The 102,681-nt window shown below is 44.2% G+C and overlaps 7 protein-coding genes and 1 long non-coding RNA gene across 18 annotated transcripts; 5 read left to right on the top strand and 3 right to left on the bottom strand.

Moving 5' to 3' along the window:
• The first annotated feature begins 383 nt into the window (after positions 1–383).
• On the top strand, positions 384–1,494 carry cox17 (cytochrome c oxidase copper chaperone COX17). The gene is made up of 4 exons (XM_028991821.1): positions 384–500; positions 681–797; positions 912–996; positions 1,346–1,494. Exons 2-3 carry the CDS (start codon positions 688–690, stop codon positions 994–996), a joined length of 195 nt encoding a protein of 64 aa, XP_028847654.1. The 5' UTR covers positions 384–500; positions 681–687; the 3' UTR covers positions 1,346–1,494.
• Positions 1,495–2,982: 1,488 nt separating this feature from the next.
• On the top strand, positions 2,983–8,272 carry popdc2 (popeye domain cAMP effector 2). Of its 2 annotated transcripts, none has more exons than XM_028991508.1 (4): positions 2,983–4,168; positions 4,709–4,817; positions 5,624–6,023; positions 7,494–8,272. In XM_028991508.1, exons 1-4 carry the CDS (start codon positions 3,675–3,677, stop codon positions 7,574–7,576), a joined length of 1,086 nt encoding a protein of 361 aa, XP_028847341.1. In that variant the 5' UTR covers positions 2,983–3,674; the 3' UTR covers positions 7,577–8,272. The 2 variants fall into 2 exon arrangements, with proteins under 2 accessions (XP_028847341.1, XP_028847340.1); XM_028991507.1 differs by having other exon boundaries at positions 2,984–4,168; positions 5,624–6,163.
• Positions 8,040–19,928, bottom strand: pla1a (phospholipase A1 member A). Of its 6 annotated transcripts, none has more exons than XM_028991503.1 (11): positions 15,403–16,119; positions 14,450–14,669; positions 14,105–14,282; positions 13,895–14,003; positions 12,800–12,901; positions 12,438–12,530; positions 12,148–12,333; positions 11,425–11,514; positions 10,760–10,868; positions 8,983–9,138; positions 8,040–8,508 (listed from the first exon to the last, which is right to left on the bottom strand). In XM_028991503.1, the coding sequence occupies exons 1-11, from the start codon at positions 15,464–15,466 to the stop codon at positions 8,421–8,423; spliced, it is 1,395 nt and encodes a 464-aa protein (XP_028847336.1). In that variant the 5' UTR covers positions 15,467–16,119; the 3' UTR covers positions 8,040–8,420. The 6 variants fall into 6 exon arrangements, 4 of the variants coding, with proteins under 4 accessions (XP_028847336.1, XP_028847338.1, XP_028847337.1 ...); XM_028991505.1 differs by having other exon boundaries at positions 12,148–12,315; XM_028991504.1 differs by having other exon boundaries at positions 14,450–14,666; positions 15,403–16,117.
• A 3,907-nt stretch (positions 19,929–23,835) lies between these two features.
• Positions 23,836–27,239, bottom strand: hsd3b1 (hydroxy-delta-5-steroid dehydrogenase, 3 beta- and steroid delta-isomerase 1). Its single transcript, XM_028990974.1, has 3 exons — positions 26,833–27,239; positions 26,109–26,273; positions 23,836–24,844 (listed from the first exon to the last, which is right to left on the bottom strand). Exons 1-3 carry the CDS (start codon positions 26,981–26,983, stop codon positions 24,036–24,038), a joined length of 1,125 nt encoding a protein of 374 aa, XP_028846807.1. The 5' UTR covers positions 26,984–27,239; the 3' UTR covers positions 23,836–24,035.
• Positions 27,240–27,380: 141 nt separating this feature from the next.
• Positions 27,381–35,349, bottom strand: LOC114796619 (kelch-like protein 9). Of its 4 annotated transcripts, none has more exons than XM_028990972.1 (8): positions 35,307–35,349; positions 34,437–34,507; positions 34,043–34,337; positions 33,833–33,965; positions 33,519–33,715; positions 31,455–32,274; positions 30,103–30,216; positions 27,381–28,945 (listed from the first exon to the last, which is right to left on the bottom strand). In XM_028990972.1, exons 2-8 carry the CDS (start codon positions 34,439–34,441, stop codon positions 28,431–28,433), a joined length of 2,079 nt encoding a protein of 692 aa, XP_028846805.1. In that variant the 5' UTR covers positions 34,442–34,507; positions 35,307–35,349; the 3' UTR covers positions 27,381–28,430. The 4 variants fall into 4 exon arrangements, with proteins under 4 accessions (XP_028846805.1, XP_028846803.1, XP_028846804.1 ...); XM_028990970.1 differs by lacking the exon at positions 35,307–35,349 and adding an exon at positions 35,033–35,249 and having other exon boundaries at positions 34,043–34,358; XM_028990971.1 differs by lacking the exon at positions 35,307–35,349 and adding an exon at positions 35,033–35,248.
• LOC114796622 (uncharacterized) lies at positions 34,576–40,191 on the top strand. 2 transcript variants are annotated; one of them, XR_003750763.1, is made up of 4 exons: positions 34,576–37,106; positions 37,868–37,989; positions 38,851–38,980; positions 39,295–40,191. It is a non-coding gene; the product is annotated as an uncharacterized LOC114796622 (long non-coding RNA). The 2 variants fall into 2 exon arrangements; XR_003750764.1 differs by having other exon boundaries at positions 38,809–38,980.
• Positions 40,192–66,742: 26,551 nt separating this feature from the next.
• wars2 (tryptophanyl tRNA synthetase 2, mitochondrial) lies at positions 66,743–81,437 on the top strand. The gene is made up of 6 exons (XM_028991400.1): positions 66,743–66,873; positions 75,481–75,738; positions 78,995–79,075; positions 79,444–79,526; positions 79,651–79,769; positions 80,763–81,437. Exons 1-6 carry the CDS (start codon positions 66,769–66,771, stop codon positions 81,209–81,211), a joined length of 1,095 nt encoding a protein of 364 aa, XP_028847233.1. The 5' UTR covers positions 66,743–66,768; the 3' UTR covers positions 81,212–81,437.
• Positions 81,438–84,147: 2,710 nt separating this feature from the next.
• On the top strand, positions 84,148–102,230 carry tbx15 (T-box transcription factor 15). Its single transcript, XM_028991538.1, has 8 exons — positions 84,148–84,343; positions 86,751–86,979; positions 88,470–88,571; positions 91,149–91,320; positions 95,029–95,196; positions 95,693–95,757; positions 97,658–97,755; positions 100,344–102,230. The coding sequence occupies exons 1-8, from the start codon at positions 84,148–84,150 to the stop codon at positions 101,177–101,179; spliced, it is 1,866 nt and encodes a 621-aa protein (XP_028847371.1). The 3' UTR covers positions 101,180–102,230.
• The last annotated feature ends 451 nt before the right edge of the window (positions 102,231–102,681 follow it).

Raw genomic sequence — 102,681 nt, 5'->3', positions numbered from 1 at the left:
ATTGAGAACTTGTTGTCAATCCTCAGGAGGCAGGTGGACAAACAAAAACCAACAAAGCCCCAAGCACTGATTATGAAAAAAATGGGTTGCCATCGGTCAGGATTTGGCCCAGAAGTTGATTGACAGCATGCCAGGGCGAAAGACCCAACACTACACATATTGACTCTTTGCATTAACTTGATATAATTGTCAATAAAAGCCTTTGAAACGTATTAAATGCTTGTAATTATACTTCAATGCACCACAGAAACAACTGATCTAAAAGATCTAAAACACTGACGTGGCAAACTTTGTGAAAACCAGTATCTGTGTCATCCTCAAAACTTTTGGCCACGACTGTAACTGCACTTTCCGACCCGGTAGGGGGCGCCAACGTTCGCCGGTCTGCTAAATACCAACTGCAGCAACAATGACGAAGAAATAGATCGGTGGAAGGCGTGTTGCGTAAAGGACACACATGAGGCGCTTTGCCCCTCAGAGCTGCCGTAGCCTCTAGTTGAGTAGGTTCTGTGTTTGTACGTTTGTATATTGTACGCTTGCAGCCTTCATGTGCAATTCTTTCAGCGCCGGTTGCTTGTAACGTTTAGTGTGTATTGGCCCACCCAGGGGCGGCCATTGCGGTCGTCCTCAAGCGTTGCGTCTCACGCGTGTTTTCTTTCCGTGTTTGCTCTTCGCTCCAGTCCGAGAATGTCGTCGCTGTCCGCGGCCAGCGTTGAGAGCGCACCTGCGCCGGAGGAGAAGAAGCCGCTGAAGCCGTGCTGCGCCTGTCCGGAGACCAAAAAGGCGAGGGATTCGTGGTGAGGACCGCAACGTGCCGCGCTGATTGAGTTTTACTAATGGACCTGGCTTTTTTTTTTGTTTGTTCTGGTTATGATTTAATAACTGTGTGACAAACCTCTTGTTGCTTTCAGCATCATTGAGAAAGGCGAGGAAAGTTGCTCGGAACTCATTGAAGCTCATAAGGACTGCATGAGGGCGCTAGGATTCAAAATATGAGTACGTCGAGCCATGAAATGATTGCTCTTTGCATTACAGTTAAAAAAAAAATCTGGAGGTCAAGCGGACTCTTTATCACACGTGGGAACGCGAGTTCCATTCAATGGGACAAAATGTCCCGGATTATGTAGCTACAATAGAAGTGGGCGTGGCCCCCGGTGGCGTGAGTGGAACCCTCTGCTCAGCGGTTCCTGCGTGGCGCACCATTACTTATTCAGCCCCTTTCGTACAGGCACAGCGTGGGCGCCCCATGGTTGTTAATTCCAGTCGTCCCATGACCATTTGCAACCGTTTAGCATTTGCTATAATATAATAGTATTTATAGATTTTTTTATTTTTTTTTTTGCAGGGTGATGCAGCCACATGTCTTGGAGATGTATTTATGCCTCACATGATGAGGGTTTTTCTTGTCTTAAATCTGATCCTTTCTGTAAATCATTTTTTGACTGATGTTAAATAAATATTGTCTGTGTTAAATAAAACTTCTATTCAACATTCGTTACTGTTTTGTGAGGACTTATATTTAAAGTTATATAATGTGTAAGTATTAAACCATTTGTGAAACAATGCACGTGTATATATATATATATATATATATATATATCAAGAACTAGCATATACTTTATTAGTGAAAAGGACACCAGGAAAATGAATTGCATCTCAGCACCTTGCTGTCCTGTCAGTTCACCAGCCCTTCTGTTGGCACGTGATGGTCTGTGGTGTCTATTAATAGGGTGGATCTTCTTAGGCTGTAGCAATAGCTAAACTGCAGCTACAGTCCACACTATGCAGGTATGACAATGGCCTTTTCATTCTGTATAAAAAGTGGATTTGACACCCCTTAAAACACAAAGAAACTATCCATTACAGCATGTATCTGACACTCTGACCTTGTGGTCATCTGGTTCATAGGCAAGTGTGTTACAGCCAGGCCGTTACCACCCTGCTGGTATTTATAGTCTGCCTGTTGTTCTTTACGTAGTTCTTTACGCATTTAAAGTTCAAGTGAAGCAGATTTGGTAATCTTGAAATTTCTGTATTCACTGATATGAGTGATCCAATCTAATATTTCTTTGGAAACCCAGAATAAAAGTAAACCGATTTACCAGATCCTGGATAGCAAAACAAGGTTTTTCAAAACCCAGATAATTTTTATCCAGATTAAATTGTTTGAACAACTAGGTCCTGGAGTACAACAAAATGGTGTCGGAGAACCACTGTTTCAGAACCAGGGTTTGACAATAATTTACAAATTAATATTCATCTAAAGAATTGATTTGACTTAAAAAACTTGTATTATTAAATTTCCTGAGAAACTGTCACCATGGAAACTTCACCCCAAGGAATGATTCCTCGGTTGGCTTCACAGAGAGAATTTCCGGCTTGGGGTAGTTGCCTAAAAGCTTCCTGGATCAAAGGTTGCTTTACACGCTCCTCCTTCCTGGAGTTTAGATGATGACAGCTGCTCCTCTCAGTTATGCCTGCATGCCTAAAATAGAGCAGCGACACTCATCTTATCCGAATTCTCGCTGCCACTCTGTTCTGCTCAGGCTTGCAATACACCTAATAAGATGAGCTCCACTTTAGATTATGTGCTGGGCCAGTCTTGATTAGAGTTCTCTTACTATTTATGAAAGTAAATACACTTGATGTGTGTATGTAATTTTAATTTCCAGGGTGGTGGTAGTGGTCCTAGTGGGTAAGACACTCGCCTATGAACAAAAAGACCCAGGTTCAAACCCCACTTACTACCATTGTGGCATTTATCAGGCGTCTGATAAATGGTGTAAATGTAAAATGTAAAATGTTTTGGAAATGTATGAAGTGTAAAATTGAATTGGATAGATGCGTGTGGATGTGTGCTGATGCTGCAGCGGGAGAGGCTAAAACCCTGCAACGCCATGTGAAGGGCCAGCCAAGCACAGTGCCAGCAGTCTGAGCACCAGCTCCATAAATTCTAAATTTGAGGATGCCACAATGCCATTATTGCCAAAATGAACCAATTTTAGACAGCTAGTGTTTTTGAGACTACCGAGATGTTTTTAGTGCGAAAGTGATAACCTTTCTGTGCCCTCTGTCAGAAGTGGGGACACAGTCCACTGTCACTGCAGGGTTATGGCATGTGCCGTAGTACCATGTGGGATAGTCATTCATGAAATGTGACCTTCTCTGCAATTCCATCTATTTTAGTATCTTGAAAAATGTCCCCAGTGCCAGAGGAGCCCCTTCTCTTCACCGTAGCTTCTTGTGGATTTATTGTGTGACACGCGGGCTGACGGACGTCGGGGTGCACAGTTGGAGAAAGAGCTGCTGTTGGCCATTTGGAAAAAGTTCTTGTGTGTCCTCGGCCGCTATCTGCCCAGCTCCCACTCTCCCCGCGGCTGTTATGTTAAGTAGTCGCTCTGCTTTCTGTCTGTGACTCTCTTCTCCTTGGGTTTCAATTCCAAACATGGTTATCCTTCTGGAGGCCTCTCTCTCTCTCTCTCTCTCTTTCTCTCTCTCGCAAAGACCACTCAGTGCGCTCGGACAGGACAGGAAAGAGTGAGGGTAGACGCTGAGCGAAACGGAGGGAAGGAGATGGAGCGAGTTTTTGAACGTGCTTGGTTGTGAAACTCAGCGTCAGGGAGGACGAAGTAAGAGAGGAGATGTGCTGAGGACTTTTTCAGGAGAAGAGCAAAATGAGTATCTACAACTCCTCGTTGTTTGAGAGCGTGCTTCATGGACAGCCATGCCAGGGTTGGACCAACAGCACAGAGGGCGCCATGTACCATCTGGGGAACACCGTCCTCTTCCTGGGCTACATGGGAGGCAGCGGGCCGTATGGGGCCATGTACATTTTCGGCCTGATGGTGCCTTCGTTCCTGTGCTTAGTGCTGTGGGGAATCCTGACAGTGTGCGGGATGGACGTCTTCGCCTGGAACGTCCTGCTGATGCTGGCGTGCCTGGGACAGATCTGCCACCTCGTAGTGCGCCTGCTTCAGGACGGGTTGCCCAGCGAGGAGCTGTCTGCCCTGTACGCCGCTGTCTACCAGCCGCTCGACGTGCCTGTGCAGGTGTTTAAGGAGATCACGGCGGCCTGCGAGAACAAGGTGCTTTCGCTGCAGCCCGAGGAGACGTACGCCGTGGAAGGAAAGACGCCCATTGACCAGCTCTCCTTCTTGCTTTCTGGGAGGTGAGTGAGCAGAACATGCCCTTATTTCTCCAACAGCGGGAGCGGCTCTCTGGTGCCTTATGTTGTTCCATAAACACATATCTGGCATGTGGTCAAATATGGTGGTTATTCAAAGTTTACATTTACAAACCAAGTCCTGTCAAATTCCAAAATATAAAAAAGCAATGCAGAATTTGTTCATTATTTGTCTTGTAGTAGTCGTCTTTGTCCGAACTGAATTCATTGTTCAGATGTCTCTTCTTTTATCTTTCAAAGAAATACAAATGTACGTTTGTGGTCTTCTGTTTTGTTTTTCCATTTTGGGCCATTTGTCGTCACTGTGAAATTCTATGCTGTCGTGTACACTGTCAGGCCCTATTTTAAGAAAGCGACTCATTCATTCACATGGCCATGAAATGGTTTACTTAAGAGCCCAGGCGACGCTGAAGGCTCGTATCAACACAGATTATTAGAGTAACACCGCGCTGCTGTTCTTCTTTCAGAATTAACCATGTTGGGCATGCTAATTCAGATGATTCACATCTGCTCTGCTTTCCTTAGGATTCGTGTGTCTTTAGAAGGACAGTTTTTGCATTACATTTTCCCACACCAATTTCTGGACTCGCCGGAGTGGGAGTCCCTGAGACCAACAGAAGATGGCAACTTCCAGGTAGATTTGAATATGCAATTTGCAGTACCAAAAAGTGCTGTAAATTTTCTTTTAAATATTTGCAAAAAAGGGTTCAGATCCAAGCTCCAGCTTTGTGTGTGGAGTTTGCTGCTCTTGCTGTGGTGGTGTGGCTGGGTCCTTTGGTCTCCTCCTGCCTCATGCACACTGGATGGATTGGCAGCAATATGGCAGCACTCATTCGTCTATATTCAAAAGACAACCACTGGATATGATGCTGAGCACGTGCTCTCAACTTCTTTGGTCGACCATGGAGAAGCATGGATCTTTTTTTCTGCTCTTCAGAGGGTTCTTTGCCATGTGGTGCCATGATGAACTACAGTGACCACTATGAGAAAGTGTGAGAGCGATAACAGGTTTAACACACCTACTCCCCATTCACACCTCAGACCACATCTAATGACTGGGGGTCAGTTACCAAAATAATTCTGGAATAATTTGATAATTTGTCATGGAGTGGTGTGAGGGAGGTGGAGGAGCTGGAATGGCAATGTGTTTTATTAATACAAGGGCCAACAGGCATGACAAAGTTTGCAGTTTGATCACCTGATTCATATCTTTTTTTTACTAAAAGGTTAAAACCATTGTGTGGGATGAACCTAATTAATGAGGTTGTGTGTTTGTATATGGGTCCAAGCTTTGTGTGTCTGGAGTTTGCATGTTCTCCCTAGGTGCTCTTAATTGGCCATACATTGGTTTGAGTGAATGGTGCGTGTGCCCGGCACAGATATGGATTAAGCAGTTATTGATGGTTATTGATGGAGTGATTGTCACCTCTGTGTCCTCAGGTGACCCTGACAGCAGAAACAGAATGCCGGTATATCTCATGGCGTCGGCGTAGGCTATATCTCCTCCTGTCCAAAGATCGCTACATCACCCGCCTCTTCTCCATCATGCTGGGCAGTGACATTGCAGACAAGCTCTACTCCCTCAACGACAAGCTCTTCGCCAAGAGTGGCGTGCGGCTCGACATCCGCCTCCCCAGCCTGTACCACGTCCTTGCCCCATCCACACACAGCAGTGATGGGGGCAGTGCCAGCGCACCACCCAGGGACGTTCAGACTGTAGTGACAGTGGACCCCAGCCATGATGGACGGAGGCCACACAGAAACCAGGCTGGACCATCCACAAGCAACCCCTCGGGCCGAAACCGCCATACCCAGTCCTCTGACCCAGAGATGCCCTCTGGTGAGGACTCCACAAGTCTGGTGCTTGAGGACTTTGCTGATATGACAGGCTCACTAATGGATTATGGGAGTGAGAGGGATTATTTGAAGTAGACAGTGGGTTGTTGGAGTTAACACACTGGGCCACTTTTTAGGCTTCATGTAAGTACACAAATGATAGATTAGATGTTGAATGTGGCACATCCTCACTAACCTGGAATGGCATCAGACACTATTACTAACAGAGAGGGCACCAAATTTGGACCAGCGCTACACACAGTGCTAAGCATGGGGCTTGTTTACCAGTCTAAGGTCCTTAGGATTTACATAAATACATAGATGCACATTGATGTTATATAGATGCATTGATGTTATATAGGTGTTATAGGCATATTGGCAGGCAGATGTCATGCAAAGGTCAGAAGTTCTTGTTTTACCTGTTTATTTAAATTCTGAGGATGCTTTTTGACCTTGCACTAGTGAACAAGCCCCATGCGTAGCACACAGCGCTTAGAGCTAGGTTGAAAATGATGGCATAGGGGCAGTTTCTAAATTATATATTTAAACAAATCTATTAATGGTACAGTCTAGAGGAATTAATGCAATTAACTGTTTCTTCTCATTAGCATGGATTACCAGATCATTAAATTGATGCTTTTAGTCTAACACAGCGTTAAACACAGTTTTAGAAACTGCCCCAGATTGTGCTTGGCTGCTATGTTGGAATGTTTTGCTACTTGTTATTAAATTTGTGGTTTCCGTATGTCACATTGTTTTCTGCCACTGTCCCCATGTCTCTAGTTTGACTTTAAGAATCCAGTTCTATTCCTGTACTGCTACTGAGGTTCTATGGTGTTGTACAAATTTCCTAAATTAAGCCATAAGGCTTGTCTCTGGACTTTATCTATGACAGAACTAAGTCTATGAAGCAGAGTGGTGCTGCTCTGTGACTCCGGTGCTGCCCTGGCCGGATTCATGTGCTGGATACACTGGGTGGTGCCCATTGTGCACATCCAGGAATCCAGTGCAGGATGGCTTCTTTAGACTGGTGAACATGCAGCGGCTTGAAAGGGGGCAGCATATACCCAGAGGCCTTAGCAGTGACACAACAGCTGCAGGGAGGAGGGTACTACTGGCAGTGGGTGCAATGCTGACCTTCAGAAGGGCTTTACACAGGAATGAGAGGGTCATGTGACAAGATGCCTCACTACCAGCATTTTATATTACCATTGGGATGAATACAACCTTTTTTTCACAAAATGTGTCTGAAAAAGTGGTGTCTTACTATTGCGATGCCAGGACATGAATCAAAATATTCTAATTTGAAACTACAGTTTTAACTTGTCTTGAAAGGTGTGGAGGGATGTGTTATATTAAGACCAATACTAATTTCTTTCTTAATAGCATCTACAGAAATTAGATTAGATTAACAATTTAGTTTCAAGAGAATAGTATATCTGAAAGTAACAAGTATGTTTCTGTCATCCTACAGAAGATGATACTGCTGAAAATCCACCATGTCGTTTGCAGAGGATACGAGCCCCACTGGCCCCTACAGACACCCCCAGACTGTGAATGGGGTTTTACTCGTCCTCCGGTCCATAACAGCACAGTGTCTTTCTTCCTCTCTGCCACTCAGTGTGTGGACGTGAAAGGAGACATCACATGGAGCAGAGCACAAACGCTGAAAATCAGTACAGTATGGCTGAAGAGCAGTCACTCAAAGGACACCAGAATGTTTGCAGCACTCCATCTGGAATCGTTTCTTTTTTTCTTCTTTTTTTATGGTTTTATAATTGCAATTCCACATTTTTGGATCACATTTAGCATTTAAATATAATTGGTGGATGAGGGCATGTTTCATTTGTGTGATTTGGGGGGTGAATATGTTTGACATAAAATAATCGGTTATAAACAGTAATTGGACTGCCAGTTGTTAGCATTCAAGAAATACTGTTACCAAAAGTGTGTGTCTGTGTGACTTTCTTTTTCTTCAAAAAAGATTCACAGAGATTCACAAAGATGAAGGGGCCAAAAAGAACCAACAAAGCTTTGTTTTTGAAATGCAGTGTTTCTCTCTATATATTTTTTTCTCCATTCAGAAAATGATAGATGTGACGTCACTCTTTCCTTGGGAATATGACAATAATTGAAGACAAGCTTTTCTACTGTATGTATCTAAATCAGGGTTTAGTTAGTGTTAACAGCACAGGTATCTAACCATGTGGATTAGTTTTCCTTACAAATTCCTTACAAATACATGATGTTCTTCAGTCTGTTACATTATAATTACAGGGATTGTGTTCCCTGTATAAATAAACTGAGTTATACTCTGAGTGTACTCTGTCTGGGTAACATATAGTGGTATGTTCGTTTTTAAACTGGCTGTTTGAATTTGTGGCCCAGGCCAGTGTAAAAATCAGCTTTCACAAGCCTGCACCAAATCATGAGACCACGGGACTCCTCTCTCCAGGTTAATGTTCTTCAGACACAAGGCCTTGTTCTCCCTGAGAAAAATAACAGGAGCTGAAGTCAAGTGCTTGCTTTACAGCATTCAGAATTAAATGCATAGTGTAGATCAGTAGATCTCACGCTGAGCACAACTACCAGTTCTCAAAGTACTGCTATTACAACTGGCATTATTTTAGCCAATTTAACTATTGCACTGAGAATATTAAGAACAATAACTTCACAGCGTTTAAAGGCACAGCAGCTCTGAATTTGTAAATTCCCCACTTGTGGGACTAAGAAGGATCTTAATATTAACAGACTCTTAGTGTACTCTTAGAAGGAGCTCTAGAGTCAGTGGTACATGCACCAATTTGAGAAGGGTTTCGATATTATGTTAATTCATTTGGTATTAATTTATATTATTTTGTCATATAAAACAATATCATTTTGATTTATGGAAAACTAATGAAACTGTTGAATATATATGTGTATAACAGTGTGTGAGTGGGCTAGTTGTTGGGGACACTTGCCTGTTGAAGGGGAACTCTGAGATGCACAATGATGCAACGTGCAGGTCGCCCTGCCTGTAGAACCGAGCCCCGGTGCTCTTCAGCTCTATGGAGTCGATCCTGCACAATGTCTCTGGATGGCCCAGTACTCTCTTATACATGGTTGCCTTTGTATGTCTGAAACATAAATCCAGTTGAGGCATTCATGAAATTTCTAAACATTATTATCAAAAACTTTCACAATTTTTTTTTAGCAATTTGTGCTAGGGAAGCTCATCTGTTGTCTGTTCTTTTCAGGTTAACTAAAAGGCCAAGCCCATACCACAATCCACCCTCCACCAAACTTTACACTTGGCACATTTCTAGCAGGCAAAGAAACCATACCAATTGCCAGACAGAGAAGCATGATTTGTCACCCCAGATAACATGTTTCTAGAGTCCAGTAGTGTCCTGCTTAACTCCACCACATACAGCACTTTGCATTGCACCCTGTGATGTAAGGATTGGAAGATGCAAAGGGTGGAAACCCTTCCCTGAAGGGTACACACGGTTCCTCAGATAATCTGAAGGTGATGTTTAGAGGTCTGAAACTACTGTTTTTTTTTGCACCTCAGCATGTGCTGACACCACTGCTTGGCCTACTGCTTGGCTGAATTGCTGTTGTTCCCAGTTGCTTTCACTTCGTTGTAATGCCAGTAATGCCTTCATCACTTGTGAATCCTTGGGGTCACCAGGTGTTTCGGGTCTGTTGGAACATCCTACAGAGGCGACCCACTCCCAGTCCCTTGCATCCCAGCAGTTACTGACAGCTGGGCCTCTCTTTCAACCACAGTCACAGATTGAATTGTTAGCCCTCTTCCAACCACACTATTGCAAGCTTAGTCAATATTCTCAGGAGAGACTGGCCTGCAAAGCCCAGACTGACCACCTCAGTGGGCTCACACTGTGTGACCAGCCCAGCCTCCTCCACTCCTTGGTCAAATCCTGGTTCTTGGAATATTTTCGCTCTTGAGGTTCTTTCACACAATCTTCACAGGATGCTCAGAAATGAATGGATTGGTGTCTCTAGGCAAGTGAATCTTGCAGGAACCTTCTTCAACAGCAATGGCCAAGATTTGCTGGGTTTGAAGCCTTGAGGAATCCATTTGTTTCTGGCACTGAGGATGGCAAGATAAAAAAGCCCTGGTTGGAGGTTGCCTCCATTTCATGAATGGACTTATTGCACGAGAGACGTCCTATCAAACTGCAATACTATAATTCACTGAGAATTCACAATTGGCCTTGGATGTGATTGGAATATTGAATTCAACTATTTTGAGGTGTGTCCCAATACACCTTATTGTAACCAGACGATCATTCTTTCTCTAATTCAGGGGTGTTAAACTTGAGGCACGCGTACCCCAGACAGATCCACGATTATAGAAAGGTGATGCGTAGCCCCGACAACACTCAAACAACAGATCTCCCAATGCAGCTCTTCAGTTGCCTTGCTGAACACAATCTTTAAAATGTAGCTGAATCTTTACAGAAGCAGTTCCCACATCCCCGGCAGATGGATTTTTCATGCTTCAAAGTACCGTGTGAACTCAGTTTGTCAGCAAAGTATGCACTGCATTATGGGATCTGCAGCCTGTGCACCACCAGCGTATCACATTGCCAGGCCCCAACAGATCTATACAAAGTGATCTTGCGACATGCGGTCGAGGTTGACACATGTGCTCTAAATGTCTTTAAAGTTTTGTGGGATTGGTGCATAACTTGTTCCTGTTCCCCCATGTCAATATTTGTTTATACTCACAGCTTCAGCTTCTCCTCAGTCTCAGAGTGTCCAATAGTCCTCAGTGTCACATGCACTTCTGCACTCTTGTCTAGTGGAGAGACTTCGAGCTCCAACACAATGTGATGTGCTGAGATAAGGAAAAGTGAGATAAGGTCGTTCCCGTCAGTCTCTCAATCCGGACACTAATTTTCTTCCTCCTCCTGAAGATACTCCGTGGAGACTAACAAAGAACTTTATACCCTTAATTGGCATAAAGGAGAGACCCTCATGCAGACTGACTTACAATCAGCGGTTACAGGGACAGTCCCCCTGAAGAGACTTCTCAGGGACACAGTGGTAGTAAGTGGGGTTTGAACCTGTGACCTTTTGATCTTCTGGATAATAGGCCAGTGTGTTACCCATTAGACTGCTACTTATCTACAATAAGTGATGAGATGATTGAAAATCTACTCTACTCCATGCTACAGTTTATGGAGTATTATTTGAGGGGATGTATTACAAGGTATTAGCCCAAATGCTATCACATATCTTGAGATGGTGTGCTGGTGAATAGTTCTCAAAAATGCCTGCTAATAATAGTACACACTGTTAAATAACCATAATGGGAGGTAAGATAATGACATGTTTTTTTCAGTAAAAAATTGTGATAAAGTCTGCCTTAGTATACACGTGAAGAAACCTACCACAAAATGGGGTCATAGACGTGGTCAGGAGATAGACCTTCTCCTGGCTGGGGAGGGGATACACTGAAATTCCAGCATTTTTCTGCAAGCCTTAAAGGAAGAAAACCTTTTTTACCAAACATTTTTACAGACCTTTTACCGGAGTTTAGGGCATTTTGGCACAGTAAAATTCCTAACTGTATAGTTTTCAAGACGTTTAACACAAGGGACGGTGCTTTACTCAGTGGCACCTTGGGATTCGAACCAGCAATGATAAGTGGACACAAAACACTAACAGGCATGGTCAAATCACAACCACAAGCAGTTCACTCACACATGCACACACACACACACACACACACACACACACACACATTTGGGTATATGTTTAAACCACAACTTTCCTAGTTTCAAACCCCCATTCATAAAAGCAAAAAGTGTTTTTCATAAATATTTATCTTTAATATTTATCTATTTATCGGGCCAATGAATGTTATATATTATTGCCTGTTCAAAGAACCACCAACGTGCCACTGAGGTGCCACTGAGAAAAGCACCGTCCCCACACACTGCTCCCCGTGCGCCTGTCATGGCTGGCCACTGTTCTCCAAAGGTGATGGTTAAAATCAGAGGACACATTTTACTGTGTGCACCGTGTGCTGTGCTGTATCAGATGTGACTATTAATGACGTATTCTTTGCATAAATAATCATTCTTTATTTATAAATTGTTAATTTTTTTTACCTATGCGTGGACATGAACCACCAAAGGTGTTTGTGCAATGAAAGCAGTTCCCTGTGAGGAAGTCTTCATAGCTGGAGCAGGGGAACCCCAGCAGAGCACAGGACCCATTCAGTGCGCTCATGTAGACGTGCAGCGCCCTCATGTGGTCACAGATCACATATCCATACACTGGGAAGTAGATCAGAACTGACAACATAATGTGCGTCCTCAGACGGAAAGAAGGCACCCTTCTCCCTTAATTGTTAAAAGTCACCATTTGTCACCATATTTATCAGTAACCCTGTACTTACTTGAGGCAAACCTTGACCTCGCGCATCCTGTCTGGTCCATTCCACCGTTTAGAAAGAAGTCGACATGTCCGACAGGAATGGAAATGCCAAAGTCTGGTGCACCAGAGTGTAACCATGTGTTAGTGCTCAGTTTTAGCTGAGTTAATGGATTAGCTTAGACTAAAAGTTTTGCACAGACACAGACAATGAGCATGGGAAGCATGGTCAATATTATCTAGCAAAAATTCACATTAGTAGTTCTAAAAAAGGGTTCATCTGTCCTGATTTTTGCAATACAAAAAAATCATGTATATTATTAATAGTTTAATAATTAGTTGTTGTGTTTATTTTTTATAGAGTATTGAAGATCACATTTCTCTTACAGTCAGAGTCTGTGTGAATGGCGTCTACAAACAAGGCATCTGAGGGGTCCAGTCTATCATACACATCGGCCCCCTTGAACATCGGGCCAGCTGGGTCCAGACCTGCACAGTGAAGACGTAGACTGAAGTACACGGACATCAGGGATGGAAGGTTTCAATGTACGGTGCACTGTAAGGTTTCCACACAGTTTACTTATGACCAAAACGTACCCTGCCCTGGTAGTCTTGCTCAGGGACACAAAGGTAGTTAGTGGGGTTTGATTGGAAGAACCCTGCTGAACATTTGCATAACAGGCCAATCATCATTGCACTTAGCACCTTGAAAATAAAATGATCACAGGGGGGAAAAATCCAATCATACTGAATGGTTTTGAAAATGAATGGGCACAATTTTAAATATAATATAATATAATATAATATAATATAATATAATATAATATAATATAATATAATATAATATAATGTTATTGATGTAATTGTAATGCCTTGACAATGCAGCCTTGTCTGCTGTTTTCTCAAAGCCTCATTGATATAACATGTGCGAAGATGAGAGGGTTTGTCTATGATTGTCTGCCCTTGTTCTCTAAACACACAGGGACTCTTTAGATCATTGGATGTCAAAGGTCATTTGAAGCTCAGTGGTACTGGGCAGCTTTGCTCGGCACACTGCCAGTCTGTCACAGGATCAACGAGTCATGTCTGTTGTAAATATTGTGCATCAGACACTCTACTTCTTTTACAATTATTCTGTTTTTGAATAAATTAATTAATATAGTTTTTTTTTGGGGGGGAGTGTCATTTTAGAGTGATAATCCACATAAAATCAATTAAAATTGATCATTAAGTGTGTCCAACAATACACAAAATGTTTTGGGTGGATTGCTTTTGGGCTATTGGGTCACCTTCTGATAAACAGTTTTTGCCCGAATTAAAAAAGTGAGTATAAGAGATTATTTTCCCTTGTTACCAGATGTTCCCAGATATACATGTGATAGTTAGTTAGGCCTTCAATGTGAACATTTCATCTTTGGATTCTCTAGAAATGTGATTAGGAAATCTGGTATAACCTGCAATCAAATACCAGGTAGATGGTACCTGTAATTCTTCCCAGCTTTCCTTCGAACAAGGTACCAACAAACCCAGCCACATGTGCCCCGAGGCTGACCCCAATGAAGTGGAATGATTCAAGAGTGCTCCCATGGTTCTAAAGGACAAAATGCACAAAGACACACGAGTACAGTCAGAACTCATTAATAGAACATGACTGGACCGAGGGCTGATGTAAGCTTGGGGCTAGACCCTCACCTTAAGCTGGTTTATGAGAACTGAGATCTCTAGTGCTACTTCCCTGTAGTTTTCCACAACACGGTTGTACGCGAATGAGGCACTGTAGATCCAGTCGACAACTAGCACGTTAGCATCTTCTGCCCTGAGCAGAGCCTGGACCAGTCCATTCACCCAGGATGGCTTAGTCCCCAATGCCCTGCACATGAGGGAATGAAATAGTAAAAGAGGGGAAATGAAACTACTTCACAGAGCAGTTAACTCGTACGCTTACTATCATTTTGTCCCTGAGCAAGACACTTCACTCTGAGTGTCTCCAGGGCGACTGTCCCTGTAACTACTTGTTGCAAGTTGCCCAGTTTTTACCTGAACCCATGGATGATGACTTTGGTGGCCAGGGAAGAGTTGAAGTGTGTGGCTGGCCGTGTTTTATTCAGTGACTCGTGTGAGAAGGGGCAGGCACAGTTCGGGTCCTTGCGTGTGAATAGCAGGTACTGGACCTGGAGTTTCTCGCCATTTCGGTTCCCCAGCCAGGTGCTGTTGCTGAAGTCCTCACATCTGACTGTGGGATCTCCACTGTCACCTGCTGGACAGGAAAGGAAATGACTCTCTCTCAGCATAGTAAACTGTTTTTTTTTTTTTAGGTTTTCCCAAAGCATACTTAACCCTTGGACATTGGTGAAATGAATTGCATTAGTACTGGTTAGTACTGTACTGGAGAAATATAAGAATGTTTTGCATTTCAGCAGAGATTTTGCATGTTCTGTTATTTTCAAATTTATATCCAACACCTCTTCCATTTCATAAGTCATGACAGCCCTTTAACAGCTCATTGAAACTCTTCAGTTGTGTCCGTGTAGCCACAATGCAGAATTTATTCATCTACTCTCCCATCTGTGGTCAGCTCAGCTGTGTGTGACCTGTGATCCAGGCAATAAATACATTTATTTTACAATATTCATGAATACATTAATTTTGAACATTAAAGACCTGTAATTTTAATCCATTTTATTCATGCATTTGTGACCTTATTATTTTCCTGATAAAGACCTCATTTAAAAAAGATATGCTGAGTGTATAGAAGTATACTTGGACCGGTGTTGTGCCAACGTCAGAAGAGGCAGAGTGAAAATGAGTGGAAAAGTGTAGACTTCGCCCTGCTTACAGTCTGTCAGTATATTTGCATAAAATGTGTTCGTTCCCTGCAGCCCTGTACCCACTCAAACCAAAGCAGGGTGCTTTATTATGCTAAAAATATCCTGGTATGAAATACCCAGGCAGTATAAGGAAAAGGAATTGCGCCACTTTAAAGTACTCACCTACCGCTGATGCAACGCAGAGCAGCAGAACGCAGAGAAATGCAGTGGCAGACGTCCAGGCCATTCTTTTAGAGAAGCTGAGTGAGGACCTCTGGACACCTGCTGCATGAATAGCAGAGTGGATGGACAAACGCCCGGCTACCCCTTTGTATTCGGGTCGCTTTTTCGGCTCCAACTCTCAAAAATGTTCCCCCATTAGGGCGCCTTTTCAGTTCTGGTAAATGGCAGCCTGAAGTACGGGGGGGGAAAAATCGACTTAGTGCTGGATTTAGATGCCTGTAGAGGAACTAGCATTTCCCAACTCCTGCAGCTGGAAATTGCAACAGCATTAGAGGGAACAAAAAGAAAAATTCTGCTCTTTTTAGCAAGAAGTTCTGCATCCTGCAGCACACGACATTAAAGGAAACTAAATGGTGCTGAAAACAGGCAGTGTTTGCTGCCCATCTGTGCTCTCACTGCTCTCTCAAAGACTGTTTGTTTTCAGCTGCTGGACTTTTGCCTTGATCCTGACCTGACCTTGGAGCCTCTGTGCATCTGTGCAAACTGAAGCTGGAGGGAGAAAAAGTGTTCATGAGAGATGGCTGTGGAGCCCAGATGAGCTTATGTATTGATGAATCAATTGAAGAGATAATGACATTATCAAGATGTTTCCATCAGAAAATCAGAAGCATGAAGACATGTGACTTCCTATTCTTCTGTTAATCATCATGTAAAGCACATTTTTAGCTAAATGTGATGAGTGAAAGGGATGTTTGATCAGTGTCTGAATAGAAATCCCAACAGAGGAAGAAATGATACCTTAGAAGAAGGGCGCAGGGTTTAAAAAGAGTGTGTAAAAACTGTCAATCATCCTCATTGACTCCTCCCACTTAAAATTTTTAATAGACCTCCTTAAAAGGGCAGAGTGGTTAGTTCATTTCTCGTCTTGCAAATTAAGATATCTACCAACTGGTCCTTTCTTGTTTCTATTAATTGGTCTGCAGATTTGTTTTTTGAGACAATGATTTAATTTTATTGCATCAGCGCAGCACAACTGGATGGAGGTATTATTTCTTTATTGTATTGTTGTTTCTGACTAAACAGCTGACTAAACTGTAACCTTTTTTAAGAACATCAAAGTTACATTAGCCAATACAGATGAATTTAATTTATTTCTACAAGAAATTATATGATGAACATGTTGTTCTTCAATGTTGTTCTTATTTTGCTTTTATGGACTCTCTCTCCTTGGGCAAAATGGAGGCCAGCCAGTCAGTGGTAACCTTGCGTGACTCCGCCCAGCTGTATCGAGGTGTATAACCTATATCCCTCTGAGCTTTTTGGTAGGAGAAGCTGAAGGGGGTGTTCAGCATGGTGAGAAGTTGCCGGTTTATGGGTGGTGTGTAGCGCAGGAACGGGCGGAGAACTGTCTGGAGGGTTTCCAGCAGGAAGCAGATGACATAAAGGAGTGGGAAGGGCAGACTGGGTCTCTCCTGGATGCCGAATCCTATGGGTGACAGCACAGTGTGGTTGAAGTCAGAGTAGCTGACAGGAGGCGTGTTATCAGAGATATAGTAGAAGTTTCCTCCAACTGTTGCTCTCTTGTTGGGGTCTCTCAGGGCTCTGGCTGCCTGAAGGTGAGCGAAAGCCACGTTTCCCACATAGACCGGGTTCACTCGAGCCTCTTTGCGAGATATCCGCAGTAGCATATTCCCGTTCCTTATTCCATCCTTCATGTGACCCACCGTGAAGCGACAGCCATCCCCAAATATGTACATGGGCCTCAGGCAGCAGGTTGCCAAGTGCCCTCCGTTTCTAAGCATCTCTCCGTTGGTGCTAAGGCACAGTCTTTCAGCCTCCTGCTTGGTCTTGCTGTAAGGGAACTTGAGGCAGGAAGAGTAAGGGGTTTCTTCATTGCCATTTATGATGGGGTCACCACGTGGGTTTGGTCCAGCAACCTCAATACTGCTGGTGTAGATGAAGGAGGACAGATTCTCCTGTAGACAAGCATCCAAAAGAACATGGGTCCCTGGTGTAGACAGATATAACAGATATAAAGACAACCACTCTGAAATTTCTGTTCATTTTGTGTTAGAGAAATTGACTTTTTTTGACCCATGCCACGCCATAAATGAATAAAAATGATTTATAATTTGTATATTATTTATATTATTAATGTTATTTATATGTACAAACTGGATTCCAAAAAAGTTGGGACACTAAACAAATTGTGAATAAAAACTGAATGCAATAATGTGGAGATGGCAAATGTCAATATTTTATTTGTAATAGAACGTAGATGACAGATCAAACATTTAATCCGAGTAAATGTATCATTTTAAAGGAAAAATATGTTGATTCAAAATTTCACGGTGTCAACAAATCCCAAAGAAGTTGGGATAAGTAGCAATAAAAAGTACATTTGAGCATAACGAAGAGCAGGAAGACCAATTAAGACTAATTAGGTCAATTGGCAACTTAATTGGTATAAAAAGAGCTTCTCAGAGTGGCAGTGTCTCTCAGAAGCCAAGATGGGTAGAGGATCACCAATTCCCACAATGTTGGGCAGAAAGATAATATCAGCGAAAAATTGCAAAGACTTTGCATCTATCATCATCAACTGTGCATAAGATCATCCGAAGATTCAGAGAATCTGGAACAATCTCTTGCTTAAGGGTCAAGGCCGTAAAACCATTCTGGATGTCTGTGATCTCCGGACCCTTAAACGACACTGCACCACAACCAGGAATGCTACTGTAAAGGAAATGGGCTCAGGAATACTTCCAGAAACCATTGTCAGTGAACACAATCCACCGTGCCAGCCGCCGTTGCCAGCTGAAACTCTACAGAAACTCTACAAGAAGAAGCCATTTCTAAGCAAGATCCACAAGCTCAGGCGTTTTCACTGGGCCAGGGATCATTTAAAATGGAGTGTGGCAAAATGGAAGACTGTTCTGTGGTCAGACGAGTCACGATTCAAAGTTCTTTTTGGAAATCTGGGACTCTATGTCATCCGGACCAAAGAGGACAAGGACAACCCAAGTTGTTATCAACGCTCAGTTCAGAAGCCTGCATTTCTAATGGTATGGGGTTCCATGTGGCATGGGCAGCTTGCATGTCTGGTAAGGCACCATCAATGCAGAAAAATATATTCAGGTTCTAGAACAACATAAGCTCCCATCCAGATGTCACCTCTTTCAGGGAAGACCCGGCATTTTTCAACAAGATAATGCCAGACCACATTCTGCATCAGTCACAACATCATGGCTGCGTAGAAGAAGGATCCGTGTACTGAAATGGCCAGTCTGCAGTCCAGATCTTTCTATAGAGAACATTTGGCGCATTGTAAAGAGGAAGGTGTGACAAAGATGATTGAACAGTTAGAGGCCTGTATTAGACAAGAATGGGAGAGCATTCCTATTTCTAAATAGGTCTCCTTGGCCCCCAGACGTCTGATGAGTGTTGTAAGAAGAAGGGGAGATGCCACACAGTGGTGAAAATGGCCTTGTGCCAACTTTTTGGGGATTTGTTGACACCATATTTTTTCCCTTAAAATGATACATTTTCTCAGTTTAAACTTTTGTTCCGTGATTCATGTTCTATTCTGAATAAAATATTAGAAGTTGGCACCTCCACATCATTGCATTCAGTTTTTATTCACGATTTGTATAATCCGGTTTGTATTATCATTCTCTATGTTGTGACGCTGACACTAGTAGGAAAAAAAAAAGTATAAATGTACCTTTCACATTGACTCCATACATTTCGTTGTAATCTATACTTCCTAGGACGTCGATGAGAGAGGCAGTGTGGAACATGAGCGATGCTCCTTGACAGACTCTTCTGACCAGTTCGGCATCCCTGATGTCTCCCTCAAATACACTGATCTTCGTCTCACCCATCTTGTCTGAAAAACAATGACAAAAAAAACAAATGGTCAATATTACATTGATCATGTGATCAGATTGATCCTATTCAGCAGGGTTCAGTAGGATGCACCCAGTCATTCATAGTCCTTCCTGTACAAAGCTATGCAGGCAGTGTTATGTTCTGGGGTTGTTTGGCAATATTATGTGACAATAAAATGAAACCAGCTGACCACAGAGAATATTTTAAAGGATGGCACAGCATATTTCAAGATGACAATGCCAGGATTCACTGGAATGTAATAACAAAAGATTGTTCCAGGTCTATCAAAACAATTCCATGGCAAATGCATACTGTACTTAAATTGTACTTAAAAATTCCACCTTCAAGGTTGTGATCCAAGCTCAGTTATTACTTAGAAGCTAACTAACAGCATTTACTAACAGACAAAGACAAAGTTTTTAAAGTTTTTACCTTCTAGGGATTGTAAGAGTTCAGGTCGGATGTTCTTGTCCAGCAGCCGTATTTCGGCCAGCCTCTCCTCCTCCAGCAGCAATCTGACCACCCGGTCGCCCACAAACCCGAAAGCACCGGTCACCACACACACATCTCCAGTCAGAGACATGGTTACTTCTCCTCAACAACACTCCTCCTCTGTGAAAAAGAGAATTATTCAGACAGCGCTGGTATCTGGCAGCCAGGAACTGCACTTTTAATGCCCTTGCAATGCCACTGGGCGGGGACTTGGGAACACAAACAGACTTTTTGGACCATGTGTGTCAAGATGGTCGCTGCTGGATGAACAATTATTAATAAATGTTAAAATGTTTAGCACGTACAGCATACAAAGGTTACATTGTACTGTGTGTTGCTAATTTTTTATCTCTATCAAAGAAGGCAACAGACATGATGCATTTCGTTTTTATGAGACACAGTAGCAATATATACAGCACAAAGACAGTTAGATATGAAGTTAAAAGAAAAATAGTCCACGATGTGGCAGAAGGCTACTTACCAGAGAAACAATGTAAAGAATGTAAATCGTTTTTCAACTGGCACTCAGTGCAGCCCTATGTGCTGAAATGTGGGGCTTGTGTCCACCTTGTGAAACGTGAGATGTAATTATGTTTGTGCATGTGATTGATTGTATTGATGTATTAAATAATCCAATCAGGCTTGTAACATTGGTCATAAAAACACCATTAAAGTTTGTGTTCTGGTCTTACAGATAGAATTGCACAAAACAAAAGTGTTAGTTAGTTTCTCATCTTCCGAAGATTCAGAATCCTACCAAGTGTTCCTTTCTTGTTTTCTCTGTATAAATCCTGATGGTGTCTGACCTTACACTAGCAAACAAGCCCCATTGGGCAGCACTAAATATTGAACAAGATTACACCAAGATTACATCACAGCCATTGATCAATGATCGTGATAAAATTCTGCTCGATCAGCCTTGGCTCATCAAGGAGAATAGCAAATAATTAGCAAAAAGGGAAATGCCTGAGAAAGGAGCTGAGGAGGCCGCAAAAGTTATGGTTTTATATGTTCACAGACTGTTTATTAGCTCCGGTGTCATCAGTTTCAGTTTGGCAATGTTGTGGAAAATTTGTGATAAAAATTGATGAAAAAATTAAATCTCTCGATATGGGAAAGAATATTGTGATGAATTTTTTGCCATATTGCCCAGCCCTTGTCCAAGGTGTCCACTGATTTTTCAAAATAATTTATTCCATGTACTTTAACATATTGAGCAATATTCTCTTATCTGTGCTAGATAGTTATAGATTTTTTCCCCCACATTTAACAAGCCTCGAAAAGGAAAAGTTGATGTCATCTCAGCTTTTTGCTGAGTAGGTAGGGGGCAGACCTGAATTTGTGCTTCATGTACAGAACCTTCCGGTCGGTGGACAGTCATAGTGCAGGTATATCGAACTCATGATCCCATTTATCAGTCTCTGGGTTGTAGCACTGCACAATGTCCACCATGCAGCAGCTGTTCCAGGAGTTGCCCAAAACCTTGTATGGTGGTGTGAAAAAGTGTCTGTCTCTTCTTGATTTCTTTCTTTTTTACTTTGCTAGTCACATTTAAATGTTTCATAAAATCAGAAAATAAATATTACTATAAATAAATATAAGACAACACAAATAAACACCAAATGTGTTTTCTAAGTGAAGTGAAGAAAAAAACTAAATCCCACCCACTCGAGCTGGGACGTGGCATAGGCAATATAGGCGAATATTTCTCAGACAGCGGCACACAAGTGCCTCACTACGAAAGAAGCACGTCTCTGCGGAGTCCAAGATCCAGGCATTTAACAGCCAATCAAAATGAAAAAAAAAAAAAAACCAGACAGTCTACAGGCCTAGAAAACAGACAATCAGAAAATAGCAGTATTGTATCTGAGTAAAATGCAGCACAACCACCAATGAAAAGGCATCCTGGAATTCCTCATGTTATTCTGCTACTTGTAACGAAATCTTCCAAAAATGTTGTTGATCCCTAAAGGTTTACAGCCTGTTAAATTACAACACTTGTTCAGACCAAGTAATCTGGGTCATATTTTGGCCAATCAAAAAAAAGGGCCTGGATAATAGCCAATTGTGGAGTAAAATAAAAGAAAAAGTGAAGTGATTGTCACATGTGATACACAGCAGCACAGCACACGATGCACACAGTGAACCTCCCTGAGTGAGCAGTGGGCAGCCATGACAGGCGCCCGGGGAGCAGTGTGTGGGGACGGTGCTTTGCTCAGTGGCACCTTGGCAGATCGGGATTTGAACCGGCAACCTTCTGATTACACGGCCGCTTCCTTAACCGCTAGGCCACAACTGCCCCAGTGGTGCAGCACAACCACCAATGAAAAGGCATTCCTGATTTTCTCATATTATTCTGCTTCTTGTAACGAAATCCTCTGAACATTCATTTTAAATGAAAGTGAAATCGAAGTGATTGTCATTGTAAAACACTGCAGCACAGCAGAAGGTGCCACATCGAAATGTGTCCTCCGCTTTTAACCATCAGCCTTGGATGAGCAGTGGGCAGCCATGAAAGGCACCCGGGGAGCAGTGTGTGGGGACGGTGCTTTGCTCGGTGGCACTTTGGCGGATCGGGATTCGAAGCGGCAACCTTCTGCTTACAGGGCCACTTCCTTTTCTGAACACCTATTCAGAGTAGTATAGGTTAAGTAGTATTTCGTTATCACAGGATGACTGACATATCACTGTAAACATGGCTAAAATTCACCCTGAAACTAAAGTTTTGATTATCAAGAGGCAGAAGACCAGATCCACTGCTGATGTGGCAGACACCTTCAATGTGTCTCAGTATCAAGAACAGAGGATAAACCCAGGTCAGACAGACCCCGCAAGACAACTGCTCGAGAGGACCATTTGTTGGCTCAGTCACCGCAAATATTGCAGACCTACTGGAGCCCACATGGATCCGAGATTCACCCAGAAAACAGTGAAGTTTGGTGGCGGAAAAATCATGATCTGGGGTTACATCCAGTATGGGGGTGTGCAAGAGATCTGCAGGGTGGAAGGCAACATCAACAGTCTGAAATAGCAAGAAATCTTAGCTACCTTTTATATTCCCAACCATAAAAGAGGCCAAATTCGGCAGCAGGATGGTGCTCCATCACATACTTCCATCTCTAAATCAAAGTTCCTCAAGATTAAGTCGCTCCAGGATTGGCCAGGCCAGTCACCAGACATGAACATCATTGAGCATGTGTGTGGTAGAGGAAGCATGGAAGACGAAACCAAAGAATATTGATGAACTCTGGGAGGCATGCAAGACTGCTTTCTTTGCTATTCTGACAGCACCACTTAATTCACTGACATATTTTTGTATTTGCTGTAAATTTGGGACTGGGTGGGACGGGGCAGGGTGGTGGTGGTGTGGGGTTTTAGCGGAATGTCACTCTTACCTGTCTTCAAAAGGTGAGAGCCCTCCATCTCAAGTTCATACTTTTTTTGTATTTATTTCACAGTATTTGAAATTGGTTTATTCAAATAAAATAATGTCTAAGACAAAGTTGTTCCATTTCTTGTGAGTATACACAAGAAATGAATGCTAGTAAAGCATAACTCAACAGTGTTTCATCACACCTGAGTTCAGCATCTCTAGCCACATCAAGGCCTAATTACTGCCACATCTCAACCTCAATTCTCAATCAAGAAATCACTTAAATAGGACCTGCCTGACAAAGTGATCTGGTTAAATACAATTAAACCAGCTGGTCTTGCTGCTTTTCACACCACTGTAAATTTTGTCGTTGAAGATGGTCATGCCCACATCACTCTGGCCACAGGGCATGGGTCATATGGTCCACTGGTCCATTAGGAGGGTGTAGAACTTGTGGCCACATACAGGTGGTCGCCTATGGTACACATGCAGTGTAGGCTGTGCAACCTCGTCAAGTCTGCTCGACGGCCCCACAACACAATTTCTTGACACACATGTTTCCGGTTAAAGGTCAAGGTCACTGATTCATGTCAGCTGTGTGTGGAATGGGTGTATACCTGGAATTGAGTTGGTCTGCAGACAATGGTTTTATTTTATTAAATCAGCGCAGCACAACTGGATGGAGTTATTAATTATTTTATTGTATTATAGTTTCTTAAAATCACAGTCAAGAGGAAGGCAAATACAGCTGACTGGAATATCAAAGAACATCAAAATTACACTAGACAATACAAATTAATTATATTTATTTAGTGTTAAGATACAAGAAATGATATAATGAACAGCAAAAGTAAAGACTTTTTTTTTGGTCGTGTTGTTCTTATTTTGCTTTTATGGACTCTCTCTCCTTGGGCAAAATGGAGGCCAGCCAGTCAGTGGTAACCTTGTGCGACTCCGCCCAGCTGTATCGAGGTGTATAACCTATATCCCTCTGAGCTTTTTGGTAGGAGAAGCTGAAGGGGGTGTTCAGCATGGTGAGAAGTTGCCGGTTTATGGGTGGTGTGTAGCGCAGGAACGGGCGGAGAACTGTCTGGAGGGTTTCCAGCAGGAAGCAGATGACATAAAGGAGTGGGAAGGGCAGACTGGGTCTCTCCTGGATGCCGAATCCTATGGGTGACAGCACAGTGTGGTTGAAGTCAGAGTAGCTGACAGGAGGCGTGTTATCAGAGATATAGTAGAAGTTTCCTCCAACTGTTGCTCTCTTGTTGGGGTCTCTCAGGGCTCTGGCTGCCTGAAGGTGTGCGAAAGCCACGTTTCCCACATAGACCGGGTTCACTCGAGCCTCTTTGCGAGATATCCGCAGTAGCATATTCCCGTTCCTTATTCCATCCTTCATGTGACCCACCGTGAAGCGACAGCCATCCCCAAATATGTACATGGGCCTCAGGCAGCAGGTTGCCAAGTGCCCTCCGTTTCTAAGCATCTCTCCGTTGGTGCTAAGGCACAGTCTTTCAGCCTCCTGCTTGGTCTTGCTGTAAGGGAACTTGAGGCAGGAAGAGTAAGGGGTTTCTTCATTGCCATTTATGATGGGGTCACCACGTGGGTTTGGTCCAGCAACCTCAATACTGCTGGTGTAGATGAAGGAGGACAGATTCTCCTGTAGACAAGCATCCAAAAGAACCTGGGTCCCTGGTGTAGACAGATATAACAGATATAAAGACAACCACTCTGAAATTTCTGTTCATTTTGTGTTAGAGAAATTTTGACACATGCCACAAAAAAGATTATTCATGAATTGTATATAATTTACATTATTAGGGTTATTTGTGTTATAATTCTCTAATTTGTGCAGCTGTAAAATGACTCCAGTAGGTTCTCATATGTCACGACCACATCTGGGCAAATTAAAGAACACAGCACAGCACAGCCTCTGGCTGGCCTCCTGATGCCCTGCCCCTGCAAGTCCCTGCTGGAGTCCCCAGCATCCCCCCCTGCATGTGGCATGGAGGTGGTCCTGGACCCTCTGGTGACCACTTATCATATCTCAGGGTTTTCGTACCAGGGTGCATGCAGCCCCTGCCACTGCATGCCCCTTTTTCTGTGTCCAGCCCTGCTCCCTGTCCCGGACTCCCCGGAGACCATTTACATACCACACTGACTATCCTCCAGCAGAGGAAGAGACATGCCCCTCCCTTGCAACTGCGACTGGCAGGTGGCGCTGTGGTGCTGGTATGGGAGGCAGGGGGTGAGCTGGCACATCTGCCTCAGCCTGCAGGTTGTTGGAAGTGTGTGTTGGGTGGAGACAGCAGCGGGCGGCTCCTTCAGCACACCTGTGATGGTGGGAGGCGGGTGCGGGGAGAGATGGTGCCAGTGGCTGCCTGGGAGAACGGGAACTGGAGGGATGAGTTCCCAGTGAGGCAGGCTCGGCAGCGCAGTCGCTGAGTCACGACTCCCCATCGGCCGGTTCCACCAGCTTACCGCCACGTCGCCCTCTTCCTCCTCCTCGTCCTCCTCCTCGCTGCTCACCTCATGACGCAGGACTCCCGCCCCATCAGGAAGTGTGCGGTGGGTGTCGCACACCCTCGTCTTCCAGGTCTGAGTTCTCCCAGTCCACTTGGGCATTGGAGAGGATGCTGCAGAGGTCCACGGTGGTCAGCGTGTGCGCAGTGGGGTACGCAAACCTTGCATCACCCTCCTGGCTGTCCCTACAACCACTCACCCACTGCGAACCCCACTTCCGGGTGTCTGGGATCACCGTACATAAACACACTCAGGTAACGTTCACATGTCCACTTTAAGCCACTTTAAGATCAATCTCCATCCATTAAGCCCAATTGGTGTCAGCTGAGATGGATCAGGACTCCATAGGACTCCATCAGGACACCTGCTGTGACAGCCCCATGGCCCCGCGGTGTCACATCATAAAAAAATTGAAGAGTGCTTAATGACGTACCTTTGACATTGACCGCATACAATTCGCTGTAATCTATACTTCCTAGGACGTCGATGAGAGAGGCAGTGTGGAACATGAGCGATGCTCCTTGACAGACTCTTCTGACCAGTTCGGCATCCCTGATGTCTCCCTCAAATACGCTGATCTTCGTCTCACCCCTCTTGTCTGAAAATCAGCCAATAAACAATGACAAGCTCATTGAAAAACAATCAATATTGTTTGGCAATATTATGTGACAATAAAATGAAACCAGCTGACCACAGAGAATATTTTAAAGGATGGCACAGCATATTTCAAGATGACAATGCCAGGATTCACTGGAATGTAATAACAAAAGATTGTTCCAGGTCTATCAAAACAATCCCATGGCAAATGCATGCTGTTAGCAATTTTTGGGGGCAGCATAGACTACTGTATTTAAATTGTACTTAAAAATTCCACCTTCAAGGTTGTGATCCAAGCTCAGTTATTAACCAGCTAAACTCAATTCTCATTAATACCAAACAATCATTATTAATTCAGTTCAACATATCAGTTCTATACAACAGTGAGTGATGTTTGACAAGCTCCCCAAGTCAAAAGTGACAAATAAAAAGGAGACTCTGAGCTGAAGAATGTCACATTCTGAGTTCATAAAAAGAGCAGTCGAGAGAGAAAACGATCCCTTAGAAGCTAACCAACAGCATTTTGAAACAGACAAGGACAAAGTTTTTAAAGTTTTTACCTTCTAGGGACTGTAAGAGTTCAGGTCGGATGTTCTTGTCCAGCAGCCGTATTTCGGCCAGCCTCTCCTCCTCCAGCAGCAATCTGACCACCCGGTCGCCCACAAACCCGAAAGCACCGGTCACCACACACACATCTCCAGTCAGAGACATGGTTACTGCTTCTCAACAACACTCCTCCTCTGTGAAAAAGAGAATTATTCAGACAGCGCTGGTATCTGGCAGCCAGGAACTGGCCGTTTTAATGCACTTGCATTTGCCAAGGACAGTCCCAATGCCACTGGGCGGGGACTTGGGAACACAAACAGACTTTTTGGACCATGTGTGTCAAGATGATCACTGCTAGACGAAGAATGATTAATAAATGGGTGTACAAATATGAATTTTTGTTAATACCAATAACATTTTATTCAGGGAGGATAAATAGCACAAGCAAAAGTTACATAGTACTGTTTGATGCTTTCTGATTTATTTTGTTTTTTTTTCTTTGGCTCTATCAAATACGGTCCTAGAAACCTGAATAAAATTATTTCAGAAAGGGAAACAGCCATGATGCATTTATTTTTTATTAGACACAGAGACAGTGGCAATATAAACAGCACAAAGTAAGACAAAACAGAAATCTTTCCTGTTTACATCGACTGTCTCTTAGAAGAGTAGAAAAAGTTGACGATGTGGCAGCAGGCTGTTTACCAGAGAAACAAGAGCGGAATGTAAATGGTTTTTTCAACTGCCACTACATGCTGAAATGTGGGGCTTGTGTCGACCTTGTGAAACATGAGCTGAAATTATGTTTGTGCATTTGAGGTATTGATTGGATGGATTTAAACAATCCTCACATTGTGGAAGTGAAGTGAGTGTCATTGTGACAGAACCCCGGACCGGTCAGAACGTGTTATTGGACTCTGCGCCTTCCCTTCCCTGCTGCTGTCTTCTGCCACCTCTTTCTGCAGCATTTGGAGTGTGTAGGAGAAGGAGGCGTAGAAGTAGGACACTTCGGGAAAAGGATTTTTAGTAAACAGGCACAACAAACCAGAATAAAGGGAACAGGAATAAACAAAAATGAGCCCAAAGGCATGAGACATAAATGTCTTGAAACTGAACACAAAGAAACAAAGTCCAGATTAATTCTGCATCAGCTCCCGGCCTACTCACTTGTGCGTCAGCTTGGAGTGATCAGGACCAGCCACTCATGTAAAATTGCTTCAAAAGTTTTGTAATTTTTAAGAATTCTTTGCACAATAAATGTGCATAAAATGGCATTCTATACTTCTGCTGCAATGTATCTGGTATGTGAGTATTTTCAGAAAGTCATTTTGACTTATTAATATATATAAGTATATAAAATATATATACATATATATACACACATGCAAAAGAAATGAAAATATCTCAATATATATGTTGTTAATGCACATGCTTCAAATTATACCACAACATAGATTTTAGGCCTTATTGCCAGGCCCCAGTCTAAGGTGTCCAGTGATTTTATGAAATAATATATTCCATGTATCTTAACAATTATTAAACAATTGTCTTTCAGCTATGCTAGACAATTGGAGATTTATTTTTTCATTTGACAAGCCTCGAAAAGACAAATTTACTTTGATGTCATCTCAGCTTTTTGCTGAGTAGGTAGGGGGCAGTCCTGAATTTGTGCTTCATATACAGAACCTTCCGGTGGGTGGACAGTCATAGTGCAGGCGCGTATTCCACCCAGGGGCTCCAGCACGTCGAACTCATGTTCCCATTTATCAGTCTCTGGGTTGTAGCACTGCACAATGTCCACCATGCAGCGGCTGTTCCAGGAGTAGCCACCAACCACATAAATCTTGTCCTTGAAAACGGTCACGCCCACGTCACTCTGGCCACGGGGCATGGGTGCCACTATGGTCCACTGGTCTGTTAGGGGGTTGTAGAACTCACAACTCAGCACGTCGTCATAGTCGTTTGCGCCCCGGAAGTGGTTCCCACCCATGACATACAGGTGGTCACCTATGGTGCACATGCAGTGTAGGCCGCGCAACTCCATCATGTCTGCCCGACGGCTCCAGGTGTCTGTTTCTGGGTCGTAGCAGGTCAGCTCTTTTTGGAAAGTGTCTTTTGTGATGCCACCTAGTGGAGACAAGATGAAACAGGAAATTACAAGACACTTACAATCAGTTTGAAAAAAGTGAAGCACAGTGAGCATAGCACACGGTCTAGACAACAAAATGTGTCCTCTGCATTACCCATCACCCTTAGTGAGCAGTGCGTGGGGACGGTGCTTTGCTCATCATATTGTGGTATAATTTACCACCTCAGTGGAACCTTGCCAGTTCGGGATTCAAACCGGCAACTCTGCGATTACAGGTAACTTTGCTTACCCGCTAGGCCACCACTGCCATTATGATCTAATATAGAGCATAACATACTAACTCCAGTTTGGGGTGTATGGGGTGTTTGCCATCTTGAAGTGGAAACTCCTCTGACTTGCGCATTAGTTAGATGTACACATTTACGTTTCAAAATGCATGATACAAATTTTGTCAGAACCTGTTTCACGCCAGGCATGTTTCTATAAAATAAACTCAGTAATGCTCTGGTCCCTCTGCTAGAGCAGACCGCAGAATGGCAGGAAGGAAGTGGTCTAAGAGGAGTGTAGAAAGCTCAGCCTTGCAGGACACAACAGCCCTCCCCCCTCACCTGTCAACACCACGGCTCGGGGTCATTTCACCACTTATGGCTGGAAAATGGTTGCATAGAAAGACTGAATTACTTTTTCATGTGAATGAGGTGCTCATCCAGAATGTCTCATCCAGCATTCAAATATCAGGTCAAAAACTATAGAATTAAAATAACTAACAGTCACATTACATGTTTAGATATCTTGTTATTCATTAGTATATAGTCATGTTTCAGACAAACATGCAAAAATATCTCGATGCAGACCACAGATATGCCACTGACCCATTAAGTGTGGGCTCAGTGCACTTCCTGCCCATACTTCTCATTACTGGAAATTCTTACCTTTCTTAACATGCGAAACCGTGTTTCACTCCTACTGTTGCCATGAAACCTCAACAGAATAGGGTCATTGTTTCAATACATACCCAGCACGGCAAATGAGTCAGCTTTAGCAAGTGAGAATAGATTAAGACAGGCCCACAAAACACATTTTTGTGTGCTGAGTGAGCTTGACCAGTGAAACTTTTGAAGGGATTATTCTAAAAGAAACAGCTCAAAGTGTCCCTTATTTGAATGTGAAAATGGTTTCGGCTGTAGCCACTCACCGGAGACATACATCAGGCTCCCATGCACCGTTCCAGCATGGCCATAATGAGGCTCGCTCATTGGAGACACAAAAGTCCACTCATTCTTACTGAGGTTGTAGCACTCCACTGAGCCTGTTAGACAAAACATATTTTAATCTGTTATATCATTGGTTTGAGGGGGTGGGAGCTTTTATACCAAGCATGAGTAGCAGCTCCCCTTGTTTTACACTTTAGCAGTACAAAGCACTGATGAAAAAAAGGTGTTAAAGTGTTAGATGGTTTTTATTAGCTGTTTGCTAATAAAAAAAATCTTTTGTCTTGAAAGCATTATAAATACATATTTTAAGTGGGGTGGTAGTAGTCTAGTGGATAACACACATGACCAGAAAACCATGTAGTCACAGGTTCAAAGTACAGCACTTTCCCTAGCATGTTCTATTGTTGACAAGTTAGGTCTTATCAGGGCTCTTAGTTTTGTAACTCTCATCTGTGGAAACCAAATGAGAATTGCTGGTGTCCTCTCCTTGTAAGTCGCTGCCCATTGCTCACTAAAGGGTGATGTTAAAAGCAGAGGACACATTTTGTCGTGTCACCGTGTGCCGTGCATTGTATCAATATGACAATCCCTTTCACTTAACCCCGAGTGTTTGTAACCCTGTCACTGCCGCCCTGGCAAAGGGTGTCTGTTGTAAATTTACATTTAAGGCAATGTATATGATAGGTGTGCCTTAAATACTGTAGGGTGAGCAAATAGTAAAGAAAGTGTTGCCACACTGGATATGTAGAACAGCTTATACAATAAACATACTTTCTGCACAGATATTCTAGAATTTGTACTTGATGCATAGACAAGTGCATCACTGTCATGCACATGTATATGATAGGTGTGCCTTAAATACTGTAGGGTGAGCAAATAGTAAATAAAGTGTTGCCACACTGGATATGTAGAACAGCATATACAATAAACATGCTTTCTGCACAGATATTCTAGAATTTGTACTTGATGCACAGACAAGTGCATCACTGTCATGCAGATGTGAGAAGAACACTGTTTTTTCAGCACAATGTGTCTATTGTGCTCTGTCATGTACGTATTAAGAAGGATCCTTTGTCACATATTTAGAAAAAAATCCTTTGTTCAAAATAAATTTAATGTTTACCCACAATTATTACTTTGCATTGTTACATGATTGATGTGGTGTTAACCACATAACTGTTAATGTTGTCTGGAATAGTGGTGAAAAAACATTTTTCATGCTTTTTTATTTCTTGTTCACATCTTCACTCTCTGGCAGGGATTCCAATTAACCTTATTTAGTTAAACCAAGCTATTCATCTCTGTGCCTACATGTAATTACTATTTCTCTCACCAATTTCTCCTGCCGTATTTCGTCCACCTACGGCGTACAGCTTCCCATTCAGAGTGCTCAGGTGGAAGAAGGTCCTCTTCTCATTGAGTGAGGCCACTTGCAGCCAGCGGTCAAAGCGTGGGTCATAGCGGTAGGCACTATCTACTGCTGTTTTTCCCTTTGTGTCGTAGGTGCTTTGGCCACCCACAATGTAAAGGAAGCCTCCTAGCAGGGCCACGCCATGCTGGTACCTGGGCGTGTCCATTGGCTGCAGTGCCCTCCAGATGCCCCCTGCTTCCTCATCGTATAGCCTGAGTTCCCGACTCACTACCAGCTGATGCCTCATAACCCCACCGAGCACCAGCAGGTGGGTCGCATTGGAGCGCATCTGTGTGCGTTCAGTCTGAAGTATAGGCTGAAGGAAAGGCAACATCTGGTAGTTGCTGGCTTCCAGAAGGAGGTTGACACAGGCAGTGTCTGTGCGCATGAAGGACTTGTTGCCGTCATTCTGGTCCTCCTGGGAGATCTGGAGCAGTTCTGTGGGTGTCATTAGTGGGAAGCGGATGTGTCGCATGAGGGCAAAAGCAGCTGGGCGTCGGCTGGCAGGCTCATGGGAGAGCCAGGCACGGGCCGCCTGGTACAACTCCATCTCAGAGAAGCCCTTGAGGCTGTTGCTGGAAAGCGTGTGGACCATGGTGGCCTCCGAGAGCTCAAGAAAGCAGTTGCTCTGAACCAGATCATAAAAGTTTTCCTGAACAAAGTTCTGGACGTGGGCCTGGACGCCTTCCAGTAGCATGTCTCTAGCAATGCGTTCTACCTCCACGCAGTTATCTACAGTGACCTGCAGTATTACAAAAACTTGTAAGTATTTGTACAGTGAAGTGTGAAACATGATAGCATTGCATTCTCTAAATAACTGCACATTAACTACCTTGTAAAACATTTATATGACAATCACAAAGACATTCAGGCATAATGCAAAGCCTCTATTGACAGTAGGGCACTATTTTCAGCAGCACTACACACTAAGGGTTGTCTGCAAGCAGAAGACTAAAGGGTTTTCATAAACCAGGAACCTCGTGGTGTTATCTTGAGGATGATGCAGCTCCCATGCCTAGTGCTCTGGGGTGCAATTAGCATCAGTCTGAAAATGGTGCCCTTAGAAAAGCAACAGTAACACATCCTATTCAATTACACAAATGCCTGTATGTCATTACTTGTTGGTAAAAGTAAGAAAACACAAAAAAAACCACAAAAGTCCATAATCACTGACATCAACAATTCGCTGTGCTTGTGTGCTCGTATTATCCCGTGTGTGTGCAGCCATGTCAGTCTGTATAAATGTATGCCTTTTTGTGACATGTCCTCGCCAGGTCCTCACTATGTCTGTCGTGTCTTCCTGTGTGCTCTTGTTATTTGTAAAAAAAAAAAAGCGAGGATGTGGGCTCTCCCATACGACTGCCGCCGGAGCGCTCCCGACGCGACACAGGCCTTTGTTCTAAAAGGGTCCTAAACTTGAAAGTTAGATTCACCCAGTTTCTGCCTACACCTTCAACTCTATCTGTTCTCTGTCTGATACATTCACCTTTAAAGACCCCGAGTTCTTTGCATTCTACAAAACGATTAAAAATAAGAATTTCAGATTTATTAAAATATGAAGCCTAATTATGTTGCGTTTCACCGTATGTTCCAATTTAAAAGACTGCTGGCCTGAGGGAAGAAAGTTATTCTTGAATGCAGGGAAGGAAGGAGAAATGTATGCGTAGTTTTAAAATCTTGATTTCAATTCAAGCCAAAGAGCAGCATTAAGATACTAGCGCTTGTAAATGTATTTTGTAAAAAAATATAGCATTGATTTTAATTGCTTTTTAAATGTAAAGTTATATGTAAGAGTCCAACAATTTTTTATGTATAAGAAAATAAAACTAATTTGTATCTTAAAAAAAACAGAAACAGGATTTAATCTTAATCCAACAAGGTTTCATGTTTTCATCTTGATGTTCAGGTGACCTATGACATTTTATTTTACATTTTGATTCCCAATGATCATTTATTAGTTTCCTCTGTGTCGTGGGTGTGCTATACCTCACTGCCGAGGAGCTGGTTGCAGAAGTTGAGGACTGGCATGACCTGCAGAAAGCTGGCTGCCTCCAGAGTGTCCTGCAGGTTACTGAGCTTCAGGTCGAGATGGGAGGTGTAGATGAAGTTGATGATGTTCTTGAGGCCAGTGCTGCTCACACCATGAAGTTTAATCTCTTTGAGCTCCTGCTCCCGCATCCCACCTTGGATAGACACAGCGAAACGTACAGAATTTATTTGCTTGCTTAGTTAATGGTAACGCAGGCCATGCAGTCAAATAAAAAATTGTGTGCTGAATTCCCAAATTCTTGAGGACTCACCTGTGAACATGGCTTTGAAGTAATCGCTTGCTGAAGCCATTATGACTCTGTGCACTGGAAACCTTGTGCTGCTGTCGCCAGGAATCAGGGTCACGTCACACAATGTTTCATCTGAACGAAACTGGTCGAGCCCCTAATGAAAAGACAACTTAAAAAACATATAACCACGCTGTAATCCTGAACAGACGTGAACATTGTGCGGACATGTACCTGCAGCATGGCATTGCCATGGTTCTCACAGCTGAAAACCCTGTTCTGAGGTTTGGGAGGGACGGTGGGCTTGGGTGCTTCAGGCAGCTTGGGCGCCACAGCAGGGTTTTTTGGTGCAGATTCTGGTGGCTTAGGGAGCGCCTCAGAAGGCTCAGCTGCCGGCTCAGGGGATGGAGGGACCGGGGCAGAGGCTCGGGGACTACTGGCTTGAGGTGGGGGTCGGGGCTGTTGTCTTGACTGTCCTCTGCTTAGACGTGACAGCCGGCGATGCAGCTTTCCCTCCTCGCCATTGTTTCTGGAAGACACATCAGTCATTCTGTGGAGGTTTGCCAGCAGGGAAGTTAAAAGTGAATAAAAAAAAAGCATAAATACACATAAAAATCACACTTCTTACCCCATTTTATCTCCTGCCTGATTCCGTCGGCCGAAAGGCAAGCCCACGAAGGATTCACTTCACTTCGGAAGCTGAGGAGTTTCACGACAAAAAGGAGAAATGAATTTTCTGTTACGCACATTGCATACGGCACCAGGGCCGTATGAAGGAGGAAGTGAGACTGCACCGGGGCATCGTCTGCCATCACACGAACACAGACAAGGCAGCGGGAACAGGTGCAGCCTCTTTGCAGCATGCAGCGAGGATGTGGGCTCTCCCATACGACTGCCGCCGGAGCGCTCCTGACGCGGCACAGGCCTTCGTTCTAAAAGGGTCCTAAACCTGAAAGTGAGATTCACCCAGTTTCTGCCTACACCTTCAACTCTATCTGTTCTCTGTCTGTTACTTTCACCTTTAAAGACCCCGAGTTCTTTGCATTCTACAAAACGATTCCTGAAAAAGTTGCATTTAATAAGATAAGATATCAAACCGATAAAATATAGAATCTGAAGTGATGTTATTAATCTGTTAAAAGTTGATGGTAATCACCATAACATAGAAACATAGATACGGTACTTATTCTTTTTTTGCATATTTAGCACAGCAGAACAGCTTACCTAGAACTGAGGCCTGTTCAAAAATGCCGCTGTCGTGGCTGCCCTTGTTCAACTATGAGAAAGAACTAACTAAATGTACCTCTCACACAATCAGCTCATGGCGTCTCACCAAGTGAACCAAGACCTCAGACACTTCCGGTTCTGCGTTTCCTTTTAACTCCTCTCGTGCTCCTACATGCTTTCATGCACCTTCTCCCCTCTTCTCATCTTATCTTTGGTAAAAAAAAAAAAAAGAAAATTATGAGGCATTATTTGCAACCTGGACGCTGCTTACCTACGAGAGGACTCTCTCTCAGATGGCATGGAGAGGAGGACTGTACTTGAAAGAGAAAATGAGGAAGCAGACGTTAAATGCTCGAATGACTCAGTGGCTGTTTTGACTGAATTTTTGCAGCGTGCACTTTCATCTCAGAGGATCGGCCGAGGTCTCGGGTCTGGAGGATCTCCCCGCTCTTTTATGTTTTATTTGGAGTGCAGAGATCATGCCTCTCGCCTGCCACTTGAAAAAAAAAAATGCCATGATGGGTTTTGGCATAAGGAGGACAGACAAGACACCAGGGATGCTTTCAAATGAGTTTTATTTTAACACCATTCTTGATCGTGCTGCCATTAAAGTTTTAGGTACTGTAGCTTTCCTCATCCTTGATAGAATTCCATTCTTCATTATATCAGACACTCCCTTCTCAATTCTCTCAATCGTAACTCAAACCAAAAAAAAAAAAAAAAACCAGACGTTCACATAGGGCGTCCCTTCTCCGTTACTGCCAAGTGCCTTCCATTTCACATTCAGAAACCTCCCCATCTTCATCATTCTTCACCACAGTTTTCAGGCAAAATCATTCACTGATACACATTTATTGCAATTGCTGCCATTTGGAGAGGAAAATTAAAAAATTGCTTGTTTTCCTGGAAAGCAATCACCTCTCCTGCTTCTGCTCTCTGTTCATTGTCATCCTACATATTGTAGTCTTTTCTGCAAGCTTTTTTTTTTTTTAAAGTTTGGACATTTGAATGAGGTTCCTGTTTATCTCAGACACATTCCTGCAGCCTGGTAAGAAAAAAAAACAGTGATCCGTTATCATATCATATGGGGAATTTCAGTGTGCAATCATAGCCCAGGACTTACCAGATAGAGCCATTGACAAACGGAACTCATCATTGAGGATCTGCAGAACCTCTCTGACTCCATCTTCACCCTAAAATAGACATAGTGGAGATAGACATTAGTTTGTTGTGCTTAGGAAGCAGAAAGCTGTATTTTAACCAGTCTTCAGCACTTAAACAGCATAAAAAATTCAGGACAATTAACTAACTACCCCGAAATCACAGTAAGGAAGAAATTTAAGCAGGCAGTGAAGTACATGTAAACACAAACACACACCTTGTAGGCTAAACCCCACACTACTGGCCTGCCGATGAACACACACTTGGCTCCGAGGGCCAAGGCCTTCAGAACATCACTCCCAGTGCGAATTCCACCGTCCATGTAGACCTCGACCCTGCCCTGAACCGTGTCCACTATCTCAGACAGACAGTCTATCTGCAAGGGACAGATAGGCAGATGTAACATGGTGAAGGACACACCGTAAATCCCAGATGTTACTGTTCTCTGTGAAGGTCACATCTGAGTGTCCCTGAGCTTCTAACGTCACTGTTTTGAAAGCATTTACGAGGAAAACCATGGAGCATAACCTTGAGTAAGAACTCCACAGTATCACGTCCAAGTTAAAACTTTACTCATTTTAATAACAGGACTTTGTAACATTTCTTTGTATCGAGCTGCCTTTTTTGTCAAACGTGATTGAGAGTTTATCTCACAGTGGCAGGTCCCCCATCCAGCTGCCGACCACCGTGGTTGGACACGATGATGCCCTGGACGCCGTGCTCCACAGCCAGCTCTGCATCCTCCTTGGTGAGAATGCCTTTAATAATGATGGGCAGCCGGGTGATGGACTGCAGCCAGCACACATCCTTCCAGCTGATGGAGGGGTCCAGGGTGTTAGCAGGGATGCCGTACTCCTCTGGACCGGCTGTTTCCTGCAGAGGTTGGCAGACACAAGCAAATGATGTCAACGTGAGTTTTATCTACTTGAGGTAATGCCTAAATTCAAGACAACATGAACATGTTAATTTGAGAAGAGTTAAGCTTGACTACCCGGTGGCAGCACAAAATAGGAAATTTTCTTGTCCCATAGCAAATCTTGTCTCATAGCATTCTGAACACTTTAGGGCACTTTCAGCTTTTTAAGTAACACAACAGCATTGTGACTTTGTCTGAAGATGTGCATTTATGTGCATTGATGTGGGTGGTAGTAGCCTAGTGGGTAACACACTCGCCTATGAAGCAGAAGACCCAGGTTCAAATCCCGCTTACTGCCATTGAGTCCCTGAGCAAGTGACAAGACACTTAAACCTGAGTGTCTCCAGGGGGGGACTGTCCCTGTAACTACTGATTGTAAGTCGCTCTGGATAAGGGCGTCTGATAAATGGCGTAAATGTGAATGTTAATGTTCTTAGACACTAAAATGATTTCTTCATACAGTACCTGTATGCATTTTTCTCTTTATGCTTTTGCATACATTTATGGTATTTACGGCATCAATAACTGGATGACTTTACATCACTGTAAGAAGATAGTTGTCACCCCCATTTCAGTTCAGGCCCTTTGGCTACTGTCTGCTTTGCTTCCCCACATTTAGGGCACTATTCTTCAAACTGCCGCAAAGTGCCTCTAAGTGTGGGTCTTGTTTGCTAGTGTAAGGTCAAGCGTCCTCAGGCTTTTATTAAAATAATGATGGTTTGACAAATTGAAGACTGTGTTTTTTTTCACCACAGGAAACTGTCAGACTGAACTTACCTGGAAAACACCATCAAAATTCTTAACTTTCAGGTGCGGTGGGAGCTTGAACTGGTTGCGGATGTCGTCTCGCCGCTTGCCGGTGTAGGGAACATCTACGGTGAGCACCAGGGCCTTGTAGCCGAGGGTCTCCACACGGTGAACTATCTGCTCGGACAGTTTGCGGTCCCGGTATAAGTAGAGTTGGAACCAGCGGTATCCGCTAGGTGCTGCAGAGGCAATCTCCTCCACTGAGCAGGTGGAGTAGGTGCTGGTAATGTAGCAGGTGTTCAGTGCCTCTGCGGCTGTGGGAAGCAGTAAGGAATGAAGAGACAGGTGGAGAGGAAGAGACATCGGTGTCTTCACTATCTTGTACTTCAAAATCACTATGTGCTGAAGGTGCCCTGTCATGGCTGTCATGGCGATGGTGATGGTTAAAAGCAGAGGACACATTTCGTTGTGTGCAACGTCTGCTGTGCTGCAGTATTTCACAATGGCAATCACTTCATTTTCACTTTACAAGTGACTGGCTGGATGAAAAAAAGGAATTTATAATATCATATCAAGAATATCAAGAATACAGTAGATAACTCCACATGTGTTCATTCATAGTTTTGATGCCTTCAGTGAGAATCTACCAAAGTAAATGGTAATGTAAATAAAGAAAACAACATTGAATGTCCAAACCTAAAGACTGCCAGGTTACACAATTTCAAAATGGTTAACAGTTAACTTCATTCATAATTAACAAAAGTGATGCCAAAGTAATTATTACTTTTATATTAACTATTGAAATAGTTACATTATAGTTACACTATTACATTTTAAATACCGTAACTGGTTTTTGTAATGAATTTTTATGAATTTCAAAAGTAATCTTTCCAACAATGCATTTCAATTGTGCCATGTAGCATTTTATTCATTTTTTTTTAACAAATAGCATCTCTAACCTCTGGAAGTGGCCATCTCCCCCTCATGCCAGGCCAGGCAGTGAAAAGCAGTGGGTGCAATGCCGACTGGAAAGCTGATCTCTGTGCCCAGAATTGTGGTTCTGGTGTCACTCACTGACACATCCCGTAAGATCCGTGGACGCAGACGAATTCTTAACAAAGGTGAGGAAAAACAATCAAAGATATAAAAAGGAATATGAAACATTCATTGTTTTCAAAATTTTTTCCTTTCCCCCCCCACGCCCCCAACATGAGAGCCACTGGTTAGTACCACTTGTAAAGAAACAACTACAAGGGCAACCTCTGACCAATAATGGGCACAATGTATTTGGGGGCACCAAATATGCCATTGATATTTTTGATATACATTAATCTTTAATGAGTGAATTTTAATAGTATGAGATGTGAATGGTGACACCAGCCCCACTGAAAATGACTTGTTGTGCCCCTCCTGTGTTCCTTCTGTCCCGATCTAGATGGCGCTGGCTGAATCCATTACCGCTTGTAGGCCAGCAGATTGTCATCCCTGGTGCAGCATTCATCGGCTCCGGCCGCATAGTAGTCCCAGGTGGCCTTGGACAGATGCTCTTTGGCGTACTCCTCAAAGTCGGTCAGACAGATCATCGACATCGACATCTCTTCACAGTGTGCTCCCTCCCTGCAGAGCAAAGCGAGTGCAGCTTTAAGGCACCCCTCTCCCCCCTCTCTAATCTCCCATTTTGGAAACTCCTGTTACCACCGCTGCTTCACTTTAGCAGCATCACTCGTCATCATTCAAAATTATCAAGGCTTTTCTGCATGTGCTGTGCTCTGAAGGCATCACGTCAAGGGACTTGTCTTTGACTCTTTTTTTTTTTAACACCCTGTAATTTCTGCAATAACGTAGCCACACTGAATATCTATTGACGAAGCAAAAGAGTTGGTTTAAAAAGAACACAGTCTACTTACTACACACGCTTGTACGGCAGTCTGTATTCATCGACGTTAGAACTCATGAGGATACGTTCATTCTTGCAAAATCCCTCAAAGACTGAACTGGACATGTGGCATGCGTGCTCTTTTTTGAAAAGACCCTCTATGTAATCAGTAATCTCAGTGTAGCGGTTCGCATTAAACTTTTGTCCTGTGGACTCTGTAACACATTAACCTTTCCAGACAGTTATCTACTCCATCGTAATCAGCAAAACGAAAAGACCAGGCATTACATACAGAAAAAAAAAAAAAAAATCTCCAGACCAGTATGAATTAAGCTCCTGAAGTGACTCACTGCTGTGGTCAACCGCATCGCAGCTTCAGCCAGACTCTCCTGCCCGTGTTGTGGGGAGCCGAGTGACGCGGGCCGGTTTACACGCTCTCTCTATTGTGCAACACTGCTGGGCCTTTTTCGCCTCTGAGATTAGTCCTGACAGCGGGAGTGACCCCACGGTGACCTGTGCCATTATTGTGTTTACATAGGTTGGAAATGTGCTGATGGCTGAATGGGCGTACGTGTGAGAGGAGAACTCTATCCTTGCCGCTCACATTTTACGTTTGCTTGGTTATCCAGCACCTACAACCCACAGCCTGTCACCTTATCATTTAAAGCATCACTGCAGATATGCCGTATAACTGTGATCGTGTCAACAAAAATTATTAATACATTAACCCGCCCCAACAAAGGTGCTTTAAGACAAAAAACTGCAGTAAAATAAGATAAAGTAGTCCAGAACTTTCGTTCAATGGCGTTCTTGTGATTTTGTCAAATTGAAAAAGTGCGTTCACATGATTTAAACTGTTTAAAATGGGTGCCTTTGCATTGTTTTTTTTTTCACACTGCTGCATTCAGCAGCAAAAATATTCATGTAGATATCATCACAGACCCACAATAGCGCAGAGACCAATGTGTTAGATGCTATATTAAAAAAAATGGTCACATCACTAATAATAAGAATAATACATTAATTTTCATTGCTAAGGCCTTGCAGCTGATTCTTTTGCAAGTATGACAATTCTTCGTCTAAATTGTTACTCAAATTCTATAAAAATGTAGTTCTTTCAGCGAATTGCATGTTATTGTAGTTAGTTATAAGTGAAGGCCTGTCTCCTATCTTGCATGTTAATGTACAGTAAATACCTGGAGCACAGCTCGACTAGAGAAAGGGCATCACTCTGAGTGTTGTCATGCAAGAGAAACCTCAACAGTCAGATATGCAGAATGCCAGATATGCCAACCAGACACTTTAAAAATGCCATCATTAACACTGAGAGGTGTGAGGGCAGCATGTGGTTATGAGTATAACTGTTCTTTCATCCAGAGAAATGTATGGATCCACTCACCCAAAGCAACCCGTGAAACTCATCCTCCCTCTGTGAACGTCAGCTGCAGTGAGCGACTGCCTTAAGAAACAGACAACACACGGCTGCTCAGGTTATTTCCCACAAAACCCGGTCTGGGCATTAGCACTTTTTGCCCAACTATGGGAAAGGTAGCATATGTATAAAGCATATAGTCTAAACCAGCGGTCACAACCCTGGTCCTGAGAAGAGGGGAATCAAGTGTGCTAAATGCAGGTAAACACTGAAATGTGTAGGACAGTGCCCTGCAGGACCAGGGTTGTTTACCCATGGTTTAAACACTATTGCTAACCAAAACCTAGATTCACATTTGTTCTATTGGTAATTATATTTATATAAGTGGTCACATATAAAGTTTTTGACCCTGGTATGGACATGGACTTGGATGACATGTGTGATGATAAATGAACACTAGAGGGCAATGGAGGAGCAGAAACAGCCAAGTAAACATGGTTCGGATGCCCAAAAGTTTGCCATCCCACAAACAGACATCTTAACAGATGCAGACATTTTAATATGAACACCAAAAATGGTTACATGGCTACATGGTAAAAATATATATATATATTTTTGTATAATATATTAAAAGGAACAATTAAGTGAACAATGACCTCATGGCTCCTGAACCAATAAACATGAGCAGAAAACAGCTAATCTCAACTGAAAGGGACAGTGTGCGTGTGTGAACATGTGTGTGACATTTTTGTGAATTGTGACAGTGCCATTCCACACACAGGTCATTTAACAGCTTTCAGCTGCTTTTTTGTGAAGCGCATTGTGCAGGTATATTTCTAGAAGGACAACTCACGAACCTGGTAACTTTATATTATTTATATCAAATATTTGAAGAGATATTTATGTAAAATGCACTATTTATTTAATTCCACTGTAAGTGTTTACAGTTTTTTGCTTATTTATTAATTATGTACGAATCCGTTTTTTTTTTGTGGGTTTTGCCAGTGATCTTAATTTATGTGAAACTTATTGCCATCTTTAGTTCCTTCATGAGTGTGTACCTCTGAGTAGAAAGACCCAGAGCAGATTAATGTGTGTGTCTTACCTCGTCATTGAAGCCCCCGCTCCGCTCCTCTGTTTCCTGTTCCGTACGTGCCCCAACAGGGCTGTATCCGACCTGCGACCTGAGAGTCTCTGGTATTCTTCGCACACAGGCCCCACTCACGTACACACATGTGCTCACACACACACATACACACACAGCAGCTAACCTCCGCTGTCAGCACTATGGACTGGCCCTCTCTTTGTACATTGCTGAAAAAAGGGGGCAGATAGCAAGTTTTTGTTTCAATTGTGTGACGAGTGAGGGAGTCAGAGGTGATTGAAATGCACATTATGGACCTGATATCAAACCTCTATAAATATGTGTGTACCTTGTGTACTTATCATGAGTAATTTTTTTAAATACCTGACCACTCCTGAAGATAACCCCTTTTTCCATTCAGTATACTTTCATTATATCACCGCCAGAATACCCAATTTGAGTTTTTTTTATTTTTTTATTATTATTCCTATTCAATGTTCTGGCCAGAATGTGCATACATTTTAAACCACCTCCTGTCGACATGCCACATCTTCAAGTATAAGACAGCATCCATCTCTACTACAGGTATCTCGGGACAATGCATGCATGCAGGTTATGCACCAAGTCTTACTTGTTGCTGAGAAAATACAAGGTCAGCATACCATTATCTTCTTCAGAGCTGCTTGGGTTCCATGTTTAGTTGAAAACCAGGTCTGGGTGTCTAAACCCATTGTTAATTAATTGTGGTTATACATTCTGATTGTCTGATTGGATGTTGTAACTGACTCACATGAAGCGTGACTGAGACAAAAGGATGCAGAGTTTACTAAAATAATACGTGAACACCCCAGGAACAGCCAGTCACATTCCTCAAGACGCTCAGCCAGACGCGGCTCAGAGAAACACAGCTGGGATTCAGACGGTGCCCGCTGGCCGCACGTTGCAGGCGTACTGTAAAGCTGGCTACTTCGGCTTAATGCTATCTAGTCAAAATGATGGATGGTCGAAAAATAAAAGCTGCGTTACACTGTACCTCTGAGAAAAGATCAGACTGGTGCTTCTGTAAGCATGGCTGAGACCCGCTGTGAGTAGGAGTCTCTACTGTAACACAGTGTTGAATTGGATCAGCGCTCAGAGGCAGCTGACGTCAACATGGCTGCCGCTGGTCCAAACAACACCAAAAACGCATTTAAGTAAATGACTATAAATTGCTGGTGGCAACTGAAAAATCCACTTTAGGCCCTTAAAAAAAATACATGGCAACCAATGCACTACATTGTAGATCAGATTAGAACAGATTTAAATAGATACCTTTATTGACTTTTGAAACATCTGAATATATAACCTTTAGAGATTACCAAAAAGCGATATTATATAATAAGAAATTATTAATGTATATATTTGGACTTAATACAATGATATAACTGCTACTTAATATGCTAAAATATGTAGTTTGCCAATTCACACAATAAAAATACAGTAATGTTACAAAACTGTTACAATATAATGTTACAAATATGCTGAGTAACTAACTAAGCATGTTCAAAGCAAATAATGTAAAAATAACATTTTAACTGCAAAACAGGATGAAATAGGAGGGTCATGTCCACAGTGGAGGTTCCCAGACCTTTCCTAATTTGGTGAGATTTGATTGGCCTGATCATCCATGCTAATCATCTTGAAGAAAGTGTGTTGATGGACAAGGAATAAAAAAAGGAAGTGGAGAGCTGTATTTGACTCTAGAATAATAGCCAATGGTTCAGTTGTGTAATATGTATAAATCTGCTCAGCAGTGCTCAGCATGCCTAAATTTTCCTGTTCCGACTTTTGATTGTTTAAAGATATAAAAATAACCATAAAAGAACTGAGTAAGGCTATGAAAGAAAGAGGACCCCGGTGTCTGAACTCAGCGTGAACGAAACAAAACCCCCCTCTGAGTTTGTTAGAGCGTTTTTCAAACAGCTAAAGCTAAATTAGATTCTCCCCTTCTATTCTCCCCTTCTATCCATTACAGCTTTTTGCAATTGAATTTACTTCACGCCGAAATGTGATTGGTGCAGTCGAGTGCAGAACAGAGGTGAGCTCTGTGTTTACACAGCGCCGTCCCTTTAAAGGCCCTTTGTTTTGTTTCGCGTTCGCGGCGCGAGGGGCCTGACGGCCAGGCGTGGAGCCGGGCCTGACACTTTCGTGACGGGCCCCCTTCGAAAGGAGCTGCTCTCTAGCCGCTTTGGTGGAGGTGTAAATTGTGTTAATCCATAGCTGGTCCTTTCTCTCCTGCTCATTAATCCTCTCACCTTCTCTCCTTTTATTCTGTGGAAAAGGCTTCCATTTCAACAGCTTCACATGCTGCTGGAATCTGGCACTGGTAACGCTGTCAGCATGAACCATGTGTGTTAAATTGTGCCGGTGTGTTCTTGTCTCACAAACACATAGATATGTCTGAAGATGGGTTCTGTGCATGTGTGTGTGTGTGTGTGTGTGTGTGTTTTGCAGAAAGGAGTCTTGTTTCTTCCTGGTCCTTTCGTTCCACATCAGCATGAGCCAAAATCATTCTGGCCGCTGGTCACAATGCACCCCTTTATATGAAAAACACCACCTCTGTCTGTCAAACAGTGTTTGTTTTACATGTTTTACAGACGAACACACACTTATGCACACACAGGGCCTTTCACATATGCACTGGTTTCTTGACCAGGTACATGCTCAGCCACAGTATTTTCACACCCTGCTATTGGCTCTATGAAGGCATTGTTGGCAGTATAATTTATTTCTCGTAGATGTACAGTAACGGTCAAACGTTTAGGAAACACCTATTCATAATCTTTTTTCTGTTATAGAACAAAACATAAGAGGTTATGAGGAAATGTTCAAACAAGGCAAAAAGCATTTGCGTCTCTCCAAATCAGGGAGCTTTTCACACTCTTGGCTCCTCTCCACCACCTTAGACAGCAGGGATGGTGGTTTCCCAACAGTTCTGAAGGTTCATGCTGAACACTTTCTTATCACTCATGTTAATGAGCATCTCATGAAGCGGCTTTTGACAATGATGAAGAAAGCAGCCATGAAGGTAAAAAGAGGCGACTCTGAAAAAACAGATTCTATTAATTCGTTAAATTAAAGTGATTAAAGTGAAGTGATTGTGAAACACTGCAGCGCAGCACACGATGACACAACAAAATGTGTCCTCTGCTTTTTAACCATCACCCTTGGTGAGCAGTGGGCAGCCATGACAGGTGCCCGAGGAGCAGCGTGTGGGAAAGGTGCTTTGCTTAGTGGCACCTCAGTGGCACCTCAGTGGCACCTTGGCGTATCAGGATTCGAACCTGCAACCTTCTGAACCTGCAACCTGCCGCTTCCTTCCACTGCCCCTAAGGCCAGCACTGCCCCTTCATCAAACATACTTAACTTCCTCCTGATTCAAAAATACTCAATCGTTTTCTTGCATTGGATTCTTCAAAATGGCTTAGTCTCCGCAACTGCTATAGAGTAGGTGCATAGAAACTTTTACTAATACTGTGTGGGCAGGTTCATGGCATGGCAGATCAAAAAAATTATTACAATTCTTGACTGGTTGTTGAAGTGTAATATAACAATAACATATATGTAAGTGTAATTGAATTGTGACTAAACACACAACCAATGCTTTAAACCTTTGTGGCTAAACAGTCTAGCATTTATGGAAAAGTGTTTCAGATGTTTTTATTAAGTAGCATTTTAACAAAGTAGTATATAATGTTTTTTTTTAAGTATAAGAGTAGGCCTATCGTGTATGGGCAGCCACAGCTTTTTATAATAAACACTATATGTAGCAGAGCTATACTGAACAGAACTTGCTTTTAAGAACATTTTCACATTGCACTTGTGGTCCAGGGGTCCAGGGTTTATTTGCTTCAGCACTCTGGACAGCTCTCTCATAGTTCTCATGGTTACCCCCAGTGGCCTTTTCACCCAGACTGTAACGATTCTCACCTGAAAATATGGAATAAGCACGATAGGGGTGATGTTTTTGTTCCACCTGGCAGTAGAGAGATGTCCAAAGCCTGCAGACAACTTGCATACAAGAGGGTTATAAAGAGGGTAGATGTTTCTAGACCTGGTGTTTGATTGATAATCCCAGGTTCAGTTTTCACCAGGAACCTTCACTTGAGTAGCCCGGGTGGTTAACAGGTCAACATGCACATTATATTCTGTTCAAATGTTGGGACAATAAGAATTGAATAAGGAATAAATGGTTGAATTTAAGTGGTTGGACTCAATTTCAAGTGAAAGTGAAGTGATTGTCATTGTGATACACAGCATAGCACACAGTGGCACAATGAAATATGTCCTCTGCTTTTTACCCATCACCCTTGGTGAGCAGTGGGCAGCCATGACAGGCGCCCGGGGAGAAGTGTGTGGGGACGGTGCTTTACTCAGTGTCACCTTGGCGGATCGGGATTTGGAACGGCAAATGGATAAAAATTATGAATCCACACCGGGCCCCATATTCCACTTTCCCAAGCCTAGGTTTCTTCCACTATAAAGCACCTGATTGAATGGGCCAAGGCTGTTTGAGGAGATATATGTTTGCTGGGTAGAAACTTTAGGTGAACCCTGGTTTTCATTGGTTTTTCTGAAGACAGAGTGTCTCCCTTCAGCTGGGCCATCTGGACAAGTCTCTCTGGAGGCAGAGAAGGTGGAAATATAAAAAAGCAATTTCTTGAATGTTCATTTTTCATGTCCTGGGTCTGATCCTTGAATCACTTTGGGTATGGGAGCATTCTAAGTCTTCAATATCTTAATTTATTGCATATATGGGAAGAAAAATCTTATCCTTACTGTATCCCATCTGTTGTGACTCTTGTGTCTTTTACGTATTTGTAATGGTTGTGCCGACTCTTTAATCAGTTAATCACTCTGGACTCATATTGGATCAATTGAGCAAATGTTATTTACATTCAACATTCCTAATTATTATTCACATTTAAAGTGTGTAACAGTGTACAGGTCCTCACAAACATGCTCTGGCTTTTTGTCTTGACCCACTGGCATGCTGTCACAGGCCTGATCTGTCTGGCTGATTCATGTTGGGAACCAGCTATGAGCTGCTGGTTAAAGCTGCCAGGCCTTGAATAATAAATTTCAGTTTCTTCCACTCCACCTCGGAGCCAAGTCAATCGTCTGCTGACTTAGTGAGTGAAGAGTGAGGGAATTCTCGTTTTGACTTCTAGGCAGGGGTTCTCTGTCCTCATTTATCCTGAATGTCTGGTGGGTGCTTGTTAAGTCGTGACATCATGGCCGATGAAAATACTGCTTCCGGGTTCAAGCTCTCCTGGTTTCAGTCTGACAGAGTGCTGTATTCTGCATACAGAAAAAGGTCTAATCCCTGATATAAGCTATGGGCTTGGTATGGTGTTTAAAGTGTGTTGTCAGTAGTGTTCTGTGCTGCCCATAAACAGTTAAAATGGCCCGCTAAGGTTCCCAGTTCCTGCCATTGATGTTTTCCTCTGGCATCGGAAGGAGAGGTTGGACGCAGAATTGACGTCAGACATAACAAGCGGATAGTTGAATTTGAATGTCCAATACAAAACTCTTTGTGTGCAGCAGTACATTTGAATTTGTCGGATAACACAGCGTGTCGTGCTTCATCCCAATCAGATGCGAACGCTATTATTTCCTGCAGAGCTGAGAGGACAGAGCTGATGAGGATAAAACCCTCGATTCGTTACAGCTGCACATGAAGCTCGAAGGCCTGCTCACTGTAGCCTGCCCTGCAGTATGTTTTAACTCAAAGTACGAAAGAATGTAGATATTTAAAGTGGCTTTATGTTTAAGTCCACAGTACAGATGTGCAGAGGATGGCAGAAACAGAGACAGAGACACACTCGCCTATGAACCAGAAGACCCAGGTTCAAATCCCACTTACCACCATTGTGTCCTTGAGCAAGACACGTAACCCTAAGTTGTTCCAGGGGGGGACTGTCCCTGTAACTACTGATTGTAAGTCGCTCTGGATACGGGCGTCTGATAAATGCTGTAAATGTAAAGGTTTGTACTTCTTCTCTGTGACAAACACAGGCAATTTCACACACATCAGTGGCATACAGTCCCAGGTCTGATCTTTTGCCGCTTTTTGGCCTCTCAATCAATCACAATGCGTGGTCTGCTAAATGCAGAAAATATGCTTAAGACTCTTCAATATTTAAACAACAAGATCAAGAGATCAAGTGGAGTTGGGAGGCACACATTCTCAGGCCATTGACCTAGAAGGAGTAGTGACTTGAACCAGTGACTTTTCTGGTTCATCGGTGAGTGTCTACCACTCCTGTCACATGCAGTATCCCAGTCTAAAGCAGGAGGTTATACCCGAATGCACAACAGTGCCAAGGGATTGTACACAAAGAGCAGTCCAGAAAACAAATGAACTCATTTGCCACTCCTTTCATCTGGTCTGGAACGGACGTTTTGCTTCCTCGCTGGTGAAGTTGACCGGCAGTGGTCACAGACGGCCCCTGGTGACACCAGAGGTCACAGGGTCTGAGACTAACTAAACAATAACATGCAAATATGGCTTCTAGGTGAGCTCTAGACAAAGTGTCCTTAAATGACCAGGATGCAGACCAACAGATTCATGTATACAGAATAGATGAGTTATTATGTGAGGTCGGCTTCAGTATAATCTGCTGGCAGATTGATCGATACAATGCATTACAAGATCAAACTTTGAGGAGTTCAGCTTCCAATTGACCCAAGAGGTGACCTAAATCTGCATTTTTGTCTTGGCAAAGTGAATGATGGCATCTGGTTGATTTTAGTTCAGTGAAATTATGTAGTTGGTGTTTCCTGGTTTGTAATCCAGAAAAGAATGAGTCTGTGATTGTGTGTGTGCTTGTTTGGGCGTGTTTAGCCATTCTGGTCCGTTCTCCTCAACACGGCCTTCTGTATTTTATTGTCTAAAAGATGATAACTCACATGCTAGGCAAGACACTCGCCCTCCTTACCCGCCCAGCTCACCGTATCTCCCACTGACGCCTGTCGATCCGAAGAGAGCAAGACAAAACCAGATCTACCCATTGAGGAGCGTCAACGCATTTACTTTGACACAACCTTTTTTTTTGTTGTTTTACTAAACAAAGCTTGAAATCTTAAAAAAAAAGATCTGCAATATCCAATATCGGGTGGCAGATGGAAAACATGAGTTATTTTGACAAACAGAGGTGTGTGTTGTGTGTGTGTTTGTGTTCCGGGGGTTCTTACACTGCCCCTAACACAGATCTCATTAAAGATGTGTCTTTGACCTTCCAAACCAAAAGCCATCTAACTAACAGCTTTGAGATTTATGTTAGTGTCACATTGAGCCCCCTGGGACACACTTAGGAAATCTGACGAAGCTACATGAAGAAGTAGCTCGAGCAGTGGTGCCAGATATAAAGATCATTTCAACAGAATACACCCAATGCTGTTGAAACCACTTAACACTTGGGGATTTGGGTTCCTCAATAACGTTTCTTGATAAGCAATTTCTCCCAGATTACCAAACACAGAACTGCCCAACCTGGCAACACTGAGATCCTTTCTTCTCCCTCTGCCCTCTCCAGACCACGGCCACTACTAAGCCGAACATGCAGATAGATTATAATTGGCGTTATTAAAGAAGGCTAATTGGCAAACTAGTGACTCTGACAACCCTGAATAGTTCTTAATTAATGCATAGAAAATATGTGCCTTTACAACTTCCCTTTTTACACAGTTTAAAAATTAAGCGAGGATGGAATACATATGTACATTGTTATGTCAATGCACTGTGCATTAGGCAGAAATGTCCCTTCCATAGCCTAACAAAAGGTTTCCTGATCTAAAGTGTCAAGCTAAAACTGACATCTAGAACACTGTTTGTTCTTAATATTTCCTTTTATTGATTTGGTCCAGAGTGATGTCCATCAATTATTTATAGGTTCTGTACTCTAGTAAACTAGTAAACACAATGACTTGATGTTCACCTATATCTGTTGATGAACAACCTGGTCTTTCTCCAGAGTGGTGAAATGTAAAGATTCAAAGACTACCATGTACATTTGCACTCTTCTGTGTCTGTGTTTTCATCTGTGTATGTGTGTGTGCTTTGGAGGGTGCGAAATTCGTACATTTCAGCAGCGTGGACCTGTTTCCAGTTAAAAACAGAAGCTCCCACAACAAAGCGATGGGCAGAGTGTGGTGGTAATGAGGAGAGCATGCTTTCCCCCCAGCCGGGCTAACGTTTCACTTTCAAAGCGTAGCTCGCCGGCCAACTTCTTGGCGCTGCTTCTCTCTGAGAGAACGATCACGGCCGAGCCTCGCTCCTCGCGGCCCAGAGGGAGAGGGAAGGAGACGTTAGGGAAGGGCATAATAGAGATGTTATGAAATGTAGTCCTTCCTTTCTGTTCAATGAGGAAAGAAATGCAGAGTTGTTTACAATAACACACACACACATGCACACACACGCACACACACACACAGAGCCTAAAAGGAAGACTAAAAACAATCATGTCAGGTGTTGTTTTTTTTTTTTGGTAAAAAGTGACAGCCAAGACGTAATATTTGACATGCTCTGTCTTGTTTTAAGACATCTTATAAATATAAGTTATATTTAAAATGCATATATTTTTAATTTGATATACAAGCCATGTGTGTACTGTATAGGGTCATATTATATAAAAATATTTAAAATAAAGTATGAACATTTCGGGCCAGTTGTGTGATGAATATATACATACAATGTTTTTTTTATATCTAGCTTTGGTCTGCATCAGGGTGGAAATGGAATGAGACGCAAGGAGGGGAGGCCATCATATGCTGTCCAGATCCGATCCGGGATTGAATGGGTGCCCGCTGCGGGAGGGATATTATTCATCGATGTGGTATTTATGAGAGGAAGGAAGGGGCCTTTGATAGGGCGGCTCCGCTGCGCTTCTCTGTATCACATTTACTCGTGTTTCTGGAACGCTGCTCTCTTCTATTCTTATCTCTCAGCTTTATCCCCCAAACCTGACAAACACCCCACCCCCTAAAAATACTTTTTTACTTTATCATACTACGTCAATAATTAAATATATTACGCCAGTAATTATACATTTTAATTCTATTAATTCCTTAAATATTATTATATAAATCTTAAATATTATTATTAAATATAATTAAATGAATAATGCAGATTAAACAATAATGACAGACAAATGTGGGAAATAGGCTAAATTGGAGAGTGACAGGGATGATTTTTTTTTCAAAATGTCCTGCAATAACAGGACAATGACATGATTTGGTTTTGTACTTTGGTTTTCACAATAGCTCAGACAGGCTACTTAAATTTTTTTTATTTAAGTGGTTGCATGGTTGCAAGTCGTATCATAGATATCCCACAAACACGTTGTTTCCCTGTTTTAGCACCTACAGCAGCCTACATTTGAAAATTATGTAAATGTGACAAATAAAATATGTGTCATCTGAATCATTTCTAAATCTCATGTGCTGTCCCTCTTCAACTCTATGTAGGGATTGTCTCTGGCTAGGATGAATTTCATGTCCATTTCATAGATCAGACCCACACACAAAGTGAACAGAACACAGCTGTTTTAATCGTATTCGTTTATTTAAATATGTCAGAGTTTTATAATTTTTTCACATCAATAAACCCATAATTTCCTGTTTACTGCACTGGTTGAAGAAGCTGAACAAAAACAGCCGGTACATGCCGCTTGCGTGACTTGTGCAGGACACACTTGTGTGCCTGTAGTGCAGACAGGATCCTGCTGTGTGACAGGAAGCCTCCCGGGAACCTCCAGCGCCTGGCCAGCGTTGAGGCCGACACTTTAACGGCCTCTGAGAGAGAAAGACAGACATTTTGAAGAGCTGCAGTTTAATGAACCTCTGCACAACTGCACCATCACAATGGAACACATTCCTTACACACCCAAAACCTTGCAGACGTGAAATCAAATTGCATTGGTTTTGCGAGTTACTAATTACTTTCACGCATCGCATGTGCTGTACAATGCATCCTAATTACACATTTTTACGCCGGGTCACAGGCGCCACAGATTATATGGTGTCAGTGTCACGTCTTGGGGGAAGAAAGCACAGAAGCAGGACATCTTTAAACCAAGGAATTATTACAAACACAAAGAAAACGAGGACCAAAAGGAATACAGGAAAAACTAAGGGAACGGTTCTTGTGGAGTCCTGGTCCATCAAACCTATTTGGTTTCAGGACCAGGACTCCATTATCAGGTGCAGGGTTGGAATTGTCCCGGCAAACTAATTGCCCAATAGGGTCATTTTTTTTCTTGTTACACTTAGGCTACTGGCAGGAAATGTGATGTGATGTAAGCTGGTCTACTATGTTTGTGAGTATTTCTGTGAACATATGAACTGTGTACGCAGCTTTTTAAAATGCCAGTGTTTCCAATCAGTGTTCGCTTTTATTGCTGTGGAGGCTCAGAAGTACCTTGACATGACACCAGAAAACAAGGAGTGTTACTGACTAATGCTTCCTTGCATCTGCTACTGCTTCCATTGCCATCACGTCTACCTCTGCCATTGCTCGGCTCAGTTTTGGCAACAGTTTGAAGACTGGACCACCGAGATTGAAACGCTGCATTCTTTCATCTTCCAGTCCCTGGCAAACGAATATTCACCCATTTAACTTGGCACCGCCACACAGCCCCATGTTGCTGTTCAAACTGGAAAAAACATCATCTCTACTCGAGTGGTTCCAGGAAGAACAGCAAAGCAAGATTTCACGAGAGGAGGAGACAGCAGGCAGTCTGCATCAAGACAAACACGTCAACAGGGCGCGTTGAAGAAAGAACATGTGCAGACGACCACATCGCCAAGAGAGGGCTTTGCCCATGTGCAACTTGCGTGCCACACTGCAGGGCCGGGCCCTATAGTGCAACTGTACACAGCAATTTGTTTTATGGACACAGGCATTTCCCACACAGCGATGCTCACACGACACCGACAAAAACCTGGGTCACCGGGGTACCAAACATGGTCGGAATGCATATTGTGCTTCAATCCATGACAGGGCTGGGCAACAAAACATTTTAGGGTGCAGATGCTCAAGCCAAAACCAAAATATTGTCACAGGACGAAATGTTGTCACAAGTCAGGTTTTGACACAGAATTTATGCTTTCTTAACAATACTATCACCTGATCAGTGGACATTTGTGGGATGTCAACTTAAACTAATTATCACATACTTTGTTCATACCCAGCTAAATGTGGGTTACTGCTTATTGGCTGGTTGTATTTTAACTTCACATCTATGATGACCTTGGACAATCATTACCAGCTTTTACACGATGCTGTTGAAGCAGGGGCACTGACTTATGTGGTCTGGCAGTATTTTATGGAATTGCATGTTTTAAATTGAGAATTAATGCCATTTGTTGAGTTCTTTCATTGTAATTGTATTAAAGTAGGCCTGCACATTAGGTGAAGTGGAGATTCTAAATTGTTCATAATTTGAGCGTGCGAGTGCATGGTGTGTGTGTGTGGGTGCCCTGCAGTGGACTGCATTCAGTGTTCCGGCAGCCACGATGCTGCTCAGGAATAAGCGGTAATGTATAGTGTGCTAGAGTGAGTGTACTGGTGTATTGTATGATGGGGATTTTATTTAGCCAGAGGCCAAGAGGGCAGGTGCTTGAGCACCAGCTGGGGTGTATCTGTGACAGAGAGACAGTGGTAGTGTCTCTACCACTCGAGGCAGATTCACGCACACTGAGACAGTGGGATCACACATAAACCACCATCATATATACATCTAGTGGGATCTAAATCACTGGAACTTCCTTCTCTGCTTTAATGATGACCTGCTGTGGATGGATCAGTTTGGAAGCAATGAAACCAGAGCTGCCTGTTAGATTTATAATCACTCGGGAGGAAACATACGTTGTGTAGTTAGGGAAATATAGCGCCCTCTTTAGGTGTGGTGAAAGTTTAATGCCGTCCCCTGCCTATGATTTTCCATCTCATGTCTCAGACCATGCAGCGCTCCCATAAAATGCCAGATAAGCCCTAAAAACGCTCATCTGCATTTATCTGATTTTCTTAAAAAAACATCTGCATAGCAGGCTCTTGGCTGATCTGCCAGGACACCAGACTAACCCAGGAGTCTGTCTGGCACGTGTGTGTGTGTGTGTGTACTAAGTTTATGATAGATCGTTGTAATGTTTGTAATGCAAAAACATTGCATCGACCATAGATAAGAATGAAAATTTATTGTATTCCACAAAATGACATCATGAACGAACTATGTCAAGAACATTGTCCAGATGTGCAATCTGCTCAGCGGACACACACATCTGCATAAACATGCACATACATTCACGAACACTGCAGTTCTATCGCTCTGAGCTGACAAGTCAACAAGTAACCCAAGACATTAAACTAATTCCAAATTATTTGGTTGGGGGCTGAAAAGGAATAGTGCTATCAGAACCCCCTTTCCCCCTGTCCGCCTTCCCCGGGGGTTGCATGGGGTGACTCCAAAGGCGGTGAGGGGAAATCGGGGAGATTGGAGTTGGCACCTCACACTCTGGGAGCTCTGGCGGAGGGGGGGCTCAGCTCCGGGCGGTCCCTGCTCGGTCCAGGGTGAGGGATTATGGGGGAAAGGGGACCTGGCAGCTCCACTTCCTCTTGGCCCGGCAGAGGAGGCCTAATTAGCGCGGCCTCTCCGCTCCTCTTGTCTTCTCTTCTCCCTCGTTCTCTTTCTCTCAGCTTGATTCGGATCAGTGCAGCGTGGCAGCGCTCCAACATAGAGGGACTATGGATGGAAGGGCAGAAATCAGTACCAGATGAGAGTGAATGAAAAATGAGGAAAAGATGAGGGGTGGACCATATTTTTTTTTTTTTTTTTTTTTTTTAAACTGCAGACGCTACTTAATCCTGGTCTGCTGCATTCAAATTGAGATTCCCTGATTAATATAGTCTGACGTTATGACATTACAGTATGTAAGAGTCCCAGGCATCTTTTTCCTAGCCAACATGTGGCTTGGAAGGTAAGTCTGTTTTGAGTTGTGCGCCATTGGAGAACTGTCCCTACCTTTTCTCTCCACACAGGGGGTGAATGGCGGCTTTCACAGAGTGCAGGTGGCTCTGCACAGACTCCATCGATCACCATCTTATCTCCACCCCAGATGTCTACAACAGGGCTTTCAGCGACTCTGCGTGACCTACAGCCCGTTGTTGGTCACTTCCCATAGCTTGGCAGTGACGGGTTCTGATTGGTGGAAAAACACTCTCGGTGATGGACATCTAGGAAAACCCTGCTCGTGAGATAATGGACACCATCTAACAGGACGTCTTATTTCTCAATTCTCTTCAATTGACCATCCCAAAAGAATGGATCTTCTTGGGGCAAAAGCACATTGATCAAATGTGACTTAGTATTCCGTTGTAACACATTCTCAAATCGAAATGTTTATAGAATAAAGTAAATCATAATTCAAAACATTTTGAGAAAATAATTTTCAGGGTGTAGCCTGTAATGTGTAATGTGATTTAATGCAGTAGCATTTCACAATCTTTTTTTTTTTTAAAGTTATATTCATTTTATTTTAAGAAGATAATAAAACTCTAAAACATTATTTCATTGAGAACAATTTCTATATCTTTATTCTTATCTTTTTGGATTATTATTTTCTCCATGATTCATTAGCTTTTCAGTCTCTGTGAGATAAAAAAAGAAAGAAATGCCTGATACTTGGCAGACAGGTAGCGTAACGTGAACCAAGGACACAAAACATTTTAATGTCACATGGTGGATCCCAAAAAGCATTTTCACTTTTACAGAGCACGGAATCTATATTTCCTATCCATACTCCGGCGTGGGTTCTCCGAAATAGCCGTAGTGAGTGACAGCTGTAATCCAAAGAACATACGTGCATGTCTTGGCGTGATCATCTGGTTCCAGAAGTGGCTAAACACTGAATAAACAAACAGCCGTCTCTGGTAATACCACCCAGCAGCGGCCTGAAGCCCCCCACCTCCACTGCACATCCAGATATTCCAGGGCTTTTCCTTTTTAATATGTGTGTTTCTTTTGCGGAACCGGGATCCAACCACTCGGCCCCACTAGAAGCGTTAGGGTTTATTGTTCTTCACCCCATTACAGAACCGCCGCACGTCTTCCAATGGCAGCAGCCCTAAGGCCGTAGTTAAGAAGAACACAGGGGGGCCCTGCAGCGGCCTGGACCCGAGTTCAGTCCTGATAACGGCTGCTTTCAGAACACCGCTCGGGCCGCCGCGATGCCGGCAGGAGATCACACCAGCTGCTGCACCGCAGGGGGGGGTCCCGCGCTCAGCCGAGATGCGGCTGGGTGTAACTCCAGTTGGCCCTAAGTGTTTTAATTTAGCTGCGGGGCGAGGTGGAACCAGGGAAGGCTGGTCGGGCGGCGAGGAGACCATCCCGGGAGGGTGAAAGCCCTTGACCAATGACACCGTATATGCCGTTTCGGCCTCATTGCAAATAGGTAGAGTGCCATAGTCATTTGGTGAACTTGGCCACCTGTAAGGCCACGATGACCTCTGTGGGAGGACCAAAGAAGCCCGCGTCGCTCTGCTTTTGATGGGGCAGCATCTCTCCTCTTACATAATACATTTTTTAGGTCTATGATAAATACTTTGTGCCGCGGACCTCCCCCTTGCTGTGCGCATAGCTGTGTCTGGTTCCAATTTCAACCCGAAACGAAGAGGCTGTGAGGAGGGAAAAAGTCCGGCCTTGTAAATCCATTATTGTTCAGGATACACTCAAAATCCAACTTTAATAGAGATGCTTGTTTAGGATATAGCAGTCAATCCCCTCCTCCACCCCCACCGCATAATCCCATCCGTGCAGCACAGCTTTGCTGCGCAAATAAATACGGTAATGGATCTTTTCACATACGCAGAGGAGAGTGGCGGCAACAGCACTTGAGCCAATCTTTTCCAGATGGCACCGATAGATCACTTTATTTCAATATACTGGATTTCTCCTTTTGCTTGTGCCCTGATTAGCAAAGACGAACATCTTTTTTTATTTCGAGGGGGATACGGGCGCGCTCCTATGACATCCTATACCCTCATTCAGCACACGTTCGACTAATCCCTCACTGCCATCGTTGCCATTAGCACAGTACCCGTCCCTCGAAGTGCGGTTTCGGGCCCGCGGGGCTCATTGCTCGATCAGTTCCATCACGCCTGCCTGGCTTTGCTTCAAGCTCTAAATTGTTTCTCGGCGCCCCCTGCTCAGTGTACAGGCTGATGGACGACTCTGTCCTCCAGGGTCTGTTCTGAGTCCTTCCACCAGAGGGGGGCCTTTACAAAGGAAACAGACCACATAACACTCTTAACAGGATTTAGATGCTAAACTAGATATCTACAAATTATATCTAATTGTATAATTGTACAAAAAGAAGATCCAGTTGTTGTCTTAAAAAAATGACTGGAATGCTGTGATCTCCCTAATTCTTTTAGGATATTTATTACAGACGTTTTCTTTCTCTCCGGTTCTCCATCTAAAAATATGATCTGACGGTTTCTTCTGCCGTAATGATGAAGTACACTATGGTTCAGAAGAAATTTTTTTAACAATGATTTTTTTAGGGAAAACAGATCCAAGCTTTTCCCGACTTTTAAAGTAAACACAAACCTAAACTACAACGCAATAACGGTGTTTCTACTCTCACATCTATAATCACTTTGTATTAATGAGGAAGGACAACTATTTCATACATTTGAAAGCTATTCTCTATGCATTAATGCATCAGCAGGGATCATGCAAATGTCCAATACAGGTCAGTTTCTTTTGTTGTTGTTGATGAGAAGTCAGGAAATGTAATTTTGCTGTACTATGCTGTACTATGCTCAGTATCGTGGCCGGACTGTGCTGTGGTCTGCAACTCTCTGCCGGATGGCTGCAGGTGTGAATCCCATGTGAAGGTGAAAGGCAGCTGTGCAAACGTGTCCAGACGTGATCCAGATGTTTGACAGTGTAAATGAATGGAGTAACAGCACTGCAGCCATCGTCACAGGCAGGATGTGGATTCTGTAGGAGGGTCAGATCCGATGTATCGACTCCTACGTCTCTTGCTGCTGGGTCTGAGATCATTCATCCCTGCTTTCGGCATAAAAAGCTCTACTTTGGATGTGTGGATTTTCTTGAGGACCACACCACACAAAAGGTGTTTTTTAAAAATTACAATGAACTCATAAATTCATTAGCAAATACTCACTTGGATTTACCAGTTTATGGTAAATCCACTAATAGCTAGATTTTAAATTTCATTATATTTCTTGTTATTAGTAGTTGGTGTCATTCACATAAAATAGTGCACTGTTCAGTCTCTCCAGCGGATCACATGTGACACTATGCTGAATTAATGCCCTTATGCAAGTCCACCTCACCAATCAACTGATTATACAGGGCTGGTAGTAGCCTAGTGGGTAACACACTCGCCTATGAAACAGAAGACCCAGGTTCAAATCCCATTTATCATTGTGTCCCTGAGCAAGACACTTAACCCTGAGTGTCTCCAGGGGGGACTGTCCCTGTAACTACTGATTGTAAGTCGCACTGGATAAGGGCGTCTGATAAATGCTGTAAATGTAAAAATGTATTTATATTTATTCCCAGGCTCCCATGTGGAAATTCAATAAAGATGAGGTAAATTTTCTAAATTCAGAGCGGTATAGTTATACTTTTAATTGCCACAGTTGTATTCACCTGATTTGGTGAATTTATTCATCATGCATGAAAAATTCTAGAAAATTTTATAAAATTATAAAATTTTCTTCAAACCAAAAGGTTATTGTGTTTAATTTAATAAACATTTAGTAACAATTACTATTACAATTGATTTTTTATGCATGAATACATATTCAGTGGCACATACTAACATTAGAGTATGCTAATAATTAAGTACCTGTATGTTACAGATACACACTGTACAGCATGGAACATATTAAAATAATAAATATCTGCTTCTTTTTACTTCTGTCATTTCATTTGCTTGATTAATTCCAACACCAACACATCTTCTTCAACAAACATTTTACCAAATGAGCAAAGTTTTAGCATCCACTTTATAATCCCTTTTTACTGTTTTATCTCTTTTCGTTTTCTGTAGCTGAGGTAGGGATTAATTATACCCAAATGAGATTTTTAATTGTCTTATCTGAAATCTGTTTATTTAAATTCATAAATTAAAATATGTAATTTCTTTAAATAGGGAAGAACACATTATTTATAGTATCTTAATTGCATAATACCTTATGTAATTTGTTTTTGTTTATGATTCAACCATATATTTTAGCTACCGATTCTACCGCTACAGAAATAAAAATTCTGTCATCTTATTTTTGTCATGAAAGCATGACTAGAATGAGGATTTATTTAGTCCATACAGTCCACCCACTAACTCTAACCCATCTTTATGCTAGGAACAAATAACTCACAAATTACCAAATGTGTTGCCCAAACTTGACAGGCAGGCAAATTTACTGTCCATCCCGGTCACAAATGGCATGAAAATGAACATCTAAAGAACAGTATATAATGTAAACACTGTGCCGGTGAACATAAACAGCCATGTTCGCATTGTGAACAACATTCCTGTGTAATTGTGTAAGCGTGTTCAATTTTAAGCCAGCCATATTTAGGATATGAGGAGAGATTCCAGCTCTGAACTTAATGGTGCGTCTCTCCATCTAATTATTCAGCGAAGAAACCCAAGAGACCATAAATGCTCCCCGGCAAAGCATCTCTGTTGCCTGTTGTGCACTGTAATTACCCCCCTAATTACACCTAAAAATCTGAAGACATTTTTGTTGCTGGTTACGCTGCTGCCTTCAGCCTCATTGATTTGTCCAAAATGTCTGAATAGTAAATTATAAAACCTAATATGACTTCACCAAAACTTTCAAATGGTCCTTGTTTAATTCTAGTATAAAATATTCCTAAAATATTCCAGTAAAAGAATCTCAAAGAGTTGCATTGTTCCTGAAATTAATTTATTGGATGGAGTTACAAAAACTGAAGAAAAACATCCATCCTAAGCAATAATGAAAAACATTTGTTTAAGAAATTCCAGTCTTTTGAATCAAAGAATCCATATAAAAAAATGTTATGGGACATCGTATGTAAAATTGTCATTACGCAAGCTTATGCTTGCAGGCGCACTGCGCAAAATTAAGATAACAATTTTAGGAGTTTAATGTTATATGTTTAGACTGCAAGAATACACTATTTTACGCTAGCGTGATTAAATGATGAAAAGCTAATTTATATTATTATTTGAGTTTTTTGTGTAATGGATTTCCTAAATTGACTTAAGCCAGAAGGTTTTACAGTGTACACCACAGAAGGGACTCACCTCTCACTTACTTACGGGGCTGCAATGTGTTGTCAGTGAGAAGACAATTTCAGATCCACTCTTGTCTGATTCATTTGTTGAAAGCATTGTATTCTTGACCAGAATCTATGTTTTTCTGAATAGAAATACTTTGGGGGGAGGGGTGGTACAGTAGCATGGTGGTTTTGTGCTCTGTGTTCTTCATATTCGCTTGGGCTTCCTCTGGGTATTCCAGCTCCTTCCCATAGTCTAAAGGCAGTTGAACTGGTGATGCAAAATTGGCCCTGGTTTGAATGTGAGTGTGTGTTCACCTTGGGGGTTGAAATAAATTTCAGATACGTAAAGAACATATCTTACAGAAACTAACGTCCCTAGCACGGTTATGGACTTCATTCTCTTCGTTCCCTTGGCTCCCAAAACACGCATGTGGTCTACCTCAGTGGCACGTCCCCCCAGCACCAGGTTTGTGTTGACCATGGAGAATGTAAAGAGATTACAGCGAAATGAAATGCAAATTGAAATTACAGGGTTTGGTCCAGAGAGAGAGAGGAGGTTCCAGGCCCATGACTTCAGTGAAAGACGATAGCCATGCCCGGCTCTGCAGAGGGCTGTGCTGACAGCAGCGGGGTCTGGATGAGACGTACAAATGCACGTACACACTCATACACGCACACGCGCGTACGGGTGCAAGTCGATGCCGAAATGATGGGAAGCCGACAGTGGAGCCGTATTAATGCACATGTATGAGGTTTTTGTGTGTGTGTGGGGGGGTGATGGTGATGGTGATGAAATCAGGTTCCATGCCCAGCAGCTTTTATCTTCACCACACTCCACTCATCTGCTCTGCCTTCTGGCACCTCCTCTGCACTCTGTGTGCCCTCTTCCACTATGATGAAGGGTGGCAGGATCCTGGTGTGTAACACACTCACCTATGAACCAGAAGACCCAGGTTCTGGCCCAGGCCCCGAGCAGGTCACTCTGGATACGGGGCGTCAGATAAATGCTGTGAAAGTAAAATGTAAATGAATCCATGCTCGTCACTGGATGCATCTTGTTAGTAATGTCTAACAACCAATTCGTCACTGTGGGCTCCTCCTCTTTTAAAAATTATAAAACATAATTAAGGTTCAACCTGAGGGTGTCAGAAATAATTACACACTAAATTACATTTATCACAGCACCATGAAAATCTGTCCCAGTGTATTGGGCTTGAAGAGAATTTAAGATATAATGTTTCGTGTATAGACGCCAGGTGAGACAAGGCCTGGATGGTCTGGCTGAACTGGTGAAGCTATTAAAGTTATTTAATATTATTCGACACCAGACGTCTGAATCAAGAACCGGAAACCCACCAACTTCCCTTTGTGTGCCGGCTAGAGTAGGTGTTATGGTGTGGAAAGCATTTTCAGATCTCTCCATTACTCCGAGTCTCTTACAGCGTCCCAGCACTCAATCAGTCAAGACTCTGTGAACAGGGTGGGATCCGCTGCCATCATCAACAGTCCATTACGTTTGTTAGTGCAATGTAAAGCGGCGATAGCCTGAACAAATACATGATTTAAGCATCAAAGGACGTACGGACGGCCAAAGTCAACCTGTTCAGCAGAATTTCACTGGAGTGGCTAATGACCTCACAATGTATGTGTGTGTGTGTGTGTGTGTGTGACTTTTAGTTGAATTGAAACTATACTCTGGCTGATGAAGCAATGACGGTTGATTTAAGCTCTTATAAATTCAGAGAACTAATGCAGGAATGGAAAAATATTTATGGAGAACGTATATGTAAAAACACATTTTCTAAACTAAAAGAAAGCGTGGACGTGCTGTTGGGAACATTTTGCATCAAAAACAGGTAATTTATTCTGACATCAGTAACTTGGGTCGATAAATTAGGCAGAGCTTCATGTTACTGGTATCGCTCATCTTCTCATATAGCCCAGTGCTTGTGTGGGCAAAAAGCTGCTTCTCGTGCTCTGAGAATGGACGATTGCTCCACTCATCTCTTCATCGGATCTGTTGGCAGCTCCTCCTCTGGGAACAATTTCCTTATGGCGGTTGACAACAATCAAGCATGATGAACAGGGAAGAATTAAAGTAATGTGAGCAGTGGGATGGAATTTTAGTTGCACATGAGTAGGGCGTGGTACTGAACAATCAGCAGAGATGACAACAATTAGAATTTCAGTTTCCACATTTTTGATTATGAACAGGGCTTCGATTACATAGTGTATTTCAGGGGAATTTTTTTTATTATGAATATACATCGAAGTATTTCCTTACGAAGGAAGGTTTTTAGTTTGGAAATCTTTTGTGACATTTTGTTCATTCCACCACCTCAGAGAGAGCTGACCCGTCCTTGGCTTTGTGGACAAGCCTCAGTATTTTGAATCTGATGCAGGCCGCTACAGGAGGCCACTGGAGGGAACACAGCAGTGAAGGGTTGTGGGAGAAGTTGCGAAGGTTGAAAGCGACTCGTGCTGCAGCGTTCTGGATCAGCAGGAGGGTTCAAGTAGCACTTATAGGCAGACAAGCCAGAAGTTACAGTAGTCCAGTCTGGAAATGACCAGAGAGTTGACAAGTATCTGGGCAGCCTAGGTTGATAAAACTAGATGAATCCTACTAATCCTTCATGTAGGAACAATAACAGCAACATAAGAATTAAGGACTTCCATTCAAATGCCACACCCACTCCACGATTTCTTTTCCCAGCTCCATGAAACATTCCTACTTGAACCATACTCTGATAAAATGTCTTCACCCCCCCCCCAGTAAAAAAATCTCTAAAAGAATTCATATTCATCTTTCCAGGGTTCCATCTCCCAGTTTGAGATCTGGAATGAAGGCCTGCATCAGAAGGAACGTTTCCAAACCAAACCCACTGACCGCTGAGTTTTGAGAGTAAGCTGTGAGGGTGAATTAGTACGTCAGTTGTCTGACCAGGGTGCAGCTCCTAAACCTCATCGTTTTGGGGGACTAATGCCGGGAGGGTTGAAGACAGCTGAGCAGCCCCACCCACCTCCAGCCCCCTGCTCTTTCAGCGCTGCAGCAGGCTGGGAGACAAGGTGGTGAAACACACCCCTCCTCTGGGAAACCGCTTCTCTCCCCGTCCATCTTGCCTACACACATGGCTGTCCACTTCCCTGCCTGCACAGAAAACACACACACGTCTGCCTCTGATGGATGGCCAGGCCGAAGAACAAATTGAGTGCTGCTGAATGTTCATGGCTAAGCGAGGGATTGCTGGTTCGACTGCTGGCTGGCGGGCTCGGTCATCCTCCGTTTCCCCCTGCGGGTGCCTGTGTCAGTGTGACAGAGATAACTCCATTAAGGAGCTCCGCAAACCGTTTTATACAGCAGGACAGCCAGTCATGAGACGGTAATGAGAACCAGACTCAAAAAATAATAGTAACGTTTATTATTATTAAGTTATTTTACACTAAAAATTCAACCATTCTTCCTTTTTTAAAGAGTAAACACAAGATTTTCCCCCCGGTTGTCCATACAGTGTTTCGTTATGCATCCACCCATCTATCTTCTCATCAACCCATCCATCCATCCGCCTGTCCACTTGGGTGGCGGGCGCCCCGTGGACTCGATTAGGCCCGGTGTCAGAGGGGAAGGCCTGTCTGTCAGTGTCAGGATGCCGGCGAGGCGGTGAGCTGCCGCTCCAGGAGGAGGCCCAGGCTGAGCTCCAGGGCTCCCCAGGCCCCTGCCCTCCTGGCCCAACCACGTGGTGGGCCCGGGCCCCCTGCCAGTGCTTATTATCACAGGTGGGGTGTCGGTCACCGCCACCCGGGCTATTCTCTCTTCGGCACAGGAGGAGCGGTCAATAAGGCCCTGTCCTGGTCTGTGCCCCTGTCGATGGGAGAGAAATGAAGGGGGCACGAGGGCCCAGACAGATCTTCACTCATCACGCTGGTAGGTCTTTACCACTCTCCCACACCACTAGGGTGACCAGTTGTCCCACTTTGCATTGCACTACGCAGCATTCTGACCCGTTTACTCGCATCCTGCACATAGATGCTCTTGCTCGTTGGTAATTTGTTTAATTGCCAGACCTCTATACCAATCCAGATGGAAGAATTCAAAGTCAGACACCTACCTCAGAGAACAGAGCAGAGCAGTGAAGGGGCTCATCAATCTGTACAGAACGTCCATCCTGGGAAATGAATGGACTTCTGTATGTTTGTGACAGATGTGTTCATATACTCGATAATGTTATGCTCTATGATGTTTATTTTACTCAATTTTGTAAATTACATGTTCTTACATGGACGGGGCTTGAAGGTCAGCAACATTGCAATGATGAAAGTTTCTGTCTAACATCATTTGTGGTCTGACTGGGGTTCGATAGAAGTTTTTTCTTCTTCATTTGCATTGCTAACCTCTCCCACATTGTCCCACACACTGGATCTGTTCTGGTCACACTAGTCACCGCTGTGGGTGTTTTTAATAGTCGACTTCTTGCTGTTGTCAGTCCCAAATAAGATCTGTCTGCAAGTGGTCCAGGGTGGGATTAGACTGTTGAGACAGGAGATGTTTGGCCGAAGGAAATTCTTTAGGCATAATGACCCGCCGAAGATGCACAACGTGAAGGATGACAACACCGAAAGAAAAAAAACCTGATAGCAGCTTAAAATATTGTTCCACAGTGCATCATCTATGCAAGACAACTGTAAAACTAAATTAAAGATAAAACACCCAAACACAATGGGGACTTTGAACGCTTTGCGCTTTGTTATTTTCCCTCCGTCCTTCACAGCAGTGTAGCTGTCACTCAGACTCCGGTCGAGCCAAGCCACCCTTTCATCTTTCATCTGCTTCTGCATAGCATCTTCACACCGACCGTAAAAACGACACATCACTGCAGGGCACAGAACACACACACAGTGTCCGGCTTGACTACCAAACAGAAGCAGTCCCTCACGGATGCCACAGAAATACAGAGTGGCCACTGAGTGAGAGGACCCAACGATAACACTAAGGACCAAGAGAATATGCAAAACAGGAGACTGATAAAAGCAAATATGGGGAAGACTTTGATAGGAGGGGAGGAAATTCCACGCTGTGGATGTAGAGTGAAGAGGAGAGGCGCTGTGGAGTGACAGAACCTCTCCTGGGTGGCCAGGAAATGGAGGCCAGGGGCTCTGACACTGGGGCTGGGGGGTGGTTTCGATGGTTTTGGAGCTGGTGGAGGGGATTAGAAGCAGCTCTGCATCAGCATGTGCACCAAACAGCCATCCACCCAGGCGTGGGAGAGAAAGGAGAAACCCACAGCGGAGTGTAATAGTACAACACAGCGCCTCCGGAGATAATAATGAATATGAAATGATATTTCGCGCAAACGCAACCAGATGCGCAGGTGGGAGAAATGAGGTGCAGATGTTGGCTGAGGGGGAGAAAACAGGGGTCTGAACTCCGCCGACTGTTTGTGCCCTCGAAACATCTGTAATGTAATCCACCCCAGCCAGCATAATCATATATACACGGACAGCCGCGGCGAGGAAGGTGTGGGGCACTGAGCCATGCAGCTGCTGTGGGAGGAGTGGGCAGCTGAGCCCCAGACACAACACCCCCAATTAGACATGCCTCTCAGGTGTACAGAGAAATGCACATGCAGAGGACACTAGACTTCAGACTATTTAAACACACAAATAAAAATTATTATAACAAAAAATTAAAACTATTCGGATAACCAGAGAGTGTTCCATTAAAGCAATGTAATATATATAAAACATTGCTTTAATGGAACATTCCATGGCTACAAAGGTGAGGTGAGTGTGTTACATTCTAGGCTACTACCACCAGAGGCCCTTTTTTACACCAGAGGCCCTTTATGATGTAACGTTTCCATTTGCCCTGCTGAAAATGGCTTTTGCGTCCCTAGAGGCTGGGTTGATTTCATTCCCTTGATAAAAATAAAATTATACCAATTGTTCTTAATGGTTGCAATGAAAGGCAAGACACATTAAGTAATAAATCCAGAATTAACCATTAATCGGCAATATTAGTAACTACTCACTTAATCTATACACCACACTGCAAATTACGTTTTAATAGCATTTTTGGATTCAATTGTGTAACATTGATTTCGTGTTTTTATAACAGACTTTTGATTTTGTGGCGTATTTTTACCAGTGTTAGCGTTTCCTTAGCGGCAACGCATACGCGCAGCCGTGCAGTTTTGCCCTTCTGGTGTTCCGTACGCAGACCGGCTCGCGCTGCCAATATGGCGCTCCCCATCAGGAGCAAGGCGAGGAGTTTCTTTCGTTTCATTCTGAGGGATCGTTTACGGACACGGCGATTCTGTGCAGGAGGCAGCGCAAAGGTTCAGGTAGAGTATCGTGTTTTAACACGCCCGTCTGTTGACGCGTGTTTTGATCTTTGAATGGGCATTATCCACCGCTACTGTTGTTAAAGCTGAAACCTACCAAATAATCGTATTAATCGTGCTACTTTTCTGCATTAACTACAGATACATTTCTTTTTTTTCCTGACGACAAGACGTTTCATATATGCTTATGATATAAAAAAAAACAACACGTGATTGGTCTATTTCTGTTGATTGCCCAAGGTTACAGTTACCTGGGTCTGTGTCGTTTACTTATAGAATAGACATAGTTATACCTGGACCACAGTCTTGGATAAAATATTGGTATGAAGGTGACAGATCACACGTGTCAAGGTAAGTAAGACGGTTTAAAGCCCAGGCATGGTAGATGCTAATAGTTTAAGACACTCACCTATGAACCAGAAGACAACAGTCACCGGTACAAACCCCTATTCATGATCACACTGGAATAAAATGTTTGAGATATGTGCATTTTGTGTATTTGAAGTGTGCCTGTTCAATGATTTGATCTCTTTCTTTATGTCTAGTAGTACGAAGGATTGAAAATCCATGTATGAAATACAGCCTCTTTCAATCACGTAATAAGTACTGTATGTGCCGCCTAGTGAATGTCGCCAAAGGTTTTAAGTGCTAAAACTATAAGGCGATAATTTTTCAAGATATTGACTAATTGCTGGATTGTTAAGGTGAATAAAACAAGTGTATCCCTCAGTTCAGGTAACCACTTAAAAAAACGGAGTAGCAGATGGGTGCATCATTGGCAGCATAGGACATCTGTCCTTGACTGGTGTGGCCTGACTCTCCGTGCTACTGGGTCCTGACAGTGAAGCGCACACGACTGAGATCATTAGACTACAAGAAAACTGTGTTTTTACGTGTCAAAAGCACAATTCAGGGAGCGTTATTATTATCAAGAGGTTTAAAAATGTCTTCTTTTACATCTTCAAAAAAGGCGTCATGAACCTGGAGATTATTGGCCTTGACTGCTTACCATACTTGACCGCTCGTTTACCGTGCAAGCCAGTGTAAAAACTTGTCGGGTTCAGGATAATGCGCCACCTGGTGTAACGCCAGGCATTACAGCAAAAGGTCAAACCAATGCAGTTGTAATTATGGGCAATTCGGTACTAATCTACGGCGGGCCGGACTAAATTGTTTGCCCACCTAAATGCTGTTACGCATTTTCTGTTATACTTTCTTATACAAACACCTTTTTTTCCTGAATTCTTCAGTTCTTGACCGCTGACTAAGACGAGCTCGCTTCCACGTGATGAATGCACCCTGCAGATCCAGTCTCAGGTCCAGTTTAGGTTGTCGTGAGGTGTAATCTGATGTGCTTCTGCTTAAGATGAAGGCAGTTAACAGTCCCCAGTTCTGTTAGTCAGCAGAGCCTCTGACCTCCTCCATAAACAGTGCAAGCGTGCGCTCTGGGGACGTTAATGAAGTGTTAATGCCAGTAATGAGCCCCCTGGGACGCGTAACAATCGCTGGCGAAATTCCGTACAGAAAGACACAAATGACTGATATAATCCTCTTAACCGCCGGTGTTATTAACGTTCCTCTTCCCCGTTGCCTCACGTGATGGACGAGCTGCTTCCCCCGCCGTGGCCCGTCTGTTCCTTCTGAGGTGTATTTATTTCGTTTTTGTCTGGAGATGTGTGAGCGTTAGGGTGAAGCGAAGAGGGCCTGGCGTGACCCGAAAGGTTCACAGCGGCACTTTATTACCAAGAACAACACCAGGAATGAAGTGTTGCCCCTCATTTGTTTTAATTTCCTCCAAATGTGAGCGGCTGCGAGCGAACGACGACGTACTTACAATGCCCAGAGGTGTGATGTGCGTCAGAATGCTGAACGTTTTTTTTTTTTTTTTCTTTTCCTGCTCGCTGTAATGTGTGAAGGCAATATGAACCATAACTCTCATTTCCTTTAGTCAGAGGCAACAGTCATTTTAGCAAATAATAAAAGTTGTAATATTAACCAGTATTTACACCTCACACTCACTGCTGTTATTAATGCATTCGGCTCAGTTGGCCAGTTATGAGAAGCAGCATCTCGCCCCGAAATAAAGATGCGTCAGGGCTGCATAATTGTGTTGTAATTCTGGTAGTCAGCCAGTCTATTAATTTAACTGTTTCGTTGGCAGTCATCACATCTTGGTTGTAATCATCTTGGCACTATTTCTAGCACACGTACAGAAATATTAGCAGCACTCTTGTTCAAGACTTCGCTGCTCCTCCAATGACACCTCGAAAATATAACCTTACCCGTCCATAAAGTTCTACTAGACTCTGCAGAGTATACACTCCCTCTTGTTTATAATACTCACCTTCCGTCAGTGCTTATTCCTAATCAGAGTCGCGGCTGCCCATCCCTGGATACTTGCACGGTTCGGGTCACCAGCACACCGCCGAGCGTGCACACACACACACACACACACACACACACACACACACACACCATCCATTCATACATGCAGACCTATGGACTATTTCACTTGGTGTACATGTCTTTGGACGGTGGGAGGAAACCGGAGAACCCGGAGCTAACATGGGGAGAGCATGCAAATTCTGCACACACAAAGCTGGAGCGGGGGTTCAAACTTGCAACATTGGATCGTGAGGCCATGCCGCCAACCACCACGCCACCGCGCGGCCCCTTGTGTATTACAACTTAGTTATAAATCCTTGCCCGGTGCTCTTTTTATTTCTGTGGCATTTGGGTTGTGTTGTTCTTTAGCAGGCCTGTAGGCGGAAGCCCCTGGCGGCTATAAAACACGGTGTTCTCCAACCGTACCTTTTTGCCTGTGGTCTTAAAGGCTAATATCAGTCATTTCAGTCCCAGGCCTGTAAAAAGAGGAAGCGACTTCTAATTTTCCCCCAGCGCCCAAATCACTCGCTCTCATGTCAACATAAAAACTGCTCCCTGGACAGTAGCGGTGAGGAAACGGGTGGTAGTAGCAGACCAGGAGCGCCGGATTGATTAGATAAATTAATAACTTTGACTTATTCTTAGCTGTCATCCAGGCAGCTTAATTCACACCAGACCTTGGCAGGGTAACGTGGTAAAACCCACTGTTTTTTTTTTTTTGTTTTTTTTTTTCTCTCAATATTTCAAATTGATCAAGTAAATGTAGAGTCGTGCTGAATCCCAAATCTTACTTCACTTAAGACACATAGGTTTGGACGTATCATCTTACGTTTTTAATTAAAACGTGCCCTGTATCTGGTATCTCGCTTCTGGGTCGTGCTCAAGCCTGGCTGTCCAGAAAGAAGGAGAGGCAGGAAGGAAGAAAGGGTTCTTGGCTGGTGATTACATTTGAGTGCTACCAAAATTGCAAATTGATAAATGTAGGAGGTGTCCGGAGGGTTTTTCTGCTAAGTTGTGATTTTTTTTTTTTTTTTTTTTTTAAATGCTTGCTGTGCTATTGGTGTCCCGGCCACCACTCAACTTTCCCATCAAGGGGGGGAAAGAGAATGTGTATCATTGTATCATTAAAGAAAAAATGGGAATATTTGATTAAAGGAACATACGCACTTTAAAATAACTTTTATTGTTTTCTGAGTGCATGTTTATTGCGCAAATTGCAATTTAGGCTTGAGCCTAGTAAACCTTGTTTCAATCACGACTAGCTTTTACGCGTAAAAGCGGCCTGGAGATGGAGGGCCGTATTTCACGGCTAAGCAGGGCGGCCGGTGGGCCCGTCTCCTGCCGGAGTGGTGCGGCGGCCGTCCTGGTTATTTTTGGAGCGCTGTCTCAGCCCTCTCCGCTGCGAGGGCTGTTTTTGAAGGGACTCCAGCCCCATTAATCAGGTGAAGGCCCCCACGGCGCGAGAGGGCCCGGGCCCTGGCTCTCCACACTGCGTTTTTCTGTTCCTCTCCCGGAGCTCTCCGCACAGTGTGAAGCGCGGAGGAACCTCATCAATCTCGCCTGTCCGAAACGTCAACTGCAGATTTAATCAAACGGCCCGTCCCCTGGACCCTCACCAACCTCCACTGTAAGCCCACCCCACCCAGCCCTGAGCCTCACGCGTCCAAACGTTTCCTCCTCCTCTTCCTGCCCGTCGGTGCTCGCCACTGTTTTTCCTCCCCGTCTCGTCTCTTTCGTTCTGACCGGTCGGTGTGTATTCACGGTCATTCGCGCTTAGTTTCAAACACAGGCTCCCCCCTTGATGGCCTCCAAAAAATGTTGGGAGGCGCATGTTGCGCGTTTCTCTGCACAATAGTTAAGTGAAACGGCACCCTACAGGTTGCCAGCCCTAACAGGCCACTGAGGAGCGGGGGAGCGATGGAGGGAAAACAGAGAGGCGGAGAAGAAGTGGCGGGAGGGAGGCCTGTTTTTCTGCTCTTCAGCCCGGTGTCTGTTTTAATGGGGCGCGTGGGGCGGGTCCAACAGGCGCCCGAACACAGGGCTCAGTGTGTCGACCGCTCTGCGGGAGACGGGGCCAGGGGAGCCCGCGGCCGCTGCTCCGACCCGGGCCTGTGATCTGGAGAGCCTTGTCGCGGCTGCTGGTGTCCTGTGGAGGTGGAGGAGCTGCTGATGGTGGTGCAGTGAGGTGGTGAGGTGTTGAAATCGTCGGGGGCTGACGTGGCTGATGTGAAAGTGCCCTGCCGCGGCGTGAGGTGTTGGTGCGACGTCCGTCGTTGCCCGCTGTGGTCTGTAAAGGATTAAGTTTGATGTACTTGACACGTGTCAGAAAATATGCCTGGATCGAGTTTTCGTCCCAAATCTTCATACCAAAGCTTCTAAATCTGCAGGTGAGATGTGTCACCTTAAGGGACATGTGTGCAGCACCTCACTAGATCAAAACTACAGATCCCGTAATGCAGTGCTTCGGTTGCCTTTCTGAACATGATCGTCACACTGCAGCAGAATGTCTACAGGAGCAGTTTCCACGTCCAGTTTCCAGCAAATGGGTTGTGAAGCAGCTTGAAGTCACCAGAGCACCGTGTGAGCTCGGTTTATCAGTGCTGCATATCGCCTGGCCACAATAATAGATCTATATAAAGTGCAAAGGAATCAGGAATCTCTCTATGTATAAGTGTGTGTGTGTGTGTGTGTGTGTGTGCGCGTGTTTTAGTGAGTGTGAGGGAGATGAGGGCTCTTGCTAGGCTGCATGTGCAGGACTCGGTGGTTTAAAACACACATCGCTTGCCTCACTGTAGCCCCAAGTCATTACATAGAGCTGCAAAACATTGAGAATGGAAGAAATCTCCCTGTTCCCTTGAACTCTTGTTCTTTTTGGACAGGGAAGAAAATACCGTAATATTGTTCCCGAAAAAGAAAACACGACTCTGTTATTGTAACTAACCTAAACCGTTTCATTTCAAGAACAGCCTGTTATTCCGCTTAATGGAAGCCTCGCTTTGCTGAGTGCTGCCGTTGTTGCACTTTCAGACGTAGATATGACTCCGTTTTTCCATGTGCTTTTTCGCGGGGATGAACTGCGTAACACAGGCCAGCCTGGACCTTTGAACTTTCCGCTTGAACTGGCTTCTGTTTTGTGTTACACACAGACATAAGGGCAAGATTATGTGGCCTGAAATCTCAGTACTTTAAGGAATTTGCAGATTTTCATGATGACTACTGAGCAAAGCACCGTCCCCACACACTGCTCCCAGGGCGCCTGTCATGGCTGCCCACTGCTCACCAAGAGTGATGGGTTAAATGCAGAGGACAAATTTCACTGTGTGCACCGTGTGCTGTGCTGCTGTGTATCACTATGACAATCACTTCACTTTTCTTTGATGCTAAACGAACATCAAATATAACAAAGTTTAAATCCCAATTAAAAACTTTTAGTTAAATTAAACTTGCTCTTCACACAATTCATCTCAGTCTTGCCCTTTTCAAAGTTTCTCCTGCAGTGTTAAATGTAGTAACTTGATTTTCTTGTGTGCCTATGAACATTGTGCACCCTGTTATAATATGACAGTCATGCTATTCAAAATAACTATTTCACTCAGATCTTCATCGCAATACATCTCAATAGATAAGTTGGCCTGAATTTTTATGTTTTTTTTAATTCTATTCTATTTATTTATTTATTTATTTAAACAAAATGCACACACAAGCCCTCAACGAAAGTGCATAACCCTGCTAGCTGCGGGCCTGAATGTCACACACGTTGGCAGGGTAATGTATACGCCACATGCTGGATGTGGATGAGGGGAGCTTTCGGCACCTTCCCTGTTCCGCTGTTCGCCAGCGTTGCACCTGTCACTGTAAAATATGAGGAGAGAACACGCAGAGCAAGGGCTCCTGCTGCGGGGAGATAAAGAGAATGAAAGAGATGGGGGATGGCGAAAGGACGGGCCCGGAATCGGGCCGGATGAGGAGGGGGTCTTGTTTGCTACTTTTCCACCAACCACATCTGTCGTATCCAAATGTTCACCATTTGGAGGGCTGCAGATGTGCGAGCAGCCCGTAACTCTGTTACGTTCAAGAAAGCTAACGGCCAAAGAATGTTCAGAGCGGATTATTTCTATTTCAGTCCACAATGCTTGTTTTTGGTTAAAAAGGGTTCATTTATGAAGCTCAGTGCTATTCATTTAACCAACAACGCGTTCATTTTTTTTCTTGATTAATGGTAGACGGTGTATAATGAGTTAAAACGTAATAAGGCACTTTAAAATAGTCTAATTCACTGAAATGGGTGGAGCTAAAATGCCCCTCCAAACCATTACACATAACCTGCATGCCTGCAATGTTCCTGAAGAAGAAAGGGAAATTAAGAAATTGAATAATTTACAAAGACAATGCCGATGTATGTGTGCCAATATATATTCCACATACGTTCTTGGCAACTGATATTAATCGCGTTGGCGACTTACCCTCTACTGTAAATTTCAACGCACTTGGCCTCCAGTAAAACTTTCTGCTCACATTTCTGACATTTCTCCACACCAGTAGATGTGTGGGCGCGATACAGTGATTATTCCTTCGGCGGTTGGCCTGGCGTCCTTTCAGCCAACATGTGATTGTCTCGAATGACACCATTACCATGTCTGCATGGCTAATGGCCTCCCCGGGGGACGTGGGAAACATGCGTTTTGCGTGTCGGCCCAAGGTGAGAACACACATGAGCCAGGCTCACGTCCCGCTCCCCCAAATCACTCCTGACACCTCCGAGGGGCCGTCTGAACCAGTGGCACTGGCGCGTGATTATTCACTTACTAATGACATAACTGCCCGGTTCCTTCCTGCGCTCGCGAGGATACGGCCGCGTAAACCGAAACGGCCCGGCCGAATAATGGTGGGTTTTCACTCCACACCGCTATTCGCACCCTGGCTGAACTGGTCTGGATGATCTGGACTTGGGGGCCGTTTGTATTGTAATGGTCACTGGTCGACCCTCACATCTACTTTACCAGTGCACCTGAAAAAGTGAGACGCTTAAGAGCGTCAAGCGACATTTTTACTATAATGGTGAGATATATATATATATATATATCAGAAGGTTGCCGGTTCGAATCCCGAGCAGCCAAGGTGCCACTGAACAAAGCCCCGTCTCTCTACACACTGCTCCCCGGGCTCCTGTCATGGCTGCCCACTGCTCACCAAGGGTGATGGTGAAAAGCAGAGGACACATTTCGTTGTGTCACCGTGTGCTGTGCTGCAGTGTTTCACAATGAGAATCACTTCACTTTCACATGTATTAAAAGTAGATTGAAGTGCTTGTGTTCCGCCTGTCTTGGCCTTAACATAAACTTCGGGCCAGAATTAACGCAAGACAACACCAGATTTTATGAACGCCATGTAAATGCATTATACGCACACGTGTGATCACATGTTGTACAGTTGCATGTGGTGCGTATGATCGTACAGGATGAGCGATTATACGCTAACGTACAGCATGTCTGGCCCTCGTTGTGGTCGGATGCTGGGAGTTTGTCCCCCAGGCACACTGTGCTGCACCGTGCCACTGCCTTCGCGGCGCTCCGGCGTTGCCGTTTGTCCACAAGCAGATTTGCAGTAATCTCTGCCAGGGTCCGGTGGAGTGTGCCAGGACAGCCAGGGACTAAATATTAGCCCAAGGTAAGAAAAAATGAGTAGCACGTTGTGCCGGACCAAAGCCTGTTCTCCTCCAAATGGCGTGAAATGAACGCTGTGTTGTAGGTCGTATCAGATACGGTGTGTTTTACGTTGTCCTTGCGTCTGACTGCTCTTTCCATGATTTTTTTTATAACTGGAAGGCTTTTGCTACTGTAAACGTTCCCCTCGGCTCTCACGGTGGTTGGCTGAGCCGAGAGACTTGGCGGGGAAGGCCTTCCGTTCTGTCGGTCCCTCGCACTGTAGAATACGCCGACGTGTTTTGTTTTTTTATATCATTTTGATAGCAGCCATAATACTGAATTGGCAGTCCCGATTCCAGCTCAGTTCTGGCAACTGTAGTGTTTTTTCAAAAAAAATAATTTTGTTAAATGTATTTAAATCCATTGTAGTGAAGTACTTTAAATTGCACTGTAAATCATGTATTGCGTATTAATTTGTTGACTATTTTTTGTCATTGTCATTTGGTTACTTAGTGAATTTGTGATACGTTCGTTCTCTCTCTCTCTCTCTCTCTCTCTCTCTCTCCTCTGTCATTAGGAGGTCCCTGTGGGGCGCGTGTTCTCTGGTATCCAGCCCACAGGCGTTCCTCACCTGGGGAACTTCCTGGGTGCTCTGCAGAGCTGGGTGGCCCTGCAGGGCCAGTACGACTCTGTGCTCTACAGCATCGTGGACCTGCACTCGATCACGCAGCCGCAGGACCCCCGGCTGCTCCGACAAAATGTGCTGGACATGGCAGCCAGCCTGCTGGCCTGTGGGATCGACCCGGAACGCTCCATCCTCTTCCAGCAGTCGCAGGTCTCAAATACATGCGGGGACAAAAAAGGAATGAACAGCAAACACAGTATGAGCCTGGGGGTTCCGTTCAATTATCCATAAAACTATGCGTAAAATATGGATCCAATTTTAATATTGGAATAGCGCTACTTGGCCAGTACTGGATTTGCTGTACATGATAAATATGTAGACCTATCCCAGCCAATAGGAATGCACGTGCCAATATCTGTCTTTGGGCAGGTCCATCCTTATTCCAGAAGAGATTAGACTCCTTTCTGTACCAAAAAATTTCCATATAAAACATCATAATGACAAACCTTTGATTAAAAAAAAAAAAAGACAAGCTTTGCTTGAAATTTATTACAAATGAAACAAGTAAAACACGTACGTCATGTAGTATTCACAGTCTTTGCTCAATACTTCGCTGAAGCACCTTTGGCAGCAATTACAGCTCCTGATATTTTTGAGTATGATTTTTAGAAGCTTTTTTTTTTTTTTTTCTCCCATTGTTCTTTGCAGAACGTTTTATGGGGAACACTGGTATATTCAGATCTCTCCAGAGATGTTCCTTTGGGTTCAGGTCTGGGCTCTAGCTGGTGGAGTGCTGTTAGTCCTTTGTCGGTGAGGTTCTCATCTCTCCGAAGGGCAGTTGTGAAGCTCCGTCAGAGTGACCAGCAGGTTTTCTTTTCTAACTATGCAGGTATGATGATGATGTAGCGCTGATGTAAGTGGCTCTGGACAAGATTGGCCAGGCTGCCACCTCTAGGACTAGTCCCAGTGGTTCCCACGTCCCCCGGGGAGGCCATTAGCCATGCAGACATGGTAATGGTGTCATTCGAGACAATCACGTGTTTGCTGAAAGGACGGCAGGCCAACCGCCGAAGGAATAATCGCTGCATCGCGCCCACACGTCTACTGGTGTGGACGTTCTCTGTCTCCTTCCCCAGATCTGTGCCTCGGTCCTGTCTCTGAGGTCTACAGACAGTTCCTTGGACTTTGTGCCCTACATAAAAAGCCGTGTGCTTTTCAAAACCAAGTCCGGTCGATTGAATTTACTACATTTTGAAGGATGACCAGAGGAACAAACCTGAGCTCACTTGAGTGCCATGGCAAAGTTTTATTTCGAATAAATTTGATCTTTTTTTTTTTTTTTTAACTTTGCCATTGTGGGTCGAATTTTGAGGTAAAAATGCACTTAATCCATTTTGGAATAAGGCTGTAACATACAAAAATGTGGGAAAGGAAATGAAGAGCTGAGAATACTCTCCGGATGCACGTCATGTGCTGCTTACATGGTCAGCTAGCTTTGGCAAATGTTTGGCAGGATGCGCGGCCGGAGTAAAAGTCATCTCTGTGTGTTTGTTTTGTCAGGCCAGCCCATGAAATCTTGTTTTCTAGAAATGTTCTACGTTTTGCTCTGCTAGTTTGAGGACAATATGAAAGGTCGTAGGGAGAGGGATGCGAAGGATAATCGCTGTTTTACCGAACCCGCCAGTGTCGTGAAGAGATTTTACGACTGGGCAGGAGGTATAATCTGTACAGACGTTAACCTTCTGCTGGGTACCTGAGACCTTTTGCTGTGTGTGTGTGTGTGTGTGTGTGTGTGTGGTTGTGCACACACCCGCAAACACACACCGCTGCGCTCGCACAGAGCTCTATTTTTATTCCAGTTTAGCTTCATGCCACATATCTTGGCGGCGGTGAGGACCTCCCATTGAACACACGAGGGTGAGTCTGTTCCACGTGCAAAAATAAAAGTGCGAACCAAAGAAAACACTTGACTTCACAGAAAAAAATGGCGACAAGCTGAAATCCATCGTGCCCTAAGTGAGCGGCTCCGTACCGTAATGGGGTGGGGGTGGGGGTCATGGTTTTGTGAAATTGTGTGTGTGTGAGGGAGAGGGGGCGAGGGATTTTGTATATTAGGGCTACTTTCCTTTCTTTTACCGGAATTATGGCACCACGTGAATTTATGGGAATATTCTTGGCCGTTGGGCGTAACAGGAATATGTGCACAAAACCGAGTGAAAATGAGCGTTTATGTGTCCAACTTTCACATCTTTCAGGCACGTTGATGCGCTCGAGTAACGTCCTTATTAATGCTTTACGCTGGGTGGTTTTTAAGGTCTCGGTTTCTGGTGGTTATGTGAAGGCCCGATGGGGGGGATTGATTCTCTGCGCTGGATCGGACCCTCTTTATTGCATCTCCAACGGTATCACGTTGTGTTTAGCCACTCCTTTGTCATCAACATATCTGCTGTCCTAGCGTCCCATACAGACCTGCCAGAAGTAATAAATAAAAGGTTTAATTTTTATTTTTTTTTCTTTTTGAGATCCAGCCGTAAAAATCGTGTTTTATGTTCTTTCCTTGTGGGGGTTTACGTCAGGCTCCACTGAACTTTTCTGAGCGCGAGGAACATGGCCGCGGCCTAACCAGCACCATAAGGTTTAATTCTCTGATGCCGAAGTTTTTATTATTTTTTTGGCAGGCAACGTCCGCCCTCTCTCAGATAGTTCCACTGCGGGGAGAAAGTCTTGTTTAACGGCCGTAGCGGGGCTCCCCCGAAGAGGGGAATGTTTTAATTCCTGCAATGCCATCAGTCTGCATGGATGTAGTGGGGGGGCTCTGTGCACCTGTTCGGCGTGGGGGAGCGTGAGGCTAATTATCCTGCAATGCTCCTCGCGGCCACACGGGGGCACTGGGGGCATCCGAGTTGGGCTCCAGCCATCACCTGCGCAGGTAACCTGCATGGCTGTGTTTTTATACCTGTACAGGCTGAAAGGGAGCATGAGCCGCCCCTGATCAGACTGCAGGGTCTTCAGAGACGCATAATTAAAACAAAAATATTTTGGTTTGGACTTTTATTAGACTTTCATTACTGCGCATGTTCAGGGTTTTGTTTTACTTCGTATTTTATGTGACATAGACCTCTTGTACCTACTTGCTGTGACTAACCCGTTAAAAGGCACAACTGTATTTGGATCTGTCCTTACATTAATACATACAGAGTTCACCTTCAGAGACAATGGATCAGGGCTCGTTTGGTGACAAAAGGGGGACAGTGTAGTTATCAGAAATGTTCACCACGACCTGTTCCCATTTATTATTGAGAAATGACTCTTCTCAATTGGTACCATAGATATTAATATGTGAAGTGGGGTGTTAAAATGCTGTTTTAGTTCATGGTGTATTTGCTGTGGTGTCCCGTGTTTTAACACACATGGCGCTTGTGATCGGTGAATGTGGTGTTGAAACATTCTGATGTTCTGTACGCAGGTGTCGGAACACGCAGAACTTTCCTGGATCCTAGGCTGCTTGACCAGTATGCCCCGCCTCCGACACCTGCCACAGTGGAAGGTAAGGGGCAGGCACGAGACGGCATCGCTCCCACGGCATTCTCCGAAATTCTGGATTTCCACACCTGTCTGCACATCTGGACGGGCCGTGATTGACGCTGTGCTAATGAAGGCTGTTATAGCAGCACGTGAGCAGCGTCCCCGAGCTGAAAATGCCCCGGCCGTGTACTCTACAGTTCAGGTCATGTGAAATGCAGCAGAAAAGGGCCTTTGAATGCCGATCGGCTGTGCTAACGCGAGAAGAGCCCAGAACACGCGTTTCACCCGCAGGCCGGAGCTTCGGTTTGCTCGGCGGGTAGAAATACCGATAGAAATATTTGTATATTTAAAAAAAAAAAAAAAAAAAAAAAAAACCTCTCTTGCCCGCAGATGAAAAGCAAGCAGAAAAACGAAGGAAGCGTGGGTCTCTACACATACCCGGTCCTGCAGGCTGCAGATATTCTTCTCTACAAGTGAGCGCATCCCTTTCCAATTAGCACTTCGCTGCTGCCAGCTCTTTATGGAGATCAAACGTGGCGATGGTGATTACAGGCAGGGGTTTTAAAGCCGGGGGTTCTGGGTCGCTGGGTTCCGCAGGTCCACTCACGTTCCCGTTGGTGAGGATCAGGTCCAGCACTTGGAACTTGCCCAGGATTTGGCCAGGATCTTCAACAAACAGTTTGGGGAATTTTTCCCAGAACCCCGTGCACTGCTTAGTAAGTAAAAATGCACACAGCTTTATTAGAACCTAGGGTCATAAAATATAATAAGTAAAGTCTGTTTATGATTATTATTATTATGTTAATTGTTTACAAGTCATCAGTGCAACACTTCATGGCCATGGACATTTAAAAACTTCATTTCATTACTCATACTCCTTACTCCAGGCAGCAAGCACAAGCTTTAACCTTTCATATTATTTTCTATTCATTTGATATTAATGGGCAGCCTGTTGAAGATATACCTGGATCTATGGGCATGTACCACAATTTAGCTTCAATGTTGGATTTAATAAATTCCATCTTTTAGTCCTCACTAAGATATTATTAGAATAACGCACACGCTCAAAAACACACATTCCTAAAGCGCTAGGGTGGTAGTAGCCTAGTGGGTAACACACTCGCCTATGAACCAGAAGACCCAGGTTCAAATCCCACTTACTACCATTGTGTCCCTGAGCAAGACACTTAACCCTAAATTGTTCCAGGGGGACTGTCCCTGTAAATACTGATTGTAAGTCGCTCTGGTTAAGGGCGTCTGATAAATGCCGTAAATGTAAATGTATATGTACACACATGGTAATTTTGTAAATGTGTAACTAGCTATATGTTCCAAGTTAGACCTGAAGCTAACCTCAATTTGGGGTGAATCCAATGTTGTCTTATCTTTGCAAGGACAGTTGGTACTCAGTAAGATATTAACATGAGAACACACACACACACACCCGGACAGGGTTCCACCAGAGTGCAACAGGCCCATCTGTGATCTCTGGCTTTGTATGATCCATAATTATCACAATCATAAAAGCTCAATATGCATCCAATCATGCGTAAGATGGCGCTCTGATTAAAGGAACATTCCCATCGTCGTCTGTCTAAATGATGGGGTGATAATAGATAACGGGGTTTCCCGCAGAGTCACTTCGCAGGGCTTGAGATGGGGACAGGCTTTGTTTTGTTGCCGTCTGAATGCTGCTTTTCACGCTGCAGGTTCCACCCGGAAGGTCAAGTCTCTCAGAGACCCCTCCTCAAAGATGTCTAAATCAGACCCCCAAAACCTGGCCACCATCAGCCTCACCGACTCGCCCGACGACATCGTTTTTAAGATCCGACGGGCAGTGACGGACTTCACTTCAGAGGTGACTTTTGACCCAGAGGGCCGTCCCGGTGTTTCAAACCTGGTGTCTGTGCACGCCGCCGTCTCGGGTCAGACGGTTGAGGGCGTGGTCCGGCAGGCTCGGGGGCTGGACACGGGCCAGTACAAGCAGGTGGTGGCCGAAGCCGTGGTGCAGAGGCTGGAGCCCCTTCGCCGGGAGATCCTGAGGCTCCGGGCTGACCGGGGCTACCTGGAGAGCCTGCTCGTCCACGGGGCCCGGCGAGCCCGGGCGCTGGCCTCCCCGGTCCTGATCGAGGTCCGCCGGCTGGTGGGCTTCTGCTGACCGGCTGCACATCCTTCTGTTTACGTCGAATAAAACCATTCTGAACCTGTTGTACTACACCATATGAACGTGTGGATGGATGGATGGATGGAGAGGAAGTTTGGTCCCACTTTAGGATTTAAAGCAAAATGCTAAAAACATGCTGCTGTAAAAAAAAAAAAAAAAAGTGTGTAAAATGGTACTGAACGCAAGTTTTCGAAAGTAAAGTGATTGTCATTGTGAAACACAGCAGCACAACGAAATGTGTCCTCTGCTTTTAACCATCACCCTTGGTGAGCAGTGGGCAGCCATGACAGGGGCACCTCGGCAGTTCGGGAAAGAACTCCCTGCACTTTTAAAGCATCAACAGTGAATGTAAACGCACTAAGGACACACCCGATCTTCGAAACCAATAAATAAGGAGTTTACTTTCATAAGCTTCCCATAATCTTCCCTGATTTAACAGAATAAAATACTCTGTGCCTGCTGCTAACCTGGTGAAAGTGATGTGGGCAACAGAACGGCCCCCCAATTCAGGCCTGAATTACAGTGTTTCTGAATCCAGGGGCGACTGCCGTTCTCCACGCGTGGTTCTTTCTCGGCTGTGTGGAGCGCAGAAGGTCCGCTGGACGCCAATCGTCCGAATGTTGGCGGAATGACCACGTGACCGTTGCTTATTCGGCTCAGGGCTCGTCACGAACCCCTGCGGATAACGGGACTTCAGCACCAGGGTCCCGGAGACTTTATGAAGGTGGGTGTGGGGTGGGGGGGATTTGAACCATCCAGAAACCCCCACAGCCTGCGTGGCCGCCGAAACCCCACAAACGGCCCCATTTAGTCGTTTTAATGGACGCGGAGTTTCCGCGGAGCGAGACCAGGCGCTTCAGAAAACGAAATATTGTTTTAGTCAGGGAATTAAAAAAAAGAAAAAGAAACGCTAAAAACTCCCAGGGATTACGGCTGCTGCCTGTAAATCTCTCATTTTTCATATGCCGGCGTTTTTTAATGAATAACTGTAGGTAAAATTGACAGAATATTTCATTACTCTCGGCTATACGTATAAATATAAATGGATGAAAAAAAAGAAGAAAGCAGGCGACCGGACACTGGCCGCTTGTTGCGTGGAACAAGTGTTCCTCTGTGGTTTATACACACACACACACACGCATGCAGATTTATTTATTTATCAATCACGTGGGAAATGTTGTTTTGAACCGTTTTCATCGAAATTGTGGAGAGGGGTTTTCGTTAAGAAATCACGACGTGACGCAAACAGCAGCCGTGGGCAGCCGCGCACGGGGGTAGCCGCTCATTACCGGGATTCCCACGGCGTCTTATCCATTTATGGCTTTTAATATAAATTCTAACCTGACCGGTGTTCAGTGTGCCGATGCTCTGACCTGCTTTTAAACTGTTCCTGTACTTTTTTAATAATTCAGTTTTTTGTTCCACCGTGTGAATTTTCATTCATATTCACAGGTAACGTGAAATTCAAGTCATGCATTATATATATATAATCTATTGATGCATTCGATTTAATTAGAAATGTGTTTAGGTTCACCAAGACTTCCCGGTGTCTGAATTCATGCATTTGTTGCCTTATGAAATTGTCAAATCTGTTCATATATAGCCGGCAAAGTGAGTAATTTCCCTGACTCTTTCCCGGCTGCCCAGGCGTTATAATAAAATACAATAATAATATTTAAATTCTTAACACGGGATTCTTGCACTGGTTCTACTTCATTCTACTTCTGTCTTGGCACATGTCTGCATTTTATGTAGACGCTATGGATCGTGCGTGGATCTCGGCTATGAAGACTGTGGCCTGTCTACCATGTGTAGCAGCCAGAATGTAACATTTATTTCTTAACATATAATTGTTAAAAACAAGAATTCTTTGATAATAATTACAATTTTTTTTCTCCAACGAGAAATGCTGTTGAAATATTGTTTTTGTTAAAATGAAATCTTGTGTTGGAAGCATGAATTCCACATTTTCAAATGCCATTGCATAACTATTATCGTTATTATTGCTGTTATTGTCGCTGCGATTACATACAGTGCTATTATAAGTCTTGTTAATCAGTTTGGCATTTTGAAAAGGATTGTGTTCTTATTTCTTTATTATAATGATGCACATCAACGTCACCGTTGCCAGACATGCGTCAGAAGGAATAAACGCGGATCGGAGTGAAGGTTTTATTTAAAACGAGCCGCTCCTTCACCTTCAACGCCGCCTGCCTTCGCGCCAACGTATTTTACTTAATAATCAGCAGACAACGTGTGAAGTAAAAAAAGCAAATAAAATAAAACGACAATTTAGTCTCTTCAGGTCGAATTTGCATCATGGGGCCAAGATGGAAGACACGCAGAAACGTGCTGTTTCCTCAATGTAAAGCGGCTGATTAAAATGTTCACATTCACACAGCTCCAAAGTGTTAAAAAAACGACACGTTGGTGACTATTAAGGACTTGTGATTTAAAAAATGAATTGGAATATTGCGGTAAGTGTCTTCCAGCGCGCATTTCGCGTCGCGGCGCGTTAGTTTAGCCCCGCCCACCTCCTTTTCCTCCGCGCCCCGCCATTGGCCGAGCTTTTGGCTCGCTCCGCGTTTCCAGGCCTCCCATTGGACGCCGCGGGAACGGCGTGGGGGGAAAAAAGGGCCCACTCGGGCAGAAGCGAGTATCAATCAAAGGCGCGGAGCGGAAAGCAGGAGAGGCGAGAGGCGGACAGGCAGGAGAATTTTACCCCTCCAGCCGGGGAAATGGCGCTTTTCACTTCCACGAGTTCCTTGTAGTTTGTTGTGGGGGTGGAGACTCGCACTTTTTGCACCTCGGATTAAGAAAAGTTTGCTGGCTCTGTCCGGAAGAAGGACTTCTTTTTCTTCCTCCTCCTCCTCCTCCTCTTCTTCTTCTTCTTCTACTGCTGCTGGATTTTAGCGTGACGGCGGCGAGAGATGACTGACAGGAGGAGATCCGCCACCGCGCTCAGCTCCAGGGCCCACGCGTTCTCCGTGGAAGCCCTGATCGGGACCAAAAAGAAGCGGAAGCTCCGGGGCTGGGAGGAGAAAGAGCTCGAGCTCTCCATGGAGAGCCTGGCCACCAGCGGACAGCTGGCCGAGGACCCCACCCACTGCCTGGACCTGGACCCGGGTCAGTACCTCCACAAACTCGTCCTGCTTCCTGCAAATTTACCATCACTTTCACCCATCCGTTAACGCTTCATAATAATAATAAGAATAGTAATAATGACCACAATTATAATAATCATGGTCACGTGACGTTAATAAACGCGCATCGAATGCGAACAGTGGCATCGTTGATAGATTTTGATTGAGAAAACGTTCGAACCCCTGCCATCGGGTCGCGGTGACGTCCCGGACCAGGCCTGCAGCGTATCTGCGTCATGCTCGGGGCGGGCGACACGTCGCTGTCACCTAGCGCGACGCGCGAGTCCCCAAAACCCCCCAAAAACGACACACGCAAAACACAATGCCAATTCTACATTTCTCGACATTTCCGTCGGTTCACGACAGTCTCGGTATTCTTTCGTGGATTTGTACATTTTTTTATTTATTTATCAATTAAAAAAAAAAAAAAAATCACGTGCTCGCGCCGGATGAAAATTTCATATCCGCGTTTTTAAAATGTATTTATTCTTTTATTAAAATTTTCTAAGCATTTTTAGAATTTCTTTTTTCCTATCCCGACGGTGGATCCCACTACGCGATTATATTTGTGGTGATTTGAGATGTTTTTCTTCATTATGGAACCGTGTAGTAGATTCAACACAAATTCCTCATCAAATGCACATGTTATTATAAATTGGAGAAGCTATGAAAAAGTTGGCGAAATATTATGTATAAATAATAAATATTATCAAATCCAGCAATTTAATGAACGTTTATTGATTTGAAATAAAACAGCGTGGTATGGTCGACTTTTTGCTTTTGTACCCACGCGGGGCTGAGGTCACGTGCGTGGACAGCTCGGCCTGCTGTCGGTAAAAGGTCCCAAACTGGCATTTCCAGCCAGCAACAACCGATCGAAAGGTGCGATCGCGGTCTGTAGAAATAATACGCGTTTACGCGGGATTAGCGGGGTTCTTGTTCTTCATTTTTACACGCAGGAGATGATTTGAGGGCTGAAGCCTCACGCCACGAGTGTTACTACGTTATATCGTGTCCTGCGCTGCCGTATTCATATCGTTAAAAGTGTAAAAATGAGGTTGAAGGTGGAAGCAGGTGTCTCTGGTTACTCCGCAGTTACTCGTCCTTTACCCTCGTCGTGTCGGAGCAGCTTTTCAGGATTTTTTATATAACCACGATCTTTCGAGCCCGTTTTATTACACGATTATTACACGATTTGGGTCGAAATGAAACACACGTTTAGCAGTCTGGGCGGTTGAAATAAATTGCGAAATAAAGGCGGAGTGATACGTGAAGAGGACCAATCAAAATGTCAGGTTGGAACTAACAAAGTACAAAGAAAAAAATGTTATTATATTACTTACTTCGTATTATATTACTAAACGTCCCAGTGCGAAATGAAGATTATTTAAGCTTGTTGTTATATTATTATCATTGAATGTACCGAGGAAGGAACTGCAGTGATTGGTCGGGATCATATCAGGCAGATCTGTGGTGTGACACCTGAGCAGAAGCCCCCATCTTGTCCTCCCCACAGTTCGGGCTTCCGAGGCTGGACGTCTGCGTGTCTTTTTCATGTTTATATCTCACAAAAAAGGCAGAACATGCAAATTTACACCAGTTAAAATTATTCAACCGAGAAAAAAACGTGAAAAATATTGACCAAAATATGGAATAAATAAAAGGTAACAAGTGCACGTATCCAGCAGCAAGAGAAAATACTTTCGATCGAGGTTATATCGAGTTGTCCCGCGTTTATAATAAATACGTTACGTGCGTGTCCTTTTACGGGACGTTTCGAGCGCAAGTGTGTCCCCCTGCGTGGCGGGACGGGGGCGTGTTGTGTGTCGAGGTGTGTGTGTGTGTGTGTTTGGGGGGGGCTCCTGGAGAAGTGAGAGGGCAGCACAGTTCATTTCAGCTGCTGTAGATTTCCACCCGTGGGGAGTTCAGCACGGTTGGTGCAGCGACGTTCCTCTGTGCAAAGAGAAGGAACCGAACCAGGGGGCTATTTTGGCATAAAATTGTCCATCTATAAATGCTACTATATCATAATATGCTACCATATAAATAGTTGATCGTTATTATTGTCATTATTATAATTCAGAGCTTGAAATTTGTCCAGCATTAATTATTTTCGAACGCCCCAGTAGCTGCTATAATTTATTATTTTAGTTTTTAAGTAGAATGAAAGCTTAATCTGTTATAGAAGATTTATTTTGTTTCATATTTCAATATATCATTTGAACTTGAATGTCTTTTATTTTCTGCGTCCACGCGTGAAACGTTCGGTGGAACCTTTTTTTTTTTCTTGGTCGAAATCCTCCCGCCTGCAGCTGCTCTCGCTTCAAAGCGGCGGCGCGGACCTGAGCGAGGCCACCTTTAACCGCGGTTTCCTCTGCGCCCCCCGACAGATTCGGAAGCCAGCCCGGGCTCCGACGGTGAGGGTTTGGCGGAGAGGACGTCCTGCTCCTTCGGATCCCCCTCGGACCTGACCTCCGCCGCGTGCGACCCCTCGCCTTCCTCCTCCTCCTCCTCCTCCTCCTCCTCCATGGAGGAGATCCAGGTGGAGCTGCAGTGCGCGGACCTGTGGAAGCGCTTCCACGACATCGGCACGGAGATGATCATCACCAAGGCGGGGAGGTAAACCTCCAATCACGTCCAAGCAATTAGACGCATTAGCCAATCACAGTTAATCGCGGATTAATATTTGAATTGATGAGGATAATTACCCATAACAGCACGAGCGCCATCTCTTAAAGTAACAAACGAAACACGACCGACACGACCGAAGTGTTTTATTGGCGATAAAAAAGTAAGGTGCAGTTTAGAGTCAAGTTCTAATGTTCAGTGCAGGAAGAGTTTGGGGAAATCTCGCGATATGACACATATCAGTGGGTACTCGATTACTCGATTTCACTGAATTCGACGAACGAAAAAACAATGGCATTGATTTTTTTTTTATTTGCAAAATTATTTGCGCGGCCTGATTAATTTCGTGGAGATAACGTCTTAATTACACCGACGGGAATCTGTGTAATTAAAGTCCCTTTCGCCACTCTCCTCTCCAGCCTGACCACGCGTCGTGTCGCGCCGTGTCGCGTCAGGCCCCCCCAGTCCCGCCCGGTCCAGATGACGGGGATCCGCATGACGTCCCGCAAACTGCACCGTTCTGGCTCAAATGGCGCAAACTTTACGCGCAATAAATCCGCATGATGTCACGTGACTCCAGTGGCCCAGATCGAACTAATTAAAACAGCACGTGTAAATTACAGAAGCAATACTAATAACAATAATAATCATAATAATTAACTCACGACCTCAACTTCCATAATTCCTTCTGTGGAATTTCCAGCGTTGCAGATTTCATGAAAATATTTTCGACCCCTTTCTTACGCGCCACCGCTACTTCTCATACTAAAAACACCCAGCACCGTATTATTCTTATTCTTTTTTTTTATACCCCGGGTCAGACTGGAAAATAAACCTTTTAACCCTCCGTCCTCCGCCTGCGTCGTGGAATTAAACCTTAAATCAAACCCGTAACGCAAAATGTTTTTTTTCGTCTCTTCCCCCCCCCCCCCCCCCCCCCCCCCCTTCTTCCTCTCCGATACCCCATAAATCGAGACTCGGGTGCCCCGGCGCCCGCCGAACTTGCGCTCGTGTTTGCCCCACGAACGACGTTTATTTGGATAATTGCCTCTGCAGCGTAATTACTCTGCCCCGCTAATAATAACCCTATAAATTCAGCCTGGGGAGAAAGCAGCTTTATTTCTCATTACGGACGGGGAGATTTATGACGTTTAAATGAAAAAGAAAAGAGGGCTTTTGAAGTGTAAAAGGAGGAATTGGAGTAAAAATGTCTCCCCTCTGCTTTTTAAATGTCCCCCTCATTGTTCGCACTTCGACTTATTTAGTCGAATTACGGACATTCCTGAGAATTATTGCCGAGAGGAACAGGAGGAAGGCAACAGAAGTCAAGTTCTCAGCAGCAACCGCCCGCTATAAAAGCAAGTCCAGACGAAAAAACTAGACCAGCTTGCCGAAATTCTCCAATTGGTTTATACATTTTTATTTATTTTAATGCACATTTTTTCTTTCTTAATGGAGCTTAATGATCTGCTCTTGCTCAGGAGGATGTTTCCTGCTATGAGGGTGAAGATCGTAGGCCTGGACCCGCACCAGCAGTATTACATCGCCATGGACATCGTCCCCGTGGACAACAAGAGATACAGGTATGCGGCCAGCATCTCCACAGATAAACTGGCATCGTTCTTTGTATCGTTCTTTTCTTTCCCTGCGTAGATATTTTGACGATGATATCTTGTGACCTCGTGAGGGACGTTCGAGGACAGAAGGGTGGCTTTAGCCAGCAAATGGCAACTTTACTGTATTAACACGGGCTTCTATTTCCCTAATGCCTGATGCGGGTCAGATTTCTGACACGTTGGGTTCCTGACGTGAAAGTGTAGAAACGATGGAACGCGACAGCGGAGAGTGAGTGCTGAATGTCCTCCTGAACATTTACAGACCTTCTGCTGGGGAATTCCTCACTGCACCATTTTGATGTTTCGTTGGCAGTTGCTCCTACGTCCTTAGATCTGTCACGCACGTTTTTTGTCTTTTCGGTCCGTAGGTATTAATGGGCACATTTATTCCATTACGCCGCCTTGATTGACACCATTAATGCAAGCTGCCCCACAAATGCTCCGGTTTACGCGATTGCACACAACATGGCTGCTCTGTTATGACAGCTTTGGAAAAGCGGCCGTTTCCACCCATCCCGTTTCAACCCAGCTTCCCCTTTAATCTTCAAAACCCCATTCCTACACTGAGAGAATAAGACTCGTAACGATCTGAGGGCTGTAGCGGAGGCGCTTGGAGGAGCCCGTCTCATCACGGGGGGATTTTAGAAGCCCGAGGATCTTGTAAAGTAACATGGGATTTTCTCCCTGGCCGTGCCGTTCACCGCAGGGCGAGCCGAGCGCAGAGCTGCCAGTGGAATGCTTCGCGCTCCTCTCCGCCTGGGCTCTGGAAATATGGCCTATATTGGAATTTACTTGCTTTGCTTAGGCCCAGTGCCTTTTCTGAGGAAAGGCGAGTTTATATTAGCCTTGTTAAAACTGTGTGTGTGTGTGTGTGTGTGTGTGTGTGTGTTACTTGCGTTTCTTCTGGCTTTTTCATGTGCCTCTTGGCATCTTCTGGATTCCGGAGCAGGCGACAGCTTTGTCTCAGTTTCATTAGACACAAAGCAAATCGCACCACAGAACACATGTACAGGTACATCATTAGCGTAACAGGAACGTCCCATCAGTGACGGAACCGAATATCTATTTTTACTATTAAATACTATTGTCACCGTAACACTAGCACACGACCCACTGCAACAGATTTCTTCTCATCGGTTGTCTTGTTGTCTGTCCCGGGCTAAGATGGACACACCAACGGGACCGTGTTGTTATGTGGGTTTATATACGCGTCTAAGCCGCATAGCGGCCCAAAACTGGCTTAGAATAGCACGATGATAATAATACGGCATTACTCAAACGAACTGAAAGTAGAGTAGCAAAGCCGTTAAAAATATGTTAGTAGAAAGTGCAGACAATTAAATTAAAATGAACAAAACGTTGGCTAACACTCTAAAACTATATAGTAAATATATATGTTCTTTTTTTTTGTTTGTTTGTTTTGCAAAACTCTAGTTATGTCTGAAAAACTGCCATCGTCAAAAATGCAATATTAGTAGATGGCACCAACGTATCTGTATTGTAATTATTCAGGTCAATATGGTAAGTAGAGTGCTTGTAGTTCTCTTCTAAATATAATATACATATATATAATATATATTGTTCAAATAGAACGTTTTATATACGTTGCGCTAGTGAACAAGCCCCGCGCGTAGCCGAGCCCCCCAAAATCCTCTTCTGAACCCCTGGTACAATATCCTCATTTTTTTCATATAGGTAATGTTTTTATGAAGATATTATTGTGTGTAAATCACGTGTGTGTGTGTGTGTGTGTGTGTGCGTGTGAGACCATGCTCAGCACAGGGGTGGCGTGTTCAGCCTGTGTTTTGCGCGTGTGAATTCCAGCCACCCCCTCCCCGCTGGTCCAGGAGGGTGTCACATAAAGTCGGATCTTTATTGATTGTGTTGGTGCCAGATGGCAGATTTGTGAGAGATGAAAGGGGACTAATCAAATTTCCAGTCCTATCTGGCGGCTTAGGTTTCCTCCGTCTTTAACACTTTCCCTGCTACACGGCGCGTAACCCTAAACAGCGCTCCAAACAGGAAATTACAGGAATTCGGTGTGCGCCTGCACGTGCTCGTGCTCCAGTGTGTGTCTAGTCCTGTTTTGGTGGTCACTGTGTTTGTGTGTATTTGTGTGTGTGTGTGTGTGCAATCTTTCGTCTCTGCGGGTGAACTCTCACGTGTTTGAATGCTAATGAATAGAGTTTGCATGTCTGTATATTTTCACCGGGGGCACATGCAGGGGTGGGGTGGGGGTTTGGGGGCCACTTAATGCGCCACAGCAACAACAAGGGGGCCCAATGAGCATTTTGTCCACGTTTTAGCGCCGAGTGATGACTTTGGCAGAGGCGTCGCAGCTAAGCGCTTTCAACTGCGAGCGTAGCCAGAACTAAAGGCAAACAGCTGTGCCCGGGGCTGCAGAGGAGCGCATCCAGACCGGACGCGGAGCCTCGTCTCCACCAAAATAACTGCAGCCAAGAGCTTTAATTGGAAATGTAAAATGCTGTTTGTCTAAATGAACATTGTTTTAGGTTTTACTCTGTGGCGCTCTTTGTTCTGAAGGTACGTGTACCACAGCTCGAAATGGATGGTGGCGGGGAACGCGGACTCACCCGTCCCCCCTCGGGTCTACATCCATCCGGACTCCTTGGCCTCCGGGGACACCTGGATGAGGCAGGTGGTCAGCTTTGACAAGCTGAAGCTCACCAACAATGAACTGGATGACCAGGGTCATGTGAGTGTTTGCGCACCTCCTTAACGCTCCTACAATCACCTTCTGTCCCTCATACCTGTTCTTGGGACAGTGAGCATTTGAGACTCATGCCATAATCTTAAGTATCCTGAAGAAGAACGTTCGGTTTGTGGTTCATACCAGGATTTAAGGCAGGCCCATAATCGCTGAAGTTGCAGGGACTGATTTATTAGTATCTTGCAGATCCAGCAGCAGTTTTACAGGGTCTCAGTGTTCCTGTTGCAGCTTCATTAAGGTTGCAAGTGCAAAATTCTGAGTGAAGATTTATATAATAGAACAGTAGTTCAGTTCGACCAACTGACTTTTGTTTACACGTCACTCGGGACTTTTAAGTGCTAATGTCATCGAGGTGTGTAAATGTCCCCAGAGATGGTCCTGAGTCTTAATTTCCATAGACCAAAGTGATTGTGCCACTGCCATCACGGTTCTGTGGCTCTATGTGAAATTTTAAATAAATTAATTAGGCTTTTATTTTTGCCTGTCTGATCAGCAGATGAAGATGGTTAGATGGGTGGGATTTAGACAGGTAACTTTATGTTTTCTTTTTATTTATTTCAGCCTGTGAATCTCACAGTGTACAGTGTGCGTTTAAATATTAAAATCCGGTCATGTCTGATTTTCACTCTTTACCGGCCAGAAAAAGCCGTGTCCAGGCACACCACAAGTGCACTGCTCTCATGTTTGAACATCTGAGCAGCCGCGTCCCCGTGAGAAAATAATGTAAATGCACCACGCAAAAGAGGCGTCAGGCCTGAAACTCGTCTACTGTTCGTCTTCATCTTTATGGAGGGGTTGTCTTGCTTCCACACAGGAAGCAAACAATATACAGCTGAGTTCATTTCTTGTAATGCATTACATATTTATAATATAATTACATTGAGTAATATGCAGATGACTTTATAATTTTTTTCATCCTAACCTTGCTTTTTCTGCCTTCATTTAGCATTTTGCTTACAACCCTATTGACCAGCATAGGAAAAAATATCAAAGATTTTTTTCCCTTAAATACAAACCAAATACTATATATTCTAACAAGAGTTTTAATTAGTCTTGGAAAAGGGGCCATTGTCATATAATTTAGCTTTTTTGTCTTTTTTTTCATGTTTAAATGTTAAATCTTTTTTTTACACCATTGTCGTGCAGCTGATATGGTGGCTGGTGGATTAGCAGCAAATGTTCCAGAACTAGAACCCCCCCCCCCCATATTAAAGTTGTGTGTAAGAAATGTGTCAGAGAAACACCGAATTTCCTTCTGTAGTGAAGAAGAGGGATCGTCCTCCGAACAGCACTAACTTTTCTCCCTCTGATGTGTTGAAACATCCTTGAGTGATGTCCCTGTTGCCGGCGGCTCCTGGCACAGTGATGGAGCACCCAGCCGCTGTGATGTGTGAGCGGCCGGGAAAACCTGGAGATGCTTTCGTTATGAACACATCAGACAACGCGCACTCTGTTCTCGAGATTTTCGTACTGCGTCGCCATGGAAATGCACCGCCAGTGACAGGGACTGAGAAAAATCGGGCAACATGGCGTACTTGGACCATCAGATTGTCTCTGGACAAGGGCATAATGTTCTCAATATGCTAAACGCTCACGCAGCCCCCAGACATCAAGAAGAACCCACTTCTGCAGCTGAGCTCGATGCTCGGGGCACATAAGTGAGGGAATAAATCAAATGATCGTTGCCAAGATTTTATTTCTTTGTGTGCAGAGTGCCAGAAGAGCGATAAGATGTTAGTGCACTAGGACTCTTTTAAGACCCATCCCTGACGAGAAGCAGGTCCCAGTCCCGGGTTCAGCAGGGTGGAATGGGTACACGAGTGCGCAACGCGATTCTTTCCAAACGCTCTGCCGAGTCGGTTCATGTGGACCTCATGGCCATCGCTCCACCACTCTGACACACGAAGCAGCATATGGACGTTCTATGCTACAGAGGGATGGTATTTTTAAAGGGAAAAGATTTTCCCCCCAATCTTCAACCACAGCCTCATAAAACCATTCTGGTCGCCTGGAGGAGAAAAGCGGAGGACAAGAAGAAGCTGTGGAACGTCCTTTGTGGGATTCTGGGATACCCCTCCCATGGTTCTGTAGTCTTGCTTCATCATGGCTCTTTCCTCTCCCCATAATTAGCTGAATGTTAATATGATCACACCATAGCATCTTCATATGAGGTCACGTGACTCCCTGCTTTGAAATGCTGATGTCAGCAGAATTGCCTAGCCTGCTATTGTTCAGGCTCTTGGGAAGGTTTACAGACCTTTTGATTTGCTTTTTTGCCGCTTTGTGCCAACATTTTGAAGGTCTGGCTAGAAAATATTAAGCAGCAAGGGAACATATTGTTCTTGAAGTTGATGTGTAAGGGTTTGAATGACTCTGACCAGGGCCAAATCTCCAAATTTGCAGGTTGTGTGGGATTTTCCTGGTCTGCAATGATCAGATCAAACCAAAGGTGGTCAAAGGAAGTAAAACAGGAGTCAGAGTCAAGACTGAATGATGCACATGGGCACCCTGAGAGATCGTGGCTAGACAGCGCCATACCCAGCCCCACGACCAGTATTAGCCTTTTCAGTAGGGAAGGCAGCATCTGCCACAGGGAGAAGGCAAGCTGGTGAAGGCGATGTAATGTTTAGGGCCACGTTCTGTTGGGAAACCCTGTGTCCCGCACTCATGCGGATGTAACGTTGACACGTACCACCGACCTAATCCCTGTTCCTTAGACACATCAGCTTTCCTTCACATTGCTAGTGGAGCCCATACCTTGTGATACCAGGGCTGTTTTGGGGACCTGCTCTGGTTGTAGCAGACAGTTGATTCTAACTGAACTATAATGGGAGCAGTAAGGGTGGCAGTGGGTGACAATGGCCCAGTTGGTAAGACACTTGCCCACAAAGACCACAAAGTCACAGGTTCAAACCCCACTGACTACCATTGTGTCCCTGAGCAATACAGGGTGTCTCCAGGGGGTCTGTCCCTGTAACTACTGGTTGTAAGTTGCTCTGAATAAGTGTGTATGATAAATGCCACAAATGTGAATGTAAATGTAAACCAACCTATGATGAGGCTTGAAGAGGAGCTGAGGAGGGGCGTGCAGTGGCTAGTGGGACTTCAGACAGGGTTCAGGTCTCTATCCTTAACTGGACGTCTCCTGGACCTCAGAGGAAGTGTAGGGCGAAGGTGAAGAAGATGGCAGGAGACGGACGAGGGGGGGGTGGCAAATCCAAATATTAAATTCACTGTCACTGCTTTTCTCCCCCCTAAACCCCTCCGGCTGACCCCCCTGGTTTCGCCGGGCCCAAGGGATGCGGCTCGCTCTGGCTGTAATTAAGAGCAGACGCAGGGCCGGAGGGGAGGCAGCGGCGGCCTTGCTCTGACGCCAAGGCTCTGGTGTGAAATATTCACCCCGCTCCTCTCAACACACACACACCGACGGTGGATCAGCTCCCACCACAAACACACACACACACTGCAACACACGTTCTTGTACTGCAAACCTGTGAAAAGACACATAGGACAGCCAAACACGTGTGTGGGGGTTTATGTTGCTAGAAAATTGTGTTCACATGTCCCAGGTTCAGTGAGACGTCTTTTTCCCCGACGGTGCTCTCTTTGTAACGCTCAAACGCGCAGCCTCACCATACCTGTACACACACCACCACCCCCCCCTCTAACCACAGGGATCTGCTCGCCTTCCAGATCATTCTCCACTCCATGCATAAGTACCAGCCCCGCGTCCATGTGATCCGAAAGGACTTCAGCAGCGAGCTCTCCCCGACTAAACCCGTCCCCAGCGGGGAAGGAGTGAAGACGTTCAGCTTCCCCGAGACGGTGTTCACTACCGTCACGGCGTACCAGAACCAGCAGGTCAGAGGTGCTACACAACCGCAGCAGCACGAACATAAAGCCGACCCTCGCGTTGTCGGCACAAGACAGTGAGGGCATGAAAGGCTGCGACTATTGTTGTAGGTGTTTTTCTGCTCGTAGTTTTAAAAGTGACACCCCCCCACCCCCACCCCCCGAACTGTAGCAGGAAATTAGCGAAGGCCAACAATGTGCTAAGCTTGAAAGGTCTTTTGTGAGCTATGAATAGTAATATACGAGTGACTGTAATTGTTTTTGTCACAATGGTGCGGCACTAGCGCTGTCAAATACAACTTTCCCGAGATCCTCAGAGGGAGTCTGTTCTTCAGTTCTGGCAAAATAACAAAGTAAAAGTACACAGGTTTCACTAAAACTGCTGAAGGCATTTAGGATATATCAGGATGGATGAAGGGTGAAGTACAAATACAAATTGTGAAGTTTGGAAGTAAATCTATTTATGTTTTTACGTATTATTTGCTGTTTTTTTTTTTTTTAACAGATCACCCGACTGAAAATTGACCGTAATCCATTTGCAAAAGGATTTCGAGACTCAGGGAGAAACAGGTAAATGTCGTCACTTTAATACGGAAATTACAATGATTTTTTTTTTATTTTGTCTTGTTGAGAAATATTTTTTTTTACTGTCTGTCAGCGTTCTGAAAGCTCTTATCTAATTAATAACTAGAAGAATGGTGGGTGGACAGTGCAGCCTAATCCGATTAGTCATGGACTGAAGGGGGGACGTGGGGGGAATTTTTATTGTCAGACAGCAAAACCCGACCGATCAAAGATCTCTACATTTCCGTACTCGCATCATTCTAGCAACAACCTTTTCACTGTCTACGCTCTACATTTTATCCTTTTTTTTATACCGTTCAAGAATGTAGTTAGCATTTAATGTTTCTGTGGTAGCAGTTCTGGTACAGTAAACTGGCTAAATTTTGGGTGAGAAATTTTGGAAAGATTTAGTAGCCTGTTTTACCTGCTGGTGCGATATTTCTTCCAAGGCGGTGAGATTTTATTCCTGGTAATTTTATTTGAACAGTATTTGAAAAGTTATATTGTACGAATAATAACATAATTACATATCGGCAGGTCGCTGTGAAACTTCTTAAATAGTTTTGGTTCCGGTGTTCAGTTATGCTGGAAAATTGTATTCATTTTTCGGTTGAACCATTTTCAATTTCTGCTTGATTTCGTACACACCTCTACCCCCGGTAAGGTAGTTTCACCTCTCTCTCGCTCTTTCTCTCTCTCTCTCACCCTCCATCCCCCCATCACTCTCCTGTCGAGAAGCACCTCAGTATTTTTCGTCCGTCGCATTTGGATGTGAGTCTGAATTATCATATAACGAGGGGGACTCGGATCCAGACTCAGCACATGAAAGGCCCCCCCATCTGGAGAGCATTACCAGCACAGATATTTGAGACATCTTTTTTCATTTTTCAAACAATAGAGAGACTGATTTATGAACTAGCATTAGATTTTCATTGCAGAAATAGTACAGATGAAAAGATTACGCGGGAATAAGAGGGGGGAAAGGACCGAGGAGCTTGCGCGCACACCCCACTTCTTTCATTCATTTTCGCCAGGAGATAAATGCATTGTTTTCTGTGTAATCGCACCAGCGATAAACCACAAAAAACACGCTGAAATAAAAGCTCTGTTGAGGAAAAACACTACAGGGGACGGGACTCGGGTCGGACTAATTGGATGATAAATTGCCGTGTCCAGTTTCCTGTTGTGAATTACTGTCAAAATACATCAGCACATCTGTAGGAATTAAGCGATTACTGTCAGCCTTTTTTTTTATGGATTTTCCCAGAGATTTGGGCCGGTGATTATTACTGCAGGGGTGGCTTCATATGATTAGTGCGTCTGGCTAACGAGTGGAGCTACACCCCCCTAAAATAACAGGAGCACGGTGGCGTGCGGGGGAGTAAATCACACAGGAAAGGGGACCGTGTACCGATTCGAGATGAAACGTCACCCAGATTTATGCGCTTTGTAAAAACCTGCTCCTTTTACTGGCTCCAGTTTCCTCTCGGTCCGACCATGACATTCGTCCCCCACCCTCCATCTATCTATCTATCTATCTATCTATCTATCTATCTATCTATCTATCTATCTATCTATCTATCTATCTATCTATCTATCTATCTATCTATCTATCTATCTAAAAACGAAAAGATGCAAAATATGCTTCATCTGAATGAACCCTAATACTCCCTCGCTGTCCGTCTCCAACTTTATGCAGGGATTGTCTACGGCTAACATGAATTTTCCTTCCGCATCATAGGTCAGACCCCAAACAGCTGTGTTAATTTTAATTAAATTAAAAAAATATATATTTATAAATTGATCTCAGTTACAATTCGACAGTCTCAATTTACATAAAATGTCTAGAACTGACTGACATGGCCTATTCTGTAAAAGTTGCCCCCCCTCCCCCTGTTGCATGCAGGACTGGTCTGGAGGCGATCATGGAGACGTATGCTTTCTGGAGGCCGCCGGTGAGGACCCTGACGTTTGAGGATTTTACCAACATGCAGAAACAGCCAGGTGTGTTGAGCTCCCCTCCGTCAGACACCAGTCCTAGAGGTTTTATTGTGTGTGCGTGTCTGTGTGTGTGTGTTTTCGAGCGAGATTGTGTCCATGAAAACCATTCTTACCCTACAATTTATTACTTTCCTGTTTTGTAGTCAGAGTGCTTTTCTGAATCGTTTTGAACTCTGTTCACAGGGCGGGGCTTTGAATATTCATTCTCTTCACTGAGAGCCATAAATATATTCACAATTAAATTTTATTTGCTTAACTTTTTACATTCTGCAGGACCCTGGAAAATAGTCTTTTAAATAAAATGAAATTTCTTTTGGACGTCCCTGCGCCTTATTAGAGAAACCGCCTCTCCTTGCAGTCATGGATAAAATCATGGGTTCAGCGTTACGACGTTGAGGCGGCTGCTCGCTTTGCCTGGATCACAGTGACGTGAGGCACATGTTTGGTCTGAGAGGACATCTGTTTGGTATCACAAACTCCTTAGGATGGATTAGGACTTAATTAAAGTCCCCGCACTGCTGATGAACTTTCCTTAACGACACCTCTCCCAGCACCCCCGTCCTTCGTCCCCTCATAATGAGAGCAGGTCCTCAGCAGGGGGGAAAAGCATGACATCACAGGCCCCCCTCCCTGCTGGAGCGCCGAGGCGAGCTGGACTCACCGGGGTTATCCAAGGCGTATGGAGCCACACCAAACCCCCGTCCGGAGCTCCTTTTAATTCACCCCGTTTTTATTCTGCGCAGATTGAAGCCCGAGTGTTCAAACAACAATGAGGAGAACTCGGGCCAGATTCCCTCTAATAAAAATGACGTGATTGATACCCTGTGGCCATCGTCCCATTCCTCTGGGGAGACTTGGCCAATGAGCCTCTGTGCCAAGTCATTTTCTTGCTTCCCCCCCCCCACTCACTCACTCACTCACATATACATACAACAGTCTTGCCTTTGCTTGTTCCGAATTGTTTTATCTTTTCTGTGTTACCTTCAAATGCACAGTACAGCGCACCTTAGACCCGTGCCCATTGAGTCCTCTTATCTTAGCAGCAAGGAACTTAGTTTAAAGAAAGGCTACAAAAACCTTATTTTCTTTAACGTCTGGACATCTCTTTTATCCCGAGGTGGTTCTCTGAGCTGCCAGTTGAGTATTACTTTCCATCTGCTGACTTCTATCTGTAGGATGTCATAGATGCATTTAGAGAGGTTTGGGAACCAAATCGCTCCAGATTTCTCGGGACCTGTTAGACATGGCCGGTGTCCAGCAAATTAAAACAAATGTGTGGATAATAGATTTTCCGTTTTTGCAAAACATTACATTTTCTGTCACTCAATGTGAAGTTAACAGAATGGCCAGCATGAAGAAAGTGACATCTACATTCTGGGAAATTCATTTCTGTGGATGTTCAGTAGACAATAACATGAGCAGCAAAGCTAATGCTAACACTAAGAACAGAGAAAAACATGAACTAGGGAGAGTATTCTTTCAGGTATAGAAAATATTGCACAAAAAATATTGCACCAAATTGCACAAAATGTCAGTGAAATGGATCACTCGCTTGCAAGAACATTGTTTTTAATAGGATAACGTTACTTCTTTTCATTATTGTTACGTCTTTGTTTTGTTACTGGGGCTTTCAGCTTTAACACATTGCAATTCATTTCTGAATATGTCCCATTATAAACCTCTCTGTGATTGGTTTACTCCCTTTTTGGCATCTTGCTTGCCGTGTGTGAGAGTGGAAATCAGGCATGACCAGATGAAAATATTTGCGCCTAGTTCACGGCATTTTTGGATTCATCATCTGAATCAGATCTTAAAATAAACCGAAAGTAAACATAAAAATGTCTGACTGAACTATTGTGAAAGCTAAAGTAAATTGCCCTAAATTTTATTTCCATTTTATATTGTCAGAGCCTGCAGGGTGCTTTATTGCAAAATGTGTGATTTTTTTTTTATTGTCTGACAGCCATAGTTTTTACAGCATTACGCACATAACAACAAAACTATGTACTAAATTTAAGTAAAAAAATGTTTTGCTATTAGCAGCTTGTTGGCTCATTGTGATGTACACTTTGCCCACGCAATAAGTGGATTTGAGCTGATGAGACAAAATGAAGCCCAGACGTATGACGTAGTTCTCACTGAAAATCCTTTCGTGCTAAAATCGTGATTAAACGTGTAAACTTAAGACCGGCCCCCATGTATCTCCGAGGTTTGATTTACTCTAATGCCATATGCAGATCTACAGACCAGTTGTCTGCCCTTAAAAATCCTTAAAAAATGTGAGCCTAATCTGGTTGACGTGTAAAAGCGTAACAACGGGGAGGACATGTTGAGTAAGAAGTGTCGCTTGTGCCAGGCTGGAACAAAAACGGCTTCTTCTGCAGGGGATCTGTTTAAGATGCGGCCTGTGCTGAGGAGGCGCCGGGCCGGCCAGCGTTCTGTCGGCTGAAACGGGAGATGCTGTGCTCGGTGTGATTGTTGGCCAATGCCTGTGTTTTTGTTTCACTCTGTCGACGGCCCAGTGCTTCCTCCCTCCCTTTCGTGTGCCCCCTAACTTTAACTCGGCCTCTCTCTCTCCTTCCTTCTTTCAGGAGGCAGCACCGGGACGTCTCCCACCACCTCCAGCACGGGCACACCATCCCCGTCGGGCGCGGCACACCTCCTCTCCCCTTCCTGCTCCCCTCCAACCTTCCATCTTGCCCCCAACACGTTTAACGTTGGCTGCCGGGAGAGCCAGCTGTGCAACCTGGGCCTGTCCGACTACCCGGCCTGTGCCCGCAGCAACATGGCCGCCCTCCAGGGTTACAGCGGCTTGGCCGACGGATCATACGGCCGCCTGCCGACAGCGGGGGGTGCCGTGGCCTCCACCCAGCCTGCCGAATCCTTCCTGCCTCAGAGGACTTCCTCCCTAATAGCTGCAGGGATGCAGGGCGGGGCCCATCCCTCTCTGGCAACGGGCGGCGGGGGTGGAGGTGGCAGCGGTAGCAAGATGGATGCCTACGGCAGTCAGCTCACGTCCTTCCCAGCCTCTCAGCTGCAGTACGTCATGCAGGCCGGGGCGGGATCTGCATCCGGCTCGTCGGCATCACCTGGCTCCTCCCCCTCCTCCACGCACATGTTCACAGGCAGCCACCACCACGTGCAGCAGGGCTCCTACAATGCCTTCTCGCTGCACAATCCCTACAACCTGTACGGATACAACTTCCCTGCCTCGCCGCGCCTGGCCGGCAGCCCCGAGAAGCCCCAGGGCGGCCTGCTCTGCTCCTCCTCCAGCGCCGGGCACTTTGCCGAGCGCCAGTACCTCTCCAACAGCAGCATGGAGAGCATGCATATGATCGGAAACCCCTCCGGAGGCCAGCAGGGGGCGGCGACATGCGACGGCCGCCAGTACGGCTCCTCCTCCCAGATGTCCATGCACATGGTGTGAAAGGAGAAGAAGAAAACCACTGACCGCCGCCCACTCTGCATCGGAACAGCATTTTTCAAAAAGCTAAAGATTGTGCCTTAAAGGCAGATGTGCGATGGCGGTGAAAACTACACCTACTTCTTCTTCTACTGCTTACAAAACTGGGACAAAGCAGGACTTATCCATCTCAGATATGTTTCAGATTTCACTCAGCTGACTCCAACTGCTGGAAGTAAAATGGCGTTATTTAAATATCTCTTATCTTGAAGCGGTGTCAGAACAGACGGACAGGTTGGGGTGGACGTGGGGAAAAAATAAAAGAGCCGAGAGTTTAGTTACCAGTTTCCTCCCAGCAGGAGGGTGAAATAAAAGGGATTCCCCTACGTGGCTCTGGTGCTCTGGAACGGCCTCTCGGGAGATTTCACAGATGTGGACACATGACTTTCTTATTGTGCAATAGTGAAGCCAGCAGTGAGTTAACCTTTTGCCATGCTCCGCCCCCTTTCCATGCCTCATCTCGTGGGCTTCTGGTTGGGAAGAAAAAGACCGACCCAAAAGCACTGTTTCTTGTTTTTGTCTTTGATGGTGGCTGTTGAAACCATCTCATTCATATGTATGAGGAAAAACTCTCATTATGCCCCACTGACACAGCAAGAGAAAGATGAAGTCAAAGACTCTAAAATGGTTCTGGCAGTAGGACTCTCTGTGTGTGTTTGTGTGTGTATGGAGAAGGGAATATTTGACACGTTCTGCTCTCCCATTGGCCAGCAATGTCGAGCTGGCGTTGCTGTTTTAAAACACGTAAACATGGAGGGATGCACGCATTACAGTAAACTTTTATGTTGTGTGGGAAATTATATATGATTATTACAATAGGATTAAAGAGTAATTAAACTATGTTTTTGGTGTGTTGTAGATAAATGTATTTAAGTGCCGAGCAATAATACAATTAAATGGGCAGAAAGTAGGGAATAGGGAGGGAGGAGTTGTTGTACTGAAAGGCCTTTTTGAAACCTGTAAATACCCGTGCCAAGCACAAAAACGCTCAATAAACATTTTAATTCAGCAGTTACTCTGGTTTTAAACGTTATTTTACACCAAAATCTATAATTCACCAGTGCGTTCTTTATACTCTACCCTTATCCACCCTGCATATATCTCATATCCTTTTATAGGGCTCTCATTTAAATACCTATTTCAACATTTCAAGCGATGTTATTGGACACTATTAACAGGCTTCCGGGTATGTGAAGTTCACATAAACAGGTTTCTTGCCATTTTGGACTTCCTCTAAAAGTTACTGAATGTGGGTTTTCACCTGATAAAAGGCCAAACAAGGCCATCAAGACCATAATTATCATATTTAGTAGAGCTCACAATTTCCGCCCATATCCACTATTTTGATTCCGTGGTTACGGCCTGGCATCTGTGACCCCAGTGCAGGGACCCCAGATAGGCCGCTTGTATTCCGCTTTATTTCTGAACAAAAATGTACAAGTGTGCAGACATACATCATAGAAGAC

The sequence above is a fragment of the Denticeps clupeoides genome, chromosome 9, assembly GCF_900700375.1.
Source record: "Denticeps clupeoides chromosome 9, fDenClu1.1, whole genome shotgun sequence".
NCBI lineage: Eukaryota > Metazoa > Chordata > Actinopteri > Clupeiformes > Denticipitidae > Denticeps > Denticeps clupeoides.
This window is presented reverse-complemented; position numbering and strand designations above follow the sequence as displayed.

What these genes read in the sequence shown, in the direction of transcription:
- cox17 (XM_028991821.1), top strand. Translation starts at nt 688, where the DNA reads ATGTCGTCGCTGTCCGCGGCCAGCGTTGAGAGCGCACCTGCGCCGGAG. An exon ending in AAAAAGGCGAGGGATTCGTG is followed by an intron (nt 798 to 911) that starts GTGAGGACCGCA and finishes TGTTGCTTTCAG; the next exon opens with CATCATTGAGAAAGGCGAGG.
- popdc2 (XM_028991507.1), top strand. Translation starts at nt 3,675, where the DNA reads ATGAGTATCTACAACTCCTCGTTGTTTGAGAGCGTGCTTCATGGACAG. An exon ending in TCCTTCTTGCTTTCTGGGAG is followed by an intron (nt 4,169 to 4,708) that starts GTGAGTGAGCAG and finishes TGCTTTCCTTAG; the next exon opens with GATTCGTGTGTCTTTAGAAG. An exon ending in CAGAAGATGGCAACTTCCAG is followed by an intron (nt 4,818 to 5,623) that starts GTAGATTTGAAT and finishes CTGTGTCCTCAG; the next exon opens with GTGACCCTGACAGCAGAAAC.
- pla1a (XM_028991503.1), bottom strand. Translation starts at nt 15,466, where the DNA reads ATGGCCTGGACGTCTGCCACTGCATTTCTCTGCGTTCTGCTGCTCTGC. An exon ending in CATTCACACAGACTCTGACT is followed by an intron (nt 12,531 to 12,799) that starts GTAAGAGAAATG and finishes CTGGTGCACCAG; the next exon opens with ACTTTGGCATTTCCATTCCT. An exon ending in TGGTTCATGTCCACGCATAG is followed by an intron (nt 11,515 to 12,147) that starts GTAAAAAAAATT and finishes TCTTCCTTTAAG; the next exon opens with GCTTGCAGAAAAATGCTGGA.
- hsd3b1 (XM_028990974.1), bottom strand. Translation starts at nt 26,983, where the DNA reads ATGTCTCTGACTGGAGATGTGTGTGTGGTGACCGGTGCTTTCGGGTTT. An exon ending in ACTCTTACAGTCCCTAGAAG is followed by an intron (nt 26,274 to 26,832) that starts GTAAAAACTTTA and finishes GCTGATTTTCAG; the next exon opens with ACAAGAGGGGTGAGACGAAG. An exon ending in GTATGCGGTCAATGTCAAAG is followed by an intron (nt 24,845 to 26,108) that starts GTACGTCATTAA and finishes TGTCTACACCAG; the next exon opens with GGACCCAGGTTCTTTTGGAT.
- LOC114796619 (XM_028990970.1), bottom strand. An exon ending in ATGGCAATGCCATGCTGCAG is followed by an intron (nt 33,966 to 34,042) that starts GTACATGTCCGC and finishes TCTTTTCATTAG; the next exon opens with GGGCTCGACCAGTTTCGTTC. An exon ending in CTTCAAAGCCATGTTCACAG is followed by an intron (nt 33,716 to 33,832) that starts GTGAGTCCTCAA and finishes TGTCTATCCAAG; the next exon opens with GTGGGATGCGGGAGCAGGAG.
- wars2 (XM_028991400.1), top strand. Translation starts at nt 66,769, where the DNA reads ATGGCGCTCCCCATCAGGAGCAAGGCGAGGAGTTTCTTTCGTTTCATT. An exon ending in GACACCTGCCACAGTGGAAG is followed by an intron (nt 79,076 to 79,443) that starts GTAAGGGGCAGG and finishes TCTTGCCCGCAG; the next exon opens with ATGAAAAGCAAGCAGAAAAA. An exon ending in GCAGATATTCTTCTCTACAA is followed by an intron (nt 79,527 to 79,650) that starts GTGAGCGCATCC and finishes TGGGTTCCGCAG; the next exon opens with GTCCACTCACGTTCCCGTTG.
- tbx15 (XM_028991538.1), top strand. Translation starts at nt 84,148, where the DNA reads ATGACTGACAGGAGGAGATCCGCCACCGCGCTCAGCTCCAGGGCCCAC. An exon ending in CTGCCTGGACCTGGACCCGG is followed by an intron (nt 84,344 to 86,750) that starts GTCAGTACCTCC and finishes GCCCCCCGACAG; the next exon opens with ATTCGGAAGCCAGCCCGGGC. An exon ending in AACTGGATGACCAGGGTCAT is followed by an intron (nt 91,321 to 95,028) that starts GTGAGTGTTTGC and finishes CTCGCCTTCCAG; the next exon opens with ATCATTCTCCACTCCATGCA.